General features: G+C 32.1%; 7 protein-coding genes across 13 annotated transcripts; 3 read left to right on the plus strand and 4 right to left on the minus strand.

Annotated features, from left to right (window-relative positions):
• Positions 1-3,373: 3,373 nt before the first annotated feature.
• Positions 3,374-34,411, minus strand: twz (BTB/POZ domain-containing protein twz). Its single transcript, XM_013323693.1, has 7 exons — positions 34,322-34,411; positions 8,989-9,090; positions 8,824-8,895; positions 8,146-8,312; positions 4,852-5,057; positions 3,924-4,063; positions 3,374-3,487 (listed from the first exon to the last, which is right to left on the minus strand). The coding sequence occupies exons 4-7, from the start codon at positions 8,307-8,309 to the stop codon at positions 3,479-3,481; spliced, it is 519 nt and encodes a 172-aa protein (XP_013179147.1). The 5' UTR covers positions 8,310-8,312; positions 8,824-8,895; positions 8,989-9,090; positions 34,322-34,411; the 3' UTR covers positions 3,374-3,478.
• Positions 34,412-35,109: 698 nt separating this feature from the next.
• On the minus strand, positions 35,110-38,032 carry LOC106126473 (uncharacterized). The gene is made up of 3 exons (XM_013324160.1): positions 37,877-38,032; positions 35,673-35,818; positions 35,110-35,328 (listed from the first exon to the last, which is right to left on the minus strand). Exons 1-3 carry the CDS (start codon positions 37,959-37,961, stop codon positions 35,323-35,325), a joined length of 237 nt encoding a protein of 78 aa, XP_013179614.1. The 5' UTR covers positions 37,962-38,032; the 3' UTR covers positions 35,110-35,322.
• A 7,426-nt stretch (positions 38,033-45,458) lies between these two features.
• LOC106126325 (serine/threonine-protein kinase OSR1) lies at positions 45,459-65,722 on the minus strand. Of its 5 annotated transcripts, none has more exons than XM_013323929.1 (14): positions 65,497-65,722; positions 55,565-55,706; positions 52,926-52,983; positions 51,446-51,632; positions 50,829-50,953; positions 50,596-50,689; positions 50,254-50,398; positions 49,592-49,757; positions 47,944-48,091; positions 47,521-47,720; positions 47,065-47,292; positions 46,689-46,759; positions 46,233-46,434; positions 45,459-45,769 (listed from the first exon to the last, which is right to left on the minus strand). In XM_013323929.1, exons 1-14 carry the CDS (start codon positions 65,513-65,515, stop codon positions 45,698-45,700), a joined length of 1,857 nt encoding a protein of 618 aa, XP_013179383.1. In that variant the 5' UTR covers positions 65,516-65,722; the 3' UTR covers positions 45,459-45,697. The 5 variants fall into 5 exon arrangements, with proteins under 5 accessions (XP_013179383.1, XP_013179382.1, XP_013179380.1 ...); XM_013323928.1 differs by lacking the exon at positions 65,497-65,722 and adding an exon at positions 57,172-57,265 and having other exon boundaries at positions 52,935-52,980; XM_013323926.1 differs by lacking the exon at positions 65,497-65,722 and adding an exon at positions 57,172-57,265 and having other exon boundaries at positions 52,935-52,983.
• On the plus strand, positions 54,821-61,835 carry LOC106126328 (uncharacterized). Its single transcript, XM_013323932.1, has 6 exons — positions 54,821-54,886; positions 58,925-59,125; positions 60,320-60,388; positions 60,999-61,133; positions 61,406-61,479; positions 61,702-61,835. Exons 1-6 carry the CDS (start codon positions 54,860-54,862, stop codon positions 61,793-61,795), a joined length of 600 nt encoding a protein of 199 aa, XP_013179386.1. The 5' UTR covers positions 54,821-54,859; the 3' UTR covers positions 61,796-61,835.
• Positions 62,789-81,219, plus strand: LOC106126327 (fatty acyl-CoA reductase 1). The gene is made up of 8 exons (XM_013323931.1): positions 62,789-62,874; positions 76,830-77,020; positions 77,868-78,176; positions 78,499-78,694; positions 79,020-79,218; positions 79,329-79,568; positions 79,863-80,120; positions 80,459-81,219. Exons 2-8 carry the CDS (start codon positions 76,832-76,834, stop codon positions 80,619-80,621), a joined length of 1,554 nt encoding a protein of 517 aa, XP_013179385.1. The 5' UTR covers positions 62,789-62,874; positions 76,830-76,831; the 3' UTR covers positions 80,622-81,219.
• A 1,041-nt stretch (positions 81,220-82,260) lies between these two features.
• Tpi (triose phosphate isomerase) lies at positions 82,261-84,261 on the minus strand. 2 transcript variants are annotated; one of them, XM_013323759.1, is made up of 6 exons: positions 84,127-84,261; positions 83,871-83,997; positions 83,523-83,634; positions 83,135-83,244; positions 82,857-83,063; positions 82,261-82,565 (listed from the first exon to the last, which is right to left on the minus strand). In XM_013323759.1, exons 2-6 carry the CDS (start codon positions 83,979-83,981, stop codon positions 82,359-82,361), a joined length of 747 nt encoding a protein of 248 aa, XP_013179213.1. In that variant the 5' UTR covers positions 83,982-83,997; positions 84,127-84,261; the 3' UTR covers positions 82,261-82,358. The 2 variants fall into 2 exon arrangements, with proteins under 2 accessions (XP_013179213.1, XP_013179212.1); XM_013323758.1 differs by having other exon boundaries at positions 84,085-84,259.
• Positions 84,262-84,620: 359 nt separating this feature from the next.
• Positions 84,621-91,293, plus strand: LOC106126240 (protein disulfide-isomerase A5). 2 transcript variants are annotated; one of them, XM_013323757.1, is made up of 12 exons: positions 84,621-84,877; positions 85,572-85,813; positions 85,994-86,201; positions 86,582-86,710; positions 86,821-86,921; positions 87,200-87,351; positions 88,022-88,152; positions 88,715-88,876; positions 89,070-89,211; positions 89,665-89,867; positions 90,319-90,493; positions 90,695-91,293. In XM_013323757.1, the coding sequence occupies exons 1-12, from the start codon at positions 84,854-84,856 to the stop codon at positions 90,952-90,954; spliced, it is 1,929 nt and encodes a 642-aa protein (XP_013179211.1). In that variant the 5' UTR covers positions 84,621-84,853; the 3' UTR covers positions 90,955-91,293. The 2 variants fall into 2 exon arrangements, with proteins under 2 accessions (XP_013179211.1, XP_013179210.1); XM_013323756.1 differs by lacking the exon at positions 84,621-84,877 and adding an exon at positions 85,345-85,472.
• The last annotated feature ends 52,886 nt before the right edge of the window (positions 91,294-144,179 follow it).

The following is a 144,179-nucleotide window of genomic DNA, read 5'->3' on the forward strand; positions in this document are numbered from 1 at the left end:
TTTTTAAACGGATGGATGGATGAATGGCTAAATGGCAGAACGACTGCATGGATTGGATGGATGGATGTAGAAAACAATCAGGAAGGTCACATATGCAACCAATTTTTTTTTTTCTCACTATAATGTTATAAAAGCGAATGTTTGGATGAATATATGGATCAATGATGTTTGTTAGAATCTATCTCGAGAATGGCTACATAGATCTCGCTGAAAGGCGATGTTGGTTAGTTCTTTGATGGATGTTTTCAAGAGTCAATTAATAGGAAACTTTTTTATTACACAGATGAAATATGAAAAGAGAAACGTGAATATTTTTTCATTTTGTTTTACTTGACCTTTAAAATAAACTTTTATTCTGCATATTCCCCTTAAAACAGACAGCTGAGATGATTTTGTTATAACGTAAAGTATAATGACAAAATAAAGTTATTACTGTCATAACAATAATTTCGATCATTACTAATAACTTATTTAACGATTAATTAACAATGTTAGGAAAAGATTATCTAATCTGTGGTTTTAAATTAAAAGTACTGCTGCCACAAATCTTTATACACTATGTAGCCTAGCTGTCATAATGTGACGTCTGTCAAAGTCACGTCCAACAGTGACGTTAGCTGTCAGTCTTCCTTGACAGTTGACGAAAGCTCATTTCCATTTGTCGTTTATTAGTCGAAACCAATAAATTATCATATATTTTTTATTTTATAGAAAGGATAAAGTTTTCATGTGTATATTAGAGGAAGTATAAAAGTAGTGCCAGTGATCGAGAAATTGAGGAGTAAAAGATTACCGTTATTGAGACATGTTATGCGGAGGGATGATGATGATATAAGCAAAAAAGTATTCATTTTGGATTAAGTTAAGTTTGAATTTTGATAGCTACAAAGGTAAAAAGATTTAGTTTGAATGTGGATAGCTACAAAGGTAGAGGAAGACCAAAAACAGTATGGAATGATTGTGAGAAAGAGGATATGCGTAGGAAGGGGGTAGATTCGGATATGACGGCTGATAGAGATGTATGGAGGAGTAGTACATGCTGTGCCGACCCTCAATAGAGATAAGGGAAGGTTGATGATGATGATATTTTATATTTTATTTTTTTATTAAGAAAAATAACTGTTCTAATATTGAAGCTAATCATTTTTATCTCACATCGATTTTTTTATCGTAAGCGACAAGAAATGTACTTCCTTTTTCCCTGTCGACGTCCGGATGAAAATAATGTCAGATGTTGCTGACCGCTAAGTATGGCGTTGTCTACATTTATCGAGTTCACGGCCAATAGTCCTTTTCTTGTTACTCGTAGTCCCGCCCCTTGTGATCTGTTTCCGCAAATCGCCTAATGCGAAAAATATTTGCCCATGCGGACAGAGTCACGAGCGACAGCTAGTTAATAATGAAATGTAAATTCAAATTATTTCCGCAACTTTATCATCAGATTCCAAATTTAAAATAAATGGTTAACACTAGGGGTAGCCTTTTACAAAAGTTTGAGTATTGATTCGTTGAAACAAAAAGTTATTAGGTTTTTTTTTATATTATACTAGGAATTCATTAGTTATCTGCGTAGCAGTAGATTAAAAAATATGAGTTACACTTAAAGTAAAACTTATTATATTTTTTTATTCTTTTAATTATAAAACTTTATTAATTGTAAATAATTTTCATCGCATCATTGCTTAACAAGCCAAAAGATAAACTTTAGCTCGAACTGTGTACTGATTATCTTTTCCAAATGTTCTATCGCACTATATCCATACCAGCTCTTTAGATCGTCGGCTTATTTTGTTATGTGTACTGACCTACCTTAACTGCATCATTCTGTGGCCGTTCAGTCGTTCATCTATAGGCGAAAAAAAAAACCGAAATACTCTAATCCTCTGTAGCCTAATGGTTTAGGATACCGCCTGAGAAGTGAAAGGTCGGGAGTTCGCGTCCCGCCTAACACCCGCATATAAGCTTTTAAGTATAATCAATGATTTAGATGATGATGGGTGGTAAAGTAAGTTCTTTTTAAATTTAGTGTAATGTGTAAAGTATGTTTTCAACGATATTTCACTCACTGACAGAGATTCTAGAAGACTTGTTAACTGTCTGATAAATATAAGTCAATTTAATAAAGTGCGAACAACCTGTTCTATGTTAAACAAGACTGTGTGATAAGTGGGGTAATATAAAATAAATTGGTACTTACAATAAACATTAAAGGTTGTTAGGAAACGATAAAAAACATAGAAACAGTTCATAAAATTTGACGTCAAAATGGTATTCAAATAATAGTAGGTCAACCAGCAAAAGTACAAAATATATTGTGTATTATGGTCCATATCATTGTACCTGTGATTACAAACGAAATTGGTAAATTTGAAATTAATAATTTCGTTTGTAAGTCGCATTTAATGGTTCATGCAACGATCCAACTCACGAATGAATAGATCGGATGCAATGTTTTCTTCACAACCGTGAGTTTCCATTGCAAAAACACATGCACAAATATACGGTCATTTTTTTTTTCATAAAAAATGGAATAACGATGTTTTTCAATAGTGGGAACTCAGTAATTTTGTTAATTTCTTGTACTTGTGGTTATATATTATACATATATTCATTTCAGTAATTGATTTTATTTAAAAAAATAGTTTTTACTTGTTGATAAAACTCTACTTTGATGTAATATAAAGTTTTATTTTTAAACTTTCTGCCAATGTTAATTATCACCGATACTTATAAGATTGATGCTTAATTTTAGAAATATATGCGTGGACCGAAACAAAAATGATTTAAAGTATGATATTAAATGTTCTCTCGGTTAATTTTTTATACTTTATAGATGTCTGAAACATGAACTGGATTTTGATCGTCGTTTTGACAATTTATACGACTACTAACGCCATCTGTTGCAATTTCTCCTTACAATTAACATTCCTAGCGTAGTTAACATTATTCAGTATGTCAAAAAAGATGTAAACTGGAAATTTCTCAACACTGTTATGATACAAAAGAAGTAAATATAAATTTATTAATAAAACAACTTAGAACAATATTATCATCAATACACATAATTATTAAAACACAATTATTTTTACAGCGTTCTTTATTATTTCGAAACAAAAACAGCACTAAAACTATATAATCGACATTAAATAATTGTAATCATTAAAGTAAAGTTAAAGTAAAATAATCCTATCTTTTTGAAAAACAGGAACGATCGCAGTACGATCGGAAAACTAGAAACATAAATGTTAAAATAATCAGTTTTATAATATTTGAGATCATAATTAATAACGGAATGTTTTTAAAATACATATTAAAATTATTAAATATAACTAATCCAGAAATTTAACAATAAGTAATAATTTAAACATGAATAATTTTAACTTTGCGGAACAATTTTACTACTCACTACTATTTTATTTAAGCAAATTCACGAAAGCTTCAAGCATTTCCGTGTTGGCGAACTACTGTGGCGATGAATTTAATATCCCTGAAATCAAAACAAATATATTTATATACATTTATGAGTTTATATATCTCAATCATATAAAATACCAAAAATTTCTACATTTTATGTCCAAAGTCTTTAACATAATAAGTGTATATTTAAAACAACGCCATCTAGCTTTCATTTGAAAAACCTTCATGATGAGGATTTCAGCGTTTTCCTTACTACTATATGGTATCAATTATTGTTTTTCGACTCAAGCCCAAGCTTTAAATAAATTTAATCTGATATGTAAACTTTGTAAATGACAAGACATATTTTCTTTGGTTTAATTAACTTTCGTAGTATTTCTATCGTCTTAAAAATGAACCTAACCCAAGAACCCTCTTTAAAGGTGTTTGGTGGATATTCGTCTGATGGCTCGAGATATGTTACTGAAATTCTAAAATGTCGAAAACGTCATGTAAATTGGTCTCACATCGTGTTGGCAACGATTCCAGATGCTGTGTTGCATGTAGTCATGGGACGTCATGTCAATTGCTTCGTTGTTGCCCACATCCACATGCTGCTGGGCTTCCTCCTTTTGCTGCTTGTAATGAGTGAGCGCCATGATCATGTCTGAAATTAAATTAAAAATCACTGTAAAGTAAACATTTTTTTTCTAACAAAGAGAAAATTTTATTACATTTTAGGATAATCATTTAAAGAATTTCCTCGAAATGTCAAGCTCGTTTTAAATCAACAGTTTTATAGTAGGAATAAAACTCAATCACGTAGTATTATTATACAAATGCATTTTTGAAACTTAACTTTTTTCATCATCAACCGCTAGATGGCACTTAAGCTAGAAACAGCATTGAAGGGAATTTTTAATAGTTACGAAAATAACCCATAGGTGGCCATACCTGTAACCCTTGAAACAGTTTTGATTATTTTAAAGCTAGAAAAATAATCATACTGTAAAATTGAAAATTTAATAAATGCTTTTAACATTCACCTTTAATCTAACTAGTCATATTTTCAATATCTGACAAAACAATTGTTTAAAAAAAATAAGTTTTGAAATGAACGTGAACTTTAATATTTTTATTTTCAAGTACAACTTCCTAAGTCCTAACTGTTACCACTCAAAAGACCTAAATATCTGAGTGCCTAAGCAAATAAATAGCAAGTTGTTTGTGTATATTAGAGGAAGTTAGAAAGTAGCACCATTAAACGAGAAATTCCGGAGCAAAAGGTTAGCGTGGTTTAAACATGGTATTCGGAGGGATGATAATCACATACACAAAAGAGTAAGAACATAAAGATAGAGGAAGACCAAGTGTATGGATGGATTGTTACAAAGAGGATATGCGTAAGAGTTGGAATAATTGGATAAGGGCAGGTTGATGATAATGATAACTCACAGTTTAGTTCGAAGAATTGCGCTTCTTGCATCAGCAGGTCAGTGTACTGGAAATCCTCGGGGAGGAGCAACTTTTGGTTGCGCAAGAAGTTGAGAATGTGACGGAACATTCCGCCATCACGATCAATGAAGTAGTGCTGCTTCAGGGTGTCCAGCACAATCGGCACCTCACCGGAGAACATCCTTCCCAGCTTCGACTCCGGATACCTGAAACCATAAAGCAGGATTATTTAAAATTCAACTATTTTTATTTGAAATGAAATGAACGAAGGGTTGCAATTTACTGTGTCATTTATATTGTATATATAATTTCGTAAAATAATGCTTTCGTAAATTATTTATCCGACGTTCTTACGGTGAAGGAAAATATCGTGATGCAACCTGCACGTATCTGAGATGAAATTTAAAGATATGTGTGAAGTCAACCCGCACTTGACCAGCGTGGTTCACTATGGCCTAGTCACCCTTAACTTAGGGTAGGCTCCGAGCCCCTCGGTGGGGACGTATAGTGAGCTGATCATGAAAATAATGCTATAATGTTACGTCATTGTGTGAGAAAAAGTACAAAAAATTGGAATTCGTATTTTAACGAAATGCATTTCAAATTTGAATGACAAATATATTATATGTACATTTACAATTATTTTTAATCCCTATCCCCAATTTAGATAAAATAAAATTAACTTTTTCAAATTATTTTTGCAACGCATAGTAGGTAATCACGTTCATTTATGTATACGACAATCTACGGACAAAGCAAAAGCAATGGCTAGGTACAAAGATTGTGGACCGTAATGCGCTATGTTTCACGACAAAATTCATATTATTCATAAAGTCAGTCCTGGGGCGAAGCCGCAGGCGAAATAGTCGCACGTTCAGCCTTCAGTTCTGTCTGTGTTTAGGAAAAACTTAATGCAAACTTTGCAGTTGTCGCCTATCCAAAGCAAAATTTTGAAACTTATGATCAAACCAAAGAAATCAAGTATTCGTTTTACCGATTTGATTTCTTTCGAAGTCAATTTTACAAAAGGTAGCAAAAGGACCTACCCTTTTTTAAAAGAAATTTTTATTTAAAAAATTAACTAACATAAGCGTACCCGCGGGTAAAACCTAGTGCGATAATAACTTTAGGGTTCGTCATAACAGTTCGATAATCAGCGTGCGTACAGCGTAGCAAAGAGTTAACGGCACTTTTTCCACTAGTGCAACTAATTACGTGATTTTACCCGCGTGCAAGTACGTACGATTCGTGACTCCTAAAGTCACGCAGCCAGAGTCGCGCGTCCGTTCGCGCTTGTGGAAAAGGGGTCTAAATAAGCTATGTGTCGGTGGCCGCAGTGCCGCGGGCCTGGCCAGAGGCGTCGCGGCCGGAGCGACGCCCCCGCGCTTCGATACAACGTTCTTTTAATCAACTCACTCGAGGCCACGAACATAAATATCCGGCCTACTCTACCTACCTCGAAAACAAAAAAAAAACAAAAGCAATATTTTCATTAACTTTAAACCTTAAATCATATTTAAATCTACTATGATAACCCTCAATATTCATGTCACAAACTTTATAAAATTAAATGTAAAAGACCTATTTTTCGTAACATGGTTAAATAATTTTTAATTAATATGTACTTTTGGCATTAATTATTTCCAGTTTCCTATAATTATTGAAATAATTACATAATTTCCTATAATTAAACGCGAACGCATAAAATACAATTCAAATTTCGAACAAAAGACCGGTGTATGCAAAGCATATTTGTGAATAAATATAACCAAAGTAAACTTCACTCCGGGTTTCTATTTTATATATAAATTATTGATAATTCGCTCGAACAATGATAGCCTGAAGGATTAAAATAATTGAGATAAAAGAATGAACGTATGTCACGTAATAAAAAGATGGTCGCATTAAAATGAGGGACTATATTTCAATATATGTACAATGATACGTACAATAATTCTGATAATTACATACAACTCATAGTTTAATCCGATTAATAGTAATACTATCATTGTTAACGCATTATCATTTAATTTAACGCAATATATTTTATGTACAATGAAATAAACTAAATAATGATAATAATTAATTAACTAAATAAAATTAATTCGAAATTAATTCTAAAATAAATTAATATTCATATTTTAAATTTTAAAATAAAAAAAATGTTTGTTAAAAAATGTGAATACGGGTGGGGAGATTGTGATTTAAAGAAAAGATTTCCTTCAGTAAAATTCTGACCATCTTTTAAAAAAAAAACTAAAGTTTGATAATGACATGAAGTAATTATTGGCTAACTCTAAAAATTAAAACTTTTCTAAAATTCCCTAGAATTATACGTATTAAAAAAAATAACATGTTTTTTAAATGCAAATAATTTTCTTTACTAGATATTCTAAGCAAAAAATGAACTAGCTTATTTAAATGCTATGCGTGGCCATTTTGCATGACTCAACGACGGCTACATTCAAAGCAAACAAAAATGTACATCCACCATGTCACACGACTCTAAGTTTTAGTAAGACCTTATAATTAAATGCAAGCAAGATGTGGCAAATATAATTCTGATTCTGGTTAATGAGTTCTATTCATTTGTTTCGTGATGAGTTTACATGATTTTAAATCTTACTAATATTATAAATGCGAATATTTAGATGTATTGATTTCGCTGAATTTTTCATAGGTGTAGAGACACATAGGCTACTAATTAACCCTTAATTCGATGGTGTCCAGTGTGACGAACAACTAATAAAAAAACTACTAAATTACGTAAGTAGACATTACTAAAAAAAATAATTTTTTTTGCTACCAAAAATTTCGTCGAATTAATGGTTATCTTTTTTCTAATTCCGCGCGGACGGAGTCACGGGTGTCAGCTAGTCAGAAATAATCAACGTCTCAACTGTAAATTCTTGTATTAAAACAATTAGACATCTCTCTCATTATCTTTGTAAAATAGAATAAACATTTCTTTATAATACAAATATTTCAACATTGGAATTTCATTATTACGAAGCGTAAAATATTGTAGTTATACTGATTCACAAGTGAACTGCCGCCGAAATCAAATGGTTGTAAAATACATTGTTGTCCCGAACCCTTTTATAATAGAGTGAAAGCTGGAATGCTTTTATAAAAAAAAATAACAAAATTAATCAAACAAATAAAATTTATCGTTTTAAAAAAATATGTTTGTTGTTTATTTATTGATTTTGCTGTTTCTTTTAAACAGTAACTACTATTTTCTATGTGCATTTGCAGAATATGAATGATTAATGATTAAATAATATTTCTTACTTAGTCAGCGTCTCCAAAGAGGAGGTGTAAATCACACCTCCAACGTCAATATGGACCGGAGCCTTGAAGGGCGAGGTGGATGCGACCCTTGGCATGTAGTTAAAGGGTTTATCCTCGAAAGGCTCCGGCATTCCACGGATTGGTAACAATGCGTTACTTTCCATCTCCTGAAATAAATAATATTTTAATTTGCAATTTTACTAACACATTAACTACTAAGGAACTGTGATATTAATATTATTTTTATATATCATAAGGTGGCAAACGAGCGTTGCCTACCTTTAATTGACGGAGGAGAGGATGCACAGAAAGTAAATATTTTCCCATCCCATGCATCCACTCATCCGGAAAGTCCACTTCCACTTCCCATCCTTTCCTTATAAGAAAAAGAGTGGGAAGGGAAAGAATGAAATACTACGGCGCACACTCATCAGACGAAACGCGGAATTGCTTCCACTGGACGCCTGTCTTCTGTGTGGTCGTGGTATTTCACCGGGCGAGGCGGAACAATTCGTGCGAAGATGTTAAAGCGAGCTCTACCACTATTGAAATAAACAATATTACAGGCTTGTTACAAAGTTTTGTAATAGCATAAAGGATAAAAGATCGTTAACATATAATTAAAAGTAAACAAACTGTTGAGTACAGGATATAGAATATTATTACTATGTAACGTACTTGTTTGCAACGCCTATACAAATTGTAGGATAGGTATTTCAAGGCTAATGCCTGTTGGTCCGCCGTAGTTACCTAAAATATTAAATAATAAAAATTAATTAAATTAATTAACAATAAAATAATTTATTTCTATAAGTAAATCTACACAAAGTTATAACTACCCACCAAAGGAAGTTGGCCGAACAAAGTCGGCCTTTCGTTTAGGAGATAGGAGCTACGCAGATGGACACAGCGATTCAGGCTGTGCCAATGCTTTGGAAAGTTGAGCTGAAATATAATAGAATATATGTAAAGGTGTACAAAATATTATAACACTAGCTGTCGTCATCGATCTGCGATTTGCGCTAAATAAAAAAAACTTAATAAGTAGCCTACATGTCCTTCCAGACTATGTTCTACATCTATGACAAATTTCAGCAAGATCCATGTAGCTGTTCTGGAGATACCTTCAGATAAACATCCATTCATCCAAATATTTTGATTGATTCTTAATTACTTAAAAATTTAATGTTTTATTTACAAGGATGCACAAGTCTATAGGGGTCTGTGTTCCCACCCAGTAACAGACGTGAGATTGATTTTTGAAAAAAAAAAGAAACCAATTTTTTTAAAAGCTACAAAAATTCAAATAGCCCGAACACATACGACAAATGACGTCACAGTAAAAAATGATCAGATTACCAAGACGTATAAATTGAGATAAATTCGAATTATATTAGTAGGTGGGGGCGCTATTGTACATTGTCATTTAATTTGGAATTGTCCAATCTTTTTAACTAAACATTAACAGTAATACTACGATATATTTGGAAATGCTATTTGCACATTATCAAGTATGTAATTAAATTTTACAAAAGCGTTCAAATGTAGTGAAGGCGTGGTGGGAGAGAACGCGACTAGCAAAGTTAATACTGCTCTTACATCATTTTTGTAATCCTGACCATTTACTATACTAGATGTGTTCTAAAACTACTTTATTTTGTTGGAAGTAATAAGTAGAATATAAAATAATCTAAAAAAAGAGACAGATAGACGGACAGACAACAAAGTGATCCTATAAGGGTTCCGTTTTCCTTTCGTGGTACGGGAACCTAACAACGACATGAGTGTAACTTTTAAAATAGTTCGGGAAGAAACAATTTGGTATCAATATCACAAGTTTGGTATTATACTCCTTTGGTTACTGTACCAGAATCTGTTATAGATTACATCTTGTGATTTGCCTAGATTAATATCTGTCCTATCTATCGCTTTGATACAATTAACGTCACCCTTGACATGCCAAATCCAGCATACCATACTTAATATATACAACATCATCCCTTGTGTACGAATACCAATTACTGCCAATTAATGTTTACTGTCAATGCAACAAACTATATCCGTGTATTTCAATTACCGTTACATCTTTGTTATAACATATTGGTATCTCTCTCTTAATTTAAGGGAATGAGTGAGACAATACTATTGTTATGAAATTGTTACGAGGGTGGAAACTCAATGCAATTTTAAAATACCAACAATGATAATCATTTCGCGACTGGACTTATGCAAACCTTACCTTATTAATGTTAAATGCGAATGTTTGGATGTATGGATGGATGTTTTTTAGAAGGTATATCTAGAACAGCATGGATGTCGCTGAAATTTGTCATAGACGTAAATACTCTAAAAGAACCAAAAGGCTACTAATAATATTTTTTCTAATTTCGCGGGAGTAGGATTTGAGTCGTGGGTGACCGCTAGTATGTATTATATATAATTTATCTTTATATAATAAAATGGCAAACGAACGAGCGGCCACCTTAATTTGTAAAAATTGGAAAGCGATCGCTAACTACAGACATCCACAATAGCAGCTACGTTTCCTACACCCAGTCAACAGAGAAGGGGACGCACAAAAAAAAGATATTTCCCCTTTCTATGCGTCCCCTTCTCTGTGTAAACCACTTCCCCTACGATCATTATGGAATAAGAAAATATCTCGTGTTACAATTTTTAATATTAGAAGAACATGCATGAAACGAAGGGAAAAATATATATATAATGAAACATGTATGTATGATGTATGGTGATGAAAACGTGGTTCAAAAACCCATCATGATGTGAACAAGGACATGGAGTTGATAATAATGTTTTTATTATCTCCGAGGTAAACTCCGAAACTACTAATCGTAACTATGTAAATATAATTTGGTACAACTTTCAATAAAGGATTTTTATTTCAATCCGAGCGAATTCGAGGCGCGTTGCTTATAAAAATACAAAGCAATAATCCATAAAACTTATTTGTCAAACATTATGAAAATCTAATATGAAATCAAACAATATCGAATGTTATACATCCTGCCAGACAATGTCTTTAGCTTAATTTATGTTTCCAACTTGTAGATAACTCACTAAACTCGCACAGTTCGTATGTTTGTTAAGATTTAACTGTGAGTTTCTAATGTCGAAACATTTGTTAGAAGGTATCTGCTGAACGACCCAATGTCCATAAAATTTGGCATACATGTATAGAACATAGTCTGGAGAACACATAGGTTAAAGATTAATAATGAAGTTTTTTTTTTCAATACCGAGCGGACGGAGACGCGGGCGACAGTACGTATATAAAGCTGTCTACGTATAGCTATATTCGTTTGATTATTTCGTACGCCTCTAAACATATATCGTAGTAAAAATACAAGTTTTTTTTAATCGATCAAAATGTTTTTTTACTATAGACAGGACATTAATATGTCATTTGTAAAAAGGACGTGGAGATTAACTCGCTACAAAGAACAAGGCAATTTGTCTGTAAGTTGAAATGCGGTAGCGGCTGCCACAGAACGTGTATGACCGTTCTATTACAACTAAGCGGCTTCAAAGAATGAACTTTCAATATAGCAACAGAGTAAAACCCATATAGGGGACGCAAGCCATTAAAATTTTATCAAAGAGATTAAAATTAACTATTTCTAGAGTGGACATATGAATTTATCACATGCATGACTCTTGTTTAATATTATATGTTCGTATCTATCTATAATTATTAATAGTAATGTCATGGATTACATGTTCGTGTTGTCCTGTCTATACATTATGAATGTCACAAATCATACAGTCGTATTCATTAAAATTTTGTCTCTCCAACATCTTGACAATATGAAGGAATCACTCATAAATACAGTAGTGAGGGAAACCTCTGGGGGCGACATGACGCCTCAGGGTACCTCATACCTGTCTGGTTTCATTATAAATATGCCGACGGCTGTTAGCCCGCTCCTCAACAGTATACGTACAAAGTATACACAAAACTGAATACTAAAATTTAACGCATATGCTTGTGCGTATTTTAAATCAGCTGTCAAAAAGACTTAGACATATATGTAATTTTTATAATTGTCTATAACCGACTTGACCAAATTAAAAAAAACTTGTTTATTGGTCTGACTGATTAGATGTATACAAGGATGGATGGATGATGTAAGAAGATATCTCGCTGAAATTTGGCTCAGATATAGAACATAGCCTGGTAGAATACATAGGTTACTAATTAAGTTTTTTTTTATTCCGCGCGGACAGTCAACGGCAACATCTAGTATGTTTTTGGTTTCGGAAATCTATTTTGAGTCGTTACTGGAGACTATAGGAGGAAGACACAACTTTGAGTATGCCAGTGATTTTCTCATCATCAGCTCACTATACGTCCCAACTGAGGGGCTCGGAGCCTAACCTAAGTTAGGATTGACTAGGTCATAGTCAACCACGCTGGCCAAGTGCGGGTTGGTTGACTTCACACATATCATTGAATTTCTTCACACATATGTGCAGGTTGCATCACGATGTTTTCCTTCACCATAAGATTGATTCATGAAGGAGTGATTTTATCAACAATTGTTGATCCTTTGAAGAAAAATAATCGGGATATTACGTCTTACATGTTATAAAATTAATATTTTCTATATTGTCCACGAAAGGCATTCTTAATAAAAATATTTTAAACGTAATAAAGGCGATATCATTGAAGCCTTTCCAATAACATTTTTCATAGTTGAGCTATTACTATTTTTTTTTCGCATAACATAACTCATAAATCGTATCGAATAAATATTTGTTTGATTCTGATATTATGCGAAATATTTGCACAGTTCAGGTCATATTCAATCTAGTACCAAATTAAGGGAATAGCAATTGAATATATTTGAGAGGCGAAATAGTAATTTTGAAATTCCATACGGATATTTGTGTGTATTTGTGGCGTGCTTGAACTGTTTAGTTTTATAGGTGAGCGATGCGATTCAACGCGATGCAGAGCTATGGAATGCAACACAATACGCTCCGATACTATGCGAGCGACACACTTCAGGCTTTTCACTAACATACTTTAATAACAATATTCGCAAGGCGAATTTTAACTTGTGTTCCAACAATCCATATTCACCGATTAATAGAATTTTCGCGTCAAGAGTTTCCCGTTGGGCCGATCGGTCGAACACATGGAAAAACGAGTTCCCGTTTGACAGCTTTAATTTCTATGTGTACAGTCATTTACAAAAGTTTTATTGTAATATTGTATTGTAAATTAAGTAAGACAAAGAGTGTCGCATCAGCCGTCAAAGTATAACATGCTACTTGTCACCCGCGACTCCATCCGAGTGGAATTTCGCGTTTATATTATTATTGTTATAGTTAACGCTAACGAGTAATTATGATCCCATTATCCTTAAACAGTCTACTTTGAGTACTGTCGAAATGTACAACACAATTCATACTTAACGTCGGCTCGGCATTCGCAAAAGACGCTACATAAACACAATTTTTAATATCAGTGTGATGTAAAGTTGGACGTAGTAGCGCATAGCACATAGCTAACCACTATCCAAATAAAGTTTGAGAACTTTTTTATCAAGACTCTAGCGGCCGCTTTTAATTTAATCAAAAATCTAATTAAATATAGATAAAATAACTTCTCAACTCAAATCATAACTTTAAATTCACATTGCTTTATACAAAAATGATCGCAGTTACAAATTTTCTGACAAACAAATACAGACGCTGTCCGGTCGGCAATGTTACCTTTACGAACATCATACAAATATTTTAACACAGCGCAAACGTAGCATATGAGTTTACTTTTACATTATTGAAATAGTTCGAGGTAAAAGTAGGTGCATGTGTATTTGCGTTAAAACGTTTGAATTCTAACGTAAATAAAACTTTAAATAAAATGCGTATTAATAATTCTCGTTTCAACAATATTTTGAAAGTAAATATATGAAATATTTTCCGTAGCTAGAAACGCTTTTTAAGTATCAGTGTATTGAAAAAATAGAGTCAGTATAGGTTGAGGGATATAAAAGTTGAAGAGTAGTCTTCATTTGTTAGTTTTCAAATTAACAATCTATAGAGATGGTTCAATTATTTAGTTTTTTATTCAAGGCCCTTTAAATATTTTTATTTTCATTTAAACCTCAATCTAGAATCCCTGTTAGTATTACGAACCCAATTTAAATGAGTTTTTAAATTTTACATATGTATACATCGTTCAGACAACACGATGTTATTATACCAATGGAAGCATAAATCATTTTTGTTTCCCTTGCCCAAGTAAGAATCGCCCAGGGCATATGTCGTGGATGAGAGGCGAGGTGCGCCTACGGAGACTTGGCCCAAGGCACCGGTGACTCAATACATCTCATACCATCATTCTGTACCGTAAATAAAAATGTCTTTCAGATTTACATCACAACACGGCATAAATTAAAATCATGAACGCCAGCTCAGTGATGCAAAAAATGAATAATCAAATTTGTTTCGAAACACGCTCAGGCTTTTTATTTAGCTTAAAACTTCCCTCGCAAGGTTGTTTTGAAATCTAATATTGGACGATTCGATCAGATTTTTATTCTTTTTAATGTACCACCAACTGTCGGTTCATCCGATTTTAAAGATTAACAACAGTATCGGTGAGTTCACTAGTACTACACCGATTCCATTTCGGTTGAAATTGATAAAAGAGAAAAAATCTGTGTAAAATTTCACGTCCCTAGATTTTCTAGTTTCGAATACGTCAACATAAATCCTATATCCATCTCTTATATTTAACCTATTTTCCTTTATGACATAAGAGCCATCTATAATTCCATTGTAGCGGATGTTGTTGGGTACCTAACAAAGTAACGTCCGGTTAAACGCTTTCCGGTCGCCGCCTTTTGCAATCAAAATTACATTAATTAGTATTTCTCATGTTTTTCACAATGTGTATGTGACAGCCAATGTCTCCAATTCCTAAGAAACGTAAATCTTAATTAACTATTTAAGCAAACAGTTACTTTTACAAATAAGTTAGAACTGCTATCTTACTAATATTATACGAATGTATGAATGCATTGTGCTTAGTGCTAGAACATAACCCGTAAGAACACGTCGACTATGTGTTCTTACATTTTTAATTTAGTTCTTTTAATTTCGCGCAGACGTCGCAGGCGACATCTAGCAATCATAATAAGCTATTATATTATACTTTCAAAAATATCAAATTGAATACTGGTTAAGCTTCGATATAAAATAACTTCAGAATTTTATATAATAAATAAAACTAAAATCACGAAGCGATTCGAACAATGGTTCTTGAGTGCGCACCGAAGGATTGGTACCAGTTAACGGCATCATTAATTCTGGACATGTATGACGCAATCAAAGTATAAGCTTAAACATAGTATGTCACTGTCGGGCAGATGGTATACGCTATACTATCACAAATATATTTCGACCACAACCCCACATAACATTAGATGATATTGTGGTCAAGAGGTAATTTATTCACCATAAAAGCTACTACTAAGAATCAATAAATTAATTACTTAAATACGTGCTTTTAAAGGCCACTCTTTTTCAGACAAAATTATCATTAAAGGATTTCATTTATTAAAATTTTATCAATGTTACAAGCATAGTTTGAACAAAATTAATTAACCGTACGTCAGACAACAGGTACTGACAAAATCTCGGGAAATTGATTGTTCTTGGCATCTGACGGCCGAGGCTTAACGCACGTTGATCAAATTCAATAGCGTGCGCTTGCCCTTCTTCCTGGTATACTCTCATCCCTTTTAATATAATCAATGTCACATATAGCGGGAAAGTTGAAACAATGGTGACCAAAATCCCGGCAGATTAAAAATACCGAACACAGCATGCCTTGTTTATTAGTTTTTTTTCTTTTTAATTGTAATCATATTATTACTTATTTCTATGCAAGCGAATTAACGCATGCATTTTTAACTCTAAATATCCAATGTCGAAATATATGTATGAAACACAGCCACAAAGACATTTTACTTGAAATGTTAATGTAATTAATTAAGGATGAAGTGAAAATAAAATTAAAAAAATATTTTTCTACTCATAACAAAGATGTCCTCAAGCAATGTACTCGTATATTAGAGAAACAGCATTAAAAATCGGGATCTAGCGGTTGTAAACTTATTTTACTCTGGTAGCTGGTCGCCCGAGAACGGCGGCGAGAACGCCGGTCAGAACCGAAAAAAAGATAGCCTGTGTGTGCCCGCATGCATCCGCTATCTTCCCGTCGAAGTCCCGCCAAATTCAGACCAGCCGTACTGAGGGTTACAAGGAACGAAAGCGACCTTGCAGACAGACAGGCAAAAATTCAAAGAATTGGTTTTTCGTCATCAGCCACGCAAATACATTATGTGAATAAAATATGATTTTCATTTTCGATATTGCATACAGAAACTTCAATTTTACTAAAATGTACAGATTATTCAATTCAGAATTCTTCGCTAAATTTCGTGGCGATGAAATGCAAAAGTTTTCCGTCGAAACTTCTCATTCCTCCTCCAATTGATAAATATTGTTTCGGAGAACGGAATTAAATATTTTTGATGCAATAAATACGAAGAAGGACATTGAATAAAAAGTTATTGGAGATAGTAAAACATTGAAATATGATAATTCCAAGAAAGATGCCAGAGATCACAAAAGTATGAAACATCTAGTCGTGAGTAACTTGTTTTGGCTCATAAGTTTAAAATAATAATCTTAGTCCTAAGGTTAACGCGCATCTGTACATTCGACTTCCATCGTACCGTCTCGCCACTCGGTCGCCGCGGTGTTCACCCGTCGCCGCCTAGACGTCGCTGTTTGAGCGTGATAAAGACATCAAAACGACATGTCATTTTCACTTGCACGGGTTGATTGCGTTTGGTTGACAGCGTCGTCGTCGGCATGGCGGCGGCGACTACGCAGTCACAAGACTATACGATCGATAGACTACAAATTAAAATAGCACCAATAGCTAAAGGTGAATTAATTAAGTCTCGAAACAATGCTTTCTACTTTGGTGATATTTTTCTTATGTATAAATTAACATGATATATAATGTATGCGTTCGATTATGTAGATTATCGTCCATCATTGTCGTTCGCTTCATCAGATAAACGCCCTATGCAAATAAGACAAGCCTGTCATTATACTTGATGCTGCACTTTGTTCTTAAATCACAATTCATTTTCATTTTCTTATAAGTTTATAACAAAGAAAAATGGATATTATTCCGAATAAAATAAAATTAAAAACTATTTGCAATTATGTCTTGTCGTTTTTTTTATTTTATTTTTAACATAAAATAAAAGTCGTTATTAGATGAACAACTTAGAACACAGCTAAGTATTAAAAATTAACAAAAATTTTAAATAAATTTACGATTTTAACGAGCTTCTTATAAAAACATTGAAGTTAATGCGTGTAAAGTCGACGTCATTGTGAGTGCGCGTTGTTTTCTTTCTATTTGTAGGGTCGGTTTTTTTTAGAGCGATACAAAGGCGCCTGGTAGCCGACGGCGTCCCCGCCAGCGCGTTGGTTCTCCCATACGAATTGTAATTACTAGCCCCGAGCGAAGTGGCGCGCTCCCCGGTCGAGACATACTAACTCGGACCTATCCGTTATGGCATATCTCAAATATTTCATTGTTTATTCAGTTTGTATAACGACGAGTTTCCACTATCAAAACAATTGCATTACAACAACGTAAGTCTCTTAAATCAGAGATAACAATTATGCTCTCATACAAGTCTTGAGCTATAACTTTCAAAAGCGAATGTACATCAAATAGTGTGTTAATTTGTATTCCTTATACAAATATTATATTTCAGGTAAATTTGGACTTAGCCACTAACTCGTCTAAGCCAAATAATTTCTAACTAACTCTGTCTCTTCAAATTTGTAATCCTAACGATCAAATATTGAACTCCATATCGCAACGAGACGGAAGGATTCGATAAAATACTGAATTATTTAATATTCCACATTTTAATAAATACTAGCTGTCGCCCGCGACTCCTTCCGCGTGGATGTATAAAAAAAACTAAAAATAAAAAAAAATGATTAAATTGTATCCTATGTCCGTCTCCCGCTCTAAGCAACCTCCTCACAAATTTTCAGCCATATCGGTAAAGCCGTTCTTGAGTTATAAATAGTGTAACAAACACGACTTTCTTTTATATAAGATAAGATCTTAGGAATGTTGCCCAATTGTAAACAATTCGAATAATTTTTTAATGTATCTGAAAAGTGAAATAATGGAGACTGAATGAAATGACGAAGTTAGATAAAAATTGTATTAAAAGAGAAGAGAGATTGAAATAAATCTTTCGGCTTTAAATGATAGACTCAAAAAAAATATTATTTATCTTAGCCTGTTTTTTTATTCTAATGGGAGTACGTACAACACAGTTAAACCACACCGATTGTGAGTTATGTTTTTTTTTAAACCAGTGAAAAAATTGTTTAAAGAACAGTTAATGATCCTGAAGTCCTAGTAAGTGAATAACAGAATCCGTAAGGAACACGTTCTGGTTTTTTTTTTCAGTTGGCAACGACAGAGAGTAAGTTTAGTAACACACAGTTTTCAATGGCCTTGCGTTCACGTAGCAACAGACTTCCGTAGCGGAATGAATGAAGACTTACAATTTTTAATTTCCTGTTACAAATTTTACCGTTTTTTCGGCTTCTTTTGCCTTTTTAAATGTAAGGATTATTTCATGATATTTCGGTTTTATAACTATCAAATTTTTTATTACAGTGAAATTATTCAAATATATTTTTTACTTCTGGCGATCCATTTATACTCTTTTGTCTTCTACCTTTGTAGCAAAAAATATCCAAACCACACTAACTCCTCCCCTCTCATTTCTCGATCATTGGCGCTACTTTAAACTCCCTCTAATATACACATTCTTAACTTTAATTAGTCGTATAATAATTAAAATTGATTAGTAATTTTTTTCTTTGTTCTGTATTATATTATTATAGAATAAACCGTTTAGTTAAAACCGACAAAACAGATTGGAATGTAAAGTCACAGAGAACAGATTATTGAGTTCTGCAAATTACACTAAGCCAATAGTTCTATCTTGGTCTGATAGAGGAACGATTGTTTGTTTGTTTGAAATGATATCTGGAATTTGGTAAGCGAATTCGTTTGTGAATTGTCCAGTTTCGACTTCTGACATTTAATTATTTCCGTCTCGGTTATTTCAAGCGCTCCGTATCGCCGCTCATCCGAAATTGTAATGTCCACTCACTCGTCAAATGACACTTCATTAAATAGTTCGTTTTCGATGACATTCTGATGTGGTACTTTGATTTATTAAGCTTTCCGCGCTAATTATTCACAGGTTTAAATATGAAGTTAACGCGTGTCGGTGTAATACGTTCCATGTTCGTGACATTTAGTAATCGAATTAACGGTAAAATTGCTTTACAATTGTAAATTAATTGTACAAGTGTACAAATATTAATCCAAAAATATTTTAGAATGTAAAACTTAATAGTTTTCAACTGTCATTTATTTCTTTTTCACAAAAGACCTAAGGAATATTTTATCGCCGTTATAAGTGTAAAAAAAAAACAAATAATATATTCTAAAGTATTAAATTATTTCGATTAATAGTTCGCTGTAGGCAATACCTTTGGGGCAACGAAAACTTGTATGGAGCCAATGAGACCAACTGAACTTTTTGGACTTTCGCTTGCAATCACTTACATATAAATAATAAAATAACAAAATGCTCTAACACTAATGTTTGTATTTCAGGTACGGGTATATTACGCCTCTTTATTAACTTTTGAATATTTTTTGTTCCATGAATTAATTAAAAAATAATTGTTTTCGGTTAGACTCTAGTTAACACGTTTACTACCCACTCGACTGTCGAGTTCACTTTCATACGTGGTAGCGAGGAATGCGTTAACGTTCAGGTTATAAGATTATCTCGTAAGCCACGCTGCAACACTTCTGATGCGAAAATTTCGATGAAAATCGTAGAGTAACGTACGTCCGCTCGGAAACGGCTCATTTAACGAAATACATTTCGCTTTTCGATGTTTCTGTATCACAAACAACTCAACTCTGTTATTCAAATAAAATGAGAATTATCTTACTTATTATAAATGCAAATATTTAGATGAATGGATGGATATTTCTTTGAAGGTATCTCTGGAAAGGCTCAATGGATCTTTATAAAATTTGGCAGGGATGTAGAACATAGTCTGAAAGAACACGGGCTACTTATTAAGTTTTTTTTTAATCGCGCTCGGACGAAGTTGCGGGCGACAGCTAGATACAATATAATTTAGTAAAGTTATTTTTGGGAGTGCAAACTTACATGTCACAGTAAGATAACTTTCGTGAGAGGAACTGGCAATAAATTAAGTAATTTGACATAAATTCGCAAAAAAAATTGTAAGTTTTTAAATGGCGATGTTTACCATTTTTACATCATAAATACATCCACTTAAAGAAAAGTTGTATTGATGTGAATCATTTTAATTTCGGGTTAGGGCAGTGGGGTTCTATATCGCTTGGGGCCTTCGGCTTAGCCCTAGGGCACATCGCCTCCCTAACGCCCTACTTTATCAATAGTTGATGTTATGCCGCGGGCATGGACAGCTTGCGCGATACAGCTATGCCCGTTTAGTCGAAATGCATTTTTACAACGACAAAAATCTGATCCACCTTTCAAATAAGATTGTCCTATCAATTTCAAAGACATCACACACACACACAGACACATTAAGCGATTTTTATTTTTTTTTCTCGGAGATTTAGATTTTTTAATAAAAATTAATTTGAATGTTCATAACCTAATTTTTTATTTTAGATATAACTGTCCTGTGACACTAAAGTACTAAATAAAATGTACACTATTTACTTAACGCGAGTTTCTAGTTTGTTTTTCAAGTCTAGTGTGTCAAAGTTTAAGTCGGCGAAGAAAATATGTGAGAACTTAATTAATTACTAGTATAATACTGTTGCTTGCCCTTTAAAGTTTCTAACATAAACTTTAGTGTAACATGCGTTATTGATTTTACTTACAACGTCAATTGATTACACCATTTGGACCTTTGACAATCTAGATTAATTCTAGAAAAAAATGTTCTGTATGGCCATAACATATTATTAATCATTTCTTTTTTTTTATATATTGAAGTTAAGTCTAAGTTTAATAGAAAAAGTGTATAGCACAATACATTTTATATTCGTTTTAAACGCTTCTAAAAAGTACACTAGCAGTCGCCCACGACTCTGTACGTGTGGAATTAAAATAAAAAGCTTAATTAGTAGCTTATGTGTTCTTCCAGACTATGTTCTAAGTATATGCCAAATTTCAGTGAGATACTTGAATCTGTTCTGGAGATACTTTTAAACAAATATCAATACATCTATCCAAACATTCGTATTTAGGTATAACTAGTTGTAGCCCGCGAATCCATTCGCGCGTGAATAAAAAAATCTTAATTAGTAGCCTATGTGCTCTTCCTGACTATGTTCTACATATAAGCTCAATTGCATCATGATCCGTTCAGCCGTTCCGGAGATACCTTCAATCAAACATCCATCCATCAATCTAAGCATTCGCATCTTATATATATAAGTCGTGTTAGTTACACTATTTATAGCTCAAGAACGGTTTTACCGATATGGTTGAAAATTGGTGAGGAGGTAGCTTAGAGCCAGGAGACGAACATAGGATACTATTTATTCATTTTTTTAAATTTATGCCTTGAAGAGCTGCTTTTTATTTAACTTAAGAATATTATAAATGCGAATGTTTAGATGGATGTAATGTGAATGGATGGATGGGTGTTTGAAGATATCTCTAGAACAGCTGAACGGATCTCGATTAAATTTGGCATACGTATAGAACATAGTCTAGAAGAACACATAGGCTACACTAATTAAGTTTTTTTTATATATCCACGCGGACGGAGTCGCGAGCGAAAGCTATTTTATAATATTAGTAAGATTTTACATCGCATCATTTTCATCAACGCATTGTAATATGAAGGTTTGATATTTGATTAATAGTTACGGTAAACAACACCAGCGCGTGTACTTCAAATTAAATTTTAAAACCGTTTATTAATTTGATTAAATGATTCACATGACCGGTTCTTTCTATTTAAATACTCTCGTATTCCAATTCACAGAGTTGATACAAATTTTAATGTAATGGTGATTTAAATGTCTGCCAAGTTTTTGTAATACGCAAACACAATATGTAACATGATATAGAAGGTGTTTGAAAAAGAAAGAGAACCTATATCGGTTATTTTTTGGAATAAAAATGTTGATGAATAATATTATTAGCAGTTGGCCGCGAATTTATTCGCGGGGGATTAAAAAGTAAATAGTAGCCGATTCTATTCAGACCTACTGAATCTTATGTATATAAAAGAAAGTCGTGTTAGTTACACCATTTATAACTCAAGAACGGCTTAACCGATATGGTTGAAAATTTTTGACTAGCTTGGAGCCAGGAGACGGACACCGGATACTAATTATTCTTTTTTTCGAATTTATGCCTTCAAGAGCTGCTTTTTATATAACTTATCTATATATTAAGTTTATTTATATATCCACGCGGACGGAGTCGCGGGCGACAGCTAGTATGTATATAAAATTGCATAAAAATCGGTCAAGCCGCTTCGGAGGAGTATAGTTACTAACATTGTAACACGAGAATTTAATATCTAAAATAAGATCTGGAATAAAATATACAAAGGGAAAAATTTTCTGAACCTGAGAACGTATCCATGCGCTCTTTGTGCCCCTTTGAAGCGGAATTATCCATTGGATGTTCATAATATATTTATAAAGTGTATTTTTTATAATACCGTTGAAATGCATCTTGTTTTTACTTTTTTAATTTTTCTCATTTTGAAATTCTTTAAACCGTTTATATCAATCTATCCCTAACCATAACGGTTGCTATGGTAACACCTAATGTCAATTATCGACATAATCAGCATTGAGTTTCAAAAAGTTTAAAATGTGAAGCTGTGCGAAATTTCTAGTGTATAGAATGGACGAGCAAAAGGAATATAAGCCGAAGGCCTTATTTACTCTTAGATGGATGGACACGGAAAGTAGATTTGCGAAGGTTCGGACGCGTAGGAAGAGGAAATAATCTCTTTCTGCGTCTCTCTTCTTTGTTGATTAAAAGTAGGCAAACAATCTGAAATTTCAGATGTACATGAGTAGGACTAGCTTCGCTATTTCGGCGTATTCAGGTGGCTGTTTGCTTATTTACGACCTTGTAATAATAAAAAAAGCTTTGTTTAAAAAATACAAATTACAAAAACAAGATGCCAGATAAGAAAAACATTGTTAAGACCTTCGTCGCTAAATATCTGCGCAATTTAATTAACCGAATATTGCGACTAAACTTAATCAATATCTCGGATAATGGGTTAGAAAGGAATATTCCATTCCAATGATTTGTTCAACAAACAAATATCTTAAGCTTGTAAATTAATTACAAATTATTTATGAAAAATATTTTTTTTGTTTTATATTTATTTTTTTGCAATCAATTTTATCTTACCATTATTATAAATGCGAACGTTTAAATGGATATTTGTTCAAAGGTATGTTCAGAATGGCTTGAATTATCTTGATGATAGTTATAGATGTAGAGCACAGTCTGGAAGAACACTTAGGCTACTAATTATTTTTTACTAATTCCGCATGGATCAAGTCACGGGCGACATCATCATCATCAGCTCACTATACTCGTACGTTCCCACCGAGGGGCTCCGAGCCTACCCTAAGTTAAGGGTGATTAGGCCATAGTCAACCACGCTGGCCAAGTGCTGGTTGGTTGACTTCACACATATCATTGAATTTCTTCTCAGATATGTACAGGTTGCATCACGATGTTTTCCTTCACCGCAAGAACGTCGGATAAATGTACATATGTAAATCGGAAATCGAAAAACACTTTGGTACATGGCGGGATTCGAACCCAGGACCTGCAGATTGTAAGTCAAGTGCTTGACCACTGAGCCACCGACGCACGCGAAATGAAATACTATGGATTACAAAGGATTAAATCGGAGCGATATTAAGATGCACTTAGCAATTTCCCCTTTGACAGAGGGTTAGGTGTTCCGATGTAATCTCTTACCTCTAACAGATTGTTCCAGATAGACAACACTCAAGAATATTAGTAATACAAGCAAGGGATTAAAAAAAATCTTAATTAACCTATATGTTCTTCCGAATTATGTTGTTTATTCTACCTTTTAAAAAACATCCATCCAAAGATTCCCACTTATAATATTAGTAAGATTTATAACGTATAGTATCCAAAGCTTATGGATTATTTTATTTTGTTTTACAAATAAATAATCAGATTGAACGTTATTTTTTCCCGGTCTATGGCCACAAATGATATTTCCCTTTCCATCTTTTCGTAAGAAGAAATAAAATAATTAATTAAGTTAAAAAATATATAACTGTAGTGGAATTACAAATAAATCAACGGTGGGTTTCCACTGTCATAACATCTATTTTACAGCAAAATTGATATCCCTGTCGTTTTATATGAAAAAAACAAAGACAACAATGTTGTTCCGATACGCTACCACGTATAAAATTTCCGGTTAGTGTGGCTTTATAGCCAGATTGGACGCCCAATGGCTATGATCCTAAATATGACTCCTCCCATATTTAATCCTTGCCTCTTCTATATGTATCTGTACAATACTTGTTGCTTTTAGTTCTACTAAAAATTCAAACCAGAAATAAATCTTAGTTAATTTCCTAATATATTGTTACGAGGCGACTCCACTGACATAAGCAACATGAGATTGTTATCTTTCTTTTTTAACAGAAAGAATATCTTTTTTATTCCATAACCATTTAACAACAGATTTAATTATATTTGTTATTAAATGTCATCGATTAGCGTTTAATAACATAACTCAAATGAGTACAACGCGTAAGAGCAGAAATACATATGGATAGATAATGCATGGAGTCGATTATGGTCCTAGTAGGCATGACAAATTTTGAAGAAATAAATACGATTTTTAAGATAGAATTTCATTGGTAAATAAAGCATATACTACTTCGTTTTGTGAAATAGAATGATAGATATAATATTTATAAATAAAAATTTAATAGCAGTGAAATTCTACTTTTAGATTTATCAAGTTGGTTCGTAATTTTATAGCGATCAAAATTAATGGGATGTTTTTTTTATTAATACCTAAAAATTCTATTATTTATTATTTTTTACAAAACAAATGGTTCTACACCAAACTGTTTCTGTTAGATTGATTTTCCACGCTACAAATACCAGTACAAAAACGTATTGTTCCAAAATCGAAATCACAGAAGTCCGATAACTAACTTTGTGTTCGGTCTGCGTGCCACTTTGTGATTTTTGAATAAATAACATACAATTGTTTAGTTTTTTTTTATCATTTTATTGTCCTCTATGATTTTACAGTTTTCATTTTAGTAATAGTCAAACGTTTAAAAAAATGTATCCAACGAATCTGTCTGCATCATGTTACATTGTTTGCTGCCAATGCTTTTCTATTTTCATCAAAACATTTTTGACGGGCGTGAGCTTACTTCGAATCGAAAATCGGAAAACATTTTGTGAATTACAAAATATATTTCTAATTTCCATCCTTGTCATTCACATAGGAAATGTTGAGATAACAATATATTTTACCGTTTATTTTAGAAATGTAAACTCACGGCGCTGGTATCCTGTAATTTGCCTAGTTTAAACAAAACTATTTAACTGTAACCAGAACGCTCAATCAATATTGAATTGCGATTCCATCAAAGAGCTTGCACCAAACAGAGCTTTTGTAACCACACAGTACACAGGTATATTGCAAATATGTTTACATGTTGTACTTTTCTGAATTCGTGCTAGTTTTTTATACCGTATTTGTTAGACCTGACCAAAAATATATATTTAAAAACCTCTCCTAACGGTCAACATCGCGAATAACATTGCAACTCTATCCACGGCACAAACGAATTAATGTCATTTAAAAATAAAATGAAGCATTTTCGACATGTTCTATTTGCCTCTAAATTTATTGCAACATTGTAAAACATCAAATAATCAGATATAGTCAAACGAGGATATATGGGTAGATGAGGGACACGCTGATATCACACTTAGTTCTGTCAGAAAATATGCATAACTTACTAAGGCATAGAAAATTACATAAAAGAAAAAAAAGCTATAGTACGAAAAGGATCTATTAACACTTTGACGTCGACAGGGGGCGCTAGTGAGTCATAATTTAGTTTGACTTATGCCCACCGGGTCAGTTTGCCTTGTTGATTCATACCATAGAAATTCTGAAAGTCTACTGAAGCAAATAGGAACTGACCAAGAGCATTACGATACATAGGAGTACTAAATCTCAGAATATGCACAAGAGGAATACGGAGGTATCTTAAGCTTTATTTAATACATAACACGCTACAATGCTTATTTAAGCCCTTGTTCTGCGAGGCATAATAATACTACTATAGTGGTTGCTGCAAGGAGTTTCGCATAAAGTCTATATTATCGAAAGTTCGATAAATCCGGCTTGCAAGTCAACGGTCAGATATCGTCAGTTACGGTACAAAGCATTGTTATATCATAGCTAATCTATTAAGACGAAGTTAATCCTTGATGACCGGCAGTATACCAATCTTGTACATCACGGCAGATGTGTACCGAGCGTAAGTAATGATAAGCTTTAATCATACGCCACTTTGAAATACAACAATAGGCCTGACTCGACAAATCTAGACATACTGTCTAGGTAGAATAACTATAAGGAGATCCAACTAAATAATTGCAAAAAGCAGGAAGAACAGTACAAATTTAATATGAATTTCCTTTTAAAACTTATTACATTTGTTGTAAAATTTATTCATTTTTATATTATAAAAATCTTTTAACTTTAAAAAATTAGTAAGACAAGCTCAAAAGAAGTTTCATCTTTAATAAATATGTTGGAGTTTTGAGTTGGTTAAAGAGATGAAAAATAAAGTAATTAGTAGTGACGGTCCTGTATAAAAACTACTGAACATCGAAATATTTTGCTTCAATTTTAAAATAGGCTTCCCTTATAAAATGCAACGGCTTCATTAAAAAATATAGATCTTTAATATAGAATGTATTTATTTTTTAGAAATTTAAAAACATGACAATTTCGTATAAAAGCAAAGGAAACGTAAGTTAAAAAAGTATCATCAAAGTCAAAAATCATTAGATAATTTTGGTCCACGTAACAATTTTAATACGCAAAGGTACCAAATATTAGGTCCACAAAACGAAACTTAGGTAAAATATGTAATTTACCTTATTGAAATGTTTTTGTCGATGGAACAAAACTAAAGAAAAGAACAAATGAGTAGATAGGTTAAGCAAGATAAATTGTTAGTTTTAAGATTTTTTATTAAAAAAAAAACTATTAATTGTGTACGAATGTGCCTGCCTTTATTGCTCGGAGTTAAAACAGCGTGAAGTTTTAGGCGGCGTGAGTCCGACTTAAGCCGCGCACCCCTCCCAAAACCCATATCCCTTGAGGGCATATGTTCCGTTGTGTGTACGGAGGCCGCGCAACGCGATTCGCGCGGTGCAACTTAGCTTCGACGATTAACGTGACCGTGTATACGAAGTTCCTTAGCTGTCACAACTTCGCCCACGTCAACAATTTTTTTTTACAAAACCAGAAATAGAAACACAATTATTACGAAATAAGTTCATAGGAAATTTATCAATTTCTAATTAGTTAACTTGGAAAAAACCTTTCTTACCGGCATACGGAGTTACAAAAATATTTGTCCAAAGTTTCAGTCAGTAACTTTTTAAGAATATTTAATAAGAGTATGAAACAATGAGTGCGCAAGCAATGGACGTCACGATTCTCGAACTGCCTTCGGCTTCCTTAACGTAGTGATGTAATAGATTATTATTTAGCCACATTGGACGCCAAGCTCACATGCAAATATGATTATTTTATAAGCGAGGTATAATGGATGCACGGGGAAAAGACGGTAATATGTAGGGATGTTACAAATCACATAAAAATTTGATTTACATACTAGATTGCACTCGCGACTATAAATTTCTCCGCGACACTAAATTTTCGATTTTCAAGTTATTCTGATGAAGAAATTCTAAGAAGAAATATTTATTCTTTAACTTTAAACTTTTATTCCCTACTTTAGACTTTTGATTGAGTAAGTTCCAAGAATCCCGAGATATGTATTATGTAAGAATAGAACCTAGACCTAAAGAAAAAAAATGTAGGGCGCCTACTACCTCGATAAGTCGACAACTTCATATAGAATAAATTGAAGTGGAAAGCGCTGGAAGGGATTAGAAAGACTTAAAACCAGCAAACATATATTGATTGATTTTATAAAAGATAATGAAACAAAAAAAATCTTAAGCCGATAGAACAATTTAAAAAATGAAAAACGTTTTTTTTACTAAGATAACATGTGATTATTTTTTAAATGATGAATTGTTTAAGTTAAAGATGGGCAACCCTAATGTGCATCGCTCAGGGCGTCGCGGCGCCCGATCCCGCCGGGCCTGAGTCGGGCCTCCGACGATGCCGAGGCACACCTAGCAATAGCCTACACCCGGGGCGATTCCCCGGGCGCTCATCTACAGAACAATCATTTCGAAAATTATTTCGAATCCGCCTTCAGCAAAGTGCGAACCGGCGAGACCAACTTTGAAAACGCACTGAGCCTCTTTGCTAAATGAATGCGGACAAAAACCTCGCAATTGAAAAGTTTATAACGATTTAAATATTCACTGAATATATAATTGTTATGATGGACGAAAGTTTAAGCATCTCGTACACGTATGTTAAAGTTACTGATGTGCGAAACGCGAATGACGTGCATTCACATTATCATACTCATATACAATGCACAATGTTACAAATAAGATGCAACTGGAAATTAATAAATAATTCTACTTATAAATGTTTTGTCACAAAAAACGCGTCATCATAGTAATTGTAGCCAACTTGAAGAGTGAATAAGCACTTACTAAGCTAGCGCGTACCATCTTTCGACCAAATCTCCACTTCACCAGGTGGAATCGTGGTCAAGCGCTAGCTTATAAAACGTAAAAAAAACTTATAATCAATAGTTTACATTGTAAATATCAATAGAAAAGATAAAACCATGAGCTTTAGTAAAGCTGTAGCGTCAACTGTAGCTTGTGTAACCGTGACGTCACACTATCAAAAGAGTTTAAACATTGTGATCTTTACCTTAAATAATCGTCAATATTAAACATCGAAAATAAATATAAATGCAGGAACATGTCAAAAGAGAAAATTTATTTCATTTTTGATAGATTTCGGCAAAGCTAATTAAACAAATGTAATATTGAGAGAATGAACTATATACAATGTTGAAAATTGGAACTGATGAAAATGTTTCCTTTTAATGACGCGGTCGGCACATTGACTAACATCAAATTATATTGGAAAAAGTAATAAATATTATATTATTTACTAATACTGGTTTTAAAATGGACCGCAATACAATTCATTGTTTTGTTCGTATCCAATTCCCATGAGCAATAATAATAAAGTAATGAAAAAAACAGAGGGCAATCGAAACGCCCCGTCTCATATTTTGTGAACACATAAATAAATGACTGTCTGAATTTATTTTCTATTTCAAAACTGCAATATAATTCAAAGATGAAACAAAGAAAATGTGCAATATTAAATGTCTTTGAATTACAACAAAGACATTTCCTTGGAACTGAGCTTATAAATGTAATAATCCTCTTTCCTTGAAGCGTCAGTGAAAATTTAGTTTCACTTATGTAGAAATATATTAAAAGTGTTTGCTTTAAAATGTTATATTTTACTTGTAAAACTCAGCATTGTGAAAACTCTTACTCCATTCAAAAATAATGTAAGATATTAACAAAATTTCGAAACAATACTAAGCTTCCATGAAGAAATGAGTCAAGTAGCGCTCTCTAATAGGGCTGGCTACAATACGTTATTAAATCCTATTCAAGTATGCTACGTATACGAAAAAGTACTTCGTAAAAAAATATATTTATCGTTCATTTTAGAAGATGTTGAGAAAAAAGAAGTCATGATTTAGTTACGTATAATACTTAATCGTAGACTTTATTACAAACTAGCTGTCGCCCGCGACTCCGTCCGCGTGTATGTATTAAAAAAAACTTAACTTAAATATTCTTTGAGACTATATTCTTTATGTATGCTAAATTTAATCGAGATCCGCCGAGCCGATCTAGATATATCTTCAAACGCCCATCCATCCATCCACATCACATCCATCTAAACATTCGCATTTATAATATTAGTAAGTTTAATGAAAAGCAGATCTTCAAGGCATAAATTCGAAAAAAAAATTAATCAATAGTATCCTATGTCTGTCTCCTGGCTCTAAGCTACCTCCTCACCAATTTTCAGGCATATCGGTAAAGCCGTTCTTGATTTATAAATAGTGTAACTAACACGACTTTCTTTTGTATATGCAGATATTTTTATTTAATTATTCTATTTGCATTAGTAGTCTGAGAATGGAAAATATGTGCTCTCGCGATGTTTATTACCTACCGTTCCGGGAATATTTATTACCATTACTATAATTGTTTATTTAAGCTTTGCAAAACAATCAAAATTACTTTTATTCGTGAAGACTTTGGAATAAATTGTTAAGAAAACATTCGTTTTAAAAAATGTAAATGCAACGTTCTATAAAAATCTTAAATCAATCTAGATACTTCTATTCCAAACTGAACTTTGTAGATAGAATATTTTAAATCTTTTGTAGAGGAAAACATGTTACGAAGGGCAGGAGGAAGGTATCACGACTTGTTATTCTGTGTTGCGTAAGTATTCTTTTGAAACATTATTGACGTAAATCTTCTATAAATAGTCAGGGGAAAAAAGTTACATTTTTATACGGTTTTACAATCAGAAATTGGCAATATCATACTTTAAAGAGCCCCTCAATGATTTAGACTAGATGTTACTCACGATTTTGTTGACTTCAAATTAAATATTAAATATTTTTCCATTTCGGAAAATCTTTAACAGATTGCATTTTAATTATACGCGCATGTTGGAACAAAATCGTCCCTATCGCTTGTACGTTCTCGCTGTCGGCCAACTGAACACGGGAGAGGATTTCGGCGAAGCGACGGCGATAATTAAACAGGCCTATTGAACTTCCACATACGTCAGGTACATTAAATACGATAGACAATACCCGGAAACATCGCGGAATTACGGACCAACGGACAGCCAAAAGAAAATTTAATTTGTCATATGTCACCTATATTCATATTTTAAGACGAGAGATTTCAGTTTGCATAGAATAATCTCTGAAGGTACTAATCCGATTTTAAAAAAATACTATTCGGAAACTACTCTAAGCCCGGATTATATTTATTATTAGTTTTTTTTTTTGCGCGCAGACAAAGTCTCGGGTAACTGCTAGTTAGTTATTAGAAACTTTTGTTGTCGACCTATGAATTTAATTCGAGAGACATGACCCTTCAAAATTTTAAAGTATTACATTCAGTCTGTCTCTTTCACACGCCTCCAAATTATACCTCTCATCTCCGTCATGTAGCGAAATGAACCTAAAAGTGATGCAAATTTGAAACAGTACTGTCACATTCATTTAAAAAACCATTTTTTTATTACAATCCAAATATTTCAACTGGCATTCCCTTTCCATTAATACTTTCAACATGCCCCAACCGGGAAAGCACGTCTCCTTCCATTTTACAACTTTCAAGCGACATTTTCCGTTGCATCTATCAATCCTATTATTCAGAGTCACGCCTGGCATAGTCTACAAAGTTCGCTATCGAATGCCACTAATTTTACTATATTACTTTATCCTGGTAATCCGTAGATAGGATTCCTAGATCTCACTTACAATGCTATATAAATATTTTTATAGTACCTAAACCTAACACAGACCTAACCTAATATATTTCCACTTTATCACTAAACTACGTTTTCAAATTTTTTAGTACTTAACATTTTATCGCATATCAAAGTATCATTATCTAAATTTCGCATATCTTTCATCATCAGCCACCTCGTCATCTTACACGGAATCCATTCATATTTTCTTAGTCTTACTTCTACCGACATATTGATTCACTTTGAAATAATATTCTTACATTTTTTTCCTAATTTAAAATTACAACCAAAGTTACTTCCACGCTTCCTCAACATGTCGTTTCGCAATTCAGTCTTATTACTCCAAACAATCATCTCAACAGGCATTCTTCTCGCGTGCACTTTCAAGTTTCTTAAGTAACCCAACACTCCATTCCGTGTAGAATATCAAACCAAATAGGAACTTCATTAAATCCTATTTTCAATCTAGGTTCATACAGAATATTACCTTTACACGGAATTTTATCCTAAGAGTTGGTTTTTCCAAGAATTATTCGTCGCTCAAAGCTTCTAGCAGCAAGAGAAATCTGCTTGCTAATAACACAAATAACATACGAGCCACACTCTACTTGATTGAAATTATACTCAGTAAAGCTTAAAGGTAACAGTTCCCCAAACATTGCAATTATGAAGCTTTACATTATAATATACTAGTAGTCGCCCGCGACTCAGTCCGCGCGGAATAAAAAAAACTTAATACGTGACCTATGTGTTCTTCCAGACAAAATTCTACATGTATACGAAATTTAATTGAAATCCGTTCAGCCGTTCCGATGACACCTTCATCCATCCATCTAATCGTAGATAATTTTTTTTAAATGAAATATTTTGAAAAATTCAATTTTAAATCAAGTATTAAGTAATATTAATTATTACTTAGTCATTGTAGCAAAAGTTAGTTTTTATTATAATAATTTTATTTGGAATCTAATAAATCAATTACTATCATTAAACGACAAGAGCTTAAAGTTTTAGTCTATTCATCAAAAAAATACTGATATTTATTGTTGGTGTATTTTTAAAAATATTTTTTATTACTTAGTTATAATTGCATGATTTATAATTACATATTTTTATTTTACTAAACGTCCGAGTACAGGCAGGTTGCAAACCATAAAAAAGTAGAAAAAAGTTTCATTAAACCCGGTCCGACTACAAATGATTATTATAACGCCAGGAAGGTGACGATGCAATCTAACGTATATTAAATTCCTTGTTAAATATCGCTTTGATATAATTTTCATTGAAATATACAAATTAGATAGTAGGCAAAATGGTAGCCTATCATTTTGAAAGCAAACGAGTAAACGGCTCATTTGATATTAAGTAGCAATTGCCGCAAATACTCTCTGAATATTGATGTGTATCGATTTTATGCAACAATTCGTTAACTTCAAATAGGTTTACTTTGTCTAAAGAGGTTTCTACCAATGTTCATTACAAAAACTATTTCTTCATCGGAAAATTCAACAAAGACAATAAAATGAGCAACCGCAATGCATTTAAAAATTAAACAAGGTTTAGGCTAAGTGCCATCTGCGCTCTGCCACCTCAAGCCCGGTGAAGCTGTAAATGCCTCCTCAAGGCAAACAGTGGCAATCAGTCAGAAAAAAAAATCATTTTAAAAATCGCATTTTTCGAAAATCGGATTAAAATCCCGCGACCGTGAATTGACACATAAATTATTTGCAATCATGGAAACAGCACAGCATCTAGAGCCTTAATAAAGAAGATAGCATAGCAAAAAGACAACAAAAGAATTTTTTTTTCACCAACTGGTAAAAAAATCACACCCATGCATATGGTTAAAACATAAGCACAATTTTCGCCAGCGTTAATTTTTAAAACCGATCCAAAAAAGTTATTTAAATTGAAGAAAGTAACGACCCATATGTTATACGATTATGTAACTACGAGATATAATTAAATAAAAATAAATAGTCCAAAATATATCTACTAAAATGATTAAAAAGATAAAATAATAAACTTATTTAAAAAATTATTAGTTTCAACCCTTTATAAATAAAAAAATATGATACAAAAATTACATAAGAAAATATTAAATACTAAAATATTCGCATAAAAAAATTAGAATAAATATTTTAGAGCTTTAGGAAGTTTTCCTGAGCTTTTTATTCAATTCTAACTTGTTAAAATGGCAAAGTTTCTTAGTACTTACGAGAGCGCAGGCAGCACCGATCACACTTGCAAACGGGTAAAAGCTCGCGACGCAACTGGTGCCTCTTTCAAGCAATCCGATGCGCGGGGGAAACTGACCCAGTGTTACCAATGTACGCAGTTAAAATTTAACATTAGTACTGTAATTATTGTAAAATATTACATATAAATGTGTATCTTGGCTTATTATTATTATTATCTTGGATTTTTGGCTTATTTAGACTTAATATTTAATATTTTTTTTTTACACAGAAATAGTTAAAGAGCCAAAAATATGGGAAAACATTTTGTTTCCTTAAGTTTATTAATTTCATCAACTTTTTTTTATATATTTTAGCTTTAACGTATTACTACCATTTACATTGTTAATTTTGTAATGATCATTGAACTTTAATAAATTTCTATTGTTTTTAATAAATAATGTTTAATTAATCGTATTTTAAAGGCTTCAAATTGGCCGCTAGATGGCAGTGCACCTTGGGAAATTGGTTCTAACTATTCGATGATAGATGGCGCTGTTTTTAAGAAATACGTTGATAAGAAACACTGACAAAACCAATTCTTACTAATTAAAAAAATACTTAGCCTCCCCGTTGTAGAAAATTATACTCTAGACTAGTAAAATGAAGAATACCGTCGTTTAAATTTTACAAATCGAACTAGATAAATGTGTATCACCAAGTTCTTTTCACGCTAATTCTAGAATATCGTGAGTCTGTTTTTATCTTATTTTCTTTGAACGCAACTTAAGGGCATAAATTATCTTAATTATAAAATGATACAACAAAAAAATATTACGAATTTTTATTTAAATATAGATTTGAACACACTTAGGACTAAAACATATAAATAATACTTAACGTATGTAACATTTTCGTTCGATGTGAAAGATTTTTCACAAATAAATAAAGCAAAATAATAGTACTTATTTGCGTCTTATAAACTAAATTAAGTTTTAGAGAGTAAGTAAAGGCGGAACTGTGTCTTCAACAAAGAGACCGGTTAATTCTGAAAACAAAAAAAAACAAAATATTAACTAATTACAATAAAAACAAAACACAAAACAATAATTTTAAAATCCGATCTAATGAACCTAAATCCGAAAAATACTTCCTAAGTAATCCTTATCCTTCGTCCACGTTCAACCCATTCTTAATAAAATAACGATGGGAAGAAAAACAGATTTTAATTAGTGACCTCTGACTTCGACAAATCGGTTATTGTCACAGACATTTATTTCCTACCCATTTCGATATAAATTATTCAAAAACTTACACACACGTGGTATATTATTGCGCATGTGACTTGTGGAAAGTGAATTTATTTCTTTGACTGCAATCATATATACTCACGTAGCAACACTCAACGCCGAGATGCCTTTGTTTTGGACACAGCACTCCCCTCATGTGCACCAAATTGTCCTGGTCACAGTCCTCGATTCTACGGCACAGCCCCCCCTGTCTCACACAAGGCTCCTCCATAGTGATGAAATTTATCACTGCAAAATATTAGAAAAACATTAATATAAACATTTGGGTTTTAAAAATCAATGAACGCGAAGCGCGGAGAACCGTATACTTTTGAAAGATAAAGACGCGTTTCCACTACTTTACCTACTATTAAATATTTTTAAGAGATTGAGAGGAATGTCAAACTGTTACACGAGGGTAGTATAAACCAGACGATAGACTGTGTAGTAGACATGGGAGGTATTGCAAGTGCTCTCAAATAGTAATCAAAAGACGAAGACAAAGCAAAGACCAAGGGATATTGTTTAAAAAAACGTAAGTACATACAGTTGTGCTCAGATTTTATAAACAATAAACTCTGAGCATAATGTTCTATGCGAGGACGGCTCAGAGGTTTTTGTAAAAAGACTAGCACTTCAGTGCTAATCTTCTCCAATGGATACTTAATATCTGCTTAACTCTCTGGGTTACGAGTGTGTTATGTTATTATTAATTCATTTCTAAGAATTGTACATCGCGGCAATGATTCTGTTTTAACGTAAATAACGTATGAGGACGAGCTATGTGTGTTAGTGTAGCGGATTATTTTTAAGCAACCTTGACCGCTCGCCACACATTCGCTTCGATAAACCACACGATGTTTTCGTCCATTTTAATTATATCTTCTTGGAAATTTGCTGATATTGAGCATTTTTAAAAAGCAATAAATTTCTACAATTTTATTTGTAACTTTATATTTCTAATTCCACAAAAAAACAAATATAAATGTTTATATATCTACACTTGAACAGTATTTTGACTTGAGGTCTGCCTTGAGGCATTTAAACTTTTAATTTAAAAGTTTCACATTATTAGAAGCGCTAAGATCACCTATGCTTAAGGCTTTTCGCTAATATTATCGTGAATCTAAGCTATGTCTATACGATTTCCATATTGAGATATCGCTAAACTCGACTTGATGGGCCGTTGTCTAATTGCAACAAGGGCCGTTGAAGGGAAAGACGTAAGGAGAGAACGGCTGCAATACGAATATTGAGATATGTCTGAGTGATAAATAAGTTATAAATTAATATATAATATCTATAAATAAGTAAATAGAAATCTGAAAGTATCACTAGAGCATGTTATGAGGCTACGACATTAAAAGAGGGACAATATAAATTAGGTCCAAAAAGGATATAGGAAGGGGGTCGCCATAGAACTGAATGGATTGCCTTAGGTACTTAGGTACTTAGAGTTAAAATTATCCTGAAATAATATACGTTATGTAATACTAATTTTAAAAGTCTCCGTCCCGATTTAAATATTATTATTAATAACAGAAAAATACAAAACTTGGAAATTTTCTTTTGAAAAAAAATATAAAATAGTTTATAATATCTCGTAGGGTTTGTTATGATTTTGATAGTGTTGTAGCACCAGTACACCTAATCGATTTTTTAAAGTACATATCGATATCGATTTACTTTTAACCGTACAAATACGACCCTGTGATTTTTATAAAAACTAAAATTAAAAACAGATATGAATTAGTAAACGCTAGTTACAACCGTCTACTGTTATAACTTACTAATCGAATGTACAATAATTTAAAAATCAATTATGTTTAGTTATAAAGTAATTGAAATCTGTATCAATACAGATTATTCGATTGCAGCGAGCTATAAATAACAAATAGAGAAATCTTTAACAAATTATTATAACTGATAAGAAGAGTCTAGAAGTTGCTTGACAACATACGGGAAACATCATTAAATATTTACGAGCGGTAAATAAATAGAGGCATGTAATCTTAATTATAAATTTGATTTGAAAAAAAATGGAATTCAAAAACATGTTGCAATAAAATTTAATGCGTCTCTACCACACCACAAATGCGAAACGTAACAGCAAAAATGAAAACAAAGCGTAAATAAAAAGAAAAATACCTCTTCGTTAGATTTCGTGTAATACGGTTATTGGAGCAAACTAAATCTATGCCTAGTTCAAATCGAAATTGAGTCCGCTGTGGTTTCAGTTCACGGAAGTGTGTAGAGAGCAATTCGCTAGCAATCGTCGCTTTTGCAACCTTCAATAAATAGACTTACGTTCCATAGGTGCTCTTTCCAGTGGGACAGCATTGACGGTCACCAGTAACAACACGGTAACAGCAAACACAATTCGAAAATGCATTATTCGAGTATTAATATTAGTGAGGTAGCGAGCAGGCTAAAGTCGTATATCGTTTGGTCGCGAGATACGGCGTCCGATGCTTTTATACACATGACGTGCGTAAACACATTTGCGACGGAGATGTGCGTAAAGCTTGCTCACACGAAATGCAAAAATATATTGCGTAAACAATAACTATAATTTATCAAAAATATTTTATTACTTTGTAAGGATATAAAGTACAACAAAATATATTTATACCAAAAACTTTTTTTAATGTGCACCAAAAGATAATTAATTTAGTAACATTATAAATATGACAAAATTAATTTATGAATCAAGAGGTCCTTGTTTCTAGAATAAAAATATATCTATTATTGTATCATCTAATAATCATTGTTTTGTAATTTAAATTGTTGAAGTGTCAACAAACAAACACAAAATAATATGAAAAGTAAAAAACAATGAAGTAAACATAACATAAAAATGTAAATGAAAAATTAATAAACAGACGGAGGACATCATCGACAAAAGCAAATAGTTTCAAATTAAAAACCTAAAATGTAGGATTACGGGTATGTATATCGATTTTCGGAGCGGAAAAGTGAATAAGAAAGTGGAGAATAGGGAAGAAGAGAAAAGAAAAAGGAAAAGATTATACTCTTTATTCTACCTCTGTCAGTTCTCAGCGGTATTGAAATACAACATTTGTCGTGACTGCGCTTGAATGTTTATGCGATGTTTACACTCATTTCTACAGCATTATAGAGCTCATCTATCTTCCACCTTCCTTCATAATATTGTATTATGTTTGCGGAAACGTCAAATATATTTTAAAATCTAAGCCGGCCAAACCTTGACACAGCGCTGAAGGAATTTTTTCGTTATTGTTTCCTTGGTTATATAGGTTAACCGGATGTCTTGAAATAGACGACATGCCCGCTCGGGGAAACGCGATCCAACGCCGCAATTTTACGACTCCGCCTCGCTAAATTTCATCTGATTTATACGTGTTAGCAAGGAATGACTGGAGGGAACGGTTAGTCCTAGGTCCCGAGTTCTCTACAAAAATACTAGGAGCAGGTTTTACCAGGTTCATTGTAACGCCACTGATGCATAGAAAACCGGCGGTGTAGTCCTCATAGTCTACAAAAAAACCTTGTAATATATACTATGTATTTATACACATAGATTTATGTAAGCATATACAAAAACGGAAATTCGAAAGAGATGATTACACGGATTCAGATAAATCAAAATTACTTTTTGCCTACATATTTCGGGTGTTGGAGCGTTGCATATTTCTTTTTATAATTAATATTAAACAATTATGAAGAGATAAGTATTATTGGTATGCTAACTGTAACTGTAATAAAGTAAAAAAATCCTAAAACCACTGTAAAATAGACCTACAGAACTTTTTATAATATAAAGTCAGAATCAATACTTTAATGAGATACTTTCTCACAACTGCGTCATACGTTCGATTATTTCCTGACCTTGAAGGAAATAACAAAACGTCGCAGCCCGTCTGACCCCGAGGACCTTTTCGTTATCCGTAAACTCATCGCGTTACGTTGTTCTTGATAATAGTATAACAAATAAGCAAGAGTAAAATTTATACTTGTGCAAAATTTTAATGCATCACTAGCGCCGCGACTTCGTCCGCGAATAAAAAATATGTAGAAAGTAATATTCAGACATACTAAATAGGCGTTTAAAATTTCATTCAAACGGTCAAGTGGTTTCGGTGGTGTATGGTAACTAACATTGTGACACGAGAATTTTATAGATAAGATAAAAAGAAAAAGATGTTATTGTTTATAACGCATAACATTAAATACTACAATATTGAATAAATTTCGTCAATTTTTCCATCAAAGAAATTGTCAAGTAATGCGCATCAGTATCGTGGGCAAGCGCTGATATATATTCACTGTAAAAAAAGTAACCTTCAATTTCCACTGCCAATAAAACTCCTACAAAATATATTGTTATCTCAATTTTTTCAAGTACAATGATAAGGATGACAATATTATTCTATAACTGTTCTACTTCAGTTGAAACCCGATATAAATTGGTACTATAACATTTATAATTTTGATTACGGTCACGTCGCTTATAAACAGATGACACATTATTAAAATCATACCACGACCGTTGAAATTATAAGTACATAGGGACTATTTGCGGTACTGATCTTTATTTATCTTTGGATATGTCAGTCATTACTCATCTCACAAACTTTGCACAATATTTACTTTCCCTGGTAATGTTTTCACTTCAAAGTCACTTGCAGACAGTCGCGTACTATTTCATATAGTTCTTGCATTAATTGCGCACTTAATTTCTTATAATAGACATTTATATTTCGATGTAAATATTTACCGTTCATATTTCAAGGACTCTTCAATCAGATGATTAATGGATTGTAATAAATATGAATGCAATAAATTAAGACGTAACCAATATTAATAATTTAAATTAATTTGTTAGTCACCTATTTACGTGTTTTAAAGGATTGTGTTTGCGTAAATTTTCTATATTTTTACATCTTCGTTCCAGGCATTTATCAATCGAAAGCTTTGCAATAAATAAGGAAGAACCTTGTTAGATAAATGCAAGTTTAACTTAAAAACAATTTAGGCAAAAACATGTTTCATATTCATTGAATTATTTAAAATTCTTCATATCAACTGGGGGTCACTGTTATCGTCCAAATTACCACAATACAATGTTGTTATAAATGTGTTCACGCAGGGACCTTCAGAGAATGTATGATCAATTGCTTGTTTCTTACTTATTCTTGAATAGTAAGCAATTTTAACGTTAACATGAGTACTGAATATCTACAAAGAATTATCTCTTTAATTCGAACATCGAATATTTGCACGTAATTACGAGTTATCTACAGATAGGTTAAAAGAGTTGCTATTGTTGTTAATTCTCTCAAAAATATATAAACATGTAAGAGTGTGGAAAATGGCATACAACAAAAAACACGACAACTACAGTACGAAAAGAATCGTAACACTTTTTTAACATTGATAGGAAGGGGCTATCAAAAGTTTGACATATCCTGTCAGCCATGAGTCGAGCATAGTAGGCCTCCCCCAAAGATCGCCACGATGGCCGGTCCTGTGCTACCTACATCCAGGACGCTTCCGCAACCTTGACCATGTCATCGGTCCATCTTGCGGGAGGCCTGCCCACACTGCGTCGACCCGTCCGGGGCCGCCACACCAGGATTTTCCGGCCCCATCGACCGTCCATTCTGCGGGCAATATGGCCGGCCCATCGCCTCTTAAGGTTAACAATTCTTCATTCATCAACATATACACCGGGTCAAATTATTTTATCGGTCTATAGTTGTAATGTTTCAAATGACATTTCACTGAAATGAATAGGAAAGAAACCTCGACGACTGTACTGCTTTTTGCGCAGTATTCCAATTACGAAAGTGAAGTGAAGTACGGATAGTGTTCACGAGCTAATAAAAAGAACAATGTTGACAAAAATATAAGTTTCGTTCTAGAAAGACTAGATGGCGCTGCGCTGTTTAAATGCACGCAAGCGTTGTTTTACTGTTGTTTTTTTTTGTGACTGAGTAATCACTGTTTGCCTTGAAGAGGCATTTACAGCTTCACCGGGCTTGAGGTGGCCGAGCGCAGATGGCGCTTAGCCTGAACTCTTAGTACTCATCCACCGACCCTTTTTTGTTTTATTTATACGGATCCAGGGGCTTTTTGTCTACTAACATTTAAATATATATATATTATTAAGTTACAATATACAAATATAACAAAATAGCTAGTTTTATTCACGTGATCTCCGTTAGAAATAAGACTAAAATGATTTTTTAATATTTTATTACGACCATTAAATTACATTCTAAAACTTATGCTAAGACATTAAGTTATTTGTCCATAAAAAACAAATATCTTCAATCCGAGAATTGCACACTAAACTAGCCAAAGGTTAAATTTAAATAAATATTTGCTTTAAGCAATAATTATCAAATTATTTCTGTTTACGCAAGATATTTTTAATCCGTCCAATTTTTCTTTTAAACCTTGAAAAAACTTTTTTATACTACTGGCTGAATGCACATTATAGAATATTTCATTATTCTTTGTTTCATTTGTGACATATTGTCATCCCTTTCATTCACATCGTATGAATAGAGACAACAATAGGTATCGATACTTGTCTCATAATAGTTGTAATATGAGCTATATTTGATGGCGATTTAATTTTTATGCTCTTATATTGCCTAATTACGTATACAATTTTCGGATTGGTATATTAAAACGAGTTTAATCTAAAGTCGTATAATTATTCATCGCCAAAATCATAATTAAATCGAATTTAATTTTTAAAATTTCGTAATAAGCACTTTTCGAAATTAATATGTAAAAAAATATGTTGCCATTATAAAAAAACATGATTTTTGCATATTTGAAATTATAAAATTTAAAACGACTTTAGATTCACTAAAATTAATATTAATAAAAATTATCTCGATAAAAATATATAAAATTTAAAAAAATACTCCATAAAATATCTGCATTAACATAGTAAAAAAAATTGTCTGCCTTTAAAAAAAAAAAAGATTACCCGTGTATGTAATGGTACCAACATTAATACTATTAATACGGAGATTCAATTTAATAAAACGGACTTTATTTAGAAAGCCAAGGAATACTGACCATACATCTATACTAATTCTTAACCAGTTACAAAGCAGAATATAGTTACATCTCATATAGACACCTAATGAGATGTAACTTTATTCATAGGAAATATTTAATACAATAAAGGTCTGCCTACAGATATGAGAGAACACAACATCGAGTTACGATATGAAAGGACCATGTAAAATCTACTAAACAGACATCAATATCTTTAAAATAACTTTTAACTACTAATTAATTTTTTTATGACTACATATTTGAGACATCGGAATATAAATCTAAAATTTGACAGACTTTGGATTTTCATTCTGTTTGACAAAACAGAGAAGTTACACTTGAACATATTAATACTATGTTTGAATGTTTACATTTTGTAAAAGACGATTACATGAGAAGATATAATAGAATATTTTACATGTTTGAAAAATATATATATGTTCTTTTATATCAGTTGTGAAGAAAAACCAAAATAAACTGTAACTTTCAACATATAAAAATATTTTTAATTATAAAAAGATTATAAAATGATAAATAAATACTGTACTAAAATAATATCAAATATTTATTTTAATGCTTTCCCCATTTTAATAATTGACTGATATTTGCATTTTGTATTTGTTAAAATATAAAAATTCTTTACATAAAATAACTATTTCTTTTCGTGGTTTTTCTTCACATTTTTGTTCATTTTTAATAACCATTACAATGTAAAAAAAACGGCTAAAATTTCCAAGATTTCAGTACTGTTTTTATAAATACGAGACATATATAAACTTAATTAAAAAACTTAATTAAGAAATAAAATTATCAAAAATAATGATAAATGATTTTATTTTAAAACAATGATTCAAATTATAAGTAAACTTCTGATTAGAAATTTAAATAACAAGTCTTATTTTGATTTTGTTAAATTAATAAACAATTAGGTAAATAATTTGAAATAACAAAAATATCTTTGGTTTTGTGTTGAAATGTGCGCATTGCATTAAAAATGAAAAAAAAAATCGTAACTCACACTAAGATTATAGGAAAATTAATTATATTCTTAAAGTTACAATTTCGATGTAATAATGAAAGGGAAGTGTTAAATAAAAATGCATTCTTAATTATAAGAAATACAAAAAAATATATCACACCTCTATCATAGAGTAGGTATAAAATTTAGAAATTTATTCTTTTTGAGTTTTTTTATGTTGGCAGCACTGATTTCCATAAAGAACAATCTAACACTTCCCTTTTCCATTTTTACCTATGTTATTCCACATTCCATGACATTCAAAGGATGCGCATTATAAAACCTTAATATACAAGATTTTATACATTATAAAAGAGTTATATGTATATTAAAGAGAAAAAAGTTTTTCAAATTGAGTATAGACCATGTCAAAATTTATGCGCATTCCAATATCGCACCCTGTGAACCAAATGTCAGTTAAAGATTAAATTTTTTATCATCTAAGATGCCTAAAGGCTGGTTACTTATGAAAAAAATTTCAACAAGTAGATGACAAAGGTTTCGTTAGTTTTTTTTGGGATTATTCTTTTTTTTTTTTTTGTTAATAAATTCAACATTCGCTTAAAAGCCCATTCAAAATCGCATCGTAAGTACTATCCATATTAAGATTATGACCCAAAAGTATGGTTAAGGGTCCAAATTTCCAAGATAAAAACCATCATACCCTTCTAGCACCATAATACATTACAATCAATATCAGTACTTTACATCTGTCAGTGCATTTCCACTGCAGAAACATATACAAAAACATACCTCTCTCACCGTATACATCTTTGTACAGATTTTGCAGTGAAAACACACGACAGACAGTATTACATTAGAGGCCACCATGATAGCTGATCTCAAAAAGCATATTTTATTATTGAATCGAATTTTTAATTCCAAAATAATAAAATAAAAAAATGTCTTTGGTAAATTTTGTTACGTTGTTCAAATGTAATAAAAAATTAAGTTTTTTTTTTAATTATATGGCTTCACAGATTAAAAAAAAAGATAGTGTTACTATCAATCACAAAATAATACTATATTTTGATGATTTTGATCTTCAATTAATGTTCTGAAATTACTCAAATGTAAAAATTGTGAAGAATACAAAGTTACATGTTACATGGATCAAGATGAATTAATCCAATATCCTATATACAACTTTGCTTTAGATATCTATCCATATATCTGGACAAAGTGCATTCGATAACGAACTTCAAAAATGTATAGAACTCTATGCTCTATACATTTTTTACATTCGTTATGGAATCGCTCCGGAGCGAATTCCCTTTGCCCTGCATATGTAGTAATGCCAACGAATGAGGAGAAAAACTGCATTTTAGTCACTATAGCTGTCACCATGATCAAAAAAATTCAAGACTTCAGTCAAATTTCACTCATAAAATAAGTAATTAAAGAACATTCATAATTTTTTTTAAAATATTTTTTTTTAAATCGCTAAAATGACGTATATAATCTTTGACAGATGACAGCGGACTCTTGACGCTAGCGCCATCTACATGAGCTTTCAGTTTTTCCCCTCATTATGTATGCAAATACAGAGTACTATAATAAACATCAATATATACCATGAATATAATACTATTATTTTGAATAAAAGTATAAACACAAACCGTTGCTATGTAAACCCACTTAATTTTTTACAGAGATTTAAACAAATAGAAGAGACCGACTTAAATTGATCGTTTATTTTGATGTTGTGTTTTAAATTATTCAATTATTTTAATAATCAAGACAATTCTATTAATTTAAATCTGTTATCTTTCATAGAACTTAAATATTTTTTTCTGAGGAATATTTTGAACGGATTTTTTTTTTTGTGGGACGGAGAAATATAGTATAGAATAGAAATAAATGTAACAAGTTAATAAAAAAGAGTTGATCTGATCTGATGACATCAGAAACCTAAGATAATACAGAATATAATATTAATAAAATTTCCATTAAACATTGTGAATAATTAGGAGTTATAATATAGGCCAACTACATACAATAATGCAGTAGGAGAATCACACAGCCACAAAGTTTGCATAGCACTGTACTTAGAGAACGGATATTTGGGCAAATCCATCAAGAGCATTATCATTGAAATCAGCATTTGGAGCGGCGGAGTTCTGAAATTTAAAATAATTTATTATAGCATTATATAAACATTTCAAAATAATTAAAAAAAATATAAATAAGATAAATCTTGCACTTCATTAAATAAAAATAGTATTACAGCAATCTAGAGACCAGTTGTTTGGAAACTTTACATTTTCATTTGTACTACATCAAATCATATAGCCTCACTAAATTCGTTTTATCAATGAAGATTTCGTACTTAATATAAAATTAAGACTATCTTTGTGCCAATAAAAATATAATTTTCATTTTACTACATGGTTTAACAACATAAATTCATAAAACTTCGACATATAAATGGTTATCTAAAGGTTAAATGGTTATGATCCCGGTGCTTTCCTTATGAGAGTCCCGAACTCTCACCAGTTGTTCACCAACATAGGTTCCATATCAACGGTACCAAGCTCAGTTAGGGAAGGTAGATTATGATGACTGTTTAATAAATAAACTTACCAGATGGAACGTTATAGTTTTGTATGGCATCTGAGCGTTGGATGATTGAGCGTTGATCAGCTGCTCCAGGTGCAAGGTGATGAGGATAGCGTCTTGTGGCTCTATTAGACCAGCCCCCACCAACTCTAAGGCAATACCTTCAGATGTGTCCTTGCCTTTAACGAAATGAAAGCGAATATCATTTAGTTCACCATGGGCATTTCTGTAATAATAAGAATATATTTTTTAATATACTAATACTAGTAAGATTAAGAATTTGTATAGGTCTTTTCAAATATCTTGGCGGTTCAAGGCAATCTGCGCGCTGCGCAGTGCCCTCATCACCCTGTATCCCACTACAAATAACATTTTATTTTGCGATATTTTTATCATTGTCTTTTTAAAGAGAATGAGAAGCATAACAATATTTTTGTACAAGTATTTAGGAAGTGGAAACCCAAGGTTAGTTGCACTCACCGTATGCGCAGCATGAGATTAACAACGGGCTGTTCCCGCGGATGCGTTGAATTCTGTGAAGTGGATGGCCCCTGTTAAATTAAACATAAAACATTAATCCGGAGTAAAAATAAAATTAATATATAAATTAAACTATTAAATATTATAAAAATAATTCATTTGTTTCCTTTTTTTAAACAAAAAAAATGTTAACGATTTATATTTTCAGATGCAAAAAAATCAATCCAAGACTATAACAAAAACACTTAACAAAATTGACTTTTTTATCTCTTTTCATCTCACAATTTGTGTTTACAACTTCATCTGCAAAATTTTGAGCCAACATCGAGTTTGAATAGTACTATACTTGTTATTTAACCAGCAAGTCAATACTTACAGCTTCTTCAGCATCGCTGCCGCTGGAATCACCTTTTTGGAGTTGATTCATTGGTTTGTCTTCATCCGGAAGTTCATCTTCGGAGGAAGGATGTGCTCTTCCCGCAGCTTCCTCTCCCTCCACAACCAAGTATGCCTCTTCAGCTTCCTCTACTTCATCATCACTCCACTCCCAGTCACCGGTGAGAGTACGATTCAAACGACCGGGTGTCGCCTGCTTCTTATTTACCTAGAAAATTTATTTTTTAATTTATTCATAGCTATCTATTTGTCCGCGACTACGTCCGCGCGAAATTTAAAAAAAATTGTAATTAGTAGTCTATGTGTTCTTTCAGACTATGTTCTATATGTATACCAAATTTCATCGAGTTCTGTTGAGCTGTTCTGGAGATCAAACAAGCATCCATCCATCTAAACAATCGCATTTATAATATTAGTGAGATATATAACAACATACCTTATGTACCCTAGCTTCAAGAGTAGCACTGGTATCAATAAGAGTCTGGGCAAGATACTTTTTATCTTTGGCTTTCTTGAAGAATGGGTGCTTCAACAACTCTGTTGCGGTCGGTCTCTTTGATGGATCCTTTTGCAAGCTATCATATATAAGTTTGCGGAAAGTTTTTCCATAGATCTTATATTGATCTTTTTCAGCACCTAAAAATATAATTCAATTTTAAATAACACATAATTTGGATTGAGCTTTCCTGTAATGATTCTGAATTCCTTAGTTTATTAAACTTGAGCATGACACGACCACTGTGGTGTTTCAGTGGGGCAAAAACAATCCTATCTTCCCCCCTCATAGCAGGTTATCATAGGTAGTTCCCCCACACCTTCTCTCTTTATCCACTTTTTGCGAGAGTATTTCATATCTTACCAGTGTCTAAGTTAGGTGGATCATTCTGCAAAGTCAGCATCAGTACTTTCATCGGTGGATACTTGTGGTATGGTGCTGCACCTGTGGCCATCTCTATAGCGGTTATCCCAAATGACCAAATATCAGCTTTGTAATCATAACCATGATCCTGAAACAAACACAAACATTTAAACACTATATTCCATACATTTGAATTTCATTATTTGATATTGTGATAGAAAAAGTTTTAATACAATAGAAATATAATAAGAGTAAAATGAAATTGTTTATGTATAGCTTATGTTACATAGTTATGTAAGAATGAATTTTGCAGATATGTTGTGAATTTGTTAATTTAAGAGTTTAAGGTGTGGTCCATTTCTTCATCACAATGCAGTGAACCTGGATAAGCGAGAAACATGTCTAAGCAAGACTTTGTCCAGTCTCCACGAACTATCTTCCTAAGCGCTTGGAATCTTATCTATACAGGTTCAACTGTATTTAGTCCTAAATTAATATAATATATAGATACTTTTGGTACAATGAAGATCAAACTAATTACTTTAGCAATAATTCTATATTTCATACTTCGCAGTAAAAACGCTAAGCTCGGAAATTCAATAGATATTGTCTATTTACGCCGCCATTCACAAAGAATAAAGAGAACATAGAGGAGATAGAGAATAAAGTGTGACCAGGAATGAGGAATTGACGCACAGAGACTTTTTATTAATGATAATGATTGCGAGTAATGGAACTCATTTTCATTTCTTTTATTTAAAAAAAATTGATGGTCATTAACATTGGGTGATATAAGTATTTAGTAAGCTTAATATAACAATAAATAAAGAGGAAATGTTTGTTAATATCTTTCATCTCAATAATAATTAACATACTAAAATACAGAGCATGAATAAACATTAGGTAGTTATATGACTTTTTTAATAATAAAATGCACAGCAAATTGGGTAAAATAGTTCCAATTTATAAAGTTAACTTCGCTGTAATTTTGCAAACTGCATGTATTATTTATAGTTTGTTCTTATTACTAAGTTGTATGCAATATTGCTTAGTTGCAAACACAAAGCTGAAACAGTTTTGTTCTTTATTGCAAACTAACTTAAAACATGTAATCGCACATCACAATGCTATGTAAAGTAGAACATTCAAAATTACAAAAATAATGGTCAAGCCAGCAAAATTAACAAAAAAATTACACAATCTGATCTTTTAAAGAATACAGCATTGAAATTTTTGTCCGGTCATAAAAATAAAACTATTAGTGCAGTCAGCAATCTCTTTCAACTTAATTAAAGTGCAATAAGAGAGATTCCACACCTGTGTTGCATTCGCAGTAGCATCATTAATTGCAACATTGCACATTTTAAAATATTAATTAACATTGCAGTAATGCACCATAATGGAAACTTTGCAACGTCGCAGCTTTGTTCGGATCATTGTAGAGTTAAAGAAACATCACCTTAATGAACATATGGCATCACTCTAAACATTGGCTTCCGAGACCTGAATCCCTATATTAAGCATATTGTTATCTCTGTTTTGTCAAAGATAATGAGAGGGATGTTTATGAACATATCAACATTTTATATAAGGATTTTGATCTTAGAAGCCAGCAATGAGACACATTATAAAGAATAAGAATGTTTACTTGTTCCATGACTTCAGGCGCCATCCAGCATGGGGTCCCAACAAAGGTGTGTCTTACTCTTTGCCTGGACATGTCTTTGCCAGTTGCAAGCCAAGCGGACACACCAAAATCAGCTATCTGCACCGTCCCATCTTCACCGAGCAAGATGTTACCCGCCTTAATGTCCCTATGTTTATAAATAAATCATATTTAATATATTAAATAATATGTGTGCAAATAATATGTACATAACTAGGGTAAATTTCAAATAAAATTTTGTAAAATGAGAAAAGACATTGTGATTATAAAATGTTATACCGCATTGCACATGAATCATACAATTATAGCTTTTTTAATAAAAGGCTTCAATAGTATCCAATAAATCGCTTGGCCCACTTGCATTAAAGTCCATTTTAAATTGCTAAGCTCGCTAGACATTGCTCCGTTTTATTTTGGACCAATGTAAATTTGAAGCAACAAAACTTCGCTATGCAACATGTTGAAATTGGATCAATTGGTTTAAATCGCATTTATACAGATTGTAACTTTGTCCCTTTCATTGGACAAATCAGACGCTAAGCTCTCTATCATATTAAACCATTTATCTTTGTCAAAACTCTGAGTTTTCAGCAGTGGTAACTCGCAACTACTTTTAATATTGCTATTAAAACATAGAAACCTACCGGTGGATCTGTCCATTATTATGAAAGTACTCAAGCCCTTTCAAAACTTCCCTTAGAACAGTTGCAATAGTTGCTTCATCAAATACACCATGTTTGCAATTAGACACCTTCATCTTGTGTTTAATTACATCCAAAAGACTGCCACCTAGAAAAAAAAGTAATTTAAATATGTAACATGACTATATAGATCATTACAACTGTTAATACAATTAATATATAAAATTTAAGAGACATTTCAACACATGCGATAAACAGTTACATATATATGAGGTTCTTATGACACTCTTTTCAGCAGATAGCTATCTTTTTTATTTGTGTTGTAATATTTAGTGAAATAAATACCTTCCAGAAGCTTCATGACAAGCCAAAGCTCATCATTGACCACAAAGCTTGTATAGTATGTCACTACATTCTCATGGTTGCAGTTTGACATTGCCTGCAAAACAAAAAAAAATACTAGTCAACCTTGGAAGTGTACAATGCCAAAATTGAAACAAAGTCAAACATCATAAAAACCAAAAACTATGCCTAAACGCTAATTATTTTCATTAGTGAATTATGTGTCTGTAACTTACATGTATCTCCTTTAGGAGTTCCTCCATGGAGGTATTCCATTTCTCCAAATTTATCCTTTTGATGGCACATTTCTCATTCTTTGGTTTACATATGGCTCCGTGTACAACAGCCGTTGCACCAACACCTACAAATAATTGTATAATTAAATAATACTGACTGATTCTATTTTAAAATTAAGGCATTCGATAATCTAAAACTAAAAGCTTTCTTCTTTTTCTTCCAAAAAAACTATTATATTAAATCAATCCGCTGCAAGCATTACTACTTTTACACAGAAAACAGTTATTTAAGATATAAGGTGAATTATAACAAATATTTCATTATTTTGAATTTTGTTTACGAGGTACATAATTTTATTGACCTTTACGCTAATTTAAATTAAAAAGACTGTTTACTTTATGTAAAAGAAGTATCTGTGAGTTTGTGGTATGAAAAACATTTACAATAATATTTACAATTGAAACGTTTTTGATTTGAAAATATTTTGTTGACATATTGGCAGTTCAAATTTTGACACTTCCCTCATATAAAAAATTCTAAGCGATTCTAAGCGAAATTCTATTATTATGTGATAAACTTTTATTAAATTACGATAAAAACATGAAAACTCACTCACCAATGACATCCAGAAGCTCATAATTATCTTCGCCGCTGGGCCACGGGTCACACCCAATTGAGATGACCGCCATTTTGCGTGTAAACCAAACTTTTCCCGTACTACGAGAATTCGGGTTTATCGAGCATGCAGTTTTCATATACGACGATATCGCATTAATTCGACGATCGTATGATCCAAATGACTTCTGTAAGTAATAAAAAGATGTTTCATAAAAATATTTTAAATCCAAAATTAGAAATTGATAATTGAAAAAATTTCGATGTTTAGCGATGGCAATACTAATTAATTATGCTTTGTATACCCCTGAGATTCTACTGTCAAAAAGCATTTTTTTTAATACTTTTATCTCTTTTGTTTAAAGACAAAATGAGAAGGATGACAAAATACTTTTATACAAATTTTTCGACCCTGGAAACGAAGCATGGTCGAAGCAGACATCAGTCTATATTTTTTTTTTAAAGAGAATGTGAGGGATGATGGCATGATTGCTGTTACACATGTACTACAACAATGGAAACTTAATTTATCACGAGTAGAATATATCAGAATCCAAACATAAAATTAATATTATAAAAAAAAAACATACACACGGATTGAGAATCTCCTCCCTTTCGGGAAAAAATGAATTGATATAAAAATATTTTCTTCAATTTATTTAAAAAAAAATGACTACTTCACTTCATCACAAAGAGAATAAGAATAAAATGCCCGCTATGAGTTATTGATCAATTTAAAATCGCCCTACTTATTTTCGCTGACATAATTATTTCATAATACATAGATTGAGTTCACCAGTTATTAAAAATTGCATTATCAGTTTAACCAAATTACTGAGATGTAGGTTTATTGGTTTTATTTTATCTTTTCAATAAATCTGCTAAGTCATTATAATTGAAAATAAAGATGCTTTCGTAGTCGAAACGGTTATTTCTATTTTTAATTTTTTAAAATTAAAATATTTAATTTTTAAAATAGATAATTTAAAAACACCGTTAAGTTACAGCTCTAAGTTTAATGAAGGTTAGCTTAAAATAATGGTACTCGTGACATATTGATCAAATTTATTCTGTATTTTTTTTTTAGTTTACATCTTAAAATTTTAACTTTTTAAACTGAACTAGAGATAAAATGATGTGGGAGGTCAAAGCACTTCGGTGGCCATTCAATAGCTGTTACGGAATATACATTTTTTTCTCTCTTGGCTTAATGTAGAGTTTGATCCACTAACATCTTCCACCTACTAGTCCCCCTAGTTCATATGATGAGTGCAAAAGCAGTACCCTAAGTCTAACCAACCATCACTAACCAAGCTCGTGTCGTCACTAAATGAAAAAAGTGAAAGACGTTGCAGTTAAAACATTATGTACTTACCTGAGCTGACAATTAAAGGTAGCTTGCTGTTAAATAAGAAGAAAGAGAAACAGAGAAATAAGTCACACGGTTTGTTAGGCTGTACACCAAGGCGTTCTATACCTACCATACGTACCTGCCTATATACTCCATTTGCCCCAGGTGGGACAACATCGCCATTGCTGCTGGAAATAAATAAGGTATTTAACATTTTGGATTCACATTTACACTAATTTAATTTAATTTAAATACAAAATAATAATTCAAATAAAAAAGTATTTTGTATTTAAATTACGATTTACTCTAGTTTTTAACGTATCTGATTATAACAAGCGACGTGTTTTAAAAGTAATATGAATATAACTTGAAATAACAGTACATATCATCAAGAGCGTTGCCAATGATCTAGGCTGGATCTAGAGGTGCAGGTAGAAAAAAATCTTTTTTTCGTTGCAAAAGTAGTGTTTATTTGTTACGTTAAAGAAGAAACTGACAAGTCGTTTTTGAATTATCTATATGGATATATAGAAATTATAAATATCTTAGTATTTCGAAATAATTTATGTATATTTTTTTTTATTCTCTAGGGGATGACTGAGGCTTGAAAATATATGAAAATAAATGAATTAAAAACATACAGATAAACTTAGAACTTCCTTCTTTTTTAAATCGGTCTTAAAGTCAAAAGTAATTGGGCATTACATTGAGAAAATTCTAAGCTTTATTAACGTGGAATTATTTTTAAAAGTAAAAAAAAACAATTAACAAATGAAATTTTTCTTCGCCATCAAATAAATTAGAAAATGACATCTATTTTGAAAGTCGACGTAGCTTTTCATTAAATTAATCAAGATTGGGTATTTGTTTAATTTTGAAAGTTCAACGTAATATCCAAGCACAATCAGAGTTACACGCCGGTAATATCGCGCGATAATCAGGCTGTTGTTAAAAATATCAGTTAATTTAGACAATTGATGTTTGCCTTCGGGTTAGAATTATATGGACATGGTTATAAAGGATTTGTTTCCTTCTTATTTTTAAAATATTATTTAGAAGTGATATTACTAAATATTATAACTATCAGATAACCATAATATTAGCCAAATTTCAATTCATTCACCACGCGGATGACCATCATTGAAACATATTTTTATCTAGTTTTGATATGTTTTCAGCTAATTAAACCGTGCTTGTAAATGAAAGTGTTAAAAACAAGAAACATAAATAGTTAATGATATCTAAACACGTGTCAATGACTTTAACACATCGTAATTGTTCGTAAACAGTAAGTAAAGTTGTAGGTTCGATTCACGCCATTCGACTGTCGTAAACAATATACTAGCATCAGCTGGGAGCTTAATTTAATTGTTACAAGAAATATTATTGTAGTCGGGGTTTAACTAAGCGTGCATCTATTTATTTTATGTGCATCGCATATTTAACACGTGAGCTGGCAGAATGATTTTTCGAAAAACGATTTTTTTTTAATTTTGTCCAAAACCATTTGAATGGGGCCTTGCGGGTCACGCTGTAACAATTCGATTAAAAAGCCAATGCGAGGTGTTGAATGGAAGTATGGCTTGTCATACACATAGTCCGACACGGCCTGATTGAAACATTAGCTTGTCGGACATATAGTCCGACATGGCAGCTAACGTGCTAACCATCAGACTGATGTACTTAAAAAAAGGAATGTTATCTAATTATCTGTTTGGTGTGCGAAAACCTTGTACGTCGAAGACAATGTTGACACTGCGGAAATTACTAAGATGAGTAATGCCTGCCCTAAATTTAGGTAATAAAAACCCCCAGATAAAACTATTATTCTGTTTTATCATTGGCAGAATTTAAAAAAAATATTCTTTTCGATATAAAACAATAAATTCCAATCCACAATTTCCTTTCGTAAATAATCCTAGATTAACAATTCTATTTTATAAAATTGTCAAGGGCTGAGATAATTCTGGATATAAAAGCAGACCCAAATAAAATTTATTCATTCAACCGCCGGTTCCAGTAAAATTGTGTGTTATTCCAGTTTTTTTTCTTCTTTACAACAATATGGCTGTTGTTAATATTTTTTTACAGGTGAGTTTTTAAAAAAAAATTACACCTAGAAGTTATCCTAACGTAAATTGTCTTTATCATCTATGTAAGATTTGTTTAGGGCCCTTTTTTATTTTTTATTTTAACCTATATATTCTGGTCTTTGAAAACGTTTAGTTTGTGCCGGAAAGGTGAAAAAAGATTAAATAATATTGATGATGGTTACACGACGAATAAGCAAAACTTATGCCTTACTCGAAAAAAAAAATCTTTGTATTGTTTGTGATGTTGGCAACAAGTCAAATGATACAATTTGTGCTAATTCAATTTCGCACATTAACAACATTACTGTAATATTTTATATTCATAATACTATATATAAATAGATATAAAACTCGTGATTGAGTTACCTTCAAGATGACACTGAATTTACAAAATAAAATTAAGTTTCAACATAACGGATTCGAGTAAGAAAATTTTTATTACTGAGTTAACCAATAAATCATTTTATACGTAATTTTAAGACCAAATGATTATTTTAATTAATCATTAAACTTAACATATTAATGATATCGTAGTTTAAGTATACGAAAGGACAATAGTTTTCTTACTAAAATCCTAAATCTTGAATTAAAAAATTAAGCAAATGTAAAAAGTTATTATACTTCAAAACATTTTTAAATATATTTAAAATTAATAAATTAAAAAATTATAAATTACCTGTTCTTAGATTTTTTCTTCTTAGATTTATTGAGCCCGTCGTCAGTTAATTTGTACATTTTGAAAAAGTTATTAGGATTTAACTTCTTCATCGTAAAGCGTGGTGTCAAATTATACCAACGCCGACGCGTCCCAGAGCATTCTGAAACAAACGTATCAATTATAAATTCGCACGCAAATATTTGCAATTCTTCCTAACTTTTTCGCATTCCATTCCCGAAACATGTTCGAAATCTTTTGTTCCTCTAATTCTCCTTGACAGACAGACGGACAGATGACAATGTGATTCTATAAGGGTTCCGTGATTTTTACTTTCGGGGTACGGAATGCTAAAAAATTTTCGGTAAACGTATTTCGGCTTTGAAAACTAATGGAATTCTTTTACAGCTTTGATTTTGTGTTCGTATTGAATTGTAATGATCTTTTTAATATAATATTTGATAACAGTTTTTAAGTTTCATGTAGTTCGGGGTAATTATAACAAAATAAGTAGGCTGCTGTTAAGGTTAACGCGCATTCGTCGATCCTTGTCCTCACTATCGCCGCGCCGCGACTTTGTTCGTCGCCTCGACATCTCAAATTGAATATTTGCTTAAATATAAGCAACACAAGTTTTTAAATTGTAATTGTTAGATTTTGGAAAAATTTGCGTCCCTTTCATTCAGATATTTAAATATATCGATGACTTCTTGGTAAAAAAAATGGTGGAAAAAATCATTTTACGTATATGCGTGCGTTCAATTGTGTCGGATTTTGAAGATTACAGTCTTTCGATTCATGTTCCTCCACTGAGTAGTATAAAATCATGCGGTTTAACCTTTATACAAATTAACTGAAGTAATACATAGGACCCTAATTATATAAAGCGGCATCTTTTAGTGACTAAGACTTAGTAATTCAATCAAGAATGCACTTGATAAGATTATTACACGTCAATTATCTCAGCGCTAGTTAACAACTACAGTGAAATAAAAAAATACTCGACTAAGACACAGAGTAGAGGGTTCATCCAGTGTATTCGTTGTACACTCTATAAACTCTTTCTACTCTGTGTGCGGAGTTCAATTCTGTATGGTAACACTCCGAATTTCTAAATCCATACTGTTTAAGTTGAATTAAAAAGTATTTATAAATTTACTGTAATTATTTATTAAAATACGAATGGTATTCGCTGGTGACATAAGAATTGGCCACGCCTGTTTAAATAGTTTAGATGTAAAGTTAGAAAGGCTAGGAGAGAGCAAAATGAAAATTTGTATAAAACTACCCTAAACCAGAAAGGATTACGATAGTGTGATTACTAAAATCAATTCATTGGATTAACAAATCCATATTATTTACAAATGATTATATATCTATGCTGTTTTGTACATAAGAGTGCAATAATGCATGAACGACAGGTGCATAATGGCTACATATTAATAAGTTCAAGGCCACAGGTCAACCAAGACAGTGAGACTAGGAAGAACTATTAATTCCAACTCCTTAATAACCAATTAAAATTGATACGAACTTTACATTGGCTCTATTGATTCCCTTAATTATCGAGAAATATTAGCAGACATTTTTAGTAAAGTTTCAAAAATATTTTTAAATATGTAACGTACCTTTTTGTATTTTTAAACCGAAAATTCGAGTACTGTAACATATTCTAAATTTTTTCTTCCTACGCTGCTTCATAAGACTTTAAAAACAAAACAACACAATACTTTTAATTGAATAACAAGAATAATCGTTGTGAAAGGGACGCCTACGCCCTGATCAAACTACGTACGGTCCCGAGACGGTTTATACGTGTTCAACCTTAGAACAGATACGAGCGAAATGACTCGAGTGCCCCCGGGGCTAAGTTACAATTGCAGAGGTCACAAACTTAAATTAACACAAATTTATTTGAGAAAAAACTAAACAAAAAATTTATAAATTATCATAATTCATTATCAGAAAATTATAAAAACATTATTGATATAATTTTTTAAATTAATGCTTTCGTGTACGTCTACTCGATTGCTAAAAGATAGAAAATAAATATACGTTAAGAATTTACGTACGATAATGAAAAATGTTTAGCATGCCTGTTATCCTTTGGTATTAGTGTCGCGATCTCACCGGACGGACGCCAATCAAAGCGCGCAACAGTCGCAACTAATCAACAGTAGGACGTGAGACGGACAACTCTACAAATGCGTCATCTTAACATTCGTCACACCAACAAACCAATACGCCGTGAATTATTTACAATAGAGCGAAATACCAAATAAAACATCTTTATTAAATCCGTCTAAGAAACTAAGTAAGCAAACGTGAAGAGAAAACTTTGAAAAAATTACTTCTTTTTTAGTGTGTGACCGTGTGCAAAATTGGCGAATTTTAATTTGAATTGACACTTTCCGCTGACTAAATACATAAAAATGTTTTCATCCCTCATATTCACTTTTTGTATCTTTTAGTATGGATGTTTCAGTTGTGGGAGCTCTTGTTAAATTTTCAAGTAGGAAAAGTGTAATAAAACTATATTTTACACACAAACTCTGTTGCAAATGCATTAAATAAATTCAATGCTACTCTCGTAGCATTTCCCGCCACGCACAACCGCATTGTGGAACGGTCTATCGATAATATTTCTAAACCAGAGCGACTTAGGGTCCTTTAAGAAGCGTGCGTATTTTTCTCTAAAAGGCCTATGATGTTACTAATAACCAAGCGTCAAAGAACATCTAGCTTCTCATATAAAAAAAAATTAAATCCATTATGAGTCACACCGAATTTGCCCACTAGGAGTAATGATTACGATCCTTTCTTAATTTAACATATTATATATTTTCACTTCCACTAAACTAATTGATATCTCTCCAAAAGACGATAAGAACTGCACTCCTCTTCAATTTGCATATACGTTGAGAATAACCCAGCGTGGTAACTATAGCCATTTATGTTATTGTCTCTTTCCGTTGTTATTTTTAGCTCTATTTTGTGAGTGGGTTCTTTTATAATAGCTAAATATAGCGCAAGGATATGACGGTACAAATAAGCCATCTAAATCTGGATAATAAGTAAAAAATAATACTTGTATTCAATAACCTTCTTCTTCTTGAAGACGGTTAAAAAAAGGGGAAAGTTCACTTTGAGTTTTTCTTTTAATTGCGTATTGATCTTGAATTCCGTCTTTGAATAACTTTAGATCCATATCATGATCATCATCATCATCATCAGCTCACTATACGTCCCCACCAAGGGGCTAGGAGCGTACCCTAAGTTAAGGGTGATCCATATATCTTGTATATATTTACTTTTCTGTATTTACTCCGACGTCTTCCGATAGATTTTAATTAAATAAATGAAAAATACATTTAAACACAGGTATTCTGCGTGGCAGCCATCTTATCCCCTTTATCGGCGTCCGAAGAATCTGCGCAAGATTTCATCGAGCATGTACTAAGGATTCCAAATCCGGATAAAGTACTCAATTCTGTATTGGGACGTCTTGAAAGAAATCGTCAACTAGCACTGGCAGCAAGAACACAGCAACAATACGATGAGCATTGCGATGAACCTTCCGAGGTGACGTACAAGTTGTTTGTCTTCGCCGACGTCGTTTTACTGTTTGTTTGCCCACCTTGTTAAGTAGGTCTCCATAAATTGCTATAAAATCGATCCACTAATGTCCCCACATAATTGCACTCCTCGACCTTTGTAATTATTCACGTCGTTCGTATTCCTTATAACATTTAAGTCCGCGACTCCGTCCGCGCCGAATTTAAAAATACACATTACCCTATGTGTTGTTCCAGACTTTGTTTTATATCTGTGCCAAATTTTGATACGTTGAGCCGTTCTGAACAAACATCCATCCATCTTAACTGTCGCATTTAATAATATCAATAAGATTTTTTTCTGTAATTAATTTTATTATTTAAATCTTGTGTTACATTTAAATGCAATTCATGATGTTTTTACTAAATTAAATAACTACATTTATTACATTAACATTTCTATAAAATGCAAAAAAGTGCAAAATGTCGTATAGCGTGATAAGAAACGTTATATACATTTATTTTTAATATCCGCCTATATCTTGTTACTAAATATTTACCTATTTCTATATGAAAAATATTTGATAAAATACTTGAGATTTTTCCTCTGTTACGAATAATTACATTAAATACATTCTCACACGAATAACCAATGATGTTAATTAATAATTTGAAAGAAAATAAAAAAAAGAAAATACGTATATTTAACAGAATAGAAATAACGATAATGCACAGACACCGGCCGGCACATATACGGGCGTAAGTTTTATAGGTTAAAAGTATGTTGAAGGATTTCTAAAACTCGAAATCAGCGATATTTATATATCCAAAAAGAAATCATAAATCTACAACCGTTCAGAAATACAAATATTTCTATAGGTTATGTTTTTTATTTACAAATTGACAGCAATCAAGTTAAATAAAAACTACGCACCCTTTCGCCGTCTATCCAGTCGTTAACTAATCGAATAACGTTACTTTGATGTATAATTAAGCACAACTATCTTGAACAGGGGAAGCTTCGCCCATGTTTGAGATTTTTATAGTAAATTAAATAACAGTACCGCAATAAATCAATACAGTCGAGATGTGATAGATGCGCTCTCCGCAGGTACCACAGGCGCATGTCCCTTTGGCCCGGTCCAAGCTACTGGGTTTCGTAGTAATAGAATCGCTATGACCTTATACGTAATATATGTACATAATAACTATTTTATTGTAGGTTCTACCTGAGTATACCGAGACATTGCCGGGGTCGCGTGAGCGCGGTCTAAGACAACTCGGCGTACAGGTAGTTATGAAACACTTAAACATACAACTTTATAGAGATATCGTAATATTTCTTCGTTATTGAAACAATGTATACATATTATAATAATTTAAATTTTAGTATAACATTTATTTAATAAGATGCTTTTTAAAATTAAGAATCATTTTTAAGCGTAATTTTATTCAAACTCACCTTTTTAGTTTTTTACACGTATAGTTTTTACATGTATGTACACAATACTTTAATAACTTACATAAATTTAATAACGTTAATAATTAATTTATTAAATTTAAAATATTTTTGAAATAAACACAATATTGTTATAAAATATTATTTAAATGTCGAAAGTGCTTAACTCGCACCGCGTCAGGTTTGCGAATCAATAAACAGGACGATACCTAGGCGTACTCTTTCTAACAGGTTAGGTCAATACGAGAGAACGAGAGCTTTCCTCACCGATTTGGGATGCGAACATATACCAATACGACATACCTTACACACTTAATTTAATTGGCTGCTAAGGGCTAACCTAATGGTTTATACTGACTACCTAAGTAACCCATTTGTAGCACTCAGTGTCAATTATGAGTGTTAATATCATAGAATAAAAAAGATAATATTTTGTTTTCAGAAACATTACCCTATATGTCATTTAGACCGTAAGATCAGAAGGTTGAATACAGATGAATACGAATATAGGCCGGCTTATTATGAAGAGATACGATGCACCGCTTCCTCTGATGATGACGTAACATCCACAAATGAGGTATTATAAATAAATTTTGACAAATTGGTCGATTTCGAGATCATTTAAATTAATATTCTCACTCAGAACCGAAGATTTATGTAATGAGAATTCTGGTTCCTTCTTTCGGATATACATTGATTTTTAAAGCGATTTCTTTTACTAAAAAATTCTAAGTTGTAACTCCAAATTCTGGTATATCAGACTTTGACGGAAAACTTTTGGTTTCAGGAATATTTTGAACGTAGCTGCTAATAATTTCTTAATTTTTAATAATAAAAAAAATATTTCAGATATGCTCGAGTCTTGGATTCTCTTGTGTTCAATGGAATAAAACAATACATTTGACACGTCGGCGTTATTCAAGGTGACAAACTTATAAATTGCAACCCAATAAATTAAAAAAAAACCCTAAAGCCTTTAAATTAGATGTCTATGGGCAGCGGTCACTTTAGTGTTTTAGCAAAACCATGTGACCGCTGGCTCGTTTGACACCTTATAATACAAAAAAAAAATAAAACCTCTTTGGAAATTTACAGATACTAAATTAATACTTTTTCTGGTTATTATTTTAATGTCTATGTTTCAGTGATTGCTGGGAAACAAAAACAATGGTGATCCCGGCCGGTTGTGAATGTATGTGGCCTGTCCATCGCCTCGGCGACATCAATCTACATGTTTAAAACTCTTGCAAATAAGATTGTCGTCATGAAATTTATTACGCTTCTGACCTCATCTCTAGTTAAAATAAAATTAATTTAATATGTAAAAAAATTAGAATTCTTATATATTTTTTGTTTTTGTATTATTTTTGTTTGCATTACTAAAGTTATATAAATTTTATTCGATTAGGTTTTTATTTATGTAAGCTACAATCTAGTCAAATGATTTGTTGGCAACCCGTACTCTGTTTTAGTTAATTTACATAAAAGACCTAAAAGAAACGCCAAACATCTGAATGGTTTTTAACAAGACTTTATAATAGTACAAAATATATCTAGATTAGATTATGAATAATTAATATTTAATACAGTAGGGACTATGTGTAGGCATTATTAAATTTATTTTGTATTCAATGTCTATTAAAATATTAAACGTTAGTTGCAACAAAAAATGTTCTATTTCATTTCTAACAACGACATAGTACTGCTTCTAATGCAATTGTAGTAATGAGTTATTGCTATGATGATTAATGCAGGGGCAAATATATTTCTAACTTACACTTTAATTACAAGGATGTACTCAAGGAAGACAACATTAAATAAACCTACTGAATTGGAAAATGTTAAATAAGTTTTCTAAGAGGGGGAATACGTTACGCATACCGGGTGCTTCGAGGAAAAGCCACTCCGGTTATGTGGGACTCTCTTCACATCCCTAAAGAGACATGAAGCCTACCCACTAAACCCCGTCTGGTTCCCTCGACTCACTGTTTACCGGGGCGTGGGCACATGTAAATAAATACTCTTCGTACACAGCTCCTCCCCCTCTCCCTCCTAGACCTAGCCTAGATCATCGGCTGGCGACGTCTATGAATCTTAAGCAACTATAACAAATTGGGGGAAATGATATCTATACAGACTATTGTGCAAGAATGAATAAAAACGAAAAAAAAGATGACGGAAAAAACATAGTAATAGTCCCCTCGTAGGTTATTTCATCGTAGACGCATGCGCCACAATCAGTGTGTTTCTTGCTTTTATAGAGAGAGGTCGCTCCGATCAAGTTCGTTAACACCATAACATCGTGATCAAGAAATTAGGTACGTCTTTTATTTTAAATAAGCGAATTAAAACAAAGCTTTCATTTCAACTTAAACATACTTAACATTTTTATGTACCAGATTTGTTTTTATATTAATATTTACTATTACTATGATATTAAATGATCTATACATTAGTCTATAAAATTAACAAACTAATATTTAAAAATAGTAAAGGCTTGACGGAAGCTTCCACCATATCCGTGAATTCTTCAGCATCGTATATTTGAATATAAGCATTCTTATTTTATTCAAATGAATTAATATGAAAACTAAACATCTATTTTTTAAAGTATACAATTTTTTCTAAAAAATTGATCGTTTTGAAATGTCTTCTTATAGAGGTAACTGCCGTGACACTTTTTTGTACTTGTATAAATACATATTGTTGTTCCTCTCATTCTGTTAGAAAAAAACAAAGACAAAAAGTGTGTTAATGCTAGTTTCACTAGACGAAACCCACAGTAGAAAAGTCCGAATTTTCATCTGATATAGATTTATAAAAGTTCGAATATATAAATAGTAACATAACCTTTGAACGCAATGGCAATTGCTTTATGGAGTAGATAATTAAATTAATTTTCCTTTAAAACCGAACAACCTCAAGTTAGGAGGATTTGAAGCAGTCTACAATAAAATCTATTGAGCAATTTTAGGATTTTTTGCTAAAAAAGAGAACTTATTTTTAATCATTAAGTGGTTTCAGAAACCAGCAATTACGTCACCTTTGTGCTAACATATTATTACATGACCTTTATCTTGACTTTGTTGCAGACTGTTCTATAATAAATTGTTTACAAAAAATACTTAATTGTATAATTTTTTGTATGCAATTAAGTATTTTGCTTATAAGCGAACTAATACTAGATTTTATAGCATATTTTTTACTTGAAAAGTTTAGTAGTTTTGATTTAAACTTATACTTACGTTGATAACGCGAAAAGCATAATTCTACCACTCCCGATACTTTTCCTAAAGTCTCCAAACTTAACTATTATAATACACATAAAAAATACAGACGAATCGATAACCTCCTTCTTTTTGAAGTTGGCTAAAAATAAAACAGCTTGTTCATAAATGAAAAGGCGGATATTAAAAAAAAAACTACTTAGGTACATTTCCGTTGCAAAATTAAGTAATACCATAAAGATGCCGTTCTAAATATGAAAAAATATCATTTGATACAATCAATTACCAATTTAACCGGTTCGGTAGGGAAAGTACGACCTCGTTAAAAACCAATATCGAGCTAAATCTTACTTCTCCGTTTGTCAGTGCATTCTTGACGCATTCTCTTATTTCTTTATCATTTCTCTCTCGAGTCTTAATTGCCAGTCCCTAAGTACGAAAGAACCATACTTAGGGACTGGTAATATAATTATTGAACGACTCTGAGTACAACAGTTAGTGCACTACAAAATGAATATACTATCCTCAACCCTGGCAACGCCATCTAACACACTTTGAACTTATTACTGCCAGAAGTGAAAAAATCAAACTTTACCTAAAAGGAGTTTCCAGGTGAAAGACCTCCTTTTTATGTCAAATCTCGCAGACTACTTTTTACATTTTTACAATCATTAAGAAAATTTGCTTAAAGCATTAAAATGCCATATTATTTATATTGCAGTAAAATTTTTATTTACATGTTTTATTTCTAACGCACCAGCGAACAATCGTCAAGTAAAGAGTACAATTGCCGAGGCTGTACCTCTATCCACCCCTTTATCGTTCTCCCGTCGATGTAATATCCTTTCCGTCTGTCCGACATCATCTCAGTTCTTTAACCAATAGTTGGATTGGATTCTATACGTGACCAATTTGTACTCATATGTCTATTTGTATAAATTTTTATTGTCGACAAATTAAAAAAAAACTAGGAATATTGCGAAATAAATCCGTCGTGGTAACAATTGGAAAAAGTCTTAAACGGTTCCACTGCTATACGTAGGAGCCGTCGGTAAATGTGTCGCCTACCCTAAAAACTTAAGATGATATAAAAGGTTAAATAGTTGCTAAGATTTTTGAAAAAAGAAAAAATAAGCTTTTTGATTAATGTGCAATTTGTTTTTTTTTTAACCTATAATTCTTAAAAACTCCATTTCGAATTAAAAACAAAACACTTTCACTAGTTTTACAAACTGCCAGATACTTTGAATTGTCTAATATTGACTTATATCACAAAACAAAAGCAATTAGAATTATAAAATTTTAAAGCCGTTGTATTAAGCATTGTATTAATTTCATAGACAAAAACATTACATTCAGTTGCCTATATTTATGTACATTTAAAACGCTCGCTGTATGTCTATGCTTTGCGAATTTTGCAGTGCGAATTTCTAATACATTTATTGAAATTTTAAGTTTCAATACCCATTGTGTACTTTATATTTAAACGTTAAAACAATTTTTACTTTTTAGAGTTGTGCCACTGTTAAGTGTAAATTTAAAAAAATACTTTAATTTTTAACTGGAAACATTTAATGTTCATATTTAATGGAAAAACACCGCTTTTGGACTAAATTTAATAATTATTTTCATACGAATATTTTTTATACATTTACACCGATATTCTATTCTTAACAAAAACTTAAAATCAAGTAAATTATGAATATTACTTACCTTCGATTGATGATTCCATTTTCGGTTTTAGTAAATCTGTTGAAACTTTTGAGTGTTCTTATTTTCAAGGTCAAAGATTTAGCGAAAGTATTAAAACACACTGAATACAGGTACCTGCTATTTATCACACGGACACAAAAACCTGATGAAAAAAAATGTCATTTTGAAAATATTTACACTGGCATTTCTATAAACTGTCATTAGTAACGTGCTGACGATTTCAATCGAATAATTATAACTATCGAATAAACAAACTATACGATTTTATCAATAGAATTTAAATCAATAGTAACAAAAACTGGCCAAGCAACACCACAAAAAACTAGTAAAGAAAAAAAATCGATTTAATTTGTATTTTACTTTTTGTATATCACTATTTATATTTAATGAATAAACTGTTTTTTTATTTTAATAATTTAAAAATAAAAGATTTAAAACGACTATCAAAAACTATAAATCACGACAGCAAATATATTAAAGATTCTTGTATTGTATTTTAGCCAACTTCATTTATTTTTGTTTAATACAAAGTGGCTGAAGTTATTTTATATAATCGGATTGATAATAGGCTAGTGTTAATATGTTAATTGTAAAACCCAATAAGGTAACCCCTTTTTGACGAGAATGTGCCATTTAATTTGTATTCAGCATTATAAGGTAGTGAAGTGAATGTTATTAATTAATATTTGAAGTTGATAAACATGTTTATTAGAATGTTTTCTTTTTAGCGAAACAATTATAATAATTTTCACACTTGTACAACATCAATAACCATGTACATCAATCAAGAAACATATTCAAGGTCATATAAATTTTTATAAGCCTGTAAATTGGTAGAAATGTTAAAAACAACAACAAGAATAAAAAGTATAAAGTTCCTCCTTGATCCCGCGGCGACAAAAAGTGTATTCAAGGTCACATCGCAATAAACAACGCTTGTCCAAGCAATCTTGTTTGAATGTGATTTTCCATATGAGGAATAAAACCAAATCACTAATCGAAACAAATCAATCAAATTGTAAAAAAAAAACTTTAATAGGGCGTTTTAAGGATATCTAAAGGGTTTGAGGTTAAAGAAGCAAACCTTGTTTTTTTAAAAAAAATTATTTATTACTTTTAATGAGACATTTTACTTTTACTTTTCTGATTACACTTATTTGACTATCAATTTTGATTATTTACACTATTTTAACAATGTAACGCATTTTATAAAAGTAATTGGGTACTTACATATTAATTATAACAAAAGTGGTGCGTTCCACAGATATAAAATCTTGCGTAATGATAATTTTTAGGGAACGCCAGATTATACACAATTTTAAGTCAGAACTGACCACAGCCAACCAAACGTTTCACGTTTTAGTACAGACAAAATTAATTTCACTGTGGTTACTAATTGTCTATAGTATTATGGGAATACTATAAACATATCGTGGCTTGATGCTAATTGCACGAGGCCTTACTAAAGCTGAGCACAACGTGTTGCAATTGCATTTTGCAAGTTGCCATTCCATTACATTGCTAAAAATTTGGTTAAACTTCATCTCCATATTGTTTCTTTTAAACCTTCTTTCTTATTTCTTTGCCATCTTCTTGTATTATATTTGGAACAATGATTGTGATAATAAGTCTAAAGCCCATTTTCACCAACGGTCCTCTAAAGTATTATTAGGTAAGTGTCTTTTGGTTAAGGGTCTCCCTAAATCTAAGGCCTACCTAAATTAATTTTCATGATACTATGTCTCACCTATTAAAGGCCTCGTAGTTCAGTGACATTTATTTTTAAATGCTAGTGTTTGAAACGTCGATATCCTATTATGATTTTATCGGTATAGTTATTTTGATGCACTTTTCTTTCCGAGTTCTCCAAAAATAAATATATTGATACTAAAAATGTTACTACATATATTTTCCCCTTTTTTGGTAAACAATTTGGAAGTTTTCGCTTAAAAAATATAAACTAAAAATGCTCAAAGGCTGAAACACTTGAATGCCTTTGCCCGTGCGAATAAATATTCGCTCGGGAATCGGGAACGGACGTCACGAAATGTCATTGCCGCATAATCATTATGGATCGGGATCCGAGAGATGGCAGACTTCAGTTACAGTAATAAGCTTAATTTTAAAGTATTCTTATGCACTATAAGCGAATGGGCATTAGTTATTCTATCTCTTTGGCCAGTTAGCAGCTTTATAGCTGAAATTAAAACACGCTGAGGTACAAAACACACCTAAGTTCACTTACATTTACAAAGTTGATTCTCACACATGTGTTGAAAAATATTGTAACAGTGATGACATAAATACTGCCAGACTCTTTGGGCCGTTTTCGATGATTAATACTCCAAAAATATGACTTTTTTTTAAATGCTTGATTTTTACATATAATAATTATGGGACTATTGCAAGCAGGTAGACGCTTCGGTTCGGGCATATAACCTCCCAGACACTTTAATTGTCCGCGCGGCCCAGACTGTTAGAGTCAAAATAGTTGACTTTATTTATTTTCAAACGTTTAATTTGTATATTTTATACTACTACTACTTGAGCCAGACAATTCGGATGGCGCATATAACCTCCCAGACACTTTGGCGCTTATAGCGTATAACTGTAAATAGTTTATTCATTTTTAAACGCATTTTTGTTTATCTTTGTTTCTTGACGATTCTTGTAGACTAGGAAAATACCAAAAAGAATAATATATTAATAACATTCGAACAATTCTGTAAGAACAATGTAAGGGGTGTTTTTAGAGGTTCAAACATTAAGTTGCTAATACTTCTTTATTTGGTAAATACAAACCAGACGCTTATAAATAATTAAAATTATAGCAAAATAGTAGTTATGTTGGTCAGAATATTTGAACACTTTTGATGTTTTTTTCGTACCTCAATTAGCTGGGATTAATTTTACTGACATGTGATACCAACAGAACGGAGCCACATGCCACTCAGTGCGCGTTAACTTTTAACAAAGAAACTTTGATGAAAGATTTATTTGATATTATGATCCAATTAATTGGTCACCTAGATCGAGTGATTTAACCCCATTAGATTATTTTCTTTGGAGTTGAAATTATTTGTTTATGTTGTCAAAACAAATACAAATGAACAATTGGAAATAAACATTCAGAAACAACAGGAGGGTATTGGGGAAATACGGCCGCAAAAGCTGCGTGAATTGTGTGAAAATGATGCCTAAATCCTTTGTAAATGTTAGTCAATGAACACGTTTTTCATTTAATAAAATGAATATATTTCTATGTCTTATTATGATTTAACTCAAAAAAAACATCAGGGGACCCTTTAATTAAAGGGATGGTTGGTAAAAATGGGCATAAACAAAAGGAATTTTATTTGGGCCTCTATCAACTTTTAATCTCATAGGAACATAAGAAAAAATGTAAAAAGAGAGAATAGATGTTAAAAATTTTCAGTGAGATTCATTTTTAATTAAAATAATTTGTTAATAAAATTTGAAAAAACTTCATATATATCAAACTATGTACAATGTATTCATAATATTACGCTTTTTAGATGATACAAAAAAAATAATTACTTATTTAAAAAAAAATTATGTAAGTGTTCGGTCTCGCGCGTTTAAATCGAATGTACCCTGAACTTGACATCTTTATTTGAGCTAAACGCTAAGTCATCGTTATATTACAACGATCAAGAAGGATTGCATGTTTGTGCGATTTTCGTATGCCCTAATGGCCCGCTCCCACTGGCGTGTGTTGGCTAATGTGCATTTTTAACTAAGCGATTTTGCACATTGTCAACACTAAACTATCTGGAAGCTACCGATGTGGCAAGACTTGAGGAGGTATTGTGAAACCATTTCGCTATTTGGGTGTACCGACCGAGACCGACTCGCTCACTGATGCCCGCAGAATGGTATTATTAAAACAAACATGTTAGAAATATTTCCAAATTTTTTCAACATCCTAAAAATAATCTGAAGTATCTTGAAGGTCAAACAAGTCGATAAAATATTTACTGTCACTTACTATATTTGCATTAGAGCAATGCGTAACTTTTGACAAAATTCAAATCAAAAATTATAGTCAAACTATAGTTTCGACCTTCTAGCAATAAAAAGCCAACCCATTATTGTCCCTTCATTAAGTTGATGACACCTTTTTTTCTTATGTAAGTAGCTTTCGCTGGCGCTATTCTACTAACAGATATGCTACTGTAGCGAGATAAACACCAAGTACTTTTTACAATTTACTTATTAAGGTACTAAAATGTTTTGATTAAATAGAAACCAAGAGTAAATTTCCTGCACTATGTTATTTTGTTGAGTGTGTTAGTGAAGCTATCCTTTACTTATTCAAACAATTAGTAAGCCCAACTGACCGACTAAAAGGACAGCTTCTTTACGGCAATAGATGAAGCCGTCTAGGCTATATGAAGTCATAATAATTAGGATTTACCTTCCTGTTAATCAGACAATAATGTACAGGACGATTTATCTAGTAGGGAAGACATAGTTGCCGAGATCACGTGTCACGACCCGTGAGGTTTAGTTGTTACCTACGTTCGCAGCGACGAGAAAGTTTAGTTTCGCTACTTGTCAAAACCATTTACGTTCACTATAAACATTCACAAGTCAATTAAGATAATGTCGTTCGTATTTTAATAGTATAGTTTTTGGCAAGATGTTATGAAAAAATTAAATAAAAGATAAGAGATGAGAAGCTTTTCTATGTTATATTATCGTTTATGTAACCAACGGAAAGAAACGGCATTTTCTTATCGTTTTCATAATGCATTTCATTGAATAAATTGTAATTTTTAGCGAAATATACTAATTAAATAGTTATCATTTTAAACATCACCAATGGCCATCTATAACGTACAAAATTTGCTTTAATTATTCATTTCATAAGTGTAGTTTAAATTACTTAACAAAACAATTAAAGAAACGTGTGATTCGGTACAACGAAAAACATTCCACTAGTTTAGCGGATAATTTTCGGAAAGTTACGGTCTTTTAGCCCAACACGGCACAACGTAACAATCTTGCTCGTAAGTTATTGCATTACAATGGAAAAGTTCTAAATTTTTGGGACAAATCGACCGCTATGTAGACCGGTGGGTCCGGCCAGAGTTATGCAAAACATCGAAGCATGTAGGGCTGCAGAAATAATGTTTTATACATCTTTTTTTTTATAATTTTGGCAGATTTTTTTGTAAATTTACTAATATTTATTTTACCAATCCAACTAAGCTCTAGGCTTGTGCTAGGATATGGTTTAAGAAAATAGTCGAATGGCGGGATTCGAACCCCCGACCTCGTGATCGAAAATCCGTACCCTTAACCATTAGGCTATTGACGCTTTATTTGCTAAATGTTTTATATTGTAATGCATTATTTTCATTTCAATTAACACATCATGGCTTATTCACGCTATTCTATTACGTAGTATTGTAAAATAGTTTATAATTGTTGGCAGACATGCAAATTCAAAGGTAATGTTTGTTTTAAAAATTGTGATTTAAAATGATTATTAAGTTTACACTAGTCTAGACCTTTTTTTCAAAGAGGTGTTTCAATGTTGACATATTAAGTAGTAGGTACACATCCGATTTATTAGTTCTTTGTCGAAAAGTTATGCATACAAAACCTAATAAAGTCCAAAAATTTAAATACGGAGAATTATTTTAGTCTTTTTTCCCTTCTAACTTTAGGGAGGGAAGGGAAAATATTCTCTTACTGTGTGTCCCCTACTCAATCGGTTAAAGGTAAGCAATGCATTTGCAATTGCAAATGCCAATGGGCCGGCTTTGCTATTTTGGGAAACCAAGTGGCCGCATGCTTGTTTCCAGTTTTGATACAAGAATATACATCTGTTAAAAACACAGGATTACTATCAATTTATATTTTGACAGCCCTGTCCATTCAAAGATGCAAACTATTAAGTAGTTTTCCATAAACCGAATGTGGGAGAGAAAGCCGTAGAAAATCAAATTATTCACGCTTTGTATTATTATTTAGTGATAAAATTACCATAGTGGCCAACATACTAGGCATACTCACACCTATTATACAGGATGTCCTTCCGTTAAAGGAAAGCACAATTCAACCTATACATGTATGGAAAGAAAATTAATTGTGAGTGAAATCAATCAACCCACACTTGGCTGGGTTGACGACCTAATCATCTCTGACCTAGGGTTTGCCTAGTATAGCTAAAATCAGTGGAATCCAAAACTGACGTGTACACAGGACAATAATTAATTACAGCTATTCAATATCTATATATATACAAATTAAAAAATGCTGTTCGTTAGTCTTGGTACAATTCGAAAGCGGCTGAACGAATTTATCTTACCTTGGTCTTGAAATGTTTGTAGAGGTCTTGGGAAGGTTTAAAAGGTAAGAAAAACCCTAAAAACAGCAATTTTCTTGTTCACATATAAACGGCTGTATGGTTGTCGCTGAAACTTGGCATAGATGTAGAATATAGTCTGGAAGAACACATAGCGTATTAATTATGTTTTTGTAATATACCGTGGACGGAGTCGCGGGCGGCAGCTAGTTATATAAAAATAGTTAGTTGCATATCTGAGTTGTATAAACGTAAGTCGCTCTTAAAACATCCTAAGTATACTGCTATAAGTAAATGCAGGAGGTTGCGTACAGTTACGGAATGCAAACAGGTAGTCTGTTTTGGTATTATATCGTAATATCTATTACTACGTGTTTTTATTTTCTTTTTATAATTGCAGAATACAAAATAACTAATTAACATATATGTCCGATTTTTTTTGCATAATATCAGTATTAAGTAATATGTTTATTGGCCTTAATAATGTAAAGTAGTAATGTCGATCGATTTTATATGAACAGTAAATATATTCCGATGTTCTACATATTAGTATTGGCTTTCACTGCAGAAACTGCTGTATCAAACATATTTCTCTGGTTTTCTATGTTTTTATAAATATTCATCAGTGGAAACCCATTGTTAAGATTACGATTAAAAAGCAGTTAATGAATGAGTATCTACAAACTTATAAAGTATTTTTGAAATAAACGTTACTTTGTTTCATTTTAAAATAGTTTGATTTCCTAGTACATAAACTAAATAGAAAAAAATTAAAACATACATTATTACGAAAATTAATTTCAAGTTTTTACAAAATTTTTACATAATAACTTTTAAAGTTTATAATTACGTATATTTTTAAAAATTATAATTCCATTCGTTATTAACCGTCCGTAAAATTACATATACGTTTAAATACGTTAAAAAGTATTACAAATTATAGACATACTGTAATAAAATTGACAGTTTAATTAACTTTTATTTATATATTTTACTAATATTAAAGAATGTCAGAATGAAATCACCATCTTGAACAAAAATCACCTTTTATAAACTTACGATCGCAACAATAAAAAGCTGTTAACTTTATTAAGCTTTTCATCTTACTTTAAGTTATGTTTATGTTATTCTTTAACAAAATAATGATAGAATTATGACGTCACGATTATTTATTGACTTTGAAAGAGCATTACAATATAAGATTAATAGAGCTTTTTATCTTTTTAAATAGCTTTTATGTTTTATCCTGATTGACAACCCTAAGCTAGTTTGGACGTTACGTATAGTTTCGTCAATAAAATATAAATCATCGTGCCTTTCACCTGCCAAATTGTTGTTCCAAAGAACATTCGGGAAGCTATGTTTTGTGTCATACATTGAAATCAAAACCATAACACCGTGACCACTGTAGTGAACTTGTATCGACACTTATTGTAGTCTCTGTTTTATGAAAGAGAATAAGAGGGATAGCAATATGGGTCAGTGCAGTGAAAACCTAAAGTAATATAGATAAGCAAAAGTTTAGATGGATGATGTTAGAAAGTATCTCCGGAATTGCATAACGGATTTCGATGATATTTTGCACACATGTAGAACATAATCTGGAAGAACACATAGGTTACTTATTAAGTTTTTATTTAATTCCCCGCGGACGGAGTCGCGGGTGACAGCTAGTGTTATAATTTGTTAATCTCATCAAGAGTGTATAGCCATTTAAATTTCACATCCTGGTATTAAGGATCAAAGATTTTATTTTTTATGGGATAAATGGTTTCCTAAGAGCCGTATTTAATTAAATATATTGGTTTGCTACTTTCAATTAACTTTTTATTTGATTGCATAATAAATACAAGATTGCTATTCGTATTCTATTTTTAGGAATTTCATAAGTTTCCAATTTCGTTCTAGTTGACAGGAGGCGTTATACTATAATAATATATTCATTTCACAAAACGTCTAGTATGTGAGAGTGAGGTCGTTGCAGAATTTTGAATATTAATAGAAATTTTCCATAAATTAACATAATCTTGAATTATAATAGCATTATCATAATTGTTATCTAACTTGAAGTAAATAATTTCACGATACGAAAAAAAAATTGATTTCTTAATTAACTCTAGGATTTTGTAACTGTAATTTTATATTACATTAAATTATATTTAAGAATATAATTTTGTAAATAAATAATTTTATTATAAACTACTCACATATCTTACTAATTTAATATATCTTATATCTTTAAATGAGCAATTCTTGTATATATATATATAAAATCATATATATATATATATATATATATATATAATTGGAATCTCGGAATCGGCTCAAACGATTTTCATAAAATTTAGTGTATAGGGGGTTTCGGGGGCGATAAATCGATCTAGCTAGGAATCATTTTTAGAAAATGTCATTTTATTTGTGTTTTATCGATAATCAACTTAAACATAAACTTAATTTTTTCTATCTCTAAGATAGAAAAATATTATTCATATTTCATCATTTTATTAGTAATTCGTACTTAAATATAATTTCCAAAAAACGCAATTTAAAAAAAAAACGGAGCAAAGCTCCGGTCATCCAGGTACTTAATGTTATAAATGCGAATATTTGGATGGATGTTTGTTAGAAGTTATCTCCAGTTCAACTGTTTGAATCTGGCTGAAATTTGACACAGATGTAGAACATATTCGGGAAGAACACACAGTTGCGGGCAACAGGTACTTAGATGATATTTATATTGATAAATTCTATAGTGCCTAGCTTCATAAATATTAATTCCCTCTCCATTATCTACCGCATCTACCACGGGGAGTGCTCTAATGAATTGTTTGGAACGATTCCTGCCGCCAAGTTTCGTCATCGGACGACACGACAGACCGCCAGGTTCCATCCACACCATTTCGATGTTTGCACGTAACTTCCTGCTTCGCACAGCAGCGTTGTGGATTGGTCTGTCTTCGGCGGTATTTCCAAACCGCTACGACTTAGTGTTCTTTAAGAAGCGAGCGTATCATCATCTCAAAGGCCGGCAACGCATCTGCGGTTCCTCTGGTATTGCTGATGTCCATGAGCGTCGTTGAACACCTCCGTGTTCCCGATGCTCGTTTGCCCCCTTCTTTAAAAAAAAAATATTCCAATGTGAATAATTTTGCATAATAACTTTTTTTATTTTATTATTGATAAATCTCCATTTAAGTAGAATGTGTTTAATAAGTAAATATTTATTTTATTTTAAACAAGAACTATTGTTATTACGTTATATTATTACCCAACGAATATAAAATATTCAAACGAAGCACTAAAATAAAAATAAAATATGTTTAGAATTTTTAATCACATATCCATTTATAATATTTACTTAGTTACTTTAGTTTATATCTTACTAATATAAATGCGAAAATTTCGATGGATGTATGGATGGATGTTTGTTACAAGGAATCTTCAGAAAGGCTGCATAGATTTCGCTGAAATTTGGTTCAGAACATAATCTGGAATAACACATAGGCGACAAAGTTTTTTTTTTATTTCACGCGAACGTAGTCGTGGGCTGCAGCTAGTGTTTTATATATTTGGAATTTATTATTAATACCCGAAGCTTTTAAGATTTAATTCTCATGTATTGGCTATCTTATAGCCACATTGAAAAAAATTAATATGATTCATCATAAATTTGCTTGCAATCTTTTCGCTTATTTTATTCCTTTCACTTTGTTCTTATTTATTGCGAATTTATAGACAGACGAGATCTCATTACGAAGTTTAATAATCACATATCCTATAGTTAGTAGTGTGTAAAAATTATGTATATTACAATATTAAACGTAATTAATTTCGTCACAACAAAATGTGATATTTATGCTAATTTTATCTTACATAATGTGAATATTGGACAAATGCAGTAAAATACGTTTATATTGATCAACCTTTCATTTTTAAGTAATTCAGCGAAGTCTGGTTTTTAATTTAATATTCTTTCTAACAAATTCGGATATAATCACTGGTCTTGTAACACATTTTTAATAAATGAAAAAAAAAATATGCTCGTTTTAATTATTTACAATTTTTATTTACCTCCACTAAATAAACATTTCAACACATATAGAAGATGTTGCTTCTCGTCTAACATTTCTATGAACCTTTGTACAGATAAGTTTGAATTTAACGTAAACAAAATTAATAATGTGCCAATAGCTTAAAAATGAACAAGCGCAAAATAAACTGAACACACTAATATTCTTTCTGTCATTATCGAATAAAATCTACTTAATCGTTTTCTAATTTATTTTCCATTTGTCTTTATAGCATTTTTTTACGAACTGTTATTTTTACAAATCATGACCTTGCACATATTTGAAACATGCATAGTCATCTACAACGATTAAGGGCAAACACTCACGATCCAGTTTTACCTGTAGCCGATATAAAAAATTGCGGGCGCAAATCGCATCGTGGAAATGGAAACATTTTTTTACATACATACTACGAAAGCCACGGACGCCGCAACCGCATACGGCAGCGGGTAACCGGATCGTAAGTGTTTAAGAGTACAGACCAAAGTAGAAACATTGTAGTGAGTAGCTTACAATTTTTATTAAGAACATTTCAATCAGATAAAGGAGTACATGATCTATACAAAGTATAAATGTGATTATGATAGAAGTGTGAATGCATTTTTAATTTATTAAATTTTATCGTCTAATTAATTAAGATACATTCTGTTTCCGTTCACAATATGACGTCAAAATCGATGTCGTGTTATATGGATATAAAATTAGAAGGAAATTATAAATCTAAATACAAAACTTTAAATAGCAAACGTCAGTTTCCATTGCCTACTTGTACGTAAACATATACTTATTCCTTTCATTCCCTTTTAAAAGACAGAGATAACAATATGTAATTTTGTACAAATGTTTTATCAGTGGAAGCTCAAAGTCAATGTTCTTTTATACCTCAGTTATAATAAACATATAAATATTTTATTATTTTTTTACAGAAATGGCTTCAGTTAGAGAGTTTTACAAAGAGAAGAATGTACTGCTCACTGGTGGTACGGGATTTATGGGGAAAGTTCTCATTGAGAAGCTTTTATATTCCATACCTGATATCGGCAATATCTACGTTCTGATGAGACCGAAACGTGGAAAGTCTGTTAAACAACGTTTGGAGGAGATGTTAAGATTACAAGTAAGTCAAAATTAATTATTTTAATTTGTGACGTGTATTTTCTTTAAAAGATCTACGATTAAAGGTTTGTTATTGCATAATGATTAGATATACATACCACACGCTTAAGACTGTTTAATACAGATTTATGTTTGATTTAAAAGATTTTTGTTAATATTAGCGCTAAATTTCAATATCTTATTACTAGTGACTGTTGTCAGACGATAAACGATTACATTTTAAATGCTTTTAACTAATATCTATTTTCAGGAATTTGGCTGGAAATATAGAAGTACAAAAAGCTTAAATAATTTAAAAAATTACATGCATATTTCTTTTACATGCTCATATTTTCAAAATAATTGCTTCCAATTTTTTATATTATATTTTTTTCTTCTTTTTTTAACACTCCTAAATTGACTTCGGGGTATTCGCTTCAAAGTAAGTTAATTTAATATTATATGAAATAACATCAATGAAGACGGGGAGTATTAACATTACTTAAGTATTTTTTTTAAAGTTAGTCAATGGAAATAATATATAGTGTATATGAATCTAAAGAATTAGCTGTCAATATTCCACTTTCACACCCACACTTGGCCAGCGTGATAGACTATGGCCTAATCACCTTTAACTTAGGGTAGGGTCGGAGCCCCTCGGTGGGGAGGCATAGTGATGATGATACCACTTTTGGTGTCTAAAATAGAACAAAAAATAAGAAAATGATCTTCATAACGGATAGATATACCAAAAAGAATAATAAATATGAATTTAATGTCAAAAATCCTTGTTTTTATGTTATTATATATATTTTGGTGTTATTATGGCTACCTGTTTAGATAGATTAAAAGTTATTTAAATGTTTCAGTTATTCGACAGAATCAGAAATGAACGACCAGGTGATCTTAAAAAGGTTAAACCCTTACAAGGCGATGTTCTGTTCGATAACTTTGGATTATCGGACTCTGATATTGATAACTTGTCAAAGGAGATATCTATACTGTTCCATTTCGCGGCAACATTAAAACTTGAAGCACCTCTGAAGGACAATGTAGACATGAATACGTGCGGAACTCTACGGACCGTGAACATTGCTAAAAGACTAAAAAATCTATTAGCCTTCATACATCTTTCAACTGCATTTTGCTATCCGGATTACGAAATTTTAGATGAAAAGGTACAGTACATAATAACTTTATAAACAATAATATTACATTCTAAAATGGCGTCTTGTTTATCGGGCAAACAATTATTGCATAAAAACCCTTACATAATTAAAAACATTATTTAAATCAATGAAATTGGTTGAATAACAATTTAAAGTGAAGTAACAATTTTATAATTTACTAATTTCAAAAGTAAAACCAAATTGAGTTTATATTACGTGCTGTTAATTATATTCTGCTTAATCTTTCCTTTCTCTTTCCATATCATATGCTATTGGTTTAGACTTACCCAATTTGTACTACGTTATAAAATAGTGATTATTCACATTACAGATGCATGCCCCGCCGGTGAAGCCCGAGGATGTTATGAGATTGATCCAATGGATGGATGACAAACAGCTGGCCCTAATCACACCATCGTTGTTGGGCCCCCATCCCAATTGTTACACTTTCTCCAAGCGACTTGCTGAGAACATTATTGAGCAAGCCTTCGATGACCTTCCAGCTACCATAGTGCGGCCGAGTATAGGTAAAGTATTCATTAAATAAAAAATAATGGCTATCAGTAAATCCCAATGTCCCAAGTTTTTTGAGCCCTAAAGTGCTTTCATTTTACAATTGACCAATAGTTTTCACCTCATGTTCATCTACTCGTGAGATACACCAGTCCACATTTCGACCCACGCAAAGAAAACACATACATCTTTTAAAGGACCTCATAGAAAGTAACTCTTTTCGTTCGATCGATTCACATTACTGTTCAATCCAACTAGGTATATCTTAGGTGTCTATGTAATGGTATCGGATGGGATTGTGGTCAAGCTCTAATATATATATTAATCATTAACTTCTAGTGTGCCCGGCCTATTTAGAGCCGTTACCTGGATGGGTGGACAGTCTTAATGGTCCAGTGGGCTTGATGCTGGGTGCCGGCAAGGGAGTCATCCGGAGCATGCTATGCGATGGCAGTCTAACTGCACAAGTCATACCAGTTGATACTGCTATCAATGCTATCATCGCCATTGGAATGTTAGAAGGAACAAGAACTGAGAAGTAAGTGTTTTATATCTAATTGCCAAAAAATGCCCTAGTCAATCTACATTTACTAGTCTTTTTGATACACTATTATGTCAATATCAGTACTAAAAGTAGCCATTTTTCAGACCTCTAGTTATTCCTATTTACAACGCAAATATAGGACATCAAAAACCTACCACGTGGGGCGAAGTTTTACAGATCGGTAAGGACTATGGTCGGAAATATCCGCTGGCTTGGCCGCTTTGGTATCCCAACGGAGATATCACAACCAACGAAACATTGCATTTCTTCCGTCGTATATTCTACCATTTGGTACCAGCATACACTATCGATTTTCTACTGATGCTACTTGGTCAAAAAGGCTTGTGAGTATTCCTCAGTTTCATTGACATATACTTTTCATAGCTTTACACATAATCAGAATTGAAAGAGATGAAGAAAGACTTATTTAAAAAGTCCTGTCTAATATTACGTCATGTCTAATCTCGAAACCAATAGTTCTTTACGTTACTGATATAAAATAGCAAACTATTCTTTACCTCCAATCGAAAAATAAAAGGTTCCCTTCTCGTTCGTCAGCAGAAATAAAATATTTATTATGACCAACATAAGACTACCCAAATACTGTTTCTTACCGAAATCTATTTATATCGTTACAGCATGGTAAGGATACAGAATCGTATCAGCCAGGGACTTGAAGTTCTGCAATACTTTACTATGAGGCCGTGGGTGTTTCCTTGCCCGAACTTTGATAACATACAAACAAAATTGGAAGGCGAAGAACGCAGGATCTTCAACATAGATCTTACTGCGGTGGATCGTGTCAAGTACCTCGAAGACTGCATAGAAGGTGGTCGAATCTTTTGCTTCAGGGAAGATCCAACTAAAATCCCGTACAATAGATCTTATCATAATTTGTAAGTATGATATTTAAGAGTAAATACAATTAATCTTCAAAGTTTTTAGAGGACAATAACCTTTTTTCAGTTATCTTACTAATATAATATATAATGCGAATGTTATGATGTATGGATAGATGGATGTTTGTTAGAAGGTAAATCAAAAACGGCTACATGAATATTACTGAAATTTGGCATTTACGTAGAACATAGACCAGGAAGAACACATAGGTTAATTATGTTTTTTAAGCCTGTGCGAACGGAGCCGGGAGCGACAGCTAGTATGTGACATAAAGTGATAGCCAATATTATCGTAATCGTGATCCAAATGTTTAAATCTTTTTTTCTTTTTCCAGCCTTTACGTGCTCGATTGGATTGTGAAGATATTATTCGGGCTGTTAATTCTATCATTTTTAGCTTCGTGGTTTGAGCCTGTTAAGGACTTGTTTTCGATCGGTGAACCAGTTATAAAGCACCTACCATTTTTAGGTCCGGCTGTCTTCGATAAAAGAATGTAAAACGGGTTATCAAAAAATGATATCTTAAAAACATATTATGCAAACAAAGTCAGTGAGATAAGTCAGTCAAAACAATCAATAGATAATTCACAGTAACTGGCCGCTTATGTTTATAATTATTTACTTGTTTAAAGTTTCAATTTATGTTATGGTTATTTGCCCAATTAAATGCATTTTATATAGAGAAAAACATTTGATAACTGTTGTTAGGGTTCCGTACCTCATAGGAAAAAAACGGAACCCTTATATTATCACTTAATTGTCCGCCCGTCCGTCTGTCAAGACCCCTATTCTCAAAAACGCGTGAAAGTATCAAGCTGGAATTTATTTTTAATATACTTTTAACAAGATCAGTCATCGCCCATTATTCGAAATTCGACTATACACGCTTTATTTAAGGTCGAACTATCATATTTTTTTTAATTGAAATAAAACGAAATTATGCACTTCTCCAAATTCTCGGGGAAAAAGGACAACGGCACGGCTCGCCATATTCCGTCTCCCGAGGTTCGTACAGCCACGCTAAATGGAAGTCTGTGGTATGTTTCTGGGTTAAAATCGTGTTCTCCATTAAAAAGAAAACAACTCACACAAAGTACTTGGTACAATTACCTTAAAGAGGTATAAGATTTTCGTATCATGTAATATAAATATTTTTGTGAGTACATCTAGTATAAGATTAATTGTAAATATTTAGGTATATAAGCTTATTATGGGAAGCGGTAAAAGTAATCACAGTATTGTTTCATATCTAGGTAAGGTAGAAAACTAACAATTTTTTTATTATGTTACTAAAAAAAAATCTATAAAATAAGTTGTATATTTTTTTTATCTATTTTTATAAACTTTTACAATTGTTATTATGATTTTATCATTAAATGTATTATAGGTATATTGTTTTTATTGGATAATTAATAAAACAACGCAAAATGATTTAAGTGTTTAATTTCATGATAATTAAAAAAAACAATGTAATCAAAGCAATAGCATATGAATCGTAGTAAACTTGAAAATATTATCAGTGATTGAGTTTTCTCTAAAAAAAAAATTTCTTACAAAATAAAAGCTTAGAAAGGAACAATTTTTAATAGTACAGTAAGCATTTCAAAATATATGCAATGTAACTGCCTCTAATTGATATAAATAAAAAAAAAAGTTTTTACTTGAATCTGTAAGAATTAAAAAAAAAATATATATATATGTAACAAAATTATTTGCATTTAATATAACTTATTACTGAGTTTAATAAAAAATTAAACTAGTATTATCCATGATATAATTAATTGAACAAGAATATAATTATTTAAAATATAAATTAATATGTAAATAACAATGATAGTAAATTATTTTCATTTTAAACAACTTTATGCAACAAACAAACACTATTGGCAGATATTTTTTTCAATAAATTTAAATATTTTATTAAATTAGTGTTAGATATATGTGTTTTATTATGGCATTATACTAACACATATATTTTAAATATATTCATAAAATGTAATCGTATCATTGTTGCAAATTAATAATAATTAATTCATTTTATTACACGGAAACTCTCACATGTATGTTTGCGTAATCCATTTAATATTCTACAATACAACATGAAAGATGATAATTGTATATATCTTTTACTCTTTGGAAGGCAAAGAGTAAAATACATTTCACATTAAGTTACATAGATTTATAATTTGCAACATTGATGTTTACATAAAGAAATGCTAATATAAGGATATAAATTTACTTAGTAGCGTTAACAATGTTAACAAACTCCGGTTTCAAACTGGCACCTCCTACGAGGAAGCCATCAATATCTGCACAACTGGCTAATTCCACAGCATTGGCAGCAGTGACAGAACCACCATATTGAATGCGTACAGCATCAGCGACTTGAGCTGACACATTATTTGCCAACCAGTTACGTAATGAGGCATGCACATCTTGAGCCTGTAGATAATTTTAATATCAATAAATGTTTCAATTAAACGTATTATACCGCAAACTTAACAAATCTTGATGAAGTTTAGCAAAGATGTATAACATATTTTGGAAGAACACATAGGCTATTCACTAAGTTTTTTTTTTAATTACGAGCGAACGGAGTCGTCATCTACTCATAAATGAAATGAAGAAACAAAAACCTCTAGATAAAAGATGTCTATGGCTGAATAAATTTATCCTAATTTAAAATAACACACTGAAACCTCTTTTCTAACAACTAGCAATAACAAGCCTTACCTGCTGCGGTGAAGCAGTTTTTCCGGTACCGATAGCCCAGACTGGTTCATAGGCAAGCACAACATTAGCCCATTTGTCACCAATAGCTGGCACCAATGCCTGAGTCTGCCTAAATACAACTTCCTCAGTCTTTCCAGCCTCCCTTTCTTCCAAGGTCTCACCAATGCAAGCGATCACTTTCATGCCAGATTCAAGGGCATGTGCCACCTAAAAATATCAAAAAGTCAATATACAGAACTACATTTAATTTCAATGTATAAAATTCAAATAATACATACTTTCTCAGCTACAAGGGTATCGTCTTCATGAAAGATTGTCCTGCGTTCCGAATGTCCAATGATAACCCAGTTAACACCAATGTCTTTCAACATAGCGGGTGAAATTTCACCTAAAAATACACATGCAAGGATGACTAAAGATTTTTAAAAATGTTATGGTTGATACCTGGTTTCTTACTTATTTTTTCTTTAGTGCAAACTCCAGTATCTTTATACAAATATTCACTAAAAGTACATTATTTTGCGGTGCAAGTAATCAAACAGAACAGATGCAAACAAAGCCATATTTTAAAATAGGGCAAGATGCTTTTGATAATGTAAATCTTATAAAATACTAATTAACAATAAAAATCATTGGTAACTAACTATGATATAAAAACATTTTTACCTGTGAAAGCACCCTTTGGAACTTTCCAGCAGTTTTGTGCAGCAACTTGGATTGTATCGGGTACAATACTCTTTACATAAGTAAGGTAGATGGAAGGTACCCCAATAATTACCTGTGCACAAAAGTTCTCAATTAAAAATTGTGCTTACATTTTTATAAAATAAGTTACACAAATACTGGGAAATAGTAAAAATACAAACATATTGGGACATAATTGGGTCATTAAACTTGTAAATCACAAGTGCAACAATAATAGCACTCAAGGTCAAAATGTCATACTAACACTTCAATGCCTTTAATTTTTTTATCCGACATTAAAGTTATGCAAGGAGGGTTTAAATATTATACCTCAACTTCCTTATCCAAAGGACCTTTCTTCATATTATTTATAATTTCATTGATCATATTTTTATCTCCATTCATCTTCCAGTTACCACCAACGACAAATTTGCGGGGCATTTTGGCGATTATTTATCTAAAAATTAAAATGTGTTATGGATTAAAAGAAAAAAATTTAAATAGTTATGTCAGAATATGCCAATGACTAATTATAATGGCTTACTTAAGTTTAGAAATAATTTATAATGACAAACACTGTGCTTACACCTCTTGAATCTTTTCCCGAGTAACAGTAATCGGTGAATCCAATATCTCTTCGTCTTCTACTTGTTCTGCAAAATTTTAAGTTTGATTTCGGTTGCATTAGTTATGTCAATCAAAATTTTACCTTTGATCTATTCGCTAAAATTCAAAGAAATGGATTTTAAGCCAATCACAAGTAAGTCGTGGCTGACAGTTGAAACAACTAAACCTACTTTATATGACCTTTATGACATTGACAAAGTCAATACAAACTTGCCGGTTCGGTAGATGTTCAATCTCCACTCTGTAACTAGGGTTACCATCTATTAAATTATGTGCGTATTGAATGTAGTCTAAAATTCTTTCAAAAACCGTGTAAACAAACCTTTTATTTTGTAGTATAATTAATTTTTAGAAAAAAAATATTTATCTTGTTTACTTCAAGTTAGACCTATATTCAGTTGACAGACAAGCTAACTTACATAATATTTTTTTACTCTTTAGCAGAAAACTATCGACGCGTGGAAGGACGTCGACATCGACAGCCTGTTAGAAATTAAACGCCCATCACTATTGCTCTTTCAAAAAATTTCCTTGTATATAGCAAGTCAATCAAATGTTAAAACTAAAACTTTGTTTGAGAAAAAAATAATTGAAGTCAAAACATTTTACTAGGTTGTGCTTAGTTACAATTTATTTGCTTCATTAATTAATATTACCGTGCAATTGTGTTGGAGCTGTGTTAAATCATGCGATATCAACATTTGTTACGAGTGAGTAAAAGCCGGCATTACGTGTTTATATTTATTCGGAACTTTTACTGTATTTATAAAATAAAACAGAGCAAGACCTAACTAGAACCTGTTTAAAAAATAGGAATGATCCAGAATGACAATATTTCAGACACTATTTTGATACTAATTAAACATTTTGAAAATACCCCGTTATCTAAAACAAAAAACTATCTCTGACATTGTTTATTATGTTTTATTTTATTAACGTCAATACTTTTATGGTGAAATAAGTGCGCGGCTTTGCGGAGACATAGTACGATAATGCGTTTTCTTAAAAAAGATTAAATTTTTCGAATTTTGTTTGAAGTTCGCCAATTCTTAACTTGTATGCCGCGTGGCGAATTATTTTGGGTGTTATTAGTAAATAAATTAATCATCGGTTGCTTGCGTTAGACATTGCGAACTATTTATTAAAAATAATTAAAAAGTACTGATGTCATACATTCGACTATAGGCCTGTGCTGAACTTTTAAAAGTTTTATATTCTATTTATGTTAATGTATTCTTTTGTACCTAGCTTATGCCAGTTTAGATCTCCTAAATGAACTGTTCCTTTCACAAATACTTACTTCAAGTCAGTAAATAACATCTCAAGTTTAAATGAATCATCAGCTTTAAGGAATCTAGTGTTTGCAGTTTAAGTTTAATCTAATTAAAAATTATTTTTTTACAGCTGTTTATATATTTGTGTCTATGTATGCAAACATTGGTTCAAGCGAAAAAACAAAAAACCAATCTCATAACACAAACCAATGATATAAAGGAGTTCAAAAAGTTACTAAGAACCAAAACAAATGTATTGGTTTTATTTGTTAATGAACCAAAAACATCTCAAGCTATTGTGGATGTTTTCAAAGAGACTGCAGATGCGATGAAAGGAAAAGCAACTTTAGTGTCCATTGATTGTAGCAACAGGTGAATAGTTTTATCTAGTTGTTGCCAAAGCTTCCTATATATGTTTTTTATCCATAAAAAAGAGTTTACTTATGAAATTTTATGTTTTTTCATTGAGTCATTCTGAAGTAAAATTTTAATAAACATCCATCCAAGCATCCAAACTTTTGTGTTTTCTAAATCAATTTTCCATTATTACAGCGATGGTAAAAAACTATGCAAAAAGTTAAAAGTTAGTAATGAAAAACCATATCATATCAAACATTATAAAGATGGCGAATACCACAAAGATTATGACAGGGGTGAGACTGTGTCTGCCTTTTGCAACTTCCTGCGTGATCCTACAGGTGACTTGCCTTGGGAGGAAGATCCTAAAGCAACAGATATATTTCATCTCCAAGATGGCGAGGTAATATTGTGCAGTTTTTTTTATAAATAACTATCAGATTCAACTTTTAATGATGCCAGTAGAAGTAGACCAAAAATTGATGGGATTGTGTATGATTCAAAGATTCAATTTAACTAGGTTTCAGCTATTTTAATATGAATTATTGTATATTATTAATCCATGACTACTGTAAAGAAGTCATCGTCCATGCTATGCTGAGCTGGCTACCCCTTGCCACACCATTTGTATACTTTTTTGCTGTTGTGACATTAAGCTTTGTGTGCGATATGTAAAAAAAGATATTGGCAGAAAAACATGGTGTATCTTAACAATTGAAAATGTTAATATAATAATTAGTCTTTATATTATAATCAATATTAACAGCAAGTAAATTATTACAGGCATTAACAAAATTCTTGAAGAAGGGTATGGCATCTTATAAGAGATCTTTGATTATGTTCTATGCACCTTGGTGTGGGTACTGCAAAACATTGAAACCTGAGTATGTTGCTGCCGCTGCAGATTTAAAGGTAATTTGAATACACACAATAAAGAATCATCATGTATTTTTTCTTTGAATTAATGACAGGAAAAGTATTAAATTTTATTTATATAACTCAGTTCCACATATTTGTTTTAGGGTGAAGCATTGCTCGCAGCTATTGATGTTGCTAAGCCAGGAAACTCGAGAATAAGGCAGCAATACAATATTACAGGATTTCCCACCCTTCTATATTATGAGTAAGTATTTAATATTGTATATTGTTAACTAAAATATCTTGATAACTATAAAATAACTTAATAACTTGACTTCGTCAGTGCAGGCTTTAAAAAAAACTTAATTAATAGCCTATGTGTTCTTTCACATTAAAATCTACAATCTATGCCTAATTTCAGCAAGATTCATGCAGACACATGAGATACCTTCTACATTCCAACATTCACATCACAAGATACCTATAAATATCCATCCATCCAAACATTCACATTTATAATTATTATAAAATGCTATTTTACAGGAAGGGTCAGTTTAGATTCCCATATAATGGTGACAATAAACATCAAGCAATTGTTGATTTCATGAGAGACCCACACTCACAAGTACATCAAAAGAAAAGTGAGGTGGACGATGAAAGTTGGTCACAGGATTCGGATGTAGTGCATTTAACAGGTTAGTAAACAAACTGTTTACCATGAGTTTCTAAGACCAAAACTCCCCATTTAAAACATATTGTTATTTCTCTTTGTCGAAGATTTTGTTTTCTCCGTTAGACAAATTTATCTGGTCCCAAAGTTGCATCATTTTCTTCAAGAAAGTTTGATTTCTGGCAGAAGTAAAGGTGATCACAGCACAACTACAAAGTTTCTGTTTTTTTTTTGTATGACATTAATAACTCTTTGCCATGAAGTGTCAATGACACCTTCTTTATGTCACTTTGTAATCAAAATCTGTAAATTAAATACAATGCATTTTTGTAAAATAATCAGGAATCTAAATGTAACATATTGTTTTAAACGTAATATATCAAATCTTGCTATCCATCAATCGCAGTATCGTAAGTTATTCTTATATGTAAATAATGTTATATATTTATTATATATTTAAGAATGGGTAAATTTACTAAAGTCTATGATTTATTTTGTAAGGATATACTGTGAGTTTCCATTGTTGTAACACCTGTACAAAAACATATTTTATCTCTTATTTGTAAGAGCAATGAAAGTGTGTTTATTTAGATATGTTTCAGCATAGAAATATGACGACTAACTAAATATTGCTAATAATTAAATTATAAACTTTAAAATTCACAGTATGGTTTGATAACATTGTTTCTTTTTAGCTGACAGTTTCGACAGTGTATTGGCGAATGTTGAACATGCTTTAGTAGTCTTTTACGCCCCCTGGTGTGGACATTGCAAAAGAATTAAACCGGAGTTTGAGAAAGCAGCGGCTAGGATAAATATCGAAAATGTATGTATGCAAACTTTTCTATTACTTTATATGCTTAATAAACTATAACTAATGCATTCTAGTTGTGTACAGTATGGCAAATTAATTTGTGCCATGAAAAGGTAGATTTGTTATGCTATTACTATGGTAATCTTATATGTTAATGAGTTCTGTAGGAAATTTGACAAAATTTTAAACATATACTATGTTTCATATATAAACTAACCAAAAATATAAAAATCCTGGCCTTAGGTTGTTATAATCGGGTTCTTTATTACATCATGTTCTAAGAAATTAGTTTTATATTGTTTTGAAATATGCTATAGGTCTATAATATTTCTGGTCAGACTATATTATAGATTTGCATATTGATATCTACACTAATATTATAAACATGATACTTTGTAACAACTTAAAGTCTATTAGAGTCATCATCAACCTACCCTTATCCCTATTGACCGTCGGCACAGTATGTACTACTCCTCCATACATCTCTGTTAGTCGTCTTAAAGTGTATTAGAGTAATTACTAAAATTCTACCATTAATAAGTGAACCAATTGTTTATAATTTAATTAATTTTAGATCCCAGGTCTTTTAGCAGCCGTAGACGCGACTGTAGAATCAGGATTGGCTGCGCGTTTCGGTGTTAAAGGTTATCCAACTCTGAAGTATTTCAACAAGGGTCAATACAAATACGACGCCGGTCATGCCAGACAAGAGGAACAAATTGTGGACTTCATCAAGGTATTTATAGGCTTATAACTATTGAATCTAGTATGAAATGTATGAGATTGAACATTTAAAACTATTGTATTATAACATATAATTTTTAATTATAATCATAATAAATATATAATATTAAAGCTATATTTAAATGGAGGCACTTAAAATTCTATATATTTGACTTTGTATTTCATTATTTTTTTTTTAATTTTAGAATCCTCAAGAGCCGCCACCACCACCTCCGCCAGAAAAGCCCTGGTCTGAAGAGGAAGGCCAAGTTAGACATCTCAGTGAATCAACATTCAAAAATACACTCCGGAAGGTCAAACATGCAATAATAATGTTCTATGCACCATGTAAGTTAAATACAAGAATTAAAAATAAAAACTACAATTCTGTTATATTAAACCCTTATTGTGGCAAGATTTCTTTTTTGAGGAAAAGCAAAAAACAATGTTAAAAAAAACTAAGTTATAAATAATTTTATAGTGATTGTATATTTTTTTAAAGTTGTATGTATGGTATACTATACAAAATGAACATAAGGGTTAAAAGAAAGTGACTAAGACACTGATTAAATAACCTCCAAACAAATTTGCATAAAAGTAATAAACCTCACAATGTTATCCTTTGTTTTTGCATCAATTTGAAGCAGATTTTGTTCTAAACTAGCAACCGCCCGCGACATCGTCAGCGCAGAATTTCTATATAACACAATCTATTGTAACACAAGATATACCAAATTAAATTTATAGATTTTAATTGTATGTATAGATTATATATTTGGAACACAAAACATATGTTTCCAGGGTGCGGACACTGCAAGAGTACTAAACCTGAATTCTCCGAAGCAGCGGAAACATTTGCTGATGAATTATCAGTTGTTTTTGGTGCTGTTGACTGTACAACTGAACAACAGCTGTGTTCTAATTACAAAGTGCGAGGATATCCTACATTAAAATACTTCAGTTACTTCAATAAACTTGTTGAAGAGTACAGTGGAGGACGGAAGGTATGTTATGTACATTGATATCTTAAATGTGCTCATATCGGCAAATTAATTTAAAGATATGTGTGAAGTTAACCCACACTGGGCCAGCGTAGTTGGCTATGGGTAAGTCGCCCCTTAGGGTAAGCTCTGAGCCCCAGTGGACACTAAAGTTAGCTAATGATGATTATAGTGCTCAGTAAAATTTTTTTGATGTCAAATCTCATTAAAATTCTTAAATAATTGACACACAACTTTTTACTAATATTATATATGTAAATGTATAGATGAATGGATGGATGGATGTTTAATTGAAGGTATCTCCAGAATGGTTGAACGGATCTTGATGAAAGTTGGCATAGATGTACAACATAGTCTGGAAGAAGACATACACTACTTATTAAGTTTTTAATTCGGTGCGAATGGATTCGTGGGCGACAGTTAGTTGTACTATAAATATTGTTATTTATTTCAGAAAGAAGATTTTATAACATTTATAAACAGTCAACGGGGCAAGCATGAGGCTCCGCAGAAACAAATGACAAGCCAGGAGGCCGGCTTTGGTGTTAATGTTCAGATGATCAATGATGATGACTTCCATACCATTATAGCATCCAAAACCCCCACATTTATCATGTTTTATGCTACATGTAAGTTAAAAAAAAATCCCATTTTTTTTGCTTTAAAACTGGTCTAATATACAAAGATTTCCATATCATAATTTCTAATTGACCCAGTTATTATTTGTGGCTATGTACGGTCCGCATATAATATTACTCTTATGTAGTTCTAATAAATTAACTTTTTGGTATTGTTTTCTCTTTTTTTTCTAAAATATTGCTTGATTCCAGGGTGCGGTCATTGCTCTACAGTGAAGCCGGTGTACAGTCGACTTGCGACTAAAATGAAGTCAATCGGTGGACCTGTCCTTGTCGCAGCTGTGGAAGCCTCTGATAATCCTAAAGTCGCAGACTACGCGAAGATAGAAACATTGCCAACATTCAAAATATACTCCAATGGTAATTTATTAGCTGATTATGATGGAGATAGATCCGCAGAAGACTTTGAAAGATTCTGTATGTCGCATGCTAAAAGGAAAGATGAACTGTGATTTAAATTCTAATTGTGTATCGTATCTGGTTTGAGTTGGCACGTGGTCCAAAAGGATTTACTTAATACCAACGTGCCAAATCAATCTGATACTATAAAGCGTCTTGCAATCTGATGTTTTACTGTCAAATTATTGGTCAATTAGTAAATAGTTTAAACATGTTTGTTCTCCTTTCGATACGTTTAATTCGGTATTTTTTTTTATTTAGGTACTTAATATTCGTATTTTTTTTGTATTTGAAAGTAAAAACTCATGATTTAATGTTACGTTAATAATTATCATCACAATATAAATAGCTTTAGATTTATTAAAATGCGTAATCTTAGTCAATATTATTGATTATTTTATTATTGCATCTATCTTAGTAAAATTGAATGCAATATTTTTTTTTTATTTTATATATTCTTTTTAAACTAATAAATACTGTTTTGTCAAAATAAAAATGCTTTAAAATGGTAATTAAAAAATAACTATACATTTTAATTCAAGCTAAAATTGTTCTTCGTTAAGGAAATTGCATGAACTGATCATTGTTAATTTAGATATAATTAAAGTTGTTTTCAGAATTGCATAAAGCTATTAAGAAAAAACTGATTAGGAATTATGGTCGAATCTCGAACAATAGATTAACAAAATTGAATTCCAATAACAATAAATTTCAAACTGTACTTAATTTACAAACATTACAAAAAAAAAACTTTTTCGAAAAGTTGAAATATCCTTAGAAATAAAAAAAAATGTTATTAAAAATCCTTGTTAAAATTTAATATCGTAGGATAAATATTTTTGATAATTGTTTTCGATTTATTATATCGAGGACATAAAAATATAGAAGAAGAATCATATCAAGGGGAAAGAATGTTTTTTGACCTTTTTCTCTATATTAATATGCACGCTTATAAATTTAATTTTCAAAGCAATACCTTTTATGTATTTATATAAAATGCATTTATTTCTTAGGTATTATTCCTCTATGTATTAAAAATATACTAGCATTTGTCACCGGTGTAGACAGGGATAGTTATCAATTTATTTATACATAAATATATCAGGATTTGAATGCAAATTTCGTATAAAATTGTCGATGACTTAATTTTAATTCTAAAATTTAATTACATCTTTTGTCACATAAATACTTTTTTGTTTATATTATTCTGTTTTTTTTTTTAAATAAGAACGTTTTTAAACCACAATATTTATAATAGTATTTTAAAATGTATTATTGCATATAACTTTGTATATTTAATATAATCAACGTAAGTTTATCATATCAAATATATTGCCTTTATATATATTGATAGAACTAAATAACACATTTAATTTATAATATTTAAAATAATTAATATACTGAATATATCAAATTTAGATTAAAATTGACAATAATCACTAGATATAAATATCTTATCTGGTATAGTTGTAGCTAAAAATAAATCTTCACATTTCTGTTCATCAGGTGTTAACTGTTTTTATCAATATTCGTTTGTGGTTCTGATTCTATCTCCCAGAACCTTCTAAGAAGTTCATTCTCATCTGGATGAATCATCAAATGGAATGAATGAAAACTAACTAAATTGTGACAATTGTTGAGAGTTTCGCTATGGCTGATTGCTTTAAGTTGACCAGATAAGATACATATATATATATATATTTCCAATTTACTATATGAGATATATAAATATGTTATTCCTAGTAACCTTGAGAACTAAACTGTCATATTTAGTAATTTTTAAATATATAAATATATTGCGGTTATATACGAACGGATTAAAATTATAGTTAACATTGTTGAAAAGCATATAAAGCTATTTTTTCATCGTTAAAAAATGGTCGTATTTTCATTAAGCGGTTACTAATTACAAAATCTGTTCGTAGCTTAAAGGCGTTATACTTATACAATAGTTAATAAAAAAACTTAACTAAATTTAACCAAGAAAATTGTTAAAGTTGCTGCGAATTGTTAACCATTGGTTTCTATTGACGAATTATACAAAAACGACTACACCTCATCTTAAAACACACAATAGTTTTTGTATTGTTTCGACAGTGGTAACCGACGGTTAAGTAGGTCAACATATTTTGGGCTTCCAAGTACTTATTGTGTAATACCATTGTTAAATGGTCTAAGAAATTGTTGTATATTGTTTATTACTTGAGTAAAGGCTGGCAACACATCTGCGGGGTTCCATGGGCGTCGGATCAAATAATTTTAGGCGATTCGAAGCTCGTTTGGCCCCTTCTATATAAAATAAAGTTCCATTTTACTGGTCAGGTTATAGTTGTAAACAATATGAAATTTTTTCTTAATTGTTTCCATTTTATTGTAATATGAAAAATCGTAGTTAAATAATATCGGTATATGTTATAGTTGTTTATATCGCTATATATTTGTATCGAGCTGAATATAACCTACTAATAATATTTTGAAAGATATTTGTCACGAGATTTTTAATAAAAAAATATGCAAAAAAATATTTTAGTGTTTCAATTTTTTTTGTTTAGATACCTTGAAACAAACATCCATTCAAACAGTTGCGTTTGGAATGTTAGTAAGATTAACCTTGAGTTTCCGAGACCAAAATCTCCGTTTGAAACATATTTTCATCTATCTTTTGTCAAAGATAATCAAGGACAGGGATAACGATATGTTTTATACAGATTTTGCTCTCCGAAACCCACGGTAAAATAAATTATGCTACTGTACAACATGAACTCAGTTTATTCATTTAACAATTAACTACAGCGCCATCTCGTGAGTTTCCAAATAATAATAAAGCTCTGCGAATTCGGGAAGTTACGCTCATTTCTCTGGACTAGATGGCAACAGGTTAACGTAGAAAGCGAACCTTTTATAAAGTTATTTGTATTTTTTATTTTGATTCAATTGTAAGTCACGATTGATATTTGTGCTACCGAATGAGTGTAAGCTGTTAAAAAAATACCTGGTTTTGACAGTGTTAAATTCTAGACGTATACGTCTCTACGGAGGGGATCGGGCCTATGTTGGGTATTTTTTGGTCTTAGCCAACTACACTTGTCTACTGATCTTACCATATGATTAAATTCTGTTTAATAAAATATTTAACTTAAAGAGCGTCGGTGGCTCAGGGGTCAAGCACTTGACTTGCAATCTGCAGGTCCTGGGTTCGAATTCCGCCATGTACCAATGTGTTTTTCGATTTTCATATGTATATTTATCTGACCTTCATACGGTGAAGGAAAACATCCCGATGCAACTTGCACATATCTGAGACGAAATTCAAAGATATGTGTGAACTTAACCAACCCGCACTTGGCCAGCGTGGATGGCTATGGCCTAATCATCCTTAACTTAGAGTAGGCTCCGAGCCCCTCGGTAGGGAAGTATAGTGAGCTGATGATGATGATTTAACCTTATGGTAAATGAAAAGTATTTTACGAGCGTTCCACATTCGCACAACATTGTGTTGGCAACTCTATGCGAGTTTATTTGCTTTATTTTCAATCGCCGGGGAGAATGCGTGAAAAAGTTTAGATTGCCACCAGTAAACTTTGCCTTAAAAGTAATTATATTGTCCACCTTTTCCAAGAATGAAACAGAACATTAAAAAGTTAAAATTACATTTAACCAATGTGGAAACATTCTTTTTTAACCTATGTATAACATTTTATTTAACATGTTTCAATAAGTTAGTTTTTAAAGTGTTTAGTTAGTAAATGTAAAAGTGTCCTTACATCTCATCTAAAAATCTTACGACCGCGATTCCGTCCACGTGGAATTAAAAAACCTAATTAGTAGTGTTCTTCCGAAGTATGTTCTACATCTATGCCAAATATCAGAGCGATCCATGCGGTCGTTCTGGAGATACATAACAAACAAACATCCATCCTAACATCGGCATTCATAATTTTAGCAAGATAACTAAATTGGGAAATTAAAGTTATGGTTAACTTACATAAAATTATGAATAATTTTAGTACAATGTTATGTTCAGATATCCTTTCTTGTGTTCAATATAAATTCTTATTAAAATATGCACTTTTAAAGTCTTCAGTATACAAAGTAGAGAAATATTGTCTTTTACAGTCAGGTATTAGGTCAAATGTTTAAAAAGTTTCGATAAGAAAATCTCAAATGGAACGCAGCTTATACAAATATGCGATAGTCGCGGGAACCAAGATTAGATTTTTGAACTTGCGAAGTAAGACGCATGTTGTTTATTTATTATTTAGGTAAATTCTAAAGACGATAAAAAGGGAACAAACAAAACTATACTTATGTAATCTAATATGTTCTAAAAAATAGCCCAAGAAGTCTTTAACGTCGATTTCAACTGCTTGAAAACGTCTACAAAAATATATTGTCATCTCTGTTTGTTCAAACGAAATGAAAGGGATGAGAATAAGTTTTTATACAGTTGTATCCGCAGTGAAAGACTACGATTATTTAGCTTTATACTGTTTATCGAATTTCTCTCTATGGTATTAAAGTTATCTTAAAGCTACGTTTAGAAGTAAATATTTCCCTGGCGAGCGCTTCAAGTTTTAGCTTAAGAATATTTCTTAACGTGAAATTCTGCTGCCAAAATACTTCTGCTAAAACATTGTTTGACAGGGACAAAGAGAACGATTATGTCAATAATTTTAAACATGTTTTTTGACAGTGGAAATTCTGCGGAACAAACAACTGACTACCTATTGCAGTGGCTTTGTACGAGTCTGTTTTGCAATAGAATTTTCAGTATTGATTTCTGTGTTCCTAAAAATGTGCAAAATATTTCGATTTTCTCCTTAAGTTGCATCATAAACAAAGAAATTTTACATTTAACTACATATACAAAACATCTTACTAATAGTATAAATGGATGTAGGGATATTTGTTAGATCTCCAAAACGGATGCATGGATCTCGTTGAAAATTGGTATAGATGTAGAACATAGTTAGGAAGAATACATAGGGTACTAATTAAGTATCTTTCTTAAATTCCGCGCAGACGGAGTCGCGTCCGCCAGCTAGTATACAATAATTTTTGTTTCAAAGCTCTCTGTATTTAACATTGACCTTACATAACAAAACGCATAGTTATAAACTTCGGTCTACTAGTTTTATCTTTATAGAATGAACAGTGCTTTGCAAACTTTGTAGCAATGTTAATGACTTCCTAATCTTCGGTTACAAGTCGTTTAGTAAAGCTTTTGTGCTCGTTCAACGCTAATGAAGTGGTTCATCATCATCAGCTCACTATACGTCTACACCGAGGGGCACGGAGCCTACCCTAAGTCAAGGGTGATTAATCTTTTAATCAACCACGCTGGCCCAGTGCGGGTTGGTTGACTTTACACAAGTGCACATATCTTTGAATTACTTCTCAGATATGTGCAGGTTGCATCACGATGTTTTCCTTCACCGTATGAACGTCGGATAAATGTATGTAATGTATCTATATATAAATCGGAAATCGAAAAACACATTGGTACATGGCGGGATTCGAACCCAGGACCTTCAGATTGCAAGTCAAGTGCTTGACCCAGGGGTCAAGGGCTCAGGAGCCACCGACGCTCTCTAATGAATGATGAAGTGGTTAGGTAATGTCAAACTATCGAATACCACGATTTACTAAAGCTAAGCTATTGGCAACTGAACATAAAGTAACCTTTAAGGCAGAGCTCAATATTCGATCTGTGAGATCGATCTGAAAATTATATTAAGTCCTTTGTATGATACAGAGTACTTGCCTTCAAAATAAATCACATCATGTTTTATACTTATATTATAAATGCGAATGTTCAGATGCATGGATGTTTCTTTAAAGGTATCTCCAGAACGGTTGAACGGATCGCGATGAAATTTGGTATAAATATAGAACATACTCTGGAAGAACGAATAGGCTACTAATTATGTTTTTTTTATCCGCGCAGACGGAGTCGTGGGCGACCGCTAGTAGATCTTATATTTCGAATTACCACCGCTATTTTTAAAACCGTAATATTTAAACGAAATGGATTAAAAATACTACGAATAAGCAAAAACGGTCCTAGATTAAATATGTACCGATTATTTCCGCTCGTTACAGATAGGTTATTAAGTTTTTAGTTCGAACTGTTGATTTATTCGATGAGTTTTATTAGGATTGTTATAAAGAGCTCTTCTATTGAAACACATGTAGAAAATAACAGAGAATGTCGATAAAATTTTTCACAAGAGTTTGCCTACACTCGTAATACAGATTGTTGAACATTTGTTGGGTTGCATTTGAATTTAAAAAAACAATATCGCGGAATATTACAACAATGCAGCCAGCCGGCCGACGGAGAGCCGATCAGCCTATCGACCAATCGGCCAATGCATTTTTTTACCTAATGAGCCGATTGATCGGTAGCTCGATACGATTCCATGGCATCGATGATCACCTCCCCTTATAAAAAAATAAACTTTAGATTATATATTAAATATATAAATATATTAAATTACTTTAAGTATAGTTCTCAGTTAGGTTATTAAGGCACCAATAGCCTAATGGTTTCAAATTCAAGAGTTCAATTCCCGCCATTCGACAACTGTAGTCAATTATATCCTATCAGAAGCCTACAGCTTACTTGGAATGCTACAATAAATATTAGTTAATTAACAAAAATCTGCTATTACTTAAAAAAAAACTGATAAAGTTTCGTAATACATTTGCTTGTATTGTCTTTGTATGCATAAGAATAGGTTTCTTTGAATTAAAGGTGCATTATAGGCAGGTCGTGCGTTAGGTAGCGGGGTAGAGGTGCGCAGTGACGCCTGCCGCCCGCAGCGGGAGCGGAGCGGGACCCATCAGTCCGAGCTAAAACCTCGCCGTGAGATCTCGTCGGCGGCAAAGCCTGGCTATACAGAAAACTTTTAAAAGAACCAAATAATTCATTATTAATTTCCATGAAAAATAAATCTATTAAAACAACATCTGATTGATTAATTTAATTTATTTTAATATTATTTTGTTGCTATTTTGGACGCCGTGATAAAGTTTGAAAAACTTTACAAAGTTTAAGAACTTTTGTGTGCGTGCATAAGCTACAAGTCATGGTTGAGTGAAGATCTCAATAAACCGGTAAGTTGAACGGACATTACTTGAAAATAATATTTAAATGTTAACGCGTGTTTTTTTTATTTCGGATACAATGAGAACGTCTTATAAGAATTTAATTGAATGTTAATTAAGGGTCAAGTCTAAGAATTTACCTTGGAAAAATCTATCAATTAATACTTGTAAATTAAAGGTTTCTATTGTACTCTGTTGTTTTTAAAACACGCGAACGGTTATTTTCTTATAGCATTAAGTTAGCGTCAAGTATCAAAGTTCTTTGAAACCGTGTACATACAGATAGTGTCACTATGATGTCATTGTTTTGTAATGTACGTGCAATTGTGCATTTATTAATAGCCGATATAATTATTCTGACATATAAATAATACGTCTTATAATACAGAAATATGTATAACATTAAATTAAGTTTTTTCTATAATATTTAATAAAGATAACTTCAGTTACCTGTTTAATCGATTTTAATAACTATTTAACTGTGACTTTGAGACCAAAAAATAACATATCGTCATCCCTGTCATTGTCTTTGACAAAACAGAGATAACAATATGTTTTAAACGTAATTTTTAGTCTCAGAAACACGCGGTTAGTGTTAAAAAGCGATATATGTATTATAATATATTTCTTTGTGTGAATTCAAACAGCTTTTACAAAAACTGCAATTTTTAGCTTGAGTAAAAATATGCAGTAATGAATTTTATAGGCAAAGTTGTTTTTTTTTTGTTTTCTTTGGAGGGCGATATAAATTTATCGGCATTACTCAGGCAATTAGTAAGCCGCTTTGGAGGCGTTCTTCATTGTTTGAAGAATCGATGTTCAATGGAATAGAACACTTATCTTTTAATTTTGTTTTATAAACGACGTATTCTTGTTCATTCACGGTAGCTGTAAAACAAAAGAAAAACTGCAAGAATGTTGGATTTCCAAAGCACATAATTTTAAGGTCATATTATGAGAGGTAGAGTTTACACTTTTTTTTTTAAACGAAACGGGTTTGCGTACTATTAATAGATTTTTAAATGAACTTGATTATTTTTTTTTAATAAATTCGAATCATTACATCTGTGACTATAAATGTGAATTTTTGATTTTTTTTTTAATATTACCATCTTTGCACGAATTGGCCCGGCTCGCCCGGTGAAATACCACGACCACACAGAAGAAAGGCGTCAAGTGGAAGCAATTCCGCGTTTCGTCTGATGAGTGTGCGTCCCGGAGGCCTAATTTAGTCCTCTTTCCTTTTCCACCCTTTTTCTCTAGTAAGGAAAGGATGGGAAGTGAAAGTGGACTTTCCGAATGAGGGGATGCATGGAAAGGGAAGATATTTTCTTTCTGTGCATCCTCTCCTCCGTCGATTAAAGGTAGGCAACGCATATGCAATTGCATATGTCTATGGGAAACGGTCACTTCGCTATTTCAGCGATTCAGGTGGCCGCTCGCTCGTTTGCCACCTTATGATATAAAAAAAGAATTCAGACTTTTTAGTCTACAAAAGTATTATTCGATTTTAGTCGGACACAAAGCTCGATTGTATTCGTAATGAATCAGCGCGTATTAGTAATACAGGTTACGAAAGACTTTATCCTTGAGCAAGGATCATTACGTCAGGAATTCCGTTATCGGACCTCTCAGAGATTGCCTCTTATTATACTAAGCTACAGAATATTACTTCTTCATTTAATATTTAACAACGGAAAATAAAACACAAGCATAATTTAAAACACATTTTACATTTATTCAATCAATCTTTAGTATCAAAAAGATCTCGATGTTATTTGGTATACATATAGAACATAGTCTGGAAGAACATAGGCTACTAATTATGTTTTTAGGGTTCCGTACCTCATAGGTAAAAAACGGAACCCTTAGCATCACTTTGTTCTCCGTCCATGTGTTTGTCAAGACCCTTTTTTAATTCGCAGACGGAGCAGGCGACCAATAGTATAGATAAAAAATTTAGTTTATATCTTCATAACAAATTCTTTTATAAAATTTTAATATGCGATGTAAAATATGGACATCAATATTTCCATATGTAAGTTATTACCAAGAAAATGTGGGCGTGTCTGGGATTCTATTTTATATTTTTCAATAAACATGACGTCACTACACCCACCTTATACTTGACGAAGAACGATCAATCTATAAATAAATTAGTTATAATACTTGAAAAAAATATGTAAGAGCAATTTATCAGTGCAAACTCATTATAAATGGCAAAGCTCACAAAGAATATGGTTGTGTAAGTCCACAATGGAATACACATAAAATATGTTGGGATGTCTAACTTTTATACATCTAAACAATATGAAGTTAAGTTTAGACATATGTTTAGATGCATCTGTAAGTGTGTCGTTGAAATCTTTAGTATTAGAACATTCGTAACTTAAATGCAGAAACGATTTTAGTGAAGAGGAGATAATATTTTTTATGAAATAACTCAGATGTAAATTTTGAATAATACAATTTATAAATTAACTGAAATTTAAAATTTACGAGATAGAGTATATGACGTTATTATATAATTTTTTTTGTTTTGAATTTAATGAAAAAGACAATGTAGAAATTAAAAAGAAGAAAGATAATAAAAATCCTTGCTTTTGTGTTTTAAAAGTAAAAAAAATGATATTTTTAATTATACAATTTGTTCCAATTAAAAATTTGGTAGATTCTTATAAATTAATAAGTTACAGAAAAAGCATTTCGCTTAAATAGCGTTTATTCTAAATTGAATGATAATATGTGAATACAATTTTCTAATCGGTCGCAATTCTCAAAGGAATTTAATAGTTATCTCTAATGATATATTAATGCTTAAGTTACATTACCCTCAGTAGAAATGCGACTACAGTTACCTCGGTATATCTTAATATAAGTCGATAAAAACTTATCTAATCATTTTCCTTAGTGATGACAAGAAAATTAATAATCAACTTAATGCCTTGTTGTTAGGAAATAATGTTTTTTTTTATTTTATTTTATAGCAATGTTGCCAGCCTGTTTATCACAATGTATATTGTGACACTACCAAAATGTTCCATTAATTTAAAAAAAAAATCTTTCTTTCTGGTGAATAAGATAAAAATTACTAACCGAATAATTCTAACACTGGTTGGGAGGGGGTCTGACTGGCTTAAATTAAGAAAATTCCCCCCTCCACTTACTCTTAATGTAAGGAATATGATAACAACATTAAGCCTGCAACCCACAGGGATAGGTAGATATAACAGATATCCATTTAGTGCGGTCGAGACGCCTCTCTTACTTCTTCTACATTCATACATCTTTGATTACGAACACGGTTGGTTACGAACACAAACCTAATATGGTTGTCCAGTGCTGAAGCTTCGACCACCCTACATGCTATGCATTTATTACTAAGTTAAATAATGTAAATAGAATACATATAAAATGACTATTCATGAGACCGTGACCTTATTTCAAAATAATCCTGCAACAAAATCAGACGGTCTATTTCCAGGATTGATGCTCGTTCGTCTGTCAAGTGCAGATAGAGACCCTGACACACTAATTATATCTAAAATTGTTGGAATGCTAACGGTGCTTTAAATATTTAACCTTAACCAAATATATTGCCATTTATAGTTTAGTTTAGAATAAATCACTCAATCATCTGACTTGCAGAATTTTATTTATATTGAATACCACTTGATTGAAACTTAAATAAAACAGCATATTTCTTTTGTACTATAAACTACAGTTTAAGCAGCTATTTGCTTCCAAAAAGTAACTAATTCTACATTGCCAGGACTTAGATAAGCATTTTGATTAAAAAAAAAACTAAAACTTTTTTCGAATTTTAAATTAAAAAATATATTTACCATTTGTGAATGTCGGTGAAAATCGTTAGCTACGTCCACTTTGCAATTAAGTGAGATAAAAATTCTGAAAGCCGATGCATAATAAGTGACTACGCTAAGATAAAGTTGTAAGTTTTATTTTTCAAAAGCGAGTTGCTTTTATATGTAACTTACGATAACTTATTTTGATACTTTCGGCACCGATAAGCACTTAGTTTCTGAAATCGTGATTAATTAAAATTATATTTCATCTCTCGTTGGCTGTTGACTAAATATAATGACGTCAATCTTCGGTTCTTAATAATGTCGTACTCATTTAAATGCTAGTAGAAAAAATCTAGTGCCTACAAGAGTAGGGTGAATAGGTAACTAAGCTAGTGCTTAATTTGTTTAAAAAAATCTGAAATTTCTTTTAGTAACCGATGATCTACGAAAATGTGCTTCGATAATTCTGCAACTTTTTAACTTGTTGAAGTGACTTCGCTACTTTAGTGATTTTAGGTAGGTCGCTAGCTCATTAGCCACTTTGTACTATAAAAAAACTGCCTTACTTCAAATCTTACTAATATTATAAAGGCGAATGTTTAGATGGATGGATGGATAGACGGATGTTTGTTTAAAGGTATCTCCTGAACGGTTGAACGGATCTCGCTGAAATTTGGCATAGATGTAGAACATACTCTGGTAGAACACATGGGCTACTTATTAACTTTATTTTTTTAATTTCGCGCGAACTAAGTCGCGGGCGACTAGTATACATAGAAATGCAATCATTTAAAAAATAATTTTGGAACTATTTTCGGTGTATTTCAAACAAAATAAAACCGTAACACTTTCAACGCACCACAAACAAAGATAATTTAATTTACGCAGGCATCGTAATGCCGTAACTGTTCGCTTAAACAGAAAAAATGTACGCAATGAACGCCGGAGTTGAATACTCATGCCCCTAAGATATATTTATGTTTATCCTATAGTTTTTGTAACTTAAAAATTCAGATATATCAATTAAGTAAGCCATTTTGTTAATTTTCTTTTAACTTTTGTCTTACTTTTTATAACTATTCCACTGAATAAAGTATGTGTGAAAATTAAGGCTGCCATATACAGATATCAAGCAGTAGGGGTTAGCCCAGCATTTAAGGTTTTTCATACGCCGCTAAAGAATTAATCAACCGATACCGATTGCTTGAGACAGCCCGTGTACGGAATACCTTAAGGATTTATGTGTGAATCCCCATTACGGTCATTAAAAGTTTGTAATTTCTTCCGATGTTTTATCTGTTTTCCTGTTTTAACATTAATTCATTAAGTATTAATTTATAAAGGAAACAGCTCGCGAAAATGAAAGGCGGTAAAAGGTCAATCAATTAATTCGAATTTGAAGTGGCTTGTGACGATATTAATGATGAAAATAAACGAGAGCCTCGTATTTAAAGCCTTCGAAGTAACTTCTTTTTCGTATTTCGTTTCGTTAAATTAGCGAAGTCGAGAGGACCCCTCTTTCATTTGTTGAACACAGTTAGGCTTTTGATCAATAAGTCTATCGATTCACGTTAACTTTGTCGCAAATTGCCGAAAGCGACTAAATACTTCCGTGAAAAATATAATTTGGAATGGAATTATTTCTTATATTTGGTAGTGAGCGTCGGTGGCTCAGGGGTCAAGCTCTTGACTTGCAATCTGTAGATCCTGGATTCGAATCTAGCCATGTCCTAATGTGTTTTTCGATTTCTGATTTACATATGTAAATTTATCTGACTTTCTTACGGTGAAGGAAAACATCGTGATGCAACTTGCACATATCTGACAAGAAATTCAAAGATATGTGTGAAGTCAACCAACCCGAACTGGGCCAGCGTGGTTGACTATGGCCTTGTCACCCTTGATTTAGGGTAGGCCCCGAGCCCCTCGGTGGGGATTTATAGTGAGCTGATGATGATTATATTTGGTAACAAATTTTTAATATGTTGCATTTATTATATTTTTAAGAATAAATTAGCTCTTTTCTCAGATAATAAAATATACTGACAAAACATTGGCTAACTTTGCTTTTATAAGAACGAAACTATTAACGTATCTACATTATATATCCAGTTAATCGAATAACAATTAATTACACGGATTTAAAACTGCAACTATAAATGTAATAGTTTAGTATTATTATTTTCTATTCAAAAGTTAGTAAAACAATTCAATAAAATAAAAATAATAAAATGGTTAAAAAGACAAAACAATTTTCAGATAGAACGTCACTTTTAATTATAGCTGTTAGAAGCCGTTGAATACACTGTAAATTCCAAATCGCAATAAAGTTCACGATTTCAACGCCGGCGTCGGTAACTGTGGATTCTGTAAATTCCTAATTGGCCCCACCTACAACGTGTAGCGAGACTCGACTTGTTATTATTTGCAACTTGATGTTCGCGAATAACAATATTTCCAACAATCAAACATAGTTAGGACTGTTTGCACATTTCCCTTTTAGACTAACTAACGTCAGATGCTAATTAAATTTACAATAAGGGACCCTTAATTAAATTCTATTATAAAATATTGCAACATTCGTTTCTTCTGTCTAATTAATACATCATCAGCTCACCATATGTCCCCATTAAGGGGCTCGGAGTCTCTTCGAAGTTAGAGGTGACTAAGCCATAGTCAACCACACTGGCAGATATGTGTAGGTTGCATCACGATGTTTTCCTTCACCATTAAAACATCGGGTAAATGTACATATGTAAATCGAAAAACACTTGGTACATGGCGGTATTCAAACCCATGACCCGCAGATTACAAGCCAAGTGCTTACGCCCCTGAGCCACCGACCCTCGAAGGTAATTATTGAAGTGGAAAAAATTGGATTATTCAGTTCAAATTTTACCTACACATGTACGGTTTAACTAGTAGTAACTGGTGTAGTTAAAATTAAAGATACGTAGCAAGCTTAACTAAGGGATGAAAATCTTTATAATTACAGTTTAACGAGATACGTGACATATTTTTTATGCGAAAGTTTTTTAGAATCTAGCCAAACGGATAATCGCCACCCTTAAAATAAACTCAAATTAAAATACTGAACAGATTTGAAAAATTATTTCACTGTTGTTAAGCTACACTATCCCCGGGTTATATTAATTTCTAGATTCGCAGACGAAGTCGCGGGCAACTGCTAGCATAATATATCGATTAAGGTGTATGTAACGCGCCCTGATACTTGAGCCGCCTTTGATTAGTAAGCTATTTATACCTCTATTGAACGTGCGAGTATTGTTCAAAGCAACAAAGGAAAATGCTAGGATATGAAATATTGGAAGGCTTTATTTCAATTTGCCCATATTTTTATTATCGGAACACTTTTACGTCATCTGGAGTTGGAAAGCAATCAAGTTTGCACTAGATAGTCGTACTAGTTCGTAATTCCAGCTAAACTTTAAACACGGGTTTGTTTTTTTTCTTGTCTGCCTGATGGAAGAATACTGTTTTTTACAAATGTATTTGTAAATAAATATGATATTCTATACTATTGTACTCTAATAAATATATAATAGTAATTATATTGATGATAGTCTATTTGCAGGTGATCATCTACTACTTACTTTATCTTATTAATATTAAAAATGCGAAAGTTTACATGGATGGATGTTTGTTGCAAGGTATCTCCGTAACGGCCCAACGGATCCTGATGAAATTTGGCACAGATGTAAAACAAATATACAAGAACGCATAGGCTACTTATTATGTTTTTTTTTTAATTCCGGGCGGACGCAGACGCGTGTGATACCTAGACTTTTATAAAAACGATCGATAATGATTAGGAATTCAAGTTTACATGCTCATGTATTTAAAGCACATTCAGAAATTACCCATTATTAGAAAAGTGGCTCAAATATAGGTTTAGATAGAAGCGTACTCAGGATCTAAGTATTTAAATATTGGCTTGTGTTCCTATTTATACTCGAGCTTGTAGTATAAGGCTTGCTTTAGTCGTATCTATAAGTATAGGGTATAACAGGAATAATCGCTTACCGTACCTGATTAGTCACTGATCAACGATGCGGTGGACCGTGAGAGCCGATGACCTGGGCAAGGAGTTTAATGAAACGATGTAGATTTTTTTTATTAAAAAAAAAGACAAAAGCCTGCCAGTGTTTTGTAGCAAAAAGTTTCTTCTTCTATGAAATTTCGTTTAAAAAATCTGTGAAGGTATAATGTAATAGATATATGAATAGGTACTATTCAAAAAGAGAACAGTTCGAATTTGAGTATCAAAATTATATTTGAATTTTTATAAAGCGGGCAATGTTGTAGTTTAAAATCCCTGCTCAATATTTTCGAGAATTACCCAAACTAAGTATACACTAAATTGTAAGAGGATTTAAAATGGAAACAATATTGGTCCGCTATTATGTAAAGTAGGCATTGTTTCATAGATATTATTTGTACGTTCGTGTTTGTTAATATGATATTACATAATAACGTAATAAATTATAAATAGGCCTTGATGGTTTATTTATTTTGCTCCACAACTGAATAATGTTGTACAGTGAAAAATATTGAATTTACTAATATTATAAATGCGAATGCTTGCATGGATGGATGTTTATGAGAATAGCAGTAAAGATCTCTCTGGGATTTGCCATAGATGTAGAACCTCGCCTGGAAGAACAAATAGGCTACTAAGTTTTTTTAATACCATGTGGACGGACTCGCGGGCGACAGCTAGTCGTTTATAAAATTGGTGTTCCAATGAATAATTATATTTTGAATTTAAAAATTTATTATGTCAAAGTTAATATAAACAGTAAATTAATTAGTAAATGTACTATAGTGTGAATATATAAAAGCGTGAGAAAAATTAAAAAATACGAAGTTCATATTTTGATATTAAATTTGCTTTGACATTTTTTCCCGAGAGCTTGCAGTTGCCTTTTGCGTTACGTTGATTAAATTCACGGGAAGTTTAAATCAGGAAACGAGTGTCCGCGGTCGGCTTAGTCATCGGGTATATCTTAAAGGCGCTACGGGCTCTCTGGATAGCCAACCGCCCCCGCACCGTCGACCGGTTTGCACGTTTGTGTGGTACAAGTCATAAGAGATTATTTTTTCTCTATCTTTTATTTTATTAACCTTTTTATCATATTGTAATAAAACTTTAATATTATAAGTTGAGTAGACCGATGATCTATCTATTATAGACTAGCTGTCGCCCGCGAAGCTGTCCGCGTGGATATATAAAAAACTTAATCTCTCAACTTTCACTCTTCAAGGCCTAAATTCGAAAAAAAGAATAAATAGTATCCTATGTCCGTCTCCTGGCTCCAAGCTACCTCCTCACCAGTTTTCAACCATATCGGAGCCGTTCTTGAGTTATAAATAGTGTAACTAACACGACTTTTTTATATATATAGATAGAAGATTAAAAATGTAAAAAAAGTTTTTCTTAATTGAAGTTTTTGCAACATTTGTATTTTTTATTACTTTGATTATTGAATGGAGTTTAACTAGCAGTTTAAAAATTAATAGGGACTACCTATTTTTGTTTCACAGTTTATGTGAATTGTGTAATATTTTTTATTTATTAAATAATTCGTTTACCTCTAATAACTTAGACCATGAAATGAAAGAGAATAGGACATTTCGTTTCGAATGCCTCAGATGAGTAAATAGATTCGGAATCGTTTCGTTGCGACGAAATAAAAAAAAGGGAACTACAGTAATAAAGGCCGGGCTGGGACCCAATAAAACTTTCTTAGATTTGGGAGGCTTCGACGGAGATAACAGAAGTAATCAAGAAAATCAGAAGCTGTGAGACATCTATTGTCAGTGACGAAGATTGATTCTAACGATAAAAGATCTTATGTATAGGTTTCGATTCTGTTTTTTTGTTCACAAATATAAATGATAACAATATTCACTATTCGTGGGTTTCTGACACTAAAATGAGTTGACCTTTAGAAAAACAAACAGAGATACTCAAAAAAATTAAACGAGGATTCTGGTATTAGAAACTCACGGTGTTTTAAATTGTACGTAAAATTTATTTCAATCATAAAAATACACATAAAAGATTAACCAACGTTATTCAAATGAAATTCAAATTAACTGGAAACATTTCCGTTAATTTTAATTAGATATATTTGCAGGCAAACTTTGTATAGTAAAGTTTAGATTGATATATTTGAATTGGAGTGGGAGTTATCTCTCTAGGGTCATGTTACTAGAGCTACTGACACGTCGGAGTTTGTTTGAACTCCGTTTTATATGTTTGTGTAGGAAGTTGCAGAGCGCGTTTGCTAATTTGTTTTAAGCTATGAAAACAATTGAAAGCTGTAACATTGTGAGCTTTTAACGTTATAATTATTTTAGACTAGTTATCGCCCGCAACTCCGTCCGTGCGGAATTAAAAAAAAATAATTAGTAGTCTATGCCTTCTTCCAAACTATGTTCTACATCTATACCAAACGTCCTTATCTACCTACCTACCTACCTACGAACAAACGTCCCGCCATCCATCCGTTCATCCATCCATTTAAAGATTTGCATTTATAATATTAGTAAGATTTGTTTTAGATATTGCGTTAACGAGTATTATTAACGCTCATAATTATTGCCTATCCTTATTTTTGAAGTTTATCACATGTAATATAAGAAAAATATTTATTTTACATGATTAAATATAATTAAGACCAAAACAAAAGCCAGACGTCTACAGTGATTCAATATCGGTGGTAAACTTGTGTTGCTTGAAACACGAACTTCGTCTAACTTTGTGTTAAGGTAGTTACGAGAAAATGTTACCAGTTTATTGAAACAATTTATCTATAACATGTGGCGACGAATCATAGCGTAGGATGTCTCTACTGTCTTTTCTTTTTAAAAACAGTCACCACTCGCATAGCTAAAGAAATTGTTCTAATTTGTAACTGGCCATTCAACCATTTTATTTTTAAATTTGTTCAAGCGTTATAACTGTTTTTTGTAGTCATAAAGTAGTTCGTAAACATACTTTTAAAAGCAACAATAACGAGATCGTGTTATTGCATTTTGTATTAAAAATATTCAGAATTTTATTTCAAAGAATGCATTGTACCAGGAAGACCTAAAAAATAAGAATATTTTGCTAACGAAATTCCTTTAAAGTATTTTTTATTTTCAAGAACAAACACAAACAGAGAATGCAAACAAGTATACTTTGCAGTAATACCTTTGAAAGGAAATATTGAAAGATGGAGGGAGCGATGCCAATGCATATTTTATTCAACAAAAATGTATCTCCCCTTTTCAAGTTCATTCGGTAAGAGCAACTTTATTTGCCGTTGCGGTACTGTTATAAAATTTTGATACAATGTTATATCAAGTCTGCTCTGGAAAGAGAATTTTGTTGCTTATACTTGGAGTTCGAAATTTAAAATCAAAACTGAAATGTGCAAAATAAATTTACGTGTCTTTTGATACTATAGGTGTACGTAGATGTAGCAAATGTTACTTTTTGCTGATAACAAAGTAATGTTATTAGTTTAATTGAATGTTTGGTACCTACTATTAAGTAGGTACCAAACATTAATTTGTCTCGGGAGTTATTTATAGATATGTAACTTAAGCATGAATATGTTCGATCAATTTGCTAACATCTACCACAGTTATAAATATCTAACAAATTGAGATAATAAAGTGTAACTTTCGTCCATCGGCCCAACGGGAAAAGTTGATCCGACCCAACGTTAAACATAATTTTTAAGCAGTAGAAATTTATGGTTACTATAACTTTAAAATTCACCTTGTCTATGTATTTCCAGGAATTCACTGAAATAGAGTTAATTTAGTAAAGGTATGTTTGGTATTGGGAATATGCATGCGGTTGCTGGCATACGCGTCAACTAATCCATTTGACTGACAGGCGGGGCAATTATTGTAAATCCGCGAAGACATTTCCGAGAAAATTATTCTGAAGTTTCTGATGGAGTCACGTGCAAGTTGCATATCTATAAATTCTGTAGAAATAGGAGAAATTCATTTTATCCATTCCGAAATTCTACAACAGTATAAAACACATTATTTAACTTTGTAGTTTATTAGTTCCTTACAAAGTAATTAAAACAATATTTAAAACTACCTATTTTGCTTTGTAGTCGGAAATTAGATATAACACTTTTAAGAAACATTGTGATGCAACCTACACAAATAGCCACTGGGCTACCATGGTTGACTATGGTTTAGTCACCCTTAACTTGTAGTAGGCTGTGAGCCCCTCAGTAAGGACATATAGTGAGCTGATGACGATGACTTTTAAATAGGATACCAATTTTGTGGGCACTAAATTGCCTATATTAAAATATTATAATAAGAAGGTCAGCTTTTCGCTTTCAGTATATTTGTATATATATATATATATATTTTGTACGTAGAAGTATTTAAAGAGATTTAGTTTAACTTACAGGACCTATTACTGCAGAGTCACATATTGTGGAAGGCATTGGGGAAGGCCAAGTGAGGCAGAAAAAAAAAGATGATGATGATGATAAAGTACACCTTAGTATTTATTTATTGAAATTTCCAGTCATATTAAACATGTTTATTTTATAGTCAGAATTTAATATAGTATACTTGTTTTATTACATAGTTATGTACGCATAGGCCATTGTTTACCGCTCTATAAAGCTCGGAGCGTGCCTTATCACTCAGCGTCGGCGTTAAATTCTTACATAACCTCCGTTCTCGTGTAGGAAGTGAACCCGTCGAATGGCGCTGTAAGTTCATGGGCCTATTGCACAACTCACGCCTTTTGAGAAGTCAACAAACGTCCCCACTAACACTAGCAAGTTACCTTTGTTATCATTTCGTATGAATTTAATTGAATAAAGCCTTATTAAAACATAGTTTTTAGTTAAATTAGTATCAAGTAATGATATACTTATGCTTTGAATCGGAATTGTCATTGTTTAAATGCGACAATGTTTTAACCGTATGCGTTTCGGTTGCGAAATTTTGTAAGCCTGTTGTAGTTCGGGAATATTTATTGAGCAATCGTTTTGGCATTTTGTGCAGCTGTTCACACTTTGCAACATTGTATCTAACATTTGCTTATTAATTGTTCAATTCCTAAAGATTTTAAGGTTAGAATTTTTTATCTGTGGTTAAAAAACTAGCTTTTAACACTAAGTGCTGATATTGCTGATTTTCATGGGCGTGGATAACCTCTTCGGTGTTTCAGCTGCTCGTTTGCTACCTTCTCTAATAAAAAAAACTAAACATCAATCAACTATATACAAGGTTACAGAGTATATAATGAAGTATTAGTTAAAAACTTTCACATTGAGGAAATAAGGCATAGCCATTGTAAGAGAGACGCTTGAACATTTACCTATATAATCACATTCTACACAACTCAAATAGGTTAATATTACTAAAGCTTCTTTTCTGACACACGGAAAATAATAGACATCCACTCTTCAAGCTATTAAACGAACTTGTTTGACATGCATATTATGCGTTTTCAGTATTTATAAGCGTCAATATAACTGCAAATTTAGTACTAAACGTCGGTCCCGTTAAGATTATTGCATGATAACACGCTATAACCGTGATATCCGAATGACTCGTTACTTGTAACGGTCAAAAGTATAAGATTCGTCACAACAAAATATCGATTTTGCCGTAACATAATTATATATTTGACTCGCTTATAAGTACTTAATATCCTTGTCTTATATACTACATGTAAACATATTTAGTTTGTTATTATAAAAAAAAACAGATAAAAATTCTAATACGAAACAACTTAACTAAAGAAACAATTCAAACATTTCTAATAATTCTATCTATATAACATTTTCTGATAATTATATCTACATGTATGTGAAGTCAACCAACCCGCACTTGGCCAGCGTGGTTGACTATGGCCTAATCACCCTTAACTTAGGTAGATAGGTAGGCTCCGAGCCCCTCGGTGGGGACGTATAGTGAGCTGATGATGATGATGATGATATAGCATTTTATATATAAAAATCTCGTGTCACAATTTTAGTTACCACACTCCAGCAAAACGGCTTCACAGATCTTTAAGAAATTTTATATGCATATTAAGTGTGTTAGTTAATCGGCTACTACCTATTTTTTAATCCGGCGCAGACGGAGTCGGGGACGACAGCTTGTAGTTATATATAGTTAAGTAACGACATATAATTTTAAACTATTGTTTAATGAAACAATAGAATTTGAATAACACTATCTAAAAATGTATAACGAGACATACATAAAAATATTTTAACGACACGTAGGTTCGAAGCGATAACCTTTTCGAAGGTCACAAGTGCAGACTGTATAAACCTATGATGCCTTAGTCTTTACAAGTAATGTAAGTTGGTCTCTAAAAAGTTAGCATTACTATGCGAAGCAAATATATTAGGCGCAGATGCTTATTTGCAGGTGATTGTCCCATTCTATCAGTTATCAGTTAAAGTTGCAATATTTCGCTTTACTTATATTGACCTACACAGCCACGTTGTGGAATGGTCTGTTTTCGGCAATTTTTCCAAAACAATAAGACTTAAGTTCGTTCAAACGCGAGCTTATCGTCCCCTTAAAAGCCGGCAATGCATCTGCAGTTTCTCTGCTGTTGTGAATGTCCTTGGCCGCCGTTGATCACCTCGGTGGTCCCGCGCTCGTTTGCCCTTCTCTTATAAAAAGAGTATAGTATCACCTCTATTTGTCGCTTACCTTGAACAACAGGATGATTTTAAATAGTCACTATCCTAACGGATCTTCGAAATTTAAATATTTTTCTACCATATACTTGACCTATTTCTGATTTCCTTTTCTGTATTCGATTTCACGCTAAGACTTATAAGTTATATAAAGATATAGCCTAGTCTTGGATCCCAAAAACAGAATGCGATGTTCCTTATAACATCCCTAATTCACCGGTTACAATGACTTTCTCTTATACTTGGTCAACTTGTTTCTTGACCGAGAGCATTTGGTTCGGATAAAGTATTACTTGCTGCACATATTAGTTCCAAGATAATTAAAAAAAACAACGATAAAATAATGCATATTTCATTTGCATTCCACTTTTTGAATAACCAATAAATCTTGTAAAGTGATTCGGTGATTCACAGCATTAATTAAGCACGGAGTCAACGACCTTTCTATGTTAGACCTTCGATATAGAGAATATTAAACAACAGTCAGCTGATATATTACGTAATAAACCGTCTCATTGAGAAGTAAACGAGTGCGTTAACTGATATTACGGTTGCTCATATTGATAATATTTTTGTGTTTTATCAAGTGTATTAGATATGAACATATACTGTTTATATTATGTTATTGAATCTTAATATACAATTTAAACGTTAATAGCCTAATGGTTAAGGTTGCGGATTTCTGATCACAAGGTAGGCAGTTCGAATCCCGCCATTCGACTGTCGTAAACCATGTCCTAGCATAAGGATAGAGCTTATTTGGAATGGTACAAGAAATATTAGTGAATTAACAAAAAAATCAACTAAAAAAATGATAACCGCAAAAGTTGCAGTCATGATATTTCTATGCGCTATGGGTTTGATTCTTCCATTCCTTTTTTAAATTATTATTTTTTTCCCAAATATACACTTTTATTATGTCCATGCACTATTTATCATACTGTCAATTAATTTAATTAATATTTATAATTGAACATCACTTTATTACTTTGTTATAAACAAGAAAGTGCATTAAGAGATTATTATTACTTAATCGACACTTGATTACTGAGCGTCAGCGACTTGCCGAGTTCTTAGTAAGGCTTTTGTTCCTGACCTTCTGTTGCGGTCAATGGCCCCGTCCACCTGCCACTCTTCCCTTTTTTTTTATTAAAACAACCCAAAGAATTTTGTAATGCGCTCTGTTTTATGTAAGAAAAAGACGATTTTACTAAAGTAATGCTCGAGTTTGGATTTTGTATAGTTTTAGCTAAACCTTTAGCCGTTTGTAAATGTTTTGTTAGTCGTGGAATTTATTTTTATATTCATTCTTATTAAAGTGTAAAAAAAATGTTCTTATAAGAAATCTGTGCGGAGTTATGAATGAGCTTTATGATAACACCTCGAACGAACACGCTTTTATTAGCTTGACCCGCTTTTTATGTTTGTCTATTAATATAACGGAATTATCGACGTTTAAACTGATGACTAATTACTTTTAAAATCACTGTAAACTAATTTTATAATGTCAAGTTAGTTAAATCTGCAATCATCGAAAGAAAAAGCACAAAAATTATTTTTATTTAATATAATATTTCTATTATGGTGATATGTTTGGTGAGTCTTAACTTCGCGTGAGTCGGCGCGCAGAACACAATTTTAGGTGTAGCGGGGCGTACCGGGATGCGGGGGGGAGGGCACTGCGCAGCGCGCGGATGACCTTGGGCCGACAAGATATTTGAAAATAGTTATTAGATTTTGAAGAGATAGCTGTCATTAGCATTTCCCGAAGTTATAGTCTGGTTTATCAATAATTAATTTAACTATTACTACAAATATTGGTTGTTTGTGAAACTATCATCATTATATTCACAATCGATGGTCAAACACTAGGCAAAACTGTGTCGGTGACCGCAGTAAATCTTATAAATATGCGGGAAGCACGCGCAGTGTGCCGAAGTATATTGCCTTCCTTTTTCAATATATAAAAAGAGAATGAGACAGGTGCAAATTAAATAATGTAAAGACTTCAGATATTGAATTATATACCAAAGTTAAAGCTATTCTAGTAAATGAAAACAACATTTAACCTGATTAGGATGTGCTTGGTAACGTAATTATATTCTAGATGAGTTTCCAATAAGCAATGGGAAGTCTAGGGTGGAAGGGTTGCCTGCTTACTTTATAACTTGAATTTAAGGATAAATATTATATGCATAAGTTTGCGACTACACAACTATTGAGATTTTCGAATATTGACGCATTCCGAATTGAGCCTTTGAGATTTCAAATCGAATCTCAAAGGCAAGTTGGAATACCAGTAGACTAGTGGTATTTACCGTAGTAGACTTTAGCGCCTGATAAACCATCAAAATATATATTTAATTTCTTTCATCGAGATATTCATTAAACTTATAAAATACAGTATTTATATGCGATTGTCAGTACGCTATTTGACGCAAAAATCGTCAAAGAAGCGGAAACTTTTTTATACAAACACGTTTATCGTACGTTTCGGAGACACAAGAACAAAAAAAGTTTTAACACTTTTTTAAGGGTAATTTTTAGTAAAGAGTGAAATGCATTTCTCCATTTATAAGTATTAGTTTCAATCAAGCATATGTTTTATTAAAATCTAACTACACCTATTGAGTTAAAGATTAACAATACATAAAATAAACCAAAAATAGTGAGTTCAAATTACACCAATTTTAAACGTAATTAGAATGAATTAACCGAGTGTTTCGGACACCAAAATCTCCATATACATTGTCATCCATGTCTTTCATCTTTGACAAAACAGAGAAAACAATATGTTTTAAACAGGAATATCGATTTCAGAAACCCACGGTTTGATTTTCAATCATAAATGAGGTGGTTTAACAAGTGACCTTTAAAGATTTGATGCCTGGATACAATTCGCAAAGCCGCCGCCGTCGCCGCCGCCGCCCGCGCCGTCGTGTTGGCATGTACTGTTTCCACAATTCAAGTTCCGTCTTATGTCTTTTGAATGTAAAATAGAGAAGGTGAAGGACGAACGTCGGTCCGGAAGAATATAAACATATTGTAAACTCGTGTTGAATAATAAATTTTCGCGAGTTCGTGCGACACCTACATAATCAAGTCATTTCATTCTCGAATTATCACATCTAGTTAAAATGGTTTACATTTTTTATAATAACATATACTTTTTATATGAAAATTAACAAATGATTCTTTATAATTTTAATTCTACGCTTGTATTATAATTTCATCATTTAAGGCAAAGTAACTATGACCCACGAATCCGTCCGCAAATATTAAAATAAAACCACTTAATTAGTGTTAGCCTTTGTGTTACTTCAGGCTATGTTCTACATATACGTATGCCAAATTTCAGTAGGATCCATGCAGCCGTTCTGGAGATATCTAACAAACATCCATCCATCAAAACATTCGCATTTATAATATAAGTAAGACATGTTTTGGTAGTGGAAACTCGGTGTAATATGTGAATTCAATCTAATCTCTTTTTAAACTCATCCGCATTTTATGTTAGTAGTAAATGTTATCTATATAATGGAGGCATAATGGAATGCTTTCAGTGAACATGTTTTTATAACTTACGTTTTATTTAAAAGTTTATTCAAATAACGCTTTTCTTACACATGTCGAACGAAAACAGTAATTATACTATTCATTGAAAAATTAGCTAAAAAAAGAGATAAGTTCACACTTGACATTATAGATTGATCAAATCTTGTTATTAACAAAGAGATTTAAATGTGTGTTACTATATGTATTTGTTTATTGATAATATGTCTAAATTGTAATGTTTAACTCATCGAGAGATAAAGTGGATATACAACGAACTTTTGGTTCCATCCATTTCCATTCGCACTAACTTCATTGCTTTCAAAAACTTCAAAGTACCTCAGAGCTTCATCGACTTCATCATCAACTCACTATACGTCCCCATTGAGGGGCTTGTTACCTATCTTAAGTTAAGGGTGACTAGGCCACAGTCAACCACGCTGGCCCAGTGCGGGTTGACTTCACACATATCTTTAATTTCTTCGCAGATATGTGCAGGTTGCACTCACGTTGTTTTCGTTCAGTACGAATGTTGGATAAATGTACATTCGGATCGGCGGGATACGAACGCAGAACCTGCAGATTATAAGTCAAGTGCCGCTGAGCCATCGACGCTCTTTATTTTATATTGACTTAACGTCTATAAATTGAAGCTTACCAAATAAGCTTTGCTAATGTTAAACAACATAACACTATGTACTTTGTTAGTACAAAATTAACTTTACAAAGCTGATGCAAAACACCCTAAGCTTCGTTGCAACCAAACTGTACAAAGTTAGTTTTATGCGGTCTCGTTTGTGAAGTTCAGTGTAATATATCAGCTTCTCTGAAAGCATTTTGTGTGTTGTCAGATCACGTACAAAATGGACTGTGTGCGCCTCGTTAAAAGTTCCTGCGGCCATCCCTCGACGTGATATCGTCCTTTCATGTCTTCACAGTGACGGAATTCTGTAAACAGATTTTTTTTGCAATCTACGCAATATTCAAAGTAAACTTGGAATTTAATTTTCTAAAGCTAAGCTAATACACATAAAAAATTTCAAACTTTCTTAATCGTCTTAAAAATAAGTAAAAGTTATTTTAGACGGACTCTGAAGTATTTTACGATTTAATTAAGAGAGTTAACAACTATAAAGAAGCCTTACGAAAACACAGAATCCCTTGAATAATAAAAGTAGCTAGTAACGAAGGAAAAAATCCTTTTAGAACGTTCGCACCGCAATAAAGAGGAGTTGATTAAACTTACACGAACGAACAACGACGAAACGCTTGTTTGTTTTAATTTGAAGCAATTACATTAAGATTACAATAAAGGAGAAATTTTGAAGGTGAAAAACTTTAAACATTGTTGAAATATATTTTTAGTCACTACGTTGTAATATAAAGCCTATTTCATTGTGATCGTCATCAGTCAAGTTCATCCTCTTTGGTTATTTTTTTTTTGTTGTGTTTAAATTATATCTCATTTATTTATTAGAACTCATCACCTATTGCATTAGAGACGCAAATATAAATTTAAGGTATCATTATAATAATCTATTTAACTTATTTAATTCTCAAAATGTTTTTATTATGAGCTTGTTGTCACGATGTAAACAACTTCGCAATGTAAAGTAGAAACTTAATGTAACAGTATACATTGGCAGTTCAATATGACCCAGACCTGACGAACTTTGGCCTGCAAACTGTCTCTTTAAGTTTCTAAAGTACTCGACGCTTTGATGAACATAAAGTGGTGTTTCAGATTAAGTTATTTAACTAGTGTTAAACAGAATTAACTGCTTTATTTTATAGTTAAACAAAACAGAATTGGATGAATACTTAAAAAAAGCAATGTATTGTACGAACATTTTATAGAAGTTCGTTCAAGATGTACCTTTAAACACTTATTTTTAAACCCTATACTCTTCCTGTTGTTAGTTTTGTAGTCTTCTGGGTAGAAGAAGGAAGAAATTAATTTTTCATTTAGAAAACATTACTCAAACTGGTATGAGTGTGTGTGGTAGTGTGTGTGTGTGTCGACATCAAGAATACAATTTAAAAAAACACTTATTTTTCTTGTTATCTTTTACAATATCGTTTGTTTAAGAAAGGGAAATAGAAGTTTGAATTACATAAGTAGTTATTTAATGTACCTATATTACATAATATAGGCCGCTTCCAAATTAAATTATTCATAATAAATTCTAATTAGTACAGCCGAAAGTAACATGCTTACGAAATACGTATAACTACAAAATGTATGTTTATTCGCTCTTTGCTTATTAACGGAAACATAGATTCTTCTTGTTGTGTTTACTTAATAAACTAGAGGGTGAAAGAGCGCGTTTGCGAAACAAAAGCCGACTGCTAACTACTAACAAGCTCATATTTCATGTACGCTATTTGTTAATATTAAATCATAACAAAAGCTATATTGTTACGTATTTGTTTCATAAAATTGTAATGGATAGGCGTAGCATATTTATTACTTTACTCTACCCTTCTTTTTTTAATTTACTAATATTTCCTGTACTATTCCAACTAAGCTCTATGCGTGTGCTAGGACATGGTTTACGGCAATAATCGAATTACTGTATTCAAACCCCCGACAACGTGATTGGAAATCCGTACCCTTAACCATTAGGCTATTGACGTTTCAAATGTATGAAATTAATGAGATAGTAAATGCAGTGACGCTTGTATTTACATATTTTCAAGGATAAATTTTTCAATTGCCTTTTTAAAATAACTATTAAACTGTATTCTATTTATCTATCTATACAAGCAATACAAATTGCTGTCTCGTGATAAAAATAGAGTGAATACATCGTACAAACAGCGTTGTAGAGATTCCCCGTGGCTTTTCAATTGGCAAGCCTATACAAGACATCGGTTACATTGATTGGTACGCTGCAACTCGTTGACCTTAATGGACTCTATTTAGTGCTATTGCGAAATGTCCTCTTTATTGTAATCTAGCGATCAGACAACTCTTTTCATTCATTAAATAGTACTTCTTATATATCGATAACAAAGTAAATTTATATAGATTTAGTTAGAATTAAAAGCAAACCTCAATACTATCATACTGACAAAGATAGAGAGACAATAGGTAAAGAAATTTCGTAGAGTAAAAAAAGTTAAAAAAAATAACTTTTCTTACTTTTATTACATAAAAGCTTTAGAAAAATCATATGATTATTTACATTGTTATTTAGTCTATGCCCTACTAATCATTGGCACCAATTAACTAAATGATATCTCTCTATTAATTTCTTTGCAGGCTATAGACAACACTCCACGATGTTCAAGCGTGGGTTGAAAGCGCGTTACGTACGCATCGTGTTGAAGGCGAGGGCTTTGCGCGCGCCGCTGAAACTCTTCAAGTGGCGCAAGTCCAAGTCCAAGAAGAACTACAACCTGGTGACTGATGATGAGTACGATCCTCGTATCCCGCTTCATCCCGACGAGGCCTTCCAGTACGGGATAACCTTCGGTGCTAAGGTAAGTTTGAAATAAGAAGCGATTGTTGTTAGGAGAATCCTGAAGTTCCTCGAGCCTTCGAGCTTAGTCACTCTTAATTTAGGCTAAGCGTTACCTGCGTTCGGCCACCCCAACCCCGGTGAAACTGTAAATGCTTTTACTAGGCAAACAGTGGCAATGAAATCACAAAAAATAGGAGATTCCGTTTCTAAAAGGGGATTCAACATAGTTTATATGTTTTTTATTTTATATTAACAAATAAAATTGTTTTGCTTTGTTAATATGTATATAAAAATATCAATACGGTTGACTTTCCCTTTTTTTAATCTTAGAGATTAGGTACTTGAGACGGAATTGTCGAACCGATTTTTCAAAGCAAACACTTACTGAATTCAAAATGAAATACAAAATAGACGACATCGCTTTATAGGCAATTTGTTGGCATTTTAAGGGTGACTAACTTTTTGATATCATAAAGAGATGATAATACCTGAATATTTTGTAATAGAACCCATTTCTCGGTTTTGTGGATACTTGAATAAATTTAACTGTATGCTTATTATTTCTTACGAAGGAATTTTTTTAATTTTATCACGCCTGGCTTTGTTAAATGATCGTTAATCTGAAAAAAAAACAAAACATTTACATACTAAAAACTAAACAAATACATAGTTATAATTATATCTTCGATTGTAATTTATTAGCAACTAGATTTTTTTAAGAAATACTTGTCCGTAGAGTATAGCTAACATCAGCACAGTGATATAAATTAGAACATTCACCAAAGGCATTGAATGATGAGACGATTTGTTCGCAAGATGGACGGTGATTGAACAAATCGTTTGAGTAAAACCAACGCAACGGATATGTCGTGTCTTAACGTATTTTGTTCACAACATTCTCCTTTGCTGTCTTTGTCATTTTTATTGAGTTTAAAAGAGACGAAATACTTCTTTAACACATCATGATGTTTTTACAAAATCATTATTTTAGCTTTTTAACTGTCGACATATGTGTTAAAACATTTTTCTTGCATCTCATATACGACAGTGGTGACTTACCGTTTATCTTTTTTTACCATATGTAATATATTTTTACATACAGAGTACGTCTGTAGTTTTTTGGTACACGCTATATACCATTTGAAAGATAAGACTGACAAGGGTGCGGAAAATCGGCTGACGTTTGCGGCGTTAACTTTATAAGAAAATGTCGTAATTTTTTTTTGTGTCGTCTCGTCATTTCATTTTTATGCGACATAAGAACCGAAGTTGTCAACGTTTAGAAATTATTTCTTATTATGTCACTTTCTAATAATACTGTGAGTTTTTATTGTCTTCAGACATGTACAACAACATTTTGTTGTGCCTTTTTCAAAGAAAATAAGTTTAAACACCCTATAACTGGTTTATAATGAATGTTAATTGTAACCGACTTATTAGGGATATAAAATTTTGTTACATTCGACTTTTAGTACCTACAAATCACCAATTTAATGTGAAACACTCCAAGTTTTCGCGTTCGAAATCTTCGCTATTTCTCAAGAGAGAATCTTCACGGCCATAGTTTTTCACTTAGTCTTGCTTTCCTTTGAAACTTTTAAATACCGAAACTTCGGTGTAACGAGTACAATATTTTCCATGAAGACTTCGTTGTTTGGATGAGTTAAAATTTTGTTTGCTTTCGTTTTATCCTTCTTATAAAACATGTTTATTTTGCATTTATACATGACATAAAATATTAGAAAAAGTGTTTTAACAACTATTCAAATGGCTAGTTTTAAAAATAAAGAATTTAATTATTTTCATAACAGTATTTCAGACCAGATATATAGAAAATACTCTTTAAATTAGGATAAAAACACATTACAATAAAACAGTAAAATAAATCCAGGATAAATAAAATTACGTCGAATTTATGTACACTATAAAATCAAACATTGAAAATTTGAAACAAAAATAGTTATACACGTGTTCTCAGAACAAAGTTCAATTTCCTAAGCTGGGTTGCGTGTAATAACGAAGTTGTTCGTAATCACATAAAAGGAATTATCGTCTTCGAACACCTGACGCCTGACGCCTGACGCCTTGGCATCACCGTAGTAAAGGTCGAATGTTGATAATCCCTCAGCTAAACCATACACGTGGAACAAAACCCTTTAAATTGAGTCTGCTCGCACGAATATGCTTTAGTTTATTCATGGCTTGCTCTTGTACTATAAAAGCGAAACTATTTAATTCAATGGAATATTTTCAGACGATAAATTAAATACTATTAATTTTTCATATACCTATTCTAAGAAAACAATACAAATGACTTCAAAAAGTAATTAATAATCACGCTAGTAATGTACATCTCAGTAAAAGTTCAGTAGGACTATTATCTAACTTAATGCTTCGTCATCATCAGCTCACTATACGTCCCCACTGAGTGCCTCGGACCCTTACTTAGGGGTGACTAGGCCATAGTCAACCACTCTGACCCAGTGCGGGTTGGTGGACTTCAAAAATATCTTTTGAATTTCTTCTCAGATATGTGCAGGTTGCATCACGATGTTTTCATTGACCGTAAGAACGTCGGATAAATGTACATATGTAAATCGAAAATAGAAAAACACATTGGTACACGGCGGGTTTCGAACCCACGACCTGCAGATTACAAGTCAAGTGCTTTAACTTCTGAGCCACCGACTCTCTATCTTAATGCTTATTTTATGGCATGATAGTGTCGATTTTACAGTCAAAAAGATTTGGAAAAATTAAGCTTGTAAAAACATTATGCTAACAATAACATCGTTATTATATTTCAGTTATAATTTAACATGACTCTCGAAAATAAGAGCTAAAAATAAATTTTAGTCTGTAACCTTTTATCAAATTATATAATGTAATAAATAAATTAGACTAAATTATAGTCTAAAATTCCTTGAAAGGGTGGAGTATGAAAGTGCTATAAGTTGTTCCAAGAATTTTAAGAGGAGTTTTTCTTATATTACTCGAAATTTTTCCAAACAAAAATTTGCAATTATAATGAACTTGCGAAAACAAACGCGGTCAGTGGAAACTCCTTAAGGCAGAATTATTGTAGTTACCCTAACTTGTTTCTTTACCCGAATGTCCCCTCTTCTTCACACAAAGTAAACTTTATCTTAATAAAATCTTGCGAAAGTCCCATAAGAGTTATCTCCAAATTATAAGAAAACATATGTTTTAATGTAAACTTCAAGTCGTATCTTTTATTTTAATGTTTTCGCCTTGTGAATACAGCAAATGTTAGAGTTTTTTGTTTTTTTTTTCGTTACGCATAAAATATCACTCCCTAAATTATTGATTTTATTTTAAACGTGCAAATCAAACATTAATATAATCCTTAAGTAATAGACACGTAATATAGTTCTTACCCTTATCTTTGAAACGAAACAATGCATAACTATTCACATAAAAGATTGCATTTCTGTAAATATCATCATCTACCTATCCTTATATTTGTAGGGTAGGTGCACTAGTTATCGTCCTTCTTACAGATTTATCTTCCGTCAATTTAATCATCACTCCGTTCATGTCATCTTTTACGCAATCCATCATCGCATTACGTAGCCTATGGGTTTGTCCTGCATATAATCTATTTATATGCAAAATTTCAGCGGAATCCATCCATCCAAACATTCGCTTTTATAATTAAATTATGTAAATGTGTTTAGACGATTTCTTGAAAATGATATGAATTTACAAAAAAATAATCTTTTTTTTTAAATTAAATACTCAGACCAAGATTTACTTGATATAGCATCCCTTATTGATTTAGAAATTTGAAGATATGTACGTACTGAGATAACCAGAAATGGGTAGCTATTAAATATTTGTATGTTAGTGCATATAACACATGTCTGTTACCTGTAATCCTACTGTCAATAGTTTGTACGGAGATGAGTTAGTTTGGTTCTGATATACGAAGCTGTAAAACGGACATCGGAAGCAAACATGAAATAATTGATTCCGTCTGTCCATAACACATTGAATACTGTGACTTTCATCAATATTCTCGAATTCCCGATTATGATACGAATTCAACAAATTCATGGCAAACTTATTTTATTGGACTGATGTCGATTGAGTCGCATATTCGGAAAATATTTTACATATGACTGACCAAGAAAAATTCCATTTTCCTTTTATATATGCATATAATGCCTCTTCAAGGCAAACAGTGACTACTCAGTCACAAAAATGCATATAAATATATTACATATCTTTTCTATAAAATGTTACACTTCTCGATATGTATATCTTTGCATAAATTTTGTTTTCATTGTATTAAATCACATTTATAGCAATGTAAATTCATTTGTAACGATGCAAATCTAGCGAATAAAGCAAATTATACAACAACAGTGTCACGACTAACAATAATTAATTTAGTATACAACTTGATTAAAACGCGGAGTAATTGCAAGTAGCTGCTTCACCACAGATTGTATTTTGTATTAAATATTTCATGATTTGATTCTCAACATCACCAAATAAATGAATGAATAATAACGTCTTTCGAACTAAAATTATAAGACGTATATAACCTCTAAAATTTACATCTTGTGATAATTTTCAGTTGAGGAAAAATGAGATTTTTTTATGTCATAAGATGGAAAACGAGCGAGCGGCTACCTGAAATCGCAGAATAGCGAAGTGACCGTTGCCCATAGACATACTCAATTGGATATGCATTGCCTACCTTTAATCCACGGAGGAGAGGATGCACAGAAAGAAAAAATATTTTCCCTTTCCATGCATCCTCTCATTAGGCCTCCGGGACGCACACTCATCAGACGAAACGCGGAATTGCTTCCCCTTCACGCCTATCTTCTGTGTGGTCGTGGTATTTCACCGGGCGAGCCGGGAAAATTCGTGCGAAGATGTTAAAGCGGGCTCTAACAATGTTAAAAATTGAGATGATTTCTTTATTATTATCCCTTCCTACCCTAAACTACGAAAGTGTTGCATCAACACTTATTTTAACCAATAAATGAGGTAAATAACCTCATTGAAATAAAGAAGTTTCGAATATAATCTATTAATACCTAAATAATGAGTTTTATTTTAGCATATTGGACATAGTATAGCTTAATTAATGATCTGGTCAAGGTTGCGCGCGTGCTAATGGGGGTGAAGTAGGAGGTTGCACGTCGCATTTAAATAATTTACCGCGGCTTTCGGAGTTCAAAATCTCCATTTAAAACATATTGTCATCTCTATGTTGCAAAAAATGACGAGGATGACGATATGTTTCATACAGAGATTTCAGTTTCAGAAACCCACGGTATGGAAAAAAATATGCCGTACATTTTTCTACCCTTAGGCAGGTCTAGCATTTTTACAAGAAAAAAAACATGTTTTTAACCTACCAAGATAATAATAATCCATTGTAGGCAGCAAACAATGAAAATTCTTAAGTAAACAAAGCTACACTCCCGCTGGACTTCAGGGAAGAGATTAATTTGGCTTTTAATATTCTCCATAGAATTAAATGCGTTATTATTTTGTAGGAGAGTTCCAGTGAAGCTTAAACTCTCTTTGTTATGATTTTTCTTAACTAAAAATCAGACATTTTAATAAGTATAAGTTTTCATCATCATCAGCTCACTATACGTCTCCACCGGGCTCGGAGCCTACCCTAAGGGTGATTAGGTCATAGTCAACCACGCTGGCCAAGTGCGGGTAGGTTGACTTCACACATGTCTTTTGAATTTCTTCTTGAAGATATGTGCAGGTTGCATCACGATGTTTTCCTTTACCGTAAGAACGTCGGATAAATGTACATATGTAAATCGAAAATCGAAAAACACATTGGTACATGGCGGGATTCGAACGCAGGACCTGCAGATTGCAAGTCAAGTGCTTGACCACTGAGCCACCGACGCTCCTATAAGTTTTAGAACTAATAAACTATTGATAAAACTATTTACGACACCTTGGTTAGGAATATGAACCAATTGAGACTTTAAAAAAATTAAGAATATATTACGAATTTAGTAAAAATATTTTCACGGATTTATGATGTTACATTTGCAAGGAAATTTATTAATTGGCTATTGCAAATTTTACTGGTATCGTTTTAATTGGACACAGAAACGTTTATAATTCAGAGAAATGTATTCTTTAACAAACAAAGCGTTCCGAGTATAGTGGTACAATTGACATTTCAGTTTTGTTATGATTTCCATTATTTGTGTTGCAGCCAAGTGAAGGTTGCCTTTAATATGTTGTTTATTTTACTGAATTAAACGTAAACATTGTAAAATAAACAAAGCAAATAAATTGTTACGTTAAACCAAACATTTATAATTATATAATATAATAAGCGTCAATAGCCTAATGGTTAAGGGTACGGATTTCCGATCACGAGGCCGGGGGTTCGAATCCCGACATTCGACTATTGTCGTGAACCATATCCTAGCAAAAGCATAGAGCTTAGTTGGAATGGTACAAGAAATATTAGTAAAATTACAAAAAAAGTCTACTAATCCATCATCAGCTCACTATACGTCCCCACTGAGAGGCTCGGAGCCTACCCTATGTTAGGGGTGACTCGACCATAGTCAACCACGCTGGCCCAGTGCGAGTTGGTTGATATCACACATATCTTTGAACTTCTTCTCAGATATGTGCATCACTATGTTTTCCTTCACCGTAAGAACTTCGGATAAATGTACATATGTAAATCGAAAAACACATTGGTACATGGCGGGATTCGAACCCTGGATCTGCAGATTGCAAATCAAGTGCTTCAACCCCTGTGCCACCGACGCTCTACTAATAATTTATATAAAAAAATACATACGCGCACGTATACATAGATATATGGATATGGTAGAAGCCAGAGAGGCGAGCTGGGATAAATGGGTGTCTGTTGTCTGTGTGTTATTGTTGTTATTATAAACAAAAACCAACACAAATTTATGAAAACCAATGCAAAAGTTTAAAAGAGTGTAATGTGTAATTAAGTGGAATATACAGAAGATCTTTAAAGTACATAGAATGTCATTCGTTCAATCAAAGACAACGTGGTAAAGTTAAGACTGATATTGATTAATTCGATCGTGTCCATCTCAAACCGCATTTATGATTGACATCCCAATCAAACTCAACGTTCGTCAAACGGTCAAACGAATGACATTACTAATTCGCTCTTTAACGCGGCTTGTGTGAACGATTTGTCGTTGGTTTCAGTTGCGTAAAATGTTTGTACCTAAATTAATGTTCATCTTAATAAAGTAAGATACAAAATAGATATTTGCGTAGGAACAAATAATACTTATTAAAATAAACATAAGGAGGTTCTAAGGAGAAGCAAAGCTCTCTTTTACTGAGAAAACAAACGCTTGTAGAAATAATGAACTTAATGTCTTCAAGCATTCTCTAGAATAACTTAACGTAAATTAAAAAAAATATCCGACGGTTCTAAGAAATAAAGTAGCGACATCTGGATATATGTTAGCTACATTACAAATCGTTTGTATGGAAATAGCACTGATTTATTTGAATATCTATACATATAAATAGATAGATACCGTCCATAGACCTTTCGGTAACGGGTGTCATGGAAGTACTTGACGTGGGGAGGCATTAATTTAATTACCGTTGAGTGCCATCTGTGGCAATTAGCACTTAAACGGAGGATAATGAGATATGAGTTCAAAAGCACATTGTTCTGATAAGCTTTTATAACACCGCCCGCTGAACCCGACGTGAATTGCAATAAACATCATCAGCTTGTTTCCTTCCGCTGCTGGACATATACCAACTCAAAATATGGAATTACAAAGCCGACGTCAAAATAATTTGTAAAGTCTAAGTGATCAAAATAAGTGGTTTCAATATATCTCTATTTAAATTCAAAATCATAGGAAATTTTTTAACAGTGGTACACGCGAACAACACTGTTGCACGAATAGGTCTGATCGACCGATGCAATATTACGACCATATAAAAGACAGGTGTGAAGTGGTAGTAATGCCGCGTTTCATGTAATAACTGTGCGTACCGGAGGCCAAATGTTAGTCCTCTCTCCCTTTCCACACATTTCATAAGAAAGGTTGGGAAGGGGAAGTCGATGTGATGGAGAAGGGAACGCATGGGAAAGATAAATATTCTCTTTCTGAGTGACTCTTCCTTTGTCGGTTCTCGATGTTTTACTCGTTTGCCGTCTTATAATATAAAAAAATATCCCTTTAGCTTTCTACGCTTCTACTAACATCGATCTTGCGGAGTCTCAAGGTTTGTAGTTGAGAAAAATTTGGTTGAAATTTTCACTACGTTGAGCCTAGTTCTATTTAAATACAGTGCGTGACTCGAATTGTATTGATAAGGAACGATGTTTAGAATTTCAAGCAAACCCAATACATATTGACTGCATATATTTGCTTTCTTCTTGACACATCTAAACTCATACCTTTTATTTTTTAATAAAATATTAGCAGATTATTTTGTAAATTTACTAATATTTCTTTTACCATTCCAACTAAGCTCTAAGCTAAGCTTGTGCTAGGATATGGTTTACGACAATAATCGAATGGCAGGATTCGAAACCCCGACCTCGTGATCGGAAATTCGTACCATTAACAATTAGGCTATTGACGCTTAAATTAATTATAAACGAGTGTAAGAGTGACATAAGGTAATATTGTCACTTCCCTCTAGTGGCATTCAACTTATTATTGTTTAAATATAATTTCTGCACGGAATAGCTATTTCTAGTTACAATTTATATGCTTCTGATCAAATTATTTCGGTCCCTCAATTTATTTCGTCCCAATTTCATGGACCAGTTCTATTAAACTTTTGAAAATTTAGATACAAGTTTTGGTAAGTTTTAATACTTCAACAAAATGCTCAGTACTGAAGCAAACAACAAAAGTTTTCTGTTAAAAGCAGTTAGCGAATGGAAAATTGTGATTGAATTTTGATTTACGTCGACTAATTACTTATTAAACATTCTTATTTAATAACTAACAATGGTAAAGCTCGCATTAATGTCTTTTGATCGACCGTTGTATCACCACGACCAAACAGAAGACAGTCGTAAAATAAGTAAGCGTTTCGTCTGATGAGCGTGCGTGCCCGAAGCCTAATATTAGTCTTCTTGCCCTTCCTACCATTGGTGAATTTAGGCATAGGAAGGGGAAATATCTTCATTCCATGTCTAGGTGTAGAAGTTACTTTGCTATTCCGACAAATTCAAGTGTCCTCTTGTTTGTTTGCCACGTTTTGTTACAAAAATCATAGCGCATCTGAACTTAAAAAAAAATAGAATTATGATTAAAAAAAACTTATTAACAAATTCGATATATTATTTAACGTAATACTAAAACCAATATTCATCAAACGAAAGGCAATTTAATGTCCATTTGACCGTAAAACTAATTCCCAAATGTCAGTGGTTTTGCGGATACATCATTGAGATTCAAGCAAGTAACTATTTTGCGTTTAATAAAAAGTTAATATTATTAATTCTAGTTACATGTATTTTAACTAAGGTTACGAATTTCGGATACTCGGATTATCATTTTTATCCGAATGAATAATGATATATTAGGTTACTTTATGTAAATACTAGCTATCGCCCGCGACTCCGTCCGCGTGGATATATAAAAAACTTCACCCATCCATCCATCCACATCACATCCATCTCATCAAAAAGCAGCTATTAAAGGCATAAATTCGAAAAAAAAAGAATAAATAGTGTCCTATGTTCGTCTCCTGGCTCTAAGCTACCTCCTCACCAATTTTCATATCGGTAAAGCCGTTCTTGAGTTATAAATAGTGTAACTAACACGACTTTCTTTTATATATATAGATATATAGATAATTTATGGTTCCATTAAAATGCTTTGATATTTAAAGAACAATATTTGATTCACTTTAAAAAGTATTCAACAAAAAGCTTCCGACATATCAACGTGTACTGACAGATGTAATCTTCGAATAACAGAAGAGTCAAATGGCGGGTGTACCTTAACAAATAAAATTGTACCTTATACCAAAAAAATGTACCAAAACTGTACTACTTAGTACCTCGATTGCGATAGTATTTTAAAATAAACGTTGGTATAGGAGCAAACAGGAAGTTCGTAAATGGGGGCAACCCTAACGCGTTAGTAACGATATTGTTTGATCTGCTAAGATAGGGGAGTGCGGCTGAGTGGAGGGCAATGTAAGGTCGGTATCATTTAGCATACGCAGATATAGAGCGATTGCTCTTTATTGATCGATTAAGCTTCATTCTGTAGTTATGTGAGATGATAATTGATAAAAAGTAAGCGACATGCCACATAAGACTGTACACTTATTAATTTGAATAAGGCTACTCTTCAATTGCCCTTTGACTCTATTGCCCAAGGTCATGCTCGCTATACGTCCCCACCGAGGGATTCGGGGCCTACCCTAAGTTAAGGGTGATTAGTTCATAGTCAACCATGCTGGCCAAGTGCAGGTTGGTTTACTTCACACATATCTTTGAATTTCTTCTCAGATATGTGCAGGTTGCAACACGATGTTTTCCTTCACCGTAAGAACGTCGGATAAATGTACATATGTAAATCGGAAATAGAAAAATACATTGGTACATGGCGGGCATTGCAAGTCAAGTGCTTGACCCCTGAGCCATCGACACACTTTTAATTTTTTTTTTAATTTTTTAACACCGTCATTTTGAAAATAGACGCCTTTAATTACAATTCACAAAAAACAATCACTATTATTTCAGAGTGTAGCTAATATTATTAAATTAACAACTTACATAACAAATGTATATTTTTGGTACTATGGCTATACAGTTAATGTGGATTAACGCGTCTAATCCACAGAGAAGATGAAGATTAATGACTTAATAATTAATTCATATTTAACCAAAAGATATAACTATTTAGTATATTGTTAACTAAATATGTATTAAGAGTATGAACTAAATTTCGTAACAAAAATATTTATCTTTTTTTTCAAATTCTAGTAAGTTAATATCAAAAGGAAAAGATATATTTTTATTAGATTGAAGATAAAATAATCGTTTGCAAAATGTACATTATCCCTGACTCATTTTTTCACTTATTAAATTTCAGTCCTAACTTAGCTCGAAATCGAGAACTGATTATTGAAGCTTACAAAAAATATACAAAGAGGCAAAATGAATTACCGAATGTCGGACTGAGGACCTTTATTTATTTGATTACAAAGTTGACTTTCGAAAGCATTTTCATACTATTTTATTGAGCATTTTATGAGTTTTTAACTGCACGACTAATATTTAATTTTTTAAAATAAATTAAACGTCTAAATAATGTACTAACATACAATGCTACGGTATAAATAATAAGTTTTATAATAAAAAAATTGTTGTTTTTTTTTGCGTTTTTTGGGACAAAACTATACTGCCAAAGTTTCATCAAAATATTTCCAGAGGTAAAAATCGGCGTTCGATTTATTGTTTGTCGGTTAGGAAATTAGATTTACAGTCGATTTGATTCAATGTTCTTTTCAATATTGTTACAAAAATTATTTACTATTATTAGCAAATATTTTCGCTTATGTCTTATTTTAGCTTTAATGACAAAGGTGGGGTGGTCTTATCATTTTTAATTCCATCGGCAATGGGCAATGTTACACAATGTTTAATCTTACTAGCATTATAAATGCCAATGTTTGAATATATGGATGTTTGTGAAAAGGTGGGGAAAAGGCAGAACATAGTCTGGAAAAACACATAGAGTACTAACTAAGTATTTAGTCTGGAAAAACACATAGAGTACTAACTAAGTATTTTAATCCCACAATGACGGAGTCGCGGGCGACAGCTAATCAGTGCATGTCTGTACTAGATAAATTCTTTGAGAAACATTCACTATGACGTCATTGTCGTGGGAAAGCGAATATTTCTCGCATTTTAACGTTCCAATACCAAAATAGTCTATAACTCAGTATAATAATGACGTCATCTTGTCTTAGTCGAACATGAATCACAAAGTGGCACTTTGTTCGATCGCTTTATGAATGTTAATACTTTATAAATTCCATGTAAATAACTTAAACGTTACATTATGTACAGCTGGTGACCAATCATATCAGGATTTATTGACTGGGTCTACGGAAGTATGACGTTATGGGCACTTACGGATGCATTATTTAGATTCTCAGGTGGTAAGCCTGGGAAAAAAATATATATAATCATATTTGTTATATGTTTTATTGATATATATTACGAAAATTTCATCAGTCATGTATGGACTTACAATCTTACAAATATTATAAATGCAAATGTCTAGGTATGGATGGATGGATGTTAGAATGTATCTACAGAACGGCTGGAGAATGCCTGGAGATCGACCTCCTTCAAAGGCATAGATGTTAAACATAGTCTCAAAGAACGTGTAAGTTTCTTATTTTTTTTTAAATTCCGCGCAAAAGGTGTCGACAGCCAGTAAGTTATAACTTTTTTTTGTAAAATTAAAATGCGAAGGAAATTGAAATTTCCTTCCCATTTTCATTTTAAAGTATCTAGAGAAGGTCCTATCCTTAGATATAAACGAGCCCACGTGTTGCTACGTAACTCCAATACTGTTTGCATCTGAATGAAATTTGGAACAGAATGCAGTTTGGAATATCTCCTAGCTTCTTTTAATAATTGAAAAATGTCTTCATTTTTAACCGACTTCAGAAAAGAGGTTTATTGATATGAAAGCAATTTTAGCTCCTTTTATTGTATTTTAACTTTTTATATGTGCATAATATAATTGTGTAAAATATACATTAACCTGTGTTTATTTTTAGCTGTGGACATAAAAGGTCGTGTGTTACTCTTTGTGAGGCTGTCACTGCCATTTTTCTCTCCATTAAGCATTAACAGACACCTACGCTTAAACGTGAATTATGTATGAAGACCTCATTTTGCTTTCTACATATTATTTACGGCTATTATAGAGTCTATGTTTATTACTATTCATGAGTAGAACTAACATTAAGCTAGGCAACTACATGATTTCAGTAGTCTTAGTTGGTTCAGTCGGTTTGAAAAGTATTGTATACCATTAGCTTTTTATTTCATAAAAATACTTTTAATTTCATATAATTAAAAAGGAAATATCAACCTTAAATAATTATTCATATCTCTTACTTCTATTTAGTATTAATACCAAACCATATTAGTTAATTAACTTCGTCATTATATTAAAATTTCATTTTAAGTTTGCATGAAATGAAATATTGTACCTTACCAAGAGAAAAACGAGACGAAAAAATAAACTACACAAAGACCCCGAACTAATATTAAAAACCTTTTTCAGTCTGTTACTAAAAAAAAGCTAACTTCAAAGAAGCTTCGTCGTTTATTTGTTCTCTTTGTTTAATTATAATGCTAGGGTACTGGATTACTTCAAGATACAGCCAGCATTATAAACAAGTAAACGAAGAACTGGGAACTGATTCTAGAATCTCGAACTATATATTAATACTAGCTGTCACCCGCGACTCCGTCCGCGCGGGATAAAAAATATATGTTGGCCGATTCTCAGACCTACTCAATATGCTCACATAATTTCATGAGAATCGGTCAAGCCGTTTCGGAGGAGTATGGGAACGAAAATTGAAACGCGAGAATTATATATATATATATATATATATATATATATATATATATATATATATATATATATATAAGATGTTAATGACATAACAAGATCAATAAAAATAGAACATCTTGATAGAATTATTATGAAGCAATTTGAAACACTTTTGCAGGACAATTTGTGATTTATTACGTTTAACGGATTTTTACGAAATTTTATAGGCATATTCAGTAGGGCTGAAATCGACTACTAACAATTTCCTATACCTGCACGAAGAGTGTCACGGGCGACAACTATTATTAAATAAAAGGTCCTAGCAAATTGTTTTAACCTATCTTATCCCATCCCGTATACTTCTAAGGAAGGTCAACGGAATGCTTGCTATCAAGTCACGTCACAGCTTGTAGTCGTACGAAGTGAGCGTGCCGCATTACAATCGCTACACGAAGCTAACCAGCTAGTTCCGATTATATCGTATTAGGCGGACTACATACGTATACATTTCATTCCTAGAATAAATATACTACACACAGATAATGAGGAAACAAATACTTGATGACTTTAAGAATTTCCACTTACTCTTGTAACGAATTTTAAATCGTATAGGAATGTAGTACAATTTCCGTAATCGCAATTCAATTAAGATTTCAATTTTCCTTACATCGGCACGAAATTATCGGACAACCCATCATCATCATCATCAACCTGCCCTTATCCCTATCAAGGGTCGGCACAGTATGTACTACTCCTCCATACATCCCTATCAGCCGTCATATCCGAGTCTACCCCCTTCTTACGCATATTCTAATTAATCCAAATTATCGGACAACCCGATATCGATCGCACTGTTATCCGATATCGGATAACAGTGCTAACGCTACTGATACGCATCTACACATTTTGTTAACAATGGCATTGAAAAATAATAATAATAAGTTATTATTGTTGTGTTACGGAAGTAAAAAGTCACAGTAGTTGTAGAGATTTAAGTCTGTAGCATTTACATAAATAATGAACTTAATCTCTAGTCTTCAAGCAGCCTAAAAGATATACTCGTGTGTACGTTAGTTGCTCATATCTGAACGTTTGCTCCGTGACTGGTTTAAGCTTGTCTATTTTAAAAGAAACTCATGTTTTCTTGTTGAAAAAATGTATTCAAACTACATTTTGAAAACTTTTATATTTAAAGTAATGTTAAGTAAAGGGTAGTTCGTATGCAAAGTCTTTAATTTTTAGTTACACCTTCAATATTATTAATTATTTTAAGTAAATGAATCTTTGAATTTTTAGCTATAACCAAAATAGTAAGCTAATTATTTTTAATACAAAAGAAGGGTTTCTCTTAAAGCAGCTAGTTAAAAAAAACATTACAAAGTTGTGATACTTAATATCATGAACGCGACAATAACAACACATACAACCAGGTCACGGGCGGTATCCACTTTCGAGTCATGTTACTTAATACAATTTAAATAGCATTAAATAATTATTAATTTGTAGTTTAGTGGCTGACAAATAAAGGCCTTTGCCTGTTTTCGAGACCAAGTCGACACAAGTCGTGGACTTAGGTTTTTTAAAAAAAGTAAAAAAATAATTATACAAGTTGTTGAAATGATTGCCACGACATATTCTAATTTTAATTTGACCTTATACTTTCAAAGGCTTCCCTTTACATACTTTTGGAGAGTTATGAAAGTAACGATCAAGAAGCCTCTGAGTTGATTGCGGTTATTTTAAGCCTGAACATTTCGAAACTCGCTACCCTGAGTTTTATTATTACACTTACGATGTGCGCTTTACGATAAGTTTAAAAACTCTTGCTTAGTCTCGAATAGGTAAAAATAGAATTATTACGCCGGTCACGTGTCTGAACGCATGATTGATTTCCTAGCGTGTGTCTGTTACATAATTGAGTTATCAATTATACTTCTAATTATTATAAATGTTATTTCTTATGCGTCCATTATTAACTTACATCAAGATGATGTGACAATCAGTAACAACATTGAATTTTAGCAAGTTTCTGTTTACAAGTATAATTATTGGGTGGAATTAAATCAGTGTTTACACGAGCGAAACTGGGACGATTTAGTAGATTATATAAATCGTAATCATCACATTGAATTCTAAGTAAAATGATGGAAACGGTACAAAATGACAATACCGTATGTACGCAAGACGCGAACAAAGCGAAAATTGGTCGACGACGACACGAGTCCCGACTAGGGTTGTCAACTTCTAATTAACATAACCAAATATTGGCAACGAAAAAACAATAAATAAATATCAACCTTATTCCTTAACGTGCGGCAGAAAGAAAGAGATAATCAGAAACAGGTTTCACATCACTCAAACTGTCCCGAAGACGATGTCAAACTTTATTATCATACAAACCCGAATAATCCAAATCAAACTTGTAGAGGTGGCAGCCCTAGTCTCACCCGCTACCAGCCATTGTACCCGCTTCCTTACAATGTTTACGATGATCGGTACGGTTCTCGAACCCGAACAATTCGCTATTGAAAACGTATTCGATGCGAAATTTCTATGAATTTTCTTTCACGCACGTTCTAATGTTACAGAGCTCGTTAATTGTGAAACGATTGAACATTATTTCGTTTCATATTATGTCATATATTTTATAAAGCTAGTTAAGTACGGCACGGATTGCAATACTATAGTCAGACTAGGTCGTTCTAAGTGTACCCTATTAAAGTTTCATCTAAATCTGTACATTGGTTTAGAAAGGCATAGTAAAACAAAAATTTTTGTAGCTACAATATCTAATGTTATATTTTTTCTCACTACTTCGTTTACTATAGAATCGAAGTATATTTATGTTTTGAAGTTTAATCTCAGGACAATATAAAACTGTTTACTATGTCTTCTTTGATAGACATTTCCTTTTCTAAGCTCCTTAATATTATTGCAAGGACGATCTTTTTACAATAGCAATGTTCAACATAATTGCCAAGAAAAATTGCAGTTAACAAAGCGAGTTATATTCTCAGTAATGGTAGTATACACGAGGGAGGCGGTTTCCAGAGCAATCGAATACGTTGCGTTACGTTACGTTTCGAATGCACGCGACGAAACAGACCAATGCACGAATATATAAAAAGAATATAATTAGTAAGCCTATGCGTTCTTCCAGACTATGTTCTATATGTATGCCGAATTTTCATCGAGATCCGTTGAGCCGTTTTGGAAATACGTTCAGACAATCATCCATCTATATATTCGTATCTTATATATATATATGTACATATATATATATACGACTCCTGGCTCTAAGCTACCTTCTCACTTCACTTCTAAGGTAGCTTAGAGCCAGGACTCTTTTATATATATATATAAAAGAGAGTCGTGTTAGTTAAACTATTTATAACTCAAGAACTTAGAGCCAGGAGTCGGATATAGGATACTATTTATTCTTTTTTTCCAATGTATGCCTTTAAGATCTGCTATTTTTTATTTAACTTATCTTATTAGGTTTTTTTTATTTACACACTCGGACGGACTCGCGGGCGACAGCTAGTTTATAATATTAGTAAGTGTGTTCAAACAATAGTACTGCATTACCACTGCTCTGCCCCCACTGTTCTGCCTTCGTATGCAATTTTTGATTTTTCTGATTGTCATTTCCCCTTTATAATGGTGACAGGTTTAGATGCACCTGTCCCTGTTGTTATTTTTTTGTCATGATAATTTGATGTACATTTCCTTTATGATTTACTGCATAGGTTTACTATTTTATTTCGCATGGAAAATTATTATACCTTTGATAAATTTGTTTACGGACTCGATTGGTTCTTGAGATGAGAGTTATTTTGTACGAAGACCTTATGATAAATTTCCCATCATTATTGCTAAATTAGAAAAATAAATATAAGATTTACTTATTATCTATATCTTATATTATATATTATATTTTTTGCACGTCTCTACGTATCATTAGAATCGATTAGATCGATAGATTCAGATTCAAATTCGGGTGTTATTACTGAATAAGGAAACAAAGATCTATTCTTAGTAAAGGAATAAGAAATTGATATTGAATTTTGTCGTAAATTTAAATGGAGCAACGATTGGGGAAAACCGTGAAAATTAGCATAAAATTCATTCAGTCGGAGTTTGTCTGTGGACAATGAAAGCTAGTAGCATTAATTCCGACAAAAATTAATTCTTCGCTTAATTTACGACTTGTGATACTAAATTTCCGTTTATATTTCAAACAAAGGAAAGGCTATTTGTACCTTTATGATGAATTTTGAATTCGTGATTTCTTAATGTATATTTTGATAGCTACTGATTTTTATTTTTTAAAAACATATTTACTCAACGTACACACAGCCGGTTGACATACACCTAAATCATTAAATCTGTGTTTATATTTATAGGAAAAAAAATCATCGGTGGATCGGAGAGCGTCGGTGGCTCAGTGGTCAAGCACTTGACTTGCAATCTGCAGGTCCTGGGTTCGAATCCCGCCATGTACCAATGTGTTTTTCGATTTCCGGTTTACATATGTACATTTATCCGACGTACTCACGGTGAAGGAAAACATCGTGATGCAACCTGCACAATATCTGAGAAGAAATTCAAAGATATGTGTAAAGTTATCCAACCCGCACTTGGCCAGCGTGGTTGACTATGGCCTAATCGCCCTTAATTTAGGGTAGACTCCGAGCCCCTCGGTGGGGACGTATAGTGAGCTGATGATGAATAAAAACATAATTTTTTAACAACTAACACCTCTTCAAATTTGGCTACAATGTTAACAAAACCGTTGTAATAAGATTATCATTTAATTCAACGAGATATGCTACTATCTACTCCGGATTATCCGATAGAAAACGCTGTCCTTCCTTCATCATCCTGTCACTTCAAATCAAATGTTATCCGCTCGCCGACCGGTCCCTATGACACGATTCATTTATTACCCAAAATGTCCACAAAAATTATAATATTTTCTATATATGGAGTTATAAACGACGTATATGCGTAGATGTATAAATGAACAATAAGTGAGGTGTATCAGGACTGTGCCAGTGAAGGTCTCTCTGTCTACCCCCTGGTTTACGGGCGTGATTATATTGTTGAAATTTTAATACTTATTTAGATTTGTGCGGTATAAATAATATAGTTATTTACAAAAGAATATTCAGGGGCATATTAAATATGTACCTGAGGGTTTTAATTTTTTTGTTTGTTTTAAAAGTGAGTTTAATTAATTCTGCTGAATGAATTGGGTTTCTTTATACAAACTTTTCGCTCCTGCAACATTTTGAGTGCGTTGGTATTTCATCTCGTTATATATAAAATAGTAATTTACACCATATTGGGTAAAGTATAGAGTTTAATTTCGTGAATCAACAAAGGTTCCGATAATACTTAAACCTAGCGGTTAAAGGATATAGAAAGTTGTACAAACAACAATAATTTTGCGAGTAAATTTGTAAAGCGGCTGCTAGTGACGGAAGAGCAAAGCTCGGGTCGACAATGACGGCCTTTACATCCGCAGTCAACACTTTGATTCTAACAAGGGCCCGTACCCTAGTAATCCGTTTACCCGACGAAAGGCCCTTATGACTTGAGTACAAGCTTTTTGCCAAACGGTCCACTTTACTCGTCACTTAAATGTTTGCTATATTTCTTGATTTGGTTCATAACAGTTAGCGCATAAAATAAGCAACATTCTTTTTTGTACTAGTGTCTGGCACAAATTCTAGTATAGTTTAAATAATTTAAAAATTCTAAGAATTTTTAGACATTATTAAGTACAATTCTTTCGCGCGAATTACGTGCTTTCGTTATAAAGTCTAGTGTCAGAATGAATGTGAGGGGACACAAACGTCGACATTTTAGTAAGGCTAGTTTTGAGTCAATACACTGGCTTATTTCCGAATTTTCTTCCTAACAGAACTTATCAGGTTCTAAATTCATATTGGTATATTCTAAAAGAGCACATTTTTAACCAATGTATATTAAACTTTGATATTCACCAAGAAGTTTACTCCGCAATTTTAAAATAAATTTTAAGCTCAGAGCTTAAATTTATTTTAAGATTTCAATCCTAATATTCCTTGAAGTAAAAAAGCCAATTACTTTCAATTTCAAACTTAAAAGAACTTTTATTTTTACAAATTATGAACGATAGTTATTAAAGTAAATTTTTAGCTTTATTATATTTAATGTGAGATGTTAATACTTCTTACTCTACTTTAAAAACCTAAAAATTTTACACCTTCTGGGGCAATTTTGTAACCTTGACCTACAAATATTGCTACATTAAAAAAAAAGCTATTATGTTATCGTCAATAACCCTTTATCTATATGAAATAAAAAAAAACAATACAACTAACAAAGATTTTAAAGAAGATTAAAATGGCCCCAGAAGGTGTACAATTTTTAAGTTTTTAAAAAATGCCATTAATTTTTTAATACCCAGAGGGGAATTTTTATTTTATTTTTCTGGTGACCCTTGTGACCACCCCTATCATCCCTCTTCCTATGTACGTAACCTTTTGGGACATCCTGTATACTTGTATGTGTTCGTTTGCAATATGTTACAATAGTATCAATCAATATAAAACTTTTGTATTTCATATTTCACGGAAGCGGCTTATCGGGAATTTTCATATTGTTTTCTGTATGCAAAAGGTCAACCTGAATTTTTGTGAATTTGTGGTCACAGTTATAAGAAGAAGCGGGCCTACATAATTACTCCTTATTTTTATAATTATAATACATATAGTCTTTAATTTATTATAAAAAAATAAAATATTAAAAAAACGAATAATTCACTAAAATATGTTATTAAAAGGAGTCCCTTTAGGCAAGGTCCCGAAGATACTGGCAGCGTTCCCCCTTTACTATTAGTCCTAATATAATTTATTATTGACTAGCTGGCTATCCTGCAGAGTCTATGGATGATAAAAATAATACTTTATTTTATACCAATATGTGTTTTTATTTCCAGGTTAGACATCATTTTTATATTTTTATGAAATCAATAAGTCAAAACAGTAGATGTATTCTAGAAGATGTAACTTCTTATTTAAAGAAGATATGAATCTTAATAATTAGACTTTTTTTGGTGCATTGATAATGAAAGATACGAATAGTTGTTACTCGTATGTTATTGATTTGATACTTCTCGTATGTTCATTCAGTAAACGCTATCGCTTATGACTTGTTATCGCGATTTCAGTTGCTGCTGCGAATGTCGCGTATAATTGCTTCACCGCCCACGATACGCGATACCTTTGATATATTTTATTAAAAGCTGGCTTTGTTCAATTATTGTAATGACATGTTTTTCGATGCTACAATATATTCATATTTCTTATTTATATTGTAGCTAGCTGTCGCCTGCGACTCCGTCCGCTAATTCTACATCTATGCTAAATTACATCGAAATACGTTAAGCCGTTTGGGAGCTTCTACACACATCCGAGGGAGAAACATCCGTCCATCCATCTGGATGGATGGGTGTTTCTCAGTGATATGGCTTGGATAAACACTCGCATTTATAATATTAGTAAGAAGTAAGATGTGATACAGAAATTTATTTAAAAGGGAAAGTTAGACTTTGTTTTTATTCTTTCGAAATAGTTTTTTGCTTTTTCCAGTAACATTTTTCTTATAATGTAACATGACTTCAACAATATGACATGATATAACATGTAAGAAGAGGTTAGATAGATTGTGTGAAAGTTGACATGATTAAGGAGGGAGTGACAACTGAAATGGTAATGATAAATTGAAATGAAAGCCTGTTGTATAGACCCCACAGAAATGGTGATGAACATTCGTTTATAATTTTATTAGAATTTTATATTTACATTTTACTCAGCGAAATATAAATATTGAAAAAAACTTACGCCGATTTGTATAACATATTTTAATGTAGATTCTATTTACTTTAAGGTTATTATTCTAACCTAAAAATTTAACGAAGAATAATATAATTTTGCGAGTCTCTTGCTTATTATTTGCTGTGAATGTATTCATATTATGTGAATATAATGTTACTAATATTATCAAGAATATATAAAATCTTTTGCTAATATAATTATTTTAATGTTTTAAGATATTTAGACAAAAATTTTCCATCACATTTGTTAATTTCACAGCGCTAACAATGTATTTGCACGCGTGCACACATTGACGAACAATTAAGATGAATACAAATATTGGTTTTAATGTTTGACAATAGCAAACATTTTAATTGGTCGAACTGAACTTTAAACAATATGTGTATCTCATATCGACCTATTTGTTTGAATTTAAGAATTGAATTTGATTAACATATACTTGATGTGACTGGAATAGAATGAGCATCCCAGTGAAACCGTAGTTTTACACGGTTTCATATCTTAGTTTCATTAAAGTATGAAACAAAAAGATAAAGCGCTTTTAAATTGATGGGATGAAAAAGCAATAATTTTTTAGAGTAATTGCCCGGATATCCTTCACAGCATCTTTTGCTATACAAATGATAAGAAAAGGACCATCCAAGCTTATGTGAAAAGCACCCTTTCATTTTCTCATCTCGGAAAAGCGTTACGGAAGAATTTTCAAAGCCCAGCGCTTGAATATTTGACATGCCTTCACGTCTCGTCCTACATTTTGTTTGACGTACACAAGTTACGGTTGACGCATGAATTTTATTTTTATACCTGTAAAATCGTAATTGACAATCAAAACATTCAAATTATGTTTTATAGTTAAACAATGAAGGTGACAAACTATAATTAGTGTCATGTCACTCACTGACTAAAAATGTCGGACATTTATGTCGGAATTTATGTCGTAGTCTAATCGTTTTAAAGGTGACAATATTAATAATGGAATGATGATTTCGAAGATTAAATCTCTTGTTCACACAGAGCGTGTGACGTAATAATTGAACGCATTGACTAATTTTAGGTCAGTAAGCAATCCAATTACCTTATGTAGAAATGTCCTTCCAAACTTGAAGTATTCAGGTGAGAGGGATGATTAAATGGCATGCGTAATTACTTTCAGTGTGTCCTGGCGCGTCTCAGAGGAAACTCGTGAATAATTATGTGGCCCGTGACATTTATTAATTACAGTAGACGTTATAAATTAGTGAGCAGACCAAGATAGTCACACCTATACTCTATACTTTTTTCTACTACAATTTCAAGTGGTATAGTATCATTTCAATTAGTAATGCAAAGCTATAGATATGGCCTTTTTTACTTAAAAAAAAAGCTACGCTGTGTTGAAAAAAAAACATTCGAAGATATACAAATGAATGAGTGTAGAAATAAACGAGAGGTTTTGTTGTAACAGAACGAAAGAAATGAATGAAAAGATCAAAATTAGAAAGTCCAACGTTAGCGACAAGCTGGAACAAAATTTTACATTTTGTTCAAAAAGATAGGTGAAGATACAGATGGAACATCTGTACTTAGGAAGGAATTGGATCAAAGAGTTCTTTTTTGATGGATTTAATTAACGAAGTTACGCGAGCTTCAATTGATTCAGATATATAGATAGAGCGTGATATACCCTTGACATTTTACTTAGAAGCTCTGTGACGTCATTACTCTCTATGACTATACATATAAGTGAATGATGTTCGCTGATGCAGCGGCTGAGGCAGACGCTATTCAGTCTCAATACAATGTATTCATGTTCCGACCTCATGTTATAATAGGATATTTCTATATCTATGTACGTATATTTATATATATGTACTGAAACAAACAGATTATTATAACTGAGTTACAAATGATGCCTGATTTTTAATTATATAATTTATATTTGAGGATATACTTAAAATATATATAGTATACTGGCTGCCGCCCACGTCTCCGTACTTGCGCTATTAAAAAAAATTATGTAAAATAAACGTATGAGTTCTTCCATGCTATGTTCTACGTCTATGTCAAATTTTAACGAGATTCATGCAGTCCTTTTGTAGATACCTTCTAACAAACACACGTTGTTCTTCTTCTTCTTCTAGCTCTACAGCCTTTTGTGATCCTTGGCTTGGTCTAGCAATCCCTTGGTCCTTTTTAACCCTGTTGGTGCTTCCATTTTCATTGCTTTTTTGTTAGTTTTCACCTTTTTTATTACAATTGGTAATTACGTTCCTGGAAACAATGACTTATCCAGGATTGTAGAACTACGCTCCTTCAATGGCTTGAAAGCTTATTATTATTCAAACTTTGCCAGTTTATTTCCGTTGAATACCGGATAATAGCATCAAGGTACTTAATTCAAATTGAGTGGCGTCGGGTCGCGCTCACTTTACTCGTATTTCAATGAATATGCGCGTATAAATTGCTAAATCTTTTGCCTGAAAATGAAAGATATGTTGACATTATAACGATCTCGTTGAAGTTACGCGAATATTTTTCTATACTATGATTTATTTCAGATTTCTTAATTTTAAAATTACGTATTATGTATCGAACAGCAACGACAACATACGTATGTACGTTAAACGATAAGGTCGAAGTAAGCGAAATTTCCACTGCCGATGTAGTTTTACCAAACATATGTTATGTCTGTTTTTTAAATAGAATGAAAAGGATGACAGCATTGTTTTGTACACGTGTTTCAATGGTGAAAACACACGGTAAACCTGATCTCAATTGTAATAGTCGAAAGACAATGTTAAAAACATTGTATGCGAAATAAAAAAGGACCTTGTCAAAGGGTAATATTATTTATAAAATATGACTTCCTTCCGTTTGATTATTTCTTAAAATCACGTAAGAAAAATGACATAGAGAACATAAAGAATATGAAAATAAGTAACAAAAGCTCCCGGTAGTTGAAGATCACTCAACTTCATTCTTTTAATAAAATATGTATGGCAAAGGCCATATCACTAAGCGAAGCGCCAAACTCCCAAGTCTTTGTTATTCTGCCGCTTAAAAACATGGATTGTCACCGCTTATTGTAGACAACAGTGGTAGAGCCCGCTTTAACATCTTCGCGCGAATTGGCCCGGTTCGCCCGGTGAAATA

This window comes from Papilio xuthus, unplaced genomic scaffold (genome assembly GCF_000836235.2).
Source record: "Papilio xuthus unplaced genomic scaffold, Pxut_1.1 DF825017.1, whole genome shotgun sequence".
NCBI lineage: Eukaryota > Metazoa > Arthropoda > Insecta > Lepidoptera > Papilionidae > Papilio > Papilio xuthus.

Coding starts and splice junctions, on each gene's coding strand:
- LOC106126240 (XM_013323756.1), top strand. CDS start 85,440: ATGAACTGTTCCTTTCACAAATACTTACTTCAA. Junction 85,473..85,571: donor TTCACAAATACTTACTTCAA/GTCAGTAAATAA, acceptor ATTTTTTTACAG/CTGTTTATATATTTGTGTCT. Junction 88,877..89,069: donor AAATTGTGGACTTCATCAAG/GTATTTATAGGC, acceptor TTTTAATTTTAG/AATCCTCAAGAGCCGCCACC.
- twz (XM_013323693.1), bottom strand. CDS start 8,309: ATGGAAAGTAACGCATTGTTACCAATCCGTGGAATGCCGGAGCCTTTC. Junction 5,058..8,145: donor TCTTTGGAGACGCTGACTAA/GTAAGAAATATT, acceptor TTATGGTTTCAG/GTATCCGGAGTCGAAGCTGG. Junction 4,064..4,851: donor GCAATTCTTCGAACTAAACT/GTGAGTTATCAT, acceptor ATTTAATTTCAG/ACATGATCATGGCGCTCACT.
- Tpi (XM_013323759.1), bottom strand. CDS start 83,981: ATGCCCCGCAAATTTGTCGTTGGTGGTAACTGGAAGATGAATGGAGAT. Junction 83,245..83,522: donor TCCAAAGGGTGCTTTCACAG/GTAAAAATGTTT, acceptor GTGTATTTTTAG/GTGAAATTTCACCCGCTATG. Junction 82,566..82,856: donor AAACTGCTTCACCGCAGCAG/GTAAGGCTTGTT, acceptor AATTATCTACAG/GCTCAAGATGTGCATGCCTC.
- LOC106126473 (XM_013324160.1), bottom strand. CDS start 37,961: ATGCATTTTCGAATTGTGTTTGCTGTTACCGTGTTGTTACTGGTGACC. Junction 35,819..37,876: donor GGAAAGAGCACCTATGGAAC/GTAAGTCTATTT, acceptor AATATTTTGCAG/TGATAAATTTCATCACTATG.
- LOC106126325 (XM_013323925.1), bottom strand. CDS start 57,244: ATGAAGCAGCGTAGGAAGAAAAAATTTAGAATATGTTACAGTACTCGA. Junction 50,954..51,445: donor TGAGCTTCTGGATGTCATTG/GTGAGTGAGTTT, acceptor AATTATTTGTAG/GTGTTGGTGCAACGGCTGTT. Junction 47,721..47,943: donor TCCACCTAACTTAGACACTG/GTAAGATATGAA, acceptor TTATATTTTTAG/GTGCTGAAAAAGATCAATAT.
- LOC106126327 (XM_013323931.1), top strand. CDS start 76,832: ATGGCTTCAGTTAGAGAGTTTTACAAAGAGAAGAATGTACTGCTCACT. Junction 77,021..77,867: donor AGGAGATGTTAAGATTACAA/GTAAGTCAAAAT, acceptor TAAATGTTTCAG/TTATTCGACAGAATCAGAAA. Junction 79,569..79,862: donor CTACTTGGTCAAAAAGGCTT/GTGAGTATTCCT, acceptor ATATCGTTACAG/CATGGTAAGGATACAGAATC.
- LOC106126328 (XM_013323932.1), top strand. CDS start 54,860: ATGGCTGTTGTTAATATTTTTTTACAG. Junction 54,887..58,924: donor TTGTTAATATTTTTTTACAG/GTGAGTTTTTAA, acceptor ATTTAAACACAG/GTATTCTGCGTGGCAGCCAT. Junction 60,389..60,998: donor TAAGACAACTCGGCGTACAG/GTAGTTATGAAA, acceptor TTTTGTTTTCAG/AAACATTACCCTATATGTCA.